The sequence below is a fragment of the Rhamphochromis sp. 'chilingali' genome, assembly GCF_963969265.1.
Source record: "Rhamphochromis sp. 'chilingali' genome assembly, chromosome: 5".
Lineage (NCBI taxonomy): Eukaryota > Metazoa > Chordata > Actinopteri > Cichliformes > Cichlidae > Rhamphochromis > Rhamphochromis sp. 'chilingali'.
The window spans coordinates 41,813,254-41,957,432 of NC_137932.1; the positions used below are offsets into that span (position 1 = coordinate 41,813,254).

The 144,179-nt window shown below is 41.7% G+C and overlaps 2 protein-coding genes across 17 annotated transcripts; both read left to right on the forward strand.

The window, feature by feature from the left end:
• The first annotated feature begins 11,644 nt into the window (after positions 1-11,644).
• On the forward strand, positions 11,645-102,534 carry adgrl2a (adhesion G protein-coupled receptor L2a). 15 transcript variants are annotated; one of them, XM_080882610.1, is made up of 25 exons: positions 11,645-13,122; positions 31,673-31,857; positions 47,183-47,396; positions 60,346-60,455; positions 61,982-62,041; positions 67,874-68,674; positions 79,757-80,050; positions 80,605-80,708; positions 81,579-81,764; positions 82,214-82,252; positions 84,038-84,221; positions 84,903-85,025; positions 85,424-85,629; positions 86,280-86,453; positions 86,991-87,200; positions 87,855-88,075; positions 88,707-88,773; positions 92,625-92,716; positions 95,027-95,195; positions 95,394-95,522; positions 96,282-96,378; positions 97,950-98,078; positions 98,777-98,794; positions 99,901-99,953; positions 100,540-100,679. In XM_080882610.1, exons 2-24 carry the CDS (start codon positions 31,782-31,784, stop codon positions 99,936-99,938), a joined length of 3,741 nt encoding a protein of 1,246 aa, XP_080738736.1. In that variant the 5' UTR covers positions 11,645-13,122; positions 31,673-31,781; the 3' UTR covers positions 99,939-99,953; positions 100,540-100,679. The 15 variants fall into 15 exon arrangements, with proteins under 15 accessions (XP_080738736.1, XP_080738737.1, XP_080738738.1 ...); XM_080882611.1 differs by having other exon boundaries at positions 99,901-99,939; positions 100,540-100,648; XM_080882612.1 differs by lacking the exon at positions 98,777-98,794.
• A 13,055-nt stretch (positions 102,535-115,589) lies between these two features.
• Positions 115,590-119,685, forward strand: LOC308397332 (uncharacterized protein). Of its 2 annotated transcripts, XM_080883187.1 has the most exons (7): positions 115,590-115,707; positions 117,613-117,846; positions 117,944-118,055; positions 118,372-118,460; positions 118,573-118,745; positions 118,909-119,086; positions 119,474-119,685. In XM_080883187.1, exons 3-7 carry the CDS (start codon positions 118,000-118,002, stop codon positions 119,608-119,610), a joined length of 633 nt encoding a protein of 210 aa, XP_080739313.1. In that variant the 5' UTR covers positions 115,590-115,707; positions 117,613-117,846; positions 117,944-117,999; the 3' UTR covers positions 119,611-119,685. The 2 variants fall into 2 exon arrangements, with proteins under 2 accessions (XP_080739313.1, XP_080739312.1); XM_080883186.1 differs by lacking the exon at positions 115,590-115,707 and having other exon boundaries at positions 116,882-117,846.
• The last annotated feature ends 24,494 nt before the right edge of the window (positions 119,686-144,179 follow it).

Consider the following 144,179-nt stretch of genomic DNA (forward strand, 5'->3'; position numbering starts at 1 on the left):
TGAACACCATTTGAGGCTAGATTGCTCATACTTTTGCGCTCGGGTGTGCGGTGAGGACAAAAACCAAAAGAAGCAATGAGCGGAGAGGAACAAACGTGTCGTTTGAGGTGAGCGGGCTTCCATCAGCGCGAGGTGATGAGTTTATGCATCCTCACTCCCCACAGACCCCGAGGCCATGACCTCACATCCATCCCCTTACGCTCGCATTCATTTCACTTTCATAAGCACCAATAATGACTTTGCTCCAATGAAAGGGAAAGAGCGGAGGCTGAAACACTTGTTGGGAAGAAGTGGAATCTTCTTCCTGAAATGGCAACTGGTTGTGCTCTTAGAGACTGCGGCAAGCAGATATATAGCTATTACCAAGGTCACATAGGAGAAGAACAACAATAATTTTCAGCCTCTCGTGAAGAAACGCTGCTTTATGCAGCTGGCACTCAAACGGATTGACACACGCCTAAACATATACATGCATGCATAGCGACTAATCGCTCGTGCTCGCACAGTGGCGGATGGACCGATGGCTTGGCGCATTGTAATATGCTCGGGAGTCTGTACAGGGATTAGCAGCTCATTTCAGTGGCTGCACAGTTGGCCCTGACAGTCCCCCAGAGGAGGGAAACAGCTGTGTGGGGAGTGCGTGTGTGCATGTGTGCTTTTGTGTCTATGTACGAGGGTTGGATTGGCAGGGGGTTGAGTGGGGGGGATCAGTCTAGAGAGTGGGTAGAAGGGGGCGTGCGCTTATCTGACACCAAGGGGCAAATTTGAGATGGTCCAATACCAGCTTAACCAATACACACCAGTGCACCTAACTGAAACGGCAGCTGACTGAAATGGCTCTCGCCTCTCAGGAGAGGTCTTATCACATTGCTCCTCACTTTAAACAAACTACAAGTTTGAGGGGATTTAGAAAGGTTTCAGCATGGGAATATGAGGAAGCACGAGGGCATGTGGTGGAGAACATTTGCGATTACTTAAAAAAACAAAAAGAGTGATCCAGTTTTGTTTTAAAGTAAGTTAGAAAAGAAAGAGCACACACAATGGTCTCGCTCTCTGTCTCTTTTTTTAAATAACATAGTGAGACGCACAAGGCCCCTTAATTTGTTTTGACAATTACATGTGAAACCCCTGAGTTTAATTATTTTTTCACAGGACTAACCGCTCTGCCGGCTTCTGGTGATCGGATCCAGGTCGAACTCGGGAAAATATGACACAGATCTTGAGTGAAGAGAGGTCATGTGAAGACATGCAGTGGGGATCTCACACGCCAGATCTCACCTGGGAAGAAGCAGAGGGTATCCGCTAAACACAAATAAATATTTAAGTGGGAGTTAGCTCCTCTGTCATCTGGAGACTCGGTTTCTTTACTCATGCTTCCGAGGTGACAAGGTGTGAATTCTTTGATTTGGTGACCTGAACCTGAGCCTCTCTGGCTCTTCCAGCACCCACTCTCTCTGTTTATGTAGCCTCTTTTTCACGCTTTGCTTTCCACATCCTTTCAACCGTACGTGAGAGGCTAGAATAAAACAGAAGTTTACACTTAAACTTGCCAGCGTGTTTTTAACTGTCATTGTTGCCAGTAGTATAAACGCTGTGTTGAAGTAACTTTGTTGTTACAGGTTAAGATTTCATGACTGCTGGTGGGCTCGCTTCCGGAATCCTAAAACGTCAGCTGTCAGCTCCAAAACAAACACTGCCGACTCCAACGAAAGGGAAAAGGAAACAGAACAAATCAAGAGTCCTCTACTCTAAGAAAACACTAGCAGATTAATACAGTATGACATGAGTCGAGGACTCATTTCTCTGGTTGTTTCCCAGGCACTCCCAGTGCTTCAGAGTGGAGAACTTAAAAAAGAAAAAGATCTCGGCCAACCGATGTCACAGCTAGTAATTTTTCAGACAAAGGAACTTTTAACCGTGTTGTATCCATTCTATTATATCGAGCGCCGTGAACTGTTGTGGCATTTACATGAGAAATGGGACTGGTGGTGAGCTTAGGCTCCATCTCACAGTTAGCCATCTTTCTAATCCAATCTACTGCAATGGTGCTGGCACCTCACTACTAGGGCTGCAGCAGCAGGGGACTGCTTTGTTAGGAGAGGAAGGGTGTTATAGTTTGAGACCCCCAAACCTTAGAGAGGTCACTGGCTTTGCTTTTCTGGCTTCCTCTTACTGTGGCGACATGCAGCATCAGATGAACTGTCCCTGTGTATTCAAAGGCAACTCTCACTTTGAGCCAGATGAGATATCCGCACAGAGAATGGGGCAAATAAATAAAATATTTCATTTTGTTTGAGCAGGCTTTCCTCCATTGATGGTCGTCATGTTATTTTGGTGTCTGTGAACAAGGACACACAAGTGGAAGCCTATTCAAATAAGACCTTCCTATGTCCTCACACTCGTTTCCAGACACAGAATGGACAGAAAACACATAAATATTTACTAAGCTCTCAGAGACAAAGATGCAATTGCTTTTACTCAGGCCTCCCTCTTTTGTCGACTCTCCCCCCCACCCCGCAGAACATCCTCAGCTGAGGTTTCAATGTTTGGGTGCCGGAGAGGTTTGAGAAGCACCCTGGCCTCATTGTTCAAAACACAACAGCTGTGACTTAATGAGTCCATTCCAGTGATCACCCTTTGCCCAAGTCTGAGCCGCTTACACCGCCGCCTCCACATTGACCACATGACCATTGTCGCCGGGGTATTCACTGGGTTTTAATGGTAAGACACACAAGAATGCAGCGGTGGCTGAGCCTTTGCCACCTCGGAGAGATGGTGGGAAAGCTCCTGAGCTCAATTCTAGCGGCTTATGTTTACCATGGCAAAGCGGTGACCTATAGGTTCACTCTAGTAATTTGTGGAGAACCTCCCGCACACACAGACATATTTACTAATCTAAATGCTGTGAAACTGTTGGCTTCATTTTGAGAGCCAGCAGCATCTGAAGCCCAGTGCTTCTTTAACGTGGACACAGTAATGAGGATGAACTTCTTAGCTGTTTTCCTGTCAACAGCATATCATTAGCCACATAAATGCGCTAGCTTCTAACTGAAACCGGCTTCTCTGTGATCTCTGCGGCAGCAGTTTGAGTGGAGATGAATGAAACGTGATGCAGAACAAACCTGCAGTCTGGCAAGGGATGTTAGGATGTTGCCATAGCTATGGAGATGAAATCCACAAGTAGTTGTTTAATTAAATCCCGTCCCTTTTGTAGATTTGACAGTGAATAGTGTGACAACAATAGGGGCATAATATTAAAAGTCTATCATTAGGCACTTCTTGTGGAGCCATGCAAGTAAATTCATTTCACTTCCACAATGAAGTGATTTGACTGAGACTGCTGGAAACAAGCGTTTTAGGAATAAATTATTCACACAGATGTGGCTCATAACAGGATTGCAAAATGGCCTTACATGACCATAAACCCTTCCCACTGTCTTTTATTCCTCCCATTCACTTCAGCAGAGTTTTACTTATGTTACAAGGCTAATGGCGTCGAATGGTCGAGTTTATTCTTGAGGAGGAAAAAGAGCGGCTGTCAGCTCGCTGCATATGCATAGAGAGTGGAACGCCTCGTTCTTAAGGGCGACAGAAACAAGGCTGTATTAAGACTGGGAGCAAAGACAATGCTGAAGAGCCTGGAGTTACACACCCTTAACCCCAGGAATAACACAGCACGGAGCTGTCATTTGAGTCAGGTATCATTATCGCAGCAGGTCTGCGTTCTTAGTGGAGGCTGACAGCTTTATGATTTGATTCACTAGTGCTGTGAAGTAATTAAAAAGGAGGGTTGCATTAGAAAGTCTTGAATATAAAAAGTTGACACCTGAAATGGCATTATTCATGTCTCCATTCAGGAAATCTATATGGAGCACGTCAATAATCAGTCTGCATTTGCTGAAAAATAGCAAATATATTACACAAACAGCATGCCAACCAGCACACATAAATTACCTTTTAAAGATGTTTTAATTAACATTACCCATTGCCTATCACACCCCCGTCATCGGAGAGAACTGAATTCCTGTCATGTGTTCTCCATACATACTGAGACAGATAACTCACAGAAAAGTCTGTGTGTGTTTGACCCTGGATGTGACCCTTAGGGGCAAAAAACTTGTCGAAAAGCAGCTGGACCAAATTCCCGATAACCTTTCTACCCCTGAGGTTCCACCGGGGATGCACTCGTTCCTGTGCCTTCCACTCATCTCCTGGACATGCAAAGTGAATGACATGATATTAAAGCACTTCCTCATCAAGATTGAAAGCCGTACATTCCTTTTTTGCCTGCAAGCAGTCAATTATTTGACAAGTACACATAATGAACAATGCAAGACTAGTCGGAATTTAATCAAAAGGCAGAGACAGGGGCCCAGTGCAGATGGGAAATGATTAACACAGTTAATCAAATATCCCAGCGTTAGGTTAAACATGGCAAGCCTATCCCATCGTCTGAAATATGAATGGGATCCATTGCACATTTCCATTTTTCCATTTCCTCTTGCCTGTGGAACATTTATTGCATTTATTATGCTGACCCCTATTTATTCTGCTTCTTTCGTGAGAAGTATTTATGTTAGTCCTGACATCACTGACTAATTTCTCCTCTTTGGCGAACCCTAATGCAGACAAATTCGAGGTGGCTTAAAAGGAAGCGGTATGAAGTAGCATCTTTCTGAAGGTTACTTCTGTGAGGTTTGCTATTGAGAACAGTTGTGGAAAAAACACACCCACACAGAGTTTGTAACACAGGCTCACAAGAGAAAATTCAATGCATGAGGCAGGTCAAAGCACAATAGGTAAGAGGCTGTGCAGATGCTGAGACCTTTAGCTTCTCCTTTTGCATCAGACAGACAGAAACTCAGAATTTTGAAATGGAAAAATGGGGTTAATTTTATGTCATGTGCCACAGAGCTTAACTTTCACTATCCTTTATATTAGCATCCCACACTGACATGTTATATGGATATTGATATATTAACATTTTATAGGCATACAATAATTTGATAGATGACACACACAAACAAACGAGCAGTCCTGACCAACTACAACTGTAATCAGCCATTAGTGGATCTGTGATGATAATGATGATGTGTTCTTGTTTGCCAGTGCATAAAAGGAAAAAACCCAACATTTCCATGCAGACTGTCATTTCCCAACAGTCTCGTGTGCTGTAATGGAACTTTTATTTTTAAAATCTTTGAAATATCTCTTTATTTGTGCAAACACACAGAAAGTCTGGAACAACTGCTATTGTTCTTTTCCCACTTTACCATGCAGCAATAATTTACCATGATTACAAAGTATCTCTTGAGAAATTGGGACAGAACAATTTAGTTCATTGTCCTCAGAAATTAGAGTTGCCTTTCCTCGTCTTTTGGATTCATCTGTTCTTCAGTGTGCCAGGATGAACACACCACTAATCAAGCAAACTATTTGATCGGCTTGGAAAGATTTCATTCGGACTAATTTGGCTTAATAAACAGTTCGAATGGCTGCGACTGGTGCCGTTCCAGACCTATTAGGGACGTGTATTAAAGGATACGATTTTGTTACATTTACATACGACCTTGCGCATTTGCACACAGCATGTGTTTCTTGAAGCGTGTGACTGGGAGCCCACCTTTAAAAAGTAATCAGCCCTCAAGAGCAATTTGTTTAGTCATATGTGCAAGTTTTGACAAATTGAAAAACCTTCGACACTGGTTGTTGACTTAGTAATAAGTTTAAGCATCTGAGGCAATAGGCAGCATAAATTTGGCCATCTTTTTATGCCTTGGTGAGCAGCCTCTGTATTTAGAACAGTAATGTTTTATGGAAATAAGCTATATGTATTTAAAACTTATAATTGTGTTCCTTTATAGTGGCACAAAGTAGTTACTTTTAAATTAGCTGAATTAATAAGAACGCAAAATTGAAGGGAGGAATGTCTGTCCACAATGATGAATGCTTAAGTAAGATTTTGCTTCAATTAAAATTTCAGGCAATTATTCTGAAAGATTATTGACCTCTAAAGGGACTGGTGAGGTCACTTATTTTCCTCTGTCTTTGTAGGGTAGTATTCATCTTAATTAGAGAGAACAATTGCGGGCGTTTCCTGCTCATGCTAGAGGGTATTAACGCCAACAGATTATCCTCTGCACAGTTCACTAATAAAGTTGATTTCTATTATTGTCTGTCCAGGTAAATGGAGATTTTGAAGCATTGTCTCCTCTCACACTGACCTGTCCCTCTTCATCGGGACTTTTTAGACTTTGTTGTCCTCTCAGCAGCCACAGGAAGATCATCGTTGTGTCTGTATGTGGATCACGGTGCAGCTGTTTAGCCAGTGGTAACAGAACCCAGACTAAGCGAAGTAGCTCCTGGAAATGTGTGAAAATGAACAACTCTTATTTATTTAGTGCTAAACTTTCTTCCAGATTGGTTTGTTTTTTGTATTGTTCAAAACACATTTGGAGTCTCTATCGCTGTGTGAAAATTTCGCATATATTCAAAAACTTTACAGGAAACAATTGAAGAATAGCTGGGCTACCATGCAAAAAGTACTGCAGCCTTCCCTGAAAACTTCTAAGGTGAAAAAAGAAATGTTTTAAATGATAATAATGAAAGTTGATGAATTGTGATTGTGAAAACAGAAATTGGGCATAGCAAAAAACAAACGTTAGCTCCGAAGGCTTTGCAATCACAATTAAATGGATTTTTCATTCAGCCGAGTCCTTTCTTTTCTTTTTTTTAAGGTTCGCAGCTCAAACCCTGCAACTTTTGTTTAAAAAATATGTCCACATTTACAGAATGCAGAGTACCATGCAGCAAAGTGAAGCAAATTGGAACTGCTGGCCTCTGCTGAACTATATTACTGGTGACCATATATCATTTTTTATAGGTCACAAGTGAAGCACATCTGTTTCCACTTGGCTAGGATTCCATATAAAACATTTGAATAGAGATCGTTCACCTATATCTGTTGCTCCCATGTGCTTGTTTAAACCCGCGTGTCTCTCATATATCAAACCTCAAAAAGAGCAAAAGGGTTATTTTATATCAAAAAGTGTATTTTTTTTAGACGGTCTGATAGCAGGACAGAGTTTAAGGGGTGCTACGATTCCTTAATGTTTACTCCGTGACACAGTTTGCTTTAAAATGATTTGTTTATGTAACGTGGTCTTTTAAAAGTCAACTCATGTGACAGTTGTGCAAGCCAGAGCCCAACATGCTTGCATGAGAATTTTCTTTTTCCCTTTGTCAAAATTTGATCTCAAAGCCCCTCATGTGTTTCACTTCTTTTTAGACTTCTTTTTAATTGCTTCCTGTCTGCTGGGTCAATTATAAGTCTCTTTAAGGGGGAGCTGGGGGAGGGAGGCAACTTCAGCAGCATTTCTTTCTTTTTTTTGAACACACAAAGTAATTAAATAACTGAAATTTGAGCAAAATGGTGAGATCATTCATGGGGACTTGATAAGTTTCTCCTAGGTGTGCCAGCTCTCAGCACAAACATGTTGACTTCTATTAAGAGATTTCTCAAGCTGCCTTTCTTGGGTTTGTTTAATGAAAAGAAAAAAAATAGTCGCAAAAGACAAACAAAACTGTATTGATTTAAAACAACAGTCATACTCTTTTATTAATTATTGACTCGGGCGCGGTTGCACGGTGGTGTAAATACCCCACTGATAATGTACTTAACACAAAATATGAGCCTTGAGAAAAACACTCAAAAGCTGTCAGCAGGCAAATTAAAAAGGCATAAAACAAGCTTTCATTAACGTATGGTAATCCATTCATTTTTAATTAACCCAAACCACAAAGTAAAAACAAAATAAAGCCGAGTGTCGCACGGCACTTTCTAGTTTGAGGAACATCACGGTGAGTAATATTATTGCCCTGTTTAAAACTTCATGGCACCTGCTGAGGTCACATTAGCAATCTTAAAAGGTGAGTTTGACCCTCATAAAAAAAGTCATGCTGAATCCATACATGCAAGGATCAAATTTCAGTGGAGAGCTTTAAGCTCTTTGAAAATTAACCATTTCAAAGAGAGACATTATCATTTGTCACACTAGTAGAAGGTCTGTTAATGAAGGCTGCTGCATTATATTCAAAGGATGCTTGTGTGTTCTGGTTGACTTCATTCCTGTTTTCATTCCCAGGAGTCTTTTCCATTCTGTGACAATTTAAAAATCTGCCTTTGAAAAGGTCGAATATTGCAACATTCTAACGCACACTTTTTAAAAGCTGCTAAACAATCTAACTTCAGTTTTTTGAGAATCCCTCTTAGTCCCACTTCTGCTCTCAGTTCAAGCAGACGTAGGGAGACACCTCAAGGTGCTGCAGAAGTGAGGTCAAAACTCCAAGCTACACGGTTGCCCGTGGCTACATAAATATTAACCAAGGCTCCACTGTGGAGGGAGGCCTTCTTTGATTACGAGTCTACTCCAAGAGTTTGATATCCAGTGAGACCACTGAAGCCAGCTTTACAAAATTGATGAGAGAATACAGAGTCAGGAGGAGTTTCACTTGATTTGGAACAGATTCATGCAAACGAATCGGGGTAAGAAACATTACTAGTTCACATTTCACGTATCCAAAATTTCACTTTGAACTTCTCATCTGTAGTGGTTGGAAGAGATGTGAGAAAAAGGATATTGGAAGGAAACCTCTTTTGGTTTACTAAAGCTGATTCTTTTATCCGCACTCTAACGATTTGGGTAAAAGCAAACGAGCAAGTCTAAATGATGCTGTAATTACAGAAGGAAGTTAATTGGAACTTGTTTTTGTCACCTCACACAAAGCTGTGATAGAGACTTCTGATGTAATGCACTCACAGTTAGTGCGTGTTAGTGTTTATCAATTCGTGCTTGATGTGCAGTTAAAAAGAAGAGAAATCAAATCAAGTCAAATTTTGCTTTGACCACCCACTGCCTTTAACACATGCTCCCTTTCCTGTAGGCACACACTGACACACTTGGCAGGTAGGCTGTTCTGAGCATCTTGGAGAACTCGCTTTAGTTCTTCTGTGGATTAAGGCTGCCTCAGCGTCTTTTGTCTCTTCGTGTAATCCCAGACTAACTCCATGATGTTGACATCAGGACTCTGTCGCAAGACCTCTAATTATTCTTGTCACTTAACGACTGCGGCTGTATGCTTGGGGTCATTGTCGTGCCGCAGAATGAATTTGGAACAGATCAGAGACGTCTTTGATGATCCTACATGATTGAATAAAAATGTAAACATCCAAAATGCTTAAAAGTGTTTTGCACAGGACTGTAAATCAGGGTCCGTCCCAAGTAAATCTAATAAAATGAGATAAAAAGAACACCGAAAACATAAATGATCAAGGGTAGACGTGCTCGGGAGCATGTAGCTTGGCCAAGTCTTTGTCCATCATCATTAAAGGACACGGATTTGTTGGAATCAGCAGCGGTCTTGTGACTGGTCATGTGTGCCTGAGGTGCCAATCATGTGCAGATATTTTGGGAAAGAACCAATAAGCTTTGTTAAGTGAAAACTGAAGGTTACGAAGCGATCGAGGAACCACATGGGAAACGGGATGACATGTTGGCTCTCAACATGGATAACCTAGGTCTGCCTGAAGTGTCTGACATCATTTTCACTGAAGCGAAAACCTCACAGTTGTACTAGCTGTGCGTCCTCTTTTTTATCATATCAGTGAACAAAAAGTAATAAACCACAATTTATCAAAATATCCCGATTACTTACATTTGTTCCATCATTCTAAATACAATAGTGATACATATGTACCATGAGATACATTGTAACAGATAAAAACTGAAACTATTCAGTCCTTATATACAATATAGCAGTATTTATATGTAGATAGTTCTATCATTGTTGATTAACAGTGTTAAGAATCTTAACAAAATGGCTAAAGAATGCTAACTTTCCATAAGATGCAAGCTCATTGATCTGGTGTTCCAAAGCAGGGAATTTTTGAGATTACTATTTAATTATACATTTTCCCCTACGGAACCTACAAGCTGGATAAGCTCCTCATGATGAGTCATTTTAACTGAACCGACATCACCCGGTGTTCAAACTTCAAGATCAAAGTTAACACGACTGTTGGAGATTTCAAACAATCTTGTGATCGTTGCAGTAAGCGTGTTGGAGAGCTTCAGAACATGTCAGAGTCCTGGGAGACATTCTACATCTCTGTCAACCAAGTCATTAAGCGTGACTGGACAGTAAGGAGAAAAACTGCATCCTGTACTGAATTTGTCTGTTTTTGGTGCATATCAACAAAACCTGAATTTTTCTTCGTGGAAATGATTCCAGCTCTGATCCTTGCTTCTTCTTTGTTTTGGAGAGGTTATTAATAAAGCTGTTGTTTATGAAAAGATTCCCATGTGGAAGTCAGTCGGTGTCAAACAAATAGATTTCCATTAGGGATTTCTCAGGTATTTCAAACAAGTGTCCCAGCGACCGACTTAACCTGTTGCCTTATTTGATCGGGGAATACTTTAAATGCTTACATTTTGTGCTGTTATTTAGTATATAATTCAATATTAATATCTTCCCTAATCCCACTTTACATTCAGCAAAAGGACTAAAAATATGAGGACTGACATTACGAGTTGCCCTGTTTTCAAACCCAGGAGGGAATGAAATTCCTGCCACGTGCCAAAGGGACTCCAAAGGTTTTTCCATTATCTCAGAAAGTTTATTCCTCCAGGCCAGGAAAAGAACCGGTAGTTACTTATTTACTATGCTGCAAACACACATTAACATTTTCAGTTTTGGTTGATTAACAGTATATACTTGATATTTGAAAAGGCTTTGATAATTATGATGTTGTTTTTCACCTCGGCGTGTCTGGGTTGAGTAAGAGCCAGCAGGTATCATGCGCCATTTGGTGAGTGATTACGTGCAATAGTCTGCTACCTTTGCAGGATATGATTACATCACAGTTATTCATTAACAATTGCACATGAACAATTTATGCGCTGGTCAAGAAACTGACTGGGGATCATACGCCAGCAAGACTGTCATTAACAAACAAACAGAAAAATCCTATCTTTGCCTGTTTGTAATCTATAGTGCTGTGCATTTTACAATTCAGTGAACTGAGTACATTCATAATAATAATAATACAAGTCTAATGCCCTCTGTTGACAATCCGAGGAAACATATTCAAATGACTCCAAATGCAAAATGGCAGTTTAAGCTGTTGCAGCCAGAGAGACCACATGTGTTTTTAGTCCCAGCTTATGAATAAACATCTCTCCCAGATATGGATGCCTGTCACTGGATGACCTTTTATTACATCTGTTTTCTCTTTTTTTGTCCCTTGCAAAAACGGCCTGTATTATTATGTAAAATTATGCTTATGAAAACATAAGTCTGCCCCTCTCCTGCGTTCACCTTCACCTGGCAAGCATGACTCAACTTCACATTTCCCCATAGTGAAGCCAGGTGTGTGCCTGCGCTCTACCTGATGTTTAACGGCATTCCTTAACCAGATTACAGCACGCTCCAAGTATTAGCAAGACTCAAATATAAACATAAAACAGCTGTGTTTATTTTTAGATATTGTGAAACCAAAAAGTGGCCCTAATAAAAAACACCAAATAACAGCTGTGCCGATAATTAGATTTTCAAACTTTCATAAATATATATATTTGTTTGTTTTAATAGGAAAAAAACATATATCAGAGCTCAGCTTCATTACAGAAAGAAATGCTGTGCACGATGAAGTATAATAATCTGCATTTCACCCACAGTGGAGTATAATGTAGAAAACCAATATAACATACTGCATGCAGTAAGGAGTGCCAGGGTCAAAGTCCCAGAAGCCTGAAAAGAAATCCATTGACTGCTGAATGGTGTCATGAATCATGTAAAGGAAAAGAGGAGCGATGAAAAAAAAGAAGGGGGGAAAAATACATTCACGACTCTGAAGAGGTTCTTGATTTGAAAAACTGCTTGGCTCCGCTCACGCTTGGCTCTACACACCAGCGGCAGCTTGACCACTGCTGCATGGGCCAGAGTGCTGTCCAAATGGGGCTGGTTTGAGCGAGGGAGAAAAAGGTCTGTGTGCACGTCCGTGTTCTTTTGATGCTTGGTAGTATTACAGTAGAATGACTCCACTGTCATTGGTTGAATAGGCCGGACTGCCTACTGTGACAGAATATGGGCCTCTCATACCCAAAAGGAAGGCAGTGTCGCTTCTTTAAGCAGAAAAAAAGTGGGGCCAAAAATGAAGGCGCTGCACTCGTAATAAAGCTTTACTTTCTGTATGATGCAGTGGAATAGCCCCTCTGTAGGAAAATAAGCTGAGCACAGTCCTGCCGGGCATGATGATAAGTTGATGAGGACAGTCTGTGATGCGTCTAGACTCCGAGCCGTGGTGGATCTAGAATCCATGTCAGGTTTTAGTGTAGACCTGCGCTCAGACAGCTCCTGCAGTCGGCAGCCTGGTATCAACTGCACTGGCGCTGTTCACTGGAAGCCCGCTCAGCGCTGCTTCCTCCAAGTGTCTCAACACTGTGAGCGGGATCTTTACCAGAGGCTAGCCGCTGAAACTTGCCCAGTCCCCACACAGTATCATTCAGGGGAGCCAGGAGAGCAGCACCGGCGGCGGCTACAGTAGCGGAGAGAGATCTTCGTCTTCTCCCCTCCACCAGACACTGAAAAGCCCCACTCTTGTCTGTCCCTCTCAGTCACTCAAGTCCTTGTTTTTTTGGTCCCCGAGCTTCGCTTCTCTTTGACTCTTGTTGTTACCGCTGCTGCTGCTGCTGCGTCGGGGAGTGAGGGCGCACGCACAGGGAGAGCCGAGACTGTATGAGCCGCTCAGAGGTGTGCATGAGGTGGCTGATGAGTTAGGACTGAGCTCAGAGCAACACCTTGCGTGCCATGGAAGTGTGCGCTCGGTGCAGGGGAATGTACGGGCAGAAAAGGAGACCTGCCGCTTGAAAGCCAGCCTCTGTCCCAGACAAGGCGAGCATGCCTGAGACCTGCAGACTCACTCTCTTCGCTGCAGAGGAGTTCACATCAGACTGCCTTTCCACAATCTGACATTTTTTAAACGAATCTTTTTTATACAGCTCACAGTTTCCTACTCACTGTCTTCAATCAAGCCCCGCGTGGCTACACTGCTTTTCGAGAAAGGTAAGAGTAGATTTTATTTTACCCCCCTCCTTCTGCGCATTAATACCATCAAAACTTATGAAACATCCAAACTGCAAACTAAGGTATAGTAACTTTTACCTTCTGCCTCGGTCACTTCTGAACTTGCGTTTCGAAACTTGTTTAGAAAACGACAGATGGCGAGTCAGATTTTGTGTCTGAGTCAGTTGTTTTAGGAAATTCGCATTATAATAGAGGCGCCATAAGTTTAACGAGACTAAAATAATAATAATGATGAATTTAAAAAAAAAACCAGAGCAACACAGTCTGCAGTGGAGTACCGACGGGTGCCGTGGTTAATTGAAAAGTGCTTAATCAAAACATAAGCAGATGTGGATTGATTTGTTCGGCTGCCGAGTCTGAACGTCTGAATTGAAACAAATTTAAAGTGCGTGTGTGTGTTTGTGAACGTGTGTGTGTGGTAGGGGGGCTCGGCAGCGCAATTTCTATGAACCAGAACACGTAAAGCGTCATTTAATTGGGATTTATGCCTCCAAAGTTGAGGTGGAGTTTTGCTGGTGGTATTGGCCACTGAGGGTTTTTTAAATCCACTGATGGGTCTTGTTGCTTTGAATGGGGATTTACGCTGGAAGCTGTGACCTGAGAAGTGTTGTCTGCCTGTTTCTGGAGAGCATTCACGGGCTAATCCATTATAATTGGGGTTAGGCTATTTGTCCCAAAAAAAAAAAAAAACGAAAGAAAGAAACAGACAGAAAATAATTCGAGCCTCAACTAGAGATGTAATAATTAGTTTTGCCTCAGAGCTAGCCTGTGAGGCAGTTGGCTCCGAGGGTGGAAGGTGACGTTGGAATGAAATGGTGAAATAAAAATAAAAAGACGGGAGCATAAAAAATAGGAACTGATTTGGCTTGCTTACACTTAACTCAAACCCAGTGGGCGCAGAGTGGCAGTAAAAATTAGATCCTTTTACTGCGCATTTATTATTTAGGCCCACCGATTCCGAACGTGTCTTGTCAACCATGTGTTAAAGAGGAGGCGGGAGACGCGCACATGCGGTGCGGTGCGTGCCTCTCCTTTTGCTGGAGAAACACACAGCGGTCACCGCTGATGCATGGCTGCCTGGAGCGGAGCAGCAATCTTCAGTGATCGATCAGAGGATTGGGTTAAATTTAGCTCCAGCAGACTTCACATGCCCACAGTTTTTTTCTTCTTCATCTTCTTCTCTTTTGGGGGGGTTCAGGACTAACCTTAAGAAGGCGAGAGACAGACCTTCGAATTCCTGCCTGGAGTACTGTCCATAGATGTCCCTCATGTCTGTCTTTAATATATCTGCACAACACATTCTCACGTATACGTACTTGTCCATAGCGGGTTATAGAGTTAGAGTAAAAGAGGATTTTCCCCCCCCTTTTGCCTCGTATATTCTTAGATAATTTTTCAAATGAGAAACAAAATAAACCTAATTGCAAAGTTATTGTTCATCTTCTCATATTCTCCACAAATCCATACTCTCAATAAAAAAGTGTTGAAATTTAAGGAATTTATAAGAAGCATGGCTGCTGCTCCCTGAATACTTTTTTTTTTAGTATTGTGATGATGATTCCATTGCCTTGTACTTGTATTAAAAAAAAAGGTAAAATTAGGCTAATGTGAGTGCAAATTCCAGCTGTTTGGAAGGAACATATTAGCATATCAAAGTGGTCCTTGCACAATTGAAGGAGTCATATATTCTGCCACTGGTTTTGGCTGATCCTGAAAGGCTTCAGAATGAGTGTGTGAGCTAGTAAAACTCAAGTTTCTTTCTCCATTCTTCTTGTGCACACGTCCCTCTGACATCTTGCATATAACATACGTGCCATGGCATCCTCACAGTGAGTCAGTTATAGTAAACAATGGGGGATGAAAATGACACGAAATTCAAAATGTATAAATGCTGGCGATGTTTGATTCTTGGTTAAAGTAGTAATAAAATTGTGTGATTTTGTGTGGGAGTCTGAAAAGAAATACAGGTCTATCTACACTCAGTGGAAATAATGTAATCTACCTGTGAATGCGTCCTAAAGAAGGAGACCGTCTTCTCAGATGTCGTTGCTTGATATCTTAAGCCCGGCTATTATGAGTAGTTTACCAGTATGAGAGCACCTTTTTCAGTCTGTAGCCTCGTTTGAATGGAAGTGCGTCCGGTTTCAAAGAACTGAAGCTGCTCTTGATGTGCCAGAGCCCCACATTGCCTCTATTCGCTTGCATGTTCGTCTCCACTGGCGGATCAATAGAGCCCGGCACACTCCTGTATGGGTCTGAGGGAGACATATCACTCCTTAGTAAACTTTGGTATACCACGCTGTCATAGAACGCAAGGCTCTCGAGCGAGTGTGAAAGGGCGAGTGGGTGTGAACACATCCAAATTTGCCACATTATGGACTCTAGCTCCATTTTCTGCTGGGATGGTCCCCTCCTCAGAACAGCAGCTGAGCTTTTTGGATATTTGACGTGTGGATTAAACAGAAATGACGCAGCCTTCATTGCCTGTCCAGATTTTTTCTAATATCCCAACAAGCCAGACTTGTTCCACTCTGGTTTTATTAAGGTAATTTGTTATCGATTTTATTCACTGTGAGCTTGCACATGCTGACCGGTGGTGGCATTTGCTCACTTTGCTTTGTGTCTCTCTGTCATGAGTGTGGATGTGAGCCTGCGATTGGCGAGCCACTACGACTGATTTAAAGGTTGCTTTGTGGCTGCATGGATAGCTTGTGCCAGCCTCGCACTGTCAGGATGCTCTTCGTTCGTGTGAGCCCATCTTTGCTGTCCTTCCTGCGCATCAGAGTCTTTGTTAGCTAAGGAACAATGACCAATTTAAAAGTGTAGTTGTTGTTGCAAATGATGTGCTAGCTGCTCCACAGCATAATCCACCCCCCAAATAATAAAAGAAATGATGGAGGCTTTGAGTGTGTCAGCAGAAGAGGATTGCAGGGAGTTAGATTTACATCCCATTGCTTATTTGGCGTGTGAATTGTGGGTTTGTGTTTTCAGATGCAATCTTTTCTTTTGCCTTAACCACCTACATGGAGTCATACTGTGCGGATAACTGCTTGCCATTAAAGGGAATAAACAAGGCTGTAAAAGAAAGCTATGGCAAATTTGATGTAATGTGCAGGGCTTTGGTGGGCCAGTGTACCTCCCCTTTCATGACTGATTTTATTTTACGATTGGCAATCAGTAAAACGCTAGTGCGCTAGTGTGTTCCCCTCCCTGCCATTTTGTGAAACATTTGTTTCCACTTGCCAAAGGCCTCTGGTGCAGCGGGGGGATTCGGTGCCCCTGAAATGGCAGGTGAAACTTTCTGCTTGCCTAAATAATTTCCTAGCAGAACATTACTCTGGGAGTGGAAAGTAGGGCTCCATTCAAAGTCTGATGACAAGAAACAGCATGAGCGTTAGCCGATAGATGTCACGATGGTTTGTCTGCACTGGCTAAGTGGCAGTCTCCCTTAGCTTATCTGGCATCTCTTTTTATGAAAGGTATTTGGAGATAAGGCCGTGCAAAGTGCAAAACTGGGTCATAAAATCTCCTTTTTTGTGTGTCCTCTGGTCACAAGATGACTGGGCGTAGCACGCCGTTCTGTTTGCCTTTTTTTACAATGTGTTCAAAACACTGCTCGTATTAGCAACGTGTGTTTAGGTCACTCAGAGAAGTGAAAGAAAATTCTGCCAAGAGATCACTGGGTGGAAATTTGATCAACAAATTGTGATTTAAAAAAAAAACATTTTTATATTAATCTCTAGAGGTATAAAAAGCGAGATTGCAAATAAATTATGTTTTTTTTTATTATTTAAAAATATTTTTTCTTAATTTTCAGACCTGACATTGTGGTTATTTTTGATGCTTTTATATATAAGTTGTTACATTTATTCCTATTGTAATTTGAAGAAGGTTGAAACACACACACACTCACACACACACACACACACACTCACACACACACTCACACACAGTCTCATTTTTGTGCTATGTGAACAGGACTTGTCCTTATCTGTGCACAGCTGCAACACTATTTGGGAAAATATTCAATTTCAGTGTGACAGAGGAGAACTTGGGAGGCAAGGCTCTAAGCAAACAGCAGTTATTGCGGCTCTGCCATAGCAGCGGAGAGCAAGGCCTGGCTGGGAGAGAGGGGGGATCTGCGGACGTCTGCCAGGGGAAGGAGTAATGTCTCGGCTGGATTATAGGCGAGCGAAGCACATCCACATTTAAAAGCCCCTTTTCCAACAAGACAGGGCTCTTATTTAGGGATGGTGTGGGTAAACACAGCAGAGCAATATATTTCCTCCATATAGGCTGCTGTCCTTGACAATTGTGACTCATTGCAAGTAAGAAAAGTTGCTTCTTTATTTTTTTAACAATGGGATATGGATGTTCTCCAGTATATTCAAGCCGACATTCTTGCAGCGAACAAAAATGGTAAGTCGAGTTTGACATTTCAATATAATTTTACTCGTTTGAGTGGCAGCGCTTTTATTTGCGTTTGCTTCTGGGGCTGTATTTTAAATATACCAAATTATTTACGTACCTGTTTGTTGTTGACTGTTTAGCAGTCTAGTGAACCGGGACCCTCTTAAAGAAATCTGTAGGGAACAGAAACACTGAACTAAAACTAATACATATATATGTATATCTAAAAAAGCAGTAGTTGTTTCTCCAGTGGATGAAAAATGAGCGAAAAAGATGTGAGAATATTTGGTTTTAGAGTTCTTCTTAAGTGTTTGGATATTGATCTACTGGGAGATGATTCAGAAAACGATACACTGAAGCATTTTGGAATCCATCAAAAACACACAGCAGTGTTTCCAGTGTTAAAATACTCTAAAAAGTCAAAGTGACCTGCAGGTAGATCCACTCCCATAAACGGTGCACTTCCTTATTTGCAGCTAAAGTCCTGCCAAATACATGTTTTGTTCTGCTTTTTTTTTTACCGCCCCCATCGTTGCATATTTTATTCTATACGTTTATTTGTTTAGGCGGTGGTTTTCTTTCATGATATTTTATTTTACAGTATGTAGTTAGGGAGTGCAGAAGCTTTGTTCTTGTAACGTAGCTGCCAAGTCAGATGGAGTTGAGCGTCTGGTCTGGGAGTTTCAGAGGAATATCACAGGCATGGTAAGTTGCTAAAAACTAAGCTAATCAACAAAATAATTGTCTGTTCAATTGCTACCATGCCAGAGACATCAAACACAGCCGAGGTTGAAAAAACAATCAAATTATCTCTTAATGATTGCTCACGCTGACAGATGAGTGCTCGTGAGTCGGTTTTTGTTTGTAGGCGACATATGCGAGGAAGAAGGAAATTCTGCGGTCTCTCTCGCGCTCATAAATTCTGTGTATATTTTAATAATCTACATAGATATCCATCATCACCTGTAATAAAAACAATTTTATCTTATTATGTGGTTTTTGGCAGTGAAACAGAGAACTGTATTAGTCTATTAATTTCCTGCAGTGAATCATGAATCCTGCTGCTTTTATCCTCGCAGCACCCTCCATGTGTGGTCCACAAAAATGTTTCTATTTCTTCTCCAAACTAAAGTTTGGCCCCTATGCCGGCTCTCCCCTCCTCCTCACCCCCCCTCCCCGCCACACACCCTCCCTCTCTTTCTCTGTCTTTCTCTCTCTGCGTAGATAATGTCTCTGCAAATGATTTAACCGCCCTCGTTGAGGCTCCTTCCAGTAATTGAACAAGCAGAGACTGGGTGCTTTACAGGAAAACAATAGTCATATTATCTCAGATCTCTACTACTCTCAGATTCAACAAAACACAAGGTTGGACTGGACTTTGTGGACTGCTTCACATCTGAATTGAAGAAAAGAATCAGGTTTGCTTTCTCTTGTCCAACGGGAGAAAAAAAAAATGAAAAGGGCCGCGGGAAAATGGGTGCCATTACTTTACTCAGTGCATGTGGGCTAAAGTGCAGCCTCAGGTAGCGCTGCTAATAATTAGTCACAAATATGCTTTGATAAATGGTGATAATAAATCTCAAGGTGCCACTGGAATTATTATTGATATTTTTATTGTTATATTTATTATTATGCACATGGCTGAATATGAAAATGTGGCTGAAACCTCCACGTTTGAGCGTGATTGCTCCGGGTTGGTATTTGTTTTGCTTTTTGGCACAGCGAGGGGAGCTTTGATTGTGTTGCTGTGGAGCTGAATTGACCTTGTGTGTCAGAATGAGCTTTTTCTACGCCTTGTTTCATACGCAGCACTGTTAGGCTGAAATGGCCTTGGGAGGAGTTGTTCTTGACAGAGATGCATTGTTTCAGGCAGCCAATAAACCACTGCACTGAGTGGCTACATCTGTGAACCTCATCTTGACTACAGTGTGGGGCTAGCAACAACACGGCAACTGTCACGGCTGCACCTGCTGCTGTCTCAGTACAGAGCCTCCCTCTCTGTTACCCATAGAACCGCATCACTCTTTTCCCTGTGACAAGCCAGAGGCAATGGTCTCTGCGTAGGTCAACTGAGGAGAAGCTTCTTGGGAAAACATTTTGAAGGCAGAGGACAAAATGTCAGTCCTCCCCCCCAAAAAAGAGAGATGTTAAAATAAAGTTTCTGCCCCGAAGGCCGGGATTTGGTTCCGCTGGAGCTCGGCTATAAAATTCTGTAAGTCTATAAAACATAGAGGGGCTTGTTTAGTAAAACGTGCCCAACACTTGAGGGTCCATTTTTCAGCGCATTTGTCCAGCCACAGGAACGGTCTGGGATATGACAGCAAGCTGTCCCTCCATGATAATGTGAAGGATGAATGCAGATAAATGGAGCCGACTCTTCTGTACACACACGCCGCATGTTTGTGTATCGAGGCCATTCAGAAGATGATCTGATCAGCTACGAAGAGATTCAGGGGCATTAAAGGCTTTTAAATCTCATATGTACACATATTTGCCGCGCCGCTGTTAAAAGTCACAAAGCCGGGCTCTGGTGTGGAAATGCACGAGTAAAACTCAGGTTTGTGCGTTCACATTGCACGCTTCAGTGAGTACCTGAAAGAGAACGCAAGAAGCAAGAAAATATTTTGCAGAAAATGACTAGCGAATCGATTGTACATGATAACACAGCCATCATGCTGTCTCAGAAACAAGATTATTGGAGGGGAACAATGCCGAGAGAATTTTCAGCCAGGAGAAGTGATGCAACGTGTCCACTTTCCTGCCAAATTGAACTTAGGGGTGTGAAAAGCAATGCAAGGATGTGAGGAATGGGTCTGACGTGCATGCAGACAGTGTGGGATTAACACAGGGAAAGATTGAGCGACAGTGGCCGGTGACTTCTCTTTACAGCTTTGCTTGTACAGCTGTGCCAGGCCTGGCATTCACTGCTGCCTGTTGGATCCAACTCCTCCTCTACTGCCGTGGGGGTGAGGTAATGAACATCTTAAATACTGCAGAGAAGTTGCTCCTGAATGTGTGTGTGTGTCGATGGAGACGTCAAATTATTCATGTATTTATAATGAAATTTGGAGTGCTTAATATTGACACGCGTCTCTGTACTGATTTGATCTTTTTGGCATTTGCACAGGAAAAAGACATATACAGGCTGCCCTAATAATTCATCGTGCCTCCTTCTAAATGAGGTGTGAGGCAGCTCTGCTGGTGTGAATTCTGTTATAAATCACACATACCCTGACTGCTTTATCCATTAGAGCCACCGGTTTGTCTAATTCAGTCCACAGCAAACCGGTTTAAGTAATTAAGATGAGTGTGAGAACTGCAGCTTATACTTCACATCTGTTATGTTGTGACTGAGCAGGACGTGCAGAAGCAGAAGAAATGCTATTAGTTGCACAACTGCAATAAAACTGAGGATGCTCACCGTATAGATTCCTTGCAATAAGCGCAAACAATAACAGCATGTAATAAATATTTAAGGCTAAAATTTCATTACCGGCCAAATGTCCAGTATCTCCGTAGGTGGCAAAAATGTTCTTCTTTGTTGTGTTATAATGCATTTTTTTAAGCTGCTACATTTTTACATATATTATTTTTGATTATTTCAGAAATTAAAATTGAACGATATTTGGATTTCTCTTTGTAGTTTAAGAGTTTTATCGCTTTGCTTATTTCTTAAATAACTTTAAACATTAACAATAATTTGAGGTGTGTAAAAAGCAGCCTCGCAATGCTGTAACATATTTATTGCTCGATAAACAAAAAATTTTAAAGGTGTAATTTTAGTTTGTTCAAGAAAAAAAAAATAGGTCAGGTTTTGTGTTTGGTGGATATTTCGTGTGTGTGTGTGTGTGTGTGTGTGTGTGTGTGTGTGTGTGTGTGTGTGTGTGTGTGTGTGTGTGTGTGTGTGTGTGTGTGTGTGGCATGAAAAGAGATAAATGAGGCCAAAAAATGCCATGACCTGCTAAGAAATAAACAGATAAGCCAAAGCAGGGAAAAAAGTAGTTTTATCTACTTTATAGCTGTGTTTTTGTACTGGGACCATTAAAGCGAACATGTGTTCACATCCTTATAAATCACCCAGTGATAAAATGAAAGCAAGGTTAAATGATGACCAGACAGAAAGCTCTGAGCAAGCTCTACAAATTCTCAAGTACTGCATCTGTGCCCGGCAACACATGTTTCATTTTTAGCTTCAGCATCAGCAGCTGAACCAATGTGATGAGTGCTATTTTGTAGTAGTTGATGGAAATGGGGAAAAAAAGCTGTGTAAAGAGGACAGTCAAATGGGTGGGTGGGGGGGCAGAAACTGGTGCTTTTTTTTTTTTTTTTTTTTTGTCGTTGCAAAAAGTGGAGCCAGTGGCATTTCTGTCATTCATCAGCTCGAGCTGATTACTAGTGAGTCTGGAGTGAGCTGACAGGAAGCGGCTCCTGCAGCCATTACCATCAGCCCGGCCCGGGGGTAGGCAAGAAGCTTCAACTCCAAGGAGGCAGAGACGTGTCTAAAGAATGGAAAAGTTTCTCTGTGCTCCCTGAAAACATCTCTCTGGGTATCAGGGTGAGGTAGTAAATTTTGCCTAAATGTTTAGCTTGTTTTTATTTATGTTTTAAAGGTCTACCTAAGACGAACATTTGCTCTGTAAACGGTGGTGTTGAAATGTGGGTTCCAGACACCAAAGCTGAGCCTTAACAATCAGCGAGAGATGGTGAATGTTGCAGACGCTGCAACGCCTACTCGTTTTACAGTTTACTGCAAGGGCCAAAAAATAGAGACGAAAAAAAGGGATCTTTTATTCTCTCACCTGAAAAGGCTCGAGGCTCCCGTGGAAGCAGCGTGGAAAAAGCAGGATTGTGCAAGCATTACTTGGAGACGTTTTCTGAAAGTCACTGCCCATAAGACTTTCTCAGGTGCATGCTTGATATTTAAATGATAAGTGAATTCAGACACAATTCATACAACTGGAGCAGCAGCAGGCTCAAAAAATGCCAAATGTTGCTGCAGATGTTTTGGTGTAAAAAAACCCAGGAGGATGACATGTTAAATGTATTGATTTTATTCTGTAGTTACCTTTCATAACATTAAGTCCTCCATATACCCATTTGTTTTCAGTGTTAAAAAACATATACGAGTTACCCACAGTCAGTATTAGGTTGCACCTTCCAGTCTTTTCAAGCTTCCTGGATTTTCATGTTTTTGCAAAGAGCGATATTTAAAGAAAACACACAGAGCAAAAGGTTGCAAGCAGCATCTCTTATATTTAATGTGGAAATTCCAGAAAGTTTGCATGCTACACATTCGGCTGCATTTTAATTAATTTCATAAATACGTAACTGTTTCCTCTTTTGTAAATTCACCTCTTTCTCACCTCTCTTTCACATCCTTGGTATCCATGAAGATGAAATGCTGTTGCTAACAGGAACGGGTTCATCTTAGCTAGCCGCTTTAGTCGCATAAATCCTAACATTTCATCTGCGCGGCTCGCTTCATTATGTTTCTCCGAATGGTGCGTCTTGTTAAAAAAAAAAAGAAAAAAGAAAAACAGCGTCCATATTGGCGCTTGTTGTTCTTCAGAGGATAGTTTTCCTCCCCAGCAAGAGTCCTTGTCAAAGTGTTTTGCTCCTCTGCCACTGTGGGGACTTTGTGTTCTCACTCACTTCATATTCATAGTGAGTCTCATTCTTCTGTCATTATTCTGTATAACTTAGAACTGTAGCAATTACACTTCAATGGATTACCTATGCAGACATGCAGAGATTAAAATCTTGGCTTCCTGCTACCTCAAACCGCGGTGGTTCAAAGCTACAACCTGCCCTGCAATCCGCTATCGTTTAGCAGAGCACAAAATTGGTCAACCTCTCATAGTTTGTTTGGGAATTTGAATCCCTTTGGTATTCAAAACAGGAGGACCTTATGACAGGGAGATAATTTCACAGTGAATGTTTTATCGCAGTCTGCTTGACAGTCTCCTGTATTTGTCTGCTCTCTCTCTCCTTGTGTCTTTGGATTCCCTGACTTTGGTCCAGTTATTCGAAGGAGAAAAAAAACAACAACAAAAGAAAGCCCTGTTTATCTCCCCCCCCCCCCCCCCCCCCCCTTTTTTTTTTGTTATCACAAAGGAACAAACACATATTAAACATACACAAGGTGCAGAAGCAGTGATTGCTGTATCTGCTGTCCTACTGTGGGTGGCAGGGGACGATAACATAAGCCACCGATTCATTTACATATTTTTTCTTTATTCATGTCAAGCCCAAATCATGGTCAGTTGGGAAATGAGGAACATTGGTGAAAAGAGATGTTTTCGCCCATAATGAAGATTTTTTTATCCTCCTGTGGCCTGCCACGTGTTTAAATTCGGGCAAAGTGCAACAGCAGCAGCGCCGCTCTTACGTCAACTGCACGCAAGTTTTCTTTAATCATCCAAACTGCAGTTGAAACTTTTCCACCTATTTTTAAAAAAATCGAATCTCTCTCTCAGTCTCAAAGAAGGCTGATCCATTGTACAGTGAGCAGGCGGGAGCGAGAACCTATAACACCTTAGTTATTAAAATTGGGGGAGATGGAACGAGCCAATCTTGGCTTGTTTGCATCACAATCCCCCTCGCGCTGCTGATGTTATGCAAATGAGGACGGTAGAGAAAGCTCAGCCCCAAAACTGTCCTCTCCCTTTCACAGCTGAAGGTGGGCAGAGGGCAAGGAGTAGTGACACTGGAACTGCACGAGGAAATCTAATGAAGCAGCCTCCCCAAAAATTCAAAGCAACCCAAATTACTCGCTTATGTCGTGCTGCTGTGTATAAATGCCATATTAGATGCTTTTTTTTCTTTAAAAAAACTAACTATGTAGTCTCACCCCTTTTTCACTCTTTTAATGAAAATATGTTTCATGTTATTGTGCAGCAGAGTGTGTAAAACATTCATTTGTGAGCGGCAGCAAAATGCCTTTTAGACATTTTCTGTATCTTTAAAAAAAGGCCAATATACATTCATCGTTTTAAAAAGCACCGTTACCTGTCACGGCAGTACTGAGTGAAGATTTAGGGCTGACAAGTGATTGCATTCAGGAAAGACTACACCCACTTCTTTTGTCTAAGTTTCCTGACGAGACACAGCGCTATACCTTGTTTAGCTTGACATACGCCGCTCCCCCTGTCTGACAAAGGCATTCATGCCATCTTTTAGATTGGAAATAGATTCGGCAGTAGTGGGATAGAAATGCGCTCGGATGAAGTACGCTACTGTACATCCACTGCTGAAATCATTCGTACAGTATTGCTTCTCTTCCTGTTTAGCTGATGACTGAGATGATGCAGTGGCCCTTTTGGCTTTGGCTTTGTCCTTCCCCTGAGCCACAGAAAGGTTAAAAGCATTAATTAGACATTAAGCATAGTGCCTCTAATCTGAAAGAATTAACATTCTTCAAAAATATATACATTTCCACAGTAACACAATAACTAGTTTTACAGGATTTGATGCAATTTTTGCCAATTTTTGCCTCTGATGCATCAACAAATACAGAGAAATTGTATTAGGGGCACTGCAGTGAGCTGAGTCTAGGTAAAAGCTCCTATTAAGACATTGTTAAACATAAAAGCCACAAAGGAGAAGATGATGCAGACTGTCCGGAATGTAAATTCAGCGTATGCCAAGTATTTACTTAATGACATATCCGTCAGTCGAGGTGCACTGAAAACATTCCTTCGTTTTTCAGTTTCTCTGCTTCTCGTCGCCTAGACGAAAAAAAGTCGCAAATAAGTGTCTTATTTTCACGCTCACGCTGCTCCATTGAAAACGCGTCTCTCACAAGTCGTCGTCTCTGTTACTTTCTTCGTGTTTTGTGTTGCTGCCCACTGCCTTAAAAATTAATCATCCTGCTTAATAACGCCTCACGATCACAGTGCATTATTGATGGTGAGTCCTTAATAGAAGGATGAAGCGAAGGTTTTACCCATTCAGCTGCTCCGTTTGGAGGGGGGCAGAGGATGACAAAAGCTGCTTACTGGTGCATATCCGTGTAAATACGGCGCATTATTATCATAGACTAAAAACCAGGCCTTGCGCTTCCAAAAGGTCTTGGTCCCTCTTTTGCAAACAGCCATGTTGTTTTAGATGAGAGGTGACTCATATGTAGAAAAAAAGGTTGTGTGTAGCGGACGTTAACCCAACTTTTATGCTGTCCTGATGTGCTCTCGGGGCGTCAACCCTGCAAAGTATTTATGCGCACACACTAATTGGATCAGGTTTCTCAACAGGGGACTATATACTACATATTGCATGCATTCTCTGTATTTCAAGGTGAATCACACCTTGTCAAGGACTTATTGGACTTGATTGGCAGGTACTATCACCATGAGATGCCCATATAATGGCAGGGCTCACTTACCTGACCTGCCTATTTATCTTGCTGTATTAATGTCAGCCTATTAATTCCTAAGCGGAGGAACATTTGGCAAAGACACCGTTTAACAGCCCTGGCTGAATCATTCTTATCTCTGCAGACCTGAAAGGAATAGTTTTGTGCTATCAGCAAGTGGAAATGACATTTTGAAATTTCATTCGAGATAATCCACTTCATTTCCCAGTAAAACATCAAAATTAGAACAAAAAAAATGTATGGGACCCGTATTAAAACTTTGTTACCGTGGCAAATCACCTGCCTATAATCCATGTGGACAGACAGGTGTAGGTATCTTTCAGCGCTAATAGGATTTTTCTTGCATTGCTAAAGTGATTATGAGGCTATGGATTTAATATATATTCAAGCAGAGTGGGCGATAACACTAAGTGCCTAGAAATGCAGAGGAAAAGTGCCACGTTGAAACATATCGTATGTTGACATTCTTAAATCAGGAAATCTTTCCTGATAAACGCGGCGCTTCTCGACATGTAAAACTACGGCAGACCAGAGATACTTTTTTGTTTTGTTTTTCATATTGTCAAGTAAAACATCGAAGGAGGGAAATGAAAATAAAACAATGCTGTCTTTTCTTTCTCCTAGACAATCCATTTATTTTTGAATGTATTGAAGTGCTGGAGTGTTTCAGGGCTTAGCTCATGATTGCTTTATTTAGTAGCCATATGTCCTAACCAGTGGGGAGTACCCTAATCGATTAATTGAGTGGCTCATAAAAATGATGAATGGTGCAAACACTAAGAGCAGTGAGCATGACAAGTACCACGCTTATGTCACGCTCTGCTCCTCTTGCATGCTGCTGCCTTTTCCGTGCAGTGTGGCTTGCATCAGAGCCGGCTAATGATTCGTTTAATCCAAATGTTGTGATCAACAAATTCAAAAAACAGTTGGTTTTATGTGCTCTCAGATGATGAAATGCACAAGATAATACATGAAAGTTTCAAGTAAGCTAGCCTCCCACAGACAGTGTGACTAAAAGTCCTAGCAGTCCTAATCACGACATCTCCAGCTATGTTACTATGCAGAGTAATAATAAAATGAAAATAATCTTCCATGCAATTTTTCTCCGCCCTTATCCTTTGCGCTCCCTGCTCCATTAACCATCTCTGCTGCTGAGGAGTCCTGTCGTGCAGCATGCGTGTTTGACCCGGTATTTCACTGGCTCGGCTCGTGTCAGGGTCGGGTCTCGTGTTCGTGGCACCAGCAGTCGCACGGCGTTTGGTCGGGTGTCGCTCGGCTCCTCTGGTCCTGTTCTGCTCTCAATCATTCCCTCAGCAGAGAGGTCAGCCTTGATTCCTTCCTGGCCTATATCCGACTCAGTGGGGGGCTCCAGACTCATCTGCTCACCAGCCCAATCTCTACGCTTGCAAAATGTACATTTCAGCAGTGTCAAAGCAGGGACACAGTCACTTTTGAGAAGACATTTCTTCCAGATTTGAGACTTGAGTATTTTCTGACTGAGCCCCATGTTTCAGGTTTTTTGGAGAAACAGATAACAGGGTTCTTATAGTGCGTATGAATTAATGTATGAGGGAGGATAGTTTTGGGAAAGCCCAATAGAAACCAAATGTGTTTCCCTGCATTCAACATGTGGTGGTCTGTTGATTCTGATTTCCATTTCAGTGAATATCTGGCCCTGTGTTTCCCTTCTTTTGCATCCCTGTGATGTTCGGTGGCAATTAACATCCCAACTCTTTCTCGAGGTTTGTTGAAAGCTCAGGGGCTAATTCAAGGGTCAAGCAAGACTTGCAAGCTGTCAGTCTCTCATTGTAACTCGTGTCCCACTCCCCCACTCAGGTTCTTTATTCCGGCTCCCCCTCCATTCTCCCAGACCTCGTTTTGTAGAATGGCCCAACTCTTCTTCTATTCTCCTGTGGCCCTCTAACAGCTATAGAGGGACAACCAGGAGCTTTGTCTAAGAAGCCCAGCATTCTTTCACATCTGCCTCTTGTTTTCAGACCCCCACTGCATTTAAATTTCAAACTGTCCTTTTCAATCAATCCTCTCTCCCTCCCTTCTAATAACCCCCTTCCTCCCAGTCACTAAGCCCTTTTATTTCTTTTTTTCCTAAGAGGACCAACTGCTCCTGCAATTCCTAATTTTGTCACACAGTTGTTGATTATAAAGCATTCTGTTGTATTGCCCGTATATCAAGCACACATATGTTTAAAGCCTCTGGGCTCACGCCCCTGTGGCTTCTACATTTTTCAGAGTACTTAAACATCTGTCTGCAGTGGCTTCACGTTTAGCCCAAGCACTGCGATGCTTGTTGACATTTTAGCAATCTGTGCTTAAAAATCACAGAAGACCGCTACGGTCATGCGTTTCGTGAAGTCGAAGGACCCGCGTCGACAGCGGCGCTCGTCATCTGTGCATCTCTGCGTATCGAGTCCAAACTTCAAGCACGACGCAGCGGCGGCGTTATAGAGATGCTCAAACCTGCTTTGAGATCACACCGGAGTCGAGGGCTATTTGAGAAAATGGTCAAAATGAGATCACCGGCAGTTTCCGTTACAAGGCGAAGAGAGGGAAAAGAAACCCCCAGCTGAGAGGGGAGACCTCAGCCTGTTTAATGAGGAGAACGGCAGTCTGCAGTCTTCCTGCAGCCTGCGCCTTTGGTGTCTCAGCATGTTAAGCACTCACAGTATGATACAAAATATATTAAAGTATAGGACTGTTATCGTCGATTTACAGAACATCCGTCCCCGTGTACCGCGGATCTACAGTCGTCCTTTTTGTTCTTTTCCTTTTGTGGCAGGGGGTCTACGCTGCCTTCAAGGCAAAGTGTTTAAAGGCATCCCGTCTTTGTCTTAGCATTCTGACACAGGGCGTGTGAGCGCGCTGCCTCCCTTTTTTTACACTAAGCAATGATGACAAGGAAGGAAGAATAAATCATATTGAGACCAGCCTGTTTACATACACAAACAGCCTCAGCCATGAAGAAGACACGCATCCACCAAAATGCATGTTTTAACCTATTTTGACCATAACGTTTGGCATAAAGTGTCGACTCGAGCTATAACAGTTTAGTTAGACCTGATTTGGCTTAAACGATCACTCGATACGTTTGTTGGTGCATCAGCTAATAAAGCAACTGTAAAGGGGAAAAATGACTACTTCACCATGGGAAGCCAATAGACCGGTTATCGAAACGAACACGTTAAGTAGGTCACAGCGTCTTGTCAAGGATGTAAGCTGAGCAGGACTAGTGCACATACATCCAGTAGCTTCTGTTTCCCCAGTCTGGTGCGCACACAGAGTGAACCTGGTGCAAAGTGAGGCTACATTTGTTGACAATGGCATGTGATGACAAGAGCGGAAGCTAATTTTTAACAGATTTCGTTTTTTCCAGCTAACGCCTCCAGGGTTAGAGCCTGAATGAATGCCGCCTTCTCCATGTGTAGATATTCCTCTTGAACTATATTTTGCTGTTAAACGCTAAAACACAAGAGTAAATAATGAATGATCCTGTTAAGGAGCCTAATTTTGTTAAACTGTTCATTTCATCTGAGTGTTCATACTGTATTAGTTTTAAGGACTGATTACCATCATCCACCGCTCAACACACGTAGATGTCTTTTGGCAAAAGTGGACAAACCAGTAGCCGATGAGGCTAAGATGAAGCTAATATGGTCACTATCCACCAGCTTTATTGTTAGACGATCAGCTCAAGAGCTGATTACGCCGTACGTTTGGACCTTGACTTTACAGGCTGATTATGTGTCACCACTCACCTGATAAATTGAATTGGTGCCACGTGGACTGAAGAAAAAAAAGGGTCAGAGTTTTATTGGAATCCAACATGTTTGATCAACTTTCATTTGTTAAGCCTCATGACTGCATATTATTCCATTGAAACTAAATACCCGGTGGCTGTGTGTGTTCTGCTCCTGTTAACCTCTTTTAAATGGCTCTAAAATTAGAGGTCTCAGGTGAGGCACAATGTCATACTAGATGAGCTGATTATGGCAGGTTTAATTATAACTTTGTTGGCTAATGTGTGTGCTCTGCATGTTTTCTCGGTGATAAATTATTACACTGTCTGAGAACTCAGACAAAATAGATCAAAGACCTTTCGGGCCGCGGATATTCTCCAGTGTGGAGGAGGCAGCTGAAGACGAGTTTTGCAGCTCTGACTGTACATGACAAACAAAATTCCTCACGGTCTTTTCTTGTTAGCTGCAAGTATAACGGATAACATCCAGTCCTTTGAATCTTAACTAACAATTGCAGGCTGAAGACTCGGAAAGAAAAAAATGGAACTGTGTTTTTGAATGTGCTAAAAAAGAAAAAAACTGTTTCTAATGGGGTCCTATGAGCCTTGTTGCCAGAGTGATGCCATATCCCATGGTGAATGTGCTAATGGTCCATGGGAGTGAGAGGATTGAGCTTAGCCCAGCAGTGTAAACACACAGACAAAAGGGAGCCGTTAGTTCTGTGAAACGCATGCCTGGGCGCGCAGGTAGGCATTAGGTTTCACCCTACACAGCTTCAACGCTGTATCTGTGGCGGGGAGGAGGCCATTTGCTTTTGTAGCGAAAGAGAGCAAAACAAACATTCAGACTCGTACAACAGAGACAGGTATGGATGGGCTGGGGAGACAGGAATTTTGGTTTGGAGAGATGTAAGGGACGGGGGGGGGGGGGGACTGGAGAGATAAGGTGGTTTGTGGTCAGTCACAACACAGAGAAGTGACCATTTGCTTGGTAGTGTTTGTTTGTTTGTCTGGGGGTCATAAAATATCACTCAAACAGAAGTAGAGCTCCGCTTGGATACAAGTGAGATTCCAGTAGTGCATCCCCGGCCAAAAGTAGCTTCATTACTGCTACATTTTTACGTAAAATGCGTGTTGCTGATCGTTTCGTTACGTGTGCAACCTTCCTAAAAATAACCGGATGTGAAAACAGCTCCCATATGTAAGAAAACCACCTCTGAAATGGACAATAACAACAATGACAATGCAAAGCAAGCTGCACGGAAAGCTTTTTGGCTGATGCTATCCGGGCTATTATCATTAATATTTCTAGCACTAAATGCTACTGTCATTTACTTTAGCATTTCCACCACGTGGCTGTAGCGTTTTACTCCGTGTCAGGACGCGCTGCAGCTCTTACAACAGAGCTTTTACTCGGTCGGCGAGATGCTTTTGGTGTTATAAAGGTGCTACGTTTTAGCACATCAAAGTGATGTCACGTGAGACAGTGGCCCAAAAAAAAGGGATTTTAAAGGGGTTTAAACAATGTTCAAAAGGCATAAATGTGTTCTGTGGAACAGGAACAGAAAATACAAGTTGACACAGTTTTGATAAGGTTAGCATCGCTAAAGGTCTTGAGAAGGTAGAAGGTGGACAGGGCGGGATCCGTCTTTTTGATCACGGTGCTGATCCCACTCAGCCCCCCCTCGGCTTACACACACACAACGATTCACCCCCACCCCTCCCTGCTGGGGAAATAGTTAGCATTGAGCTGCCATCAAGGGATTTCCCTTTGCAGGATTATTGAACTTCTGGGCTTATTTTAGTGGCTTGCATGGGGTTTGTGGCATTTCACAGTTGTCACATTTCTGCAGCAGGATGTATATGCAGCATCAAGTGCCTTGTGACATGAGTGTTACAGGATGAATTCCACTGTGAAATCACACAAGGACAGAGCTCGCACGTTGAATTATTATCACTGCTGAAGGGAATGTCTTTTTTTGTGTTCTCTGCAGGTTAGAGGATCAATGATGAGCATCTCTGAGACCACTTGGCTTGGACTTTTCTAATCAGAACCTGTTATTCAGAACACAAATCTGCCACACAACATCAACACCTGGCACCATGTCTTGCTCCCTGTGGAAACTACCCACTTTCTGCTGGTTTCTCATCACTCTAGCCCAAGTACACTCCACAGAGGGTAAGTAGCTCCTCTTGCTTTCGTCAAAAACATACTGCTAGTTTTTTTTTGATAGCGTCTTTTGAAAAAGTGTGTTGTTGTTTTTTTTTCAGGCTCACATAAAAAACTTATTTTTTTAATGCTATTGTTTTCTACTGCATATAGCATAAGCAGTTACATTGTGGCTGAAGCCAAATCTGCTCTCTGGGTGCAGCCACTGCTTGTGTAAGTAATGCAGCTTGGAGGACAGTGGGCACAGGCGGATGGGGGATAATCTTGAGTGGTTTCATTAGTTGGTAAATTGTGATTTGTCTGAGATTTTCTGCTTGAAAGCGTCAGTTGTTCCCAGTGGCATCAGAGCTGGATCCATTTTTAAATTCCTCACTAAAATGTTCTGTCTCATGGCAGGCAGGCACACAGATTTCACACCTCAAAAAATATAAAGCTTGAATGTGTTTTAATCATACTGCATTAAGTTTTGATTAAATCACTCTCCGCTGTATCGTAATTACAAGATTTATGCGTCCAAGCCTTATCTCATAAACTGTATCCTCTACTTATTAGTGTTTAATCGCAAGACTAGAGGTGCTTTACTTTAGACGTTTGATTATTGGATTTAAAATAAAGCGAGGTTGGCATCTTTTTCGTGCAGTATAAGATGAGTCTTTACAGATTTTGCTTCACTGCTGCCAACTGTTTTAAGATCTCGCCAACTGTTCGCTATACCTGCTTTATTACTTCTTAAAAAACTTAATAATGTAGGATTACTCATTCAAGTTTTCAAGGTAATGATTTCTCAAGATTCATTTACACTGTAGCAGGTCACACTGGCACGATGTGCTTTACCATATGGTCTTCTCATGTATCACCTGGGTTCAATTTGATCTTTCATGTAAGAAATGTGAAACCGTATGGGAAACAGTCGGGGAAACGATTGCACTGTCTTTACATGCACGCACATACAAATCTATATGTTTTCCTCAAATATTGGCACTTTACTAAACCCCAATTCTGAACCTCGGGCAAAGAGCAATTACGAGACTCGTGTATATACACGTTAATCTATTTAGGAAAACCTCAGAGGTTTTCCTATCCATGTTGCGTTGCCTCTGGTGTTTACCGGGTGCTCCACAAAATTCAGTCAGCAGGGTTTGCAATAAATCTTGTCGATAGACTAATGGTTTTTTAAGACACATCTGCTGCAACAGTGCGAAGGAGTGAACTGCATGTGCTGCGTGAGTCCACTCTGGCAGAAGAGACAGACATGACGATGTGTCCAGAATCGGGGAGGAGAACGGGTTCAAAAACACATAAATAGCCCCGTTTATTAATAACATGGCACTTGTCATTCACCTTTTTCCTCTTGCTGGATAGCCTCCTCCCCGAGCCCCCCACCCACCTTCTCCTTTTTCCCATCTCAGCCCAGAAACAGTTCATTACAAACAATATCCTCAAGTAAACATGCTTCATTAAACTGCGTCTACCCCTAATATCTTTTTAATGCATTTTTATAATTGAATTAAATGGGTTAGTGCAGTGCTGTAAATAGTTTAAAGTTAGTTTTCCAGTTTTTCTTTTTTGTTGTATCTAAAGAAAGACTCATACACACAGCCAATACCGATACTGACCATCTGTCTCATGCCTTCACTTTTTCTTCATGAATATCTGTATTTGCTGGGCTCATTTCTTCCCCGTATTTTCTTTTCCCTTCACATCCTCATCTCTCAAAATTGCACCCTCCTCAGCCTATTCTGCAGCATTAATTTCCAAAATTGATTTGTTACATACGTTTCAGACAGTACTGCACAAAAGGCCACACGGGCGTCGTTACGACATAGATACTACGATCACTCACGATGATATGAGACCAGTGCTGGTTACAGTATAGACTTACTTTTTATTTTCTGCTCTCCGTCTATAATTTAGCTTCACCTTTGTTAAAGAGACATCAGGTGAAAATAATTTAGCATAAGAACTACTCAATCCATTAAGACAGTTCTAAAGGAGAGCGACTGGAAAAAGTGGGAAAAGAATTAAGAAGGAAAGACTTGGACTTGGCCTCTGGTGAATCAATTTTGACCTTTTGAATTCCCCCTAAATTCATGGAAGTGAAATACTGAAGTGTGGGAATGCCCTTTTAAAACAGAAAGAGCCCACAGACACCAGCAGCACCGGTTTCAGCTTATAGGTGAGCGTCAGGCTTCACACATTAATATTCACAATGCTCTACGCATGTTTTGCCTTCCACTAATTAATTATGTTTACAGTCTTTAATTTACCTTGTGAAACAGAGCGAGGGTGATCTAAACACAGTGATTAATAGCGTTCATTTCATCTGTCTACCTATGTTTCTGTCTGTCTGTGCATCAGCACAACAATCACGCTCACAGTGGTCTTCTGTAAAGTAGTGGGTTTATTTCCTTTTGTCCCATTGGCTTTCCCTGTGGATATCACCATGACAACCAACCTAAAATGAGGCGAAGGTGTAATTTACAAAGTAATAATATTTTTTTGCAAAAAAAAAAAAAACAGTCGTGATTTACCCCTGCAATACATGATTAAATTGGCTCACATATCTTTCAAAATAATTTAGTGAATTCTGGTGGGGTTGAAAGGATTTGTATGTATCAGCGACAGAATAACAATTCCCACCCAGCTCAGCCACACGCTCTCGTCGAAGTTTTCCCGATGATTGTTGGAATTACGCGGGGCCGAACCGAAGAGTAGGGATTCAGTTTTAGAAATGCGATATTAGGGTGAAAGTTGCGACACACTCGCCTGTCCCTACGCTGCTCTTCCTGCACCATTGTTGGTTTGAAATTATTATCAACACTTAATCAGGAAATTCCCTATCCTGGGAGCTTTTTGGGAAGTTTGTTTAATTTAATTGTCACAGTTTCACAGTGTACGGATGTTACTGTGTGAGTGATCATGTTTTGCAGATGTATAAGCAAACATAAGAAAAACTATCCCAAGTAGGTCATGTCGACCTTATGCAACAAAAATTAAACTTCAGTTATTTTCTCTTCCTATAATAAAAGCTGCTTGTTCAGTGGCAAAAGTGGCAAACAAGCTTGAGAATTCCCGTTTCTGTCACAGACCCTGAAACCACACTAGTTTCTCCTCGATGCTTAAAATGTTCAAAGTACTTGAGATTTCTCAAGGGCAGCAAGAAAGGGCCTGTTATTGTACCACGTGAAATGAAAAGAGAAGGGCTTTAAAAGCTGTCACACCAAAGTCTGTGGAGAGAAATAATCAAGGTGTTTTGAAAATATAAAGGCTAGAAGTAAAAGCCTGCAGCATAATGTGAACCAGGACCTGCAAGGGCAGGACCCGGCTCCTCCCAGTGCTCTGGCACCACCTATTTGACCCATTTAGCCTTTTCTTGTAACCATAAAAGCCTGTTTTATAACTTCATTAAGATGGCAGGCTGCTATCTTGTTATTTTCCACGTTGTTCTCTTTTTTGTTCTCTATTTTCTGCTCCAGTGTCTTACTGACCAGCATTAGGGCAAGAAGATAAGAAGATAACTATCTAACAGGTAAATCCAATCAGGTAAACTATAAATCCTGTTATCATAAGCCCGGTCTTTAAAGGCACACACACTGTATCTCAGACTAATCGTTAGCCGTTCATTCTGCCCAGCGCCAGGTGCCTCTTTCTTAGTTGTCTTAAAAATAAAAAGAGAACACTGTTAGATGAGTAAACCATTTTTTTCCCTTTTTGAATACTCGTTTGTGTCGGTTGTGTCCGTGGAAAAAGAATAGCACCCCGCTGCGTCGCCATGCTCCAGTCCCCTGATCACTTAATTTGGCATTTAGCTATGAGCCAGCCTTTGAAAACATTGGCCCATACCTAATTTGTTAACAGAGACAAATCAGTTGTTGCATAATTACTTTCTGAAATGCTAAGTTTTCATACTTTCCAATTTGCTTATTGTTGAAGCAAAACGGTAAAGGCTAAAGGGCTGGATTTTTAAAATTCCCTTTTATCTCGTGTGTCTAAACCAACCTCTGTTGGTTTTGTCTTTCTACCTCCTGTGTGATGTCATCCTGGTTGTTTGTGGAATCTGGCTCCCCGCGGAGCCAGGCAGGCGTGGGGCCTGTGTACGAAGGCCCACCATGCTGTCATGTCTCTTTCATCGCCAGCCAGGCTTGGCCAATAAGGAGATAAGGAGACAATGACTGGGAGAGCAAGCAGTGGCAAGGTGTATAGCCCCCGGGTCTCCTCCCTGCTGAGTACTTCAAATCCTCATTAGGATTTTCAGCAAAGGAAGGAGGGATTTTCTGGATTAGGGCTTTGTCACAGCTGGCTCCAGGTTGGTGTTTGTCATGCACAAGCATGGTGAAGCGCTGACATCTTGGCACTCTCCTTTCTCCCACCCAAACACTGATATTCCCTTCACCTGGCTACTGAGGCAGTTTAAGGATGTTCCACTAACCCAAAATCTATGACTGCTAACTCGTTGCCCTTGCTAAAGGTTTTTAACAGCTTCCTAGTAGCCTGCGCTCGTGGATTTGGACTGCCGCGTCAGCATTCTTCTTAATGGCTATTTATGCGGAGATAACCTTGGAAAGCATCATTAGTTTGTTGTTTGCTGTCACCATCCATAAGTTGTGCCCAGATCTGGGGCCGCGACACAGATGCGGCAGCTCAAACAGCAGATACGATGCCGTGTCAGTCATGGCGGAGATGCTAAAGTGTCTTTCATAAAGCATTTTGCCCCCAGATTTCTCACGCATTTCCACAAGGTTTCTATGGTCATTTTTTCTTTCTTTCTAAACCGAAGCAAAGCGTTTCCTGTTGCAAATACGGTTACTGCTTTAATTAAGCCACGAGTGTTCCAGTCCTGTGCTACAAAACAACAAGACTGTGTTTCCTCATGTGTTGCTCAACCTCTAACATGGTCTTTAATTGGGTTTCAGGCCTGTCTGAGAGAGTGGTTCAGCATGACAGAGCCTCAGACTTAGTGTGAAACCTACCTTGTCCCATCATTCTCCAGGCTGATCTGTCTGGATAACGGGAATTCACACGGGTCCCACGAGCCCTCTGCTCGGTCGTATCTCAGGCACCCTTAGATTAGTCATTTACCCACATGTCCCTGTCTGACTTCAGTTTTACCGTCATGCTTTGTCTCGCTTTGTTCTTGCCCTGCTAGAATCATGCGGGTATATCCCAAACAATCTACAAAACATGTTCTGATAACCTTATCAAGTCTTTTCTCTAAATCCCAAATATGGGAAAACAAATCTATCTTATCACTCTCCAGTGCAGTGGTCTATAACCAGAGACTGTTGTTCATGGAAAATTTATTGTTTTGTGCTTTTGTTGGTAGTCTCTAATGTGACCGTGGCAGATGTGAGCATCTTGGTATAAGCAGGCTTCAATTTGTCACAGATATGCCTCCGTTTTAAAAGTTGTGTCTGTGTTTGCCCTCGTGTTCCATATTTGCTACTTGCTGTGCCTGAAACCCGGGTTAGCTGCAAGATTTGATGTTAAAGGTTTCGGTATATCCAGCAGATACAAAAGTGTTCAGAAAAGACCTGAACCTCCTCGCATGATGGCAGAAATAGCACAGGCTCTTAGAGCCTGTGTAGTGGACATCAAGGACTACAGACAGACCTCATGCAAGGACTACTGCTGAAGTGTTGTCTGCAAGGGGAGGATGAGTCGAATGTTTTTGATTATCCGGTGTCGACAGTATTTCAAACAAGAACCAGCGTGAACACCTTGTGCCGCACAAATGAACTAGCTCAGCTGGTCAAAAGGCAAATGTCGGTTTTTTTTCTTTTGCTGTAATGATGTGGAATATTAAGGTGATTAAACTGCAGAGTTTAGGTCACATGGGTCGCAGCGTGTCCATGTTCGCTTTTCAGCTCCTTCTGCAAAATCAGAGATGGAGGAAATCCTCATGAATGGATTTAACTGTGTGCTCTTTGCCGTTTTCCTTCGTAGGGTGAATTACACGTATTTATCAGCGCGAGCAGTTTAGCTCTGCCGCACCTTCTGATTTCAACAACAAGAGCAACTAAGGCAGTGAAGTGGTCCTGAACTGCTGTTTATGAAACCATCGACTCGTTTCAACAGCTGAAATACGTAAACAGCAACAATCTGCAGGTGTTTAAAGAGGACGTAATCACATTTTCATTGTGAGGGCCACTGCCGAAAGACGCGCTCGCAGAAAAGCGCAGGTACGGTTTGAATGTCATGCAAAGGAAAACTGATTGCAGGACATGTAATGACAGCTTCTGTTAAGAGAGCGTAATATATCTAGAGCCTTATGATTTCACAGATTTTACAGTTCGCTCTCAAGAGTCACATGTAATATATCCCTGCTTGCCCTTACTGGAGTCCTGTTCTTCATTGCTGATTTAGAGCAGCTATAAATCCTGAAGAGGCTCCTGTATTTGAGGGGTGGTGAAACTACACCCATAAATATACTGAATTTAGAGCCACGACCTTTTGAAGTCAGTCTGAATGCCCTTTCATGAAGCTTTGTTAACTTACAGCTTTCCTCTCTAGTTAGTATTTGTACTTTCTTCTGTGTTTTTGTGCTTCTTGGCTACGTGACCAAATGGTGCCAAAGCAGGTTGCAGTAAATAAAGAAGCTGTTTAGTTAGAAGGAAGATGTCACGACCTGCTGGTTTAGTTGCTGGCAGGCTTCACACATGCTAGCTCAGGGCGTTTATGCGCTTGTAAAAACGCTATGACTTGACCTCGTGTGACTTTGTGAGCCAGAATGACCCCTGAGTGTGATTGCACGTCAGGGGCTTTGGCTCCTGCTTTTAAGCCCCACTCTTGGGTAAATGATGGGCGGAAGGAAAACTGTAATAAAAGACATCTTATAAAGGACTATCAAATTAAATTAGTGATATCAACTCAACCCCAACCCCCTTCTTGGTGCATTTTTATATTACTTACCCATGCCTTATATTCAGTTTGTACCTTAATTTCAAGACAACCCCCTCCAAACACGCCAGTACCACCACCATTATTTAAAATAGCCAGCATGCAGTAAATAAGGTTGATAACCATGAGCGACATCTGAAACTCTTAAATGAGAACTTCCTGCTGTGACATGTGTGAGGGCTGCAGACAGATGGAGGAGTGAGAATTTTGGGCATCAGACGTGATTCAGACGAGGTTATTCCAGAAGTCAAAGTTTCAAACAGACACACACATACAAATGTTGGTGCGGACCTTCTTTTTAAAGGTAAGATGATTCACTGGGGGGGAAAACACATGTAACATGGAAGGCCATCAAGGTAAGCCTTAGCCTGTGGATTATAATGAATAACGCCAAATAAATCCCTGATAAACTGAGTTAAATTCAATTTCAACTTTCTATTCAAGAATCATGAGCTGGAATCCTTGAACCAAAGGGAATCTTAAGATAAGTGTCCCATGATTTAAAAAAAGAAGAAGAAAAAAGTAAAAAAAATCAAATCAAACCAAACAACTGTTGCTCTGTCTTTGTCAGATAAGTACTCTGGAGTTGTGCATAACCTTGGATGAGGCCATTGTATCAGAGTAAAACGGTGTTTTGTCACATAACAATCTGCCGAACCTAGAAGGCAGCAAGTCTGCAGTCTAGTCTGAGCAAGAGCTGCATAAAGAATTCAGTTGGAGCAGTAGTCGTGTCATCAGGGCATGACTAGCGTGTTGGTCAGGGAATTTAAATGCCAGGTGGGGGTCAGTTGAAGCACTAGCTGAATAATGTGGCACAAATGCATACACATGAGGGCTGAGTCTCGGGGAAAGGAACCACTGCTGTGGCCTGCTTGAAGAAGTGCACTTTGGGAAGGCAAACATGCAGCAGATGGATCCTTCTCATTTGTGTGTACTGCCACTGCTGGTGACCCATTGGGAAATGCTTCTTTACTGAATTGAGGAGCATCAAACGCTTCATTGGAGCAGAGAAGGAAGTCTGTGCTACCCAATGCATCTCAGTCCAATTTTTACATTCTTTGTAATGGAAACTGTGAAAATGGTATCGATGTGACGAACACAAACCAATTCAAGTCTGACTGGTGTTCTGCAAAAAACTCATCGCATTTAAAAACATGCTAAATATTTTCAGTGTTCTGACAGACCTGCTGTCACTAAGATGCTTTCCTCTTGTTTGGAGGGGCTGGTAATCAGATTTTTACTTAACATTTATTGGAACTAGATAGTCTAGACAAAGCAAATATTGTGTTGCTGTGAGCCTCACGCTCACGTTCTGGGTTTGTGCACTTTTAAAAAATTCAGCTCCCTCTTTTCCTTTACACCGATACTCTTTGCTCCCACCTTTAAACGTGCTTGGTGGCTACTGGAGGTTTAATTCTGGTGTATTCAGCTGTTTGGATTCAGAGAGTTAGCAGAGTTTGAGCAAATGCCACAGAAGTCAGTGAGCCGTCACGTTAAATACTCATGATCACAGAATTATGACTGTGCCACGCAGCCCTAACAGGGACTGCCCCACATCAAGCTCTTTAGGACAACTCGTGGGATCAGGACACTGCTAATCAAACAAAGCATGCAGCATGTTCACTTTAAAGTTAAATAATAATCAGTTTACTTTGCTAAAACAACTGAAGCTGTGTCACGATTTGGAATATTTTACCTTTTGGATCCTTGCAGTAAAGCCTCCACACTGTGCCGGGTATCACACCGTGATAACACGAGGCGAGAAGCCTTGACCTCTCGTTGATAATCTCTAAATGTATAGCGATTTAAAATTCAAGTCTGGCAGTGACCATTTGTTAGGGACCATGAAACAAAATTTACTATTTGATGGTCATCGCAGCCATTTCATTACCGGAAGATGTCCTTGCTTTTTTGTGTGTGACCTAAAAAGCACTCCCCATTTCTCTCTCCCACAAATACAAACACACACAGCAACGCACACACACTGCCTGGCCTCAGGGCTATCCGATATTAGACAGTGAGATGACACTGTGTGCTTGTGCGAGTGCAGTCAGCCGACATGTGCAGATAATGTGAAGTCAATAATGCTTTATGAAAAAATGGGATTTATGACCTTGATGAGCCCCATAGAGCTTAATTAGGCCTAAAGGTTGATTTACATACAAGTGCACATGGAACTTGATGAGGTTGTGTTTTCCTGCCGTTGTTGTGCATTCTGATTCTGTCTGGCATTAAGACTCGATGCATTTGTTCAAACTCTTACGGATCAGAAAGAAAATACAATAAATACTCGGACCCTGCTCGGGTGCTTGGTTTCCACAGGATTATATTTCCTTCCTATGCAATGATGGTATTTCTAGTGCAGACATATGTCTACAGGTGCTGGTTGGAGGAAAAAACTAAACGGGGGGTGGGGGGGAGTCTGTGACAGGTTAAAATCCTGTTTAAGGAGGCCCACCCAAACCAAAAGGATGGAAAATGAGTTTTTTTCTCACAGTACCTATTCAGAGGAAAATGACAAGATCTTTTTCAGAGTCATGTACCTATATCAAAGATGCTCCTGATAGCCCCCCTGCTGTTGCTATGGAAGTAGCAGAGATGTAAATGAACTGGAGTGAACTGGATGGTGGAGAATACAAATGAGGTTGGAATGCTCATTCTCCTGCTGCTCTTTGCCTCTTGTTCTTCTCCCAATATCTTTCTCTGATCCTGTCTCCCTCTCTATGTGCGAGTAGGTTTTAAAGACTAAATTATATTCTGCATATATATAGAATTTCAAACACCTTAATTATATACAGATGTTTTGGGCTGAATTACAGATGAAACGTCTGCACGTGTAACTGCTGTTTGCTGTTAGCTACAAAATAAGCTAAAGTTAATATGAAGGAATTCCAAAGAACGTTAATATCTGTCGAGCCCGTGCAATTCTTCTTTACAATGGCCACACAGAGTCTGCAGTCGACCATATCCTGCTGTTTGCAGGATATATGCAATATTTTCTTTCTTCTCCTCCCCTGCATGGACCTGACTTCTTAAGAATACATGCTGTTGTAAAGGATATCTCTGGATTATAGAATCAGCACTGTGGGAAGAGTTTTGACTTAAAGGTTTCTTTTCCTTCGCAGACTCGAAGGAAAAAGGGAGGGGGCTCGGGGGTGCCGGAACCTGGGGGACTCAAGCTGTGGTTCCTGTGGCTCCAAGCTAATGCTATAGGCCACACTTTCCTTTCACCCAAAATCCCCCCAGCAAGCGACCTTGTCGGCTCAGGAGTGCAGAATAATGGCTGGCCGAGCAGCGAAGCTAGCTCATTTACAAGCAGCTGTTTAGCTCTCATCAGAGCAGCGAGGAAAATCAAAGGGCTGCGTTAACGGCAGACGACAAGCATCGGGAGCGTCCCCGTCACACTTCTCATTGGCTCTCGACAGAAAAATTATCTGGTGTGACATCAAAATAATCTCGAGTCCTCTTTTGTGCTCGGAGCACAATGATGACTGAATAGACCTTTTGATCAGCCTCTGCCTAGCCCCTGGACTAACTCTGGAAAAAGTATAACTGGAGTTGCAGAGAGTCATTTTGATTTAAAAACCATTTGCTGGATGCAATATAGCTGTGATGAAAAGCAGACTACTCTCAATTATGCATTACGGTTGGAGCAAAGAAATACTGAAAAAAAAACTATTTCATAGAAAGATAGTAAGTTTGGTGTTCTGATTAAATGCAGCCGTTTTGACTGCATGTTCTTTATGTCTGTTATCCGGCTTGATGAGACTACACAGTCTCTACATGGCTGAAAAAGACCCTAATGTCTCCTCATTTCTGTGAAATAGGAAGACATTTTCGTCATTACCTCTGCTTCAATGACACTCATATCCTAACAGATGGTCACTTTCCGATTGATTTGGCTCATCTGTGAGAAAAATGAATTAAAACATTACGGCAACGAGACGGCGCTTAATCGGCCGCCCTTACATATGGGAGGTTTCTCACAGTTCTTCAGCCTCAGCTTTTGTACGTGCTTAAAGTCATCGCAAAGGTTAGTCTGGGTAATAAAAGCCAGAGTGGAAAGCCTTAAATAGAGGCTTGTCACTGGCTTAATAAAGTGCTATAACCCATGGAAATAGAGGTGCTATGCACCAATCAGAGTCAATTACTAGCATGTTCCAACACCATTTACAGCGTTTACAAGCACATGTCAAAAGGTTAAGTGCTCAGATTTCTTTTAAAGCAAACAGATGTTTTATAATGTTCACTTGTTGACTGGGAAATGCACGACATTTTTAAGGTTTACTGTCGAATTGCATCACATTAAAGACAGAGCCCTGACTGAATGCTTTACGGGAGGATGATGTCAGTAATCCTCGCTCTGCTCCGTGACAGCCGATGGCGATGAGCCGGACTGGTCTTCTTGTGGTCGTGGTGGTGGGGCTGACGGCTGACCAGAATTTCTGATTAGAAAGTGTCAACAGGGCCACGATAAGGGCCTGGCCAATAATGTCTCTGCTCCCATCATGTTGCCATGGTGACAGAAATGAGCTTTCCATATTATATCTTTTTTTTGTCTATGTCTTAAACTTTCACCCCCTGCTGTTTAATTAATGGCGAGAATGCTTCAAAAATTCTCCTTCTTCGTGTTTGATTGATATAAAACTATATTTTAAGAGCTTGTATACATCGTGCACTATCTTAAAGTGAAAGCACATCAAAGCGAGTAAAATAGCATCTCGTATTTTAAGATCTCTGAAGTGCGTGCTATCAGTGACGATGGGGCAGCCGGGCTTCTTTTATGAGCACGTGGCCGCATAGCTCGGAAAAGACACGAGAAAACGAGCACGTCTAAAAACTCTTTCCAGGCGCAGACTTGTGATTATGTTTTTCTGTCCGTGAACCATCAGCGTACACTTGGGTGGCACCATTTTGTCTGCTCAGCAGCCTCTTTGTAGAAAGCTCCGAGGTAAAGAGGCTCCTGAAACATAATATAGCAACAAGTGCCCTCAGCTCCCCCAATTAACTGCTGAGCTCTGTTTGGATGGGTTTTTAGAACATCAGCAAGAGTGCGCAGGAAAACCAAAATAGATGGTTTACGTCGTCAATATTTTAGCATCCGCCGCGTATTGATATTCTTGACATGTTTTACTGTCACCGTATGGAAAGTAAATAATTTTCATATCATGCATTCGCTGAATAGTTATGCTAATGGCCCCATGAGCAAAATAATGATTACTTTTCTGGCTCATTTGAATAATGAAATCATTTAGTTAAGTGAGACAGTAAGCATTGGATTTGTTTATGTTAGATTCAGTGTGATCATATTATTCTCGTGTAATTGCGACGTGTGATCGATGGTGTTTTGGTTCCTTCATACTATCTATATGAAAACAGACAAAGAGGATTTATTTTCAGGAGTGGCACAAAGCCTCTATTATACAGTAGAAAAGAACCTAAGAAAACATTATTTAAAGTGCACATTTTAGTCTCCCAGCATAGCAGAGAAATGATTTTTTGTGGGGCTGATCTTGGTCAATACTTATTTAAGTGAAACAGTGACAAATGCGTATGTGAGGAGGACAGATTTTCTGAGGATCTCATCCAAAACTGAATAAATGAAATGAAATACTTGTACAAACAGTACAACATTACTAACTTAATTGAGAAATAAGGACACCCATCTATTCCATTGACATTTGTTTACAGAACTATTGTTTGTCCCCCCATATTGATTTATCTTTGTCACCCATCTCCCCATGAACTAAAAATACCATCTGACACCAGAGCGAGGGAAAAAAATCAGCCTCAGGCCTAATCAATTGAGAGGCTTTTTGAGGTTGTTTACGATGCTGCTTTTGGTTCATGATGCACAAGCCCAGCTGGTGAATGAAAAGAGTTTAGAGGACAGCAATTTTGTCTGAGAACCAGTAATATGAACAAGAAAATAATTTCACAGCGTGTTTTTGTAGAAGTCGTACGGTACTCTTGAGCCTACATTTATCTCCTCGTTGCTCCGGCCGCTGTTTTCCTACTTAAGCGCAGAGACTGCATCAGCTCTAAATCATAAAAAACCAGAAGATTGTAAAGGCAGAGTGATTTAAGTGTTTTAACAGTGATCCAGAAACGCAGAGCATCAGTGGGTTTGGCTGTGGATTTGGAGATCAAACTCGGAGGTCTTACACATGGCCAAAAAAGCAGAACACTTGGCCAAGTTTACCGTCTCCCACCCAGTCACGCTGATCTGCTGCCCGGTCACCTTTATATTAAGGCAGGGTAGCAAAAATGTGTTAGCTTCAGTTATTGAAATCACGTTTTAAAATGATTTTTATTCCTCATATGCAGAAAAAAGTGAAAGCTGTCAATTCTTCATTTGATGTGACAACAGCTGACGGAAAAGCAATAGATGAGTTTCCATTACACATCCACCACTTTTGTGACATGATTTAAGCGTAAAATTGCGATACGGGTTTGAGTGATGTTTTACATAGGCTCTTGTAGTTACTACACATCATATTTCAGTCTTTTGACAAAGCTGGAGTACATTGACACGAACTCAAGATTGGCTGTCAAGTCCTGTTCTTAACATGCTGTGTTTCAGGGGTTTTTTCTCTCAAGCCAACATCTCTGATATATTGTTTATCACCTTAAGCGTTCTTTTTGACTCGAGAGAGAAAGGGGCTGCAAAAATGAAATACAGCCGCAACCTATCATATTTGAAAGCCTTTACTTTTTCATGTCTATTGGTCACATGAGAAAGTTTGCTGTCAAAAAGTGCAAGTGGAGGAAAAAAGATCCTTCCCTGATGATTTTATGCTCCCAAACAAATAAAAGTCTTTTAGTGATAGGCCAGGGCAGCTGCCCTCATCCATACAGATATATCCTTTGTTTACCCCGAGCTCCTCACCGAGCACCTTCAGAAACAGGCCTTTCACCTGATTGGCTCACAAACGGTGGATCTGGCAATACAAGCTGACATTTATCTTACTTTGTAAAATACCACAGGAGCATTACGAGGCAAAGCAGAAAAAGCAGAATGCTAATCCCCTGCCACTGTAGCTTTGCCTTTAAATCACACTAAGATAATTGTTTTGGTAATTAATTGATGAATCATTCAGCAGGGTACAATGAACTTAGCCTTTCTTGACCAATTTACTCGGTGGCTTTAAGTAAACAGCTGCCACAATGCCATGTCACACAATGCCTCATGAAGTAATAAAGTGCTTCATAATTCCAAACAACTGCACATATGGATCGCCCGGACTTGTCCAGGAGCCAAACGAATTAGTGCATTAGAAGTGGCGGCGGCGGCGTGCTTTATTTTCTTTTGCAACTGTGAATAAAGCTCATTAAGGAAACGCGTTCTTCGGAAACAAAGCCATCAACCAAGTTGCATTAACAGCGATGTTTAAAGCACTATAAAGGTGACTGAAACTGTAGTTTTTATTCAGCCGTGATTCAGAGTCTGCAGAGAAGCATCTGAAAATCATTTTTAGCTCCGCGCCAGGTTTCTTTGATATCTGACATGACATAGCTGCAGGAAGCTGCTCTCGCCAAAAAGACACGCAGTATGTAGAGCGCTATAGTTTATGCAGGTAGTTCACTTTTAGTTTAAATATGGCTTTTGGCATTGTTCGTATTCGCCGAGCCACAATATTGATTTCTTTTCTATTTTTCCTCCCCCCTCCCCCTCCCCGACACACACACACACACACACACACACACACTGAACACACTCACATTCATAAACCTTTTTTTCAGCCTCCCAATAGCCTTGCCTTCGATTGTCAGCACTGGAAAGTGGATTAAATTACACTCATGTTGTCATGCTTGTTGTTCTTTTTCATTTTGGATAGAAAAATGAGCATTGCAAGTAAACCGCAAGTCTCCAGTGATAGACTCTGCAGTGTCAGTCAGGCCCCGTATTGAAGTGAAACACGCGACAACAGCAGAGAAGAAAACAGATGGTTAAAAATGTATTTATTTAATTGTTTATGTTAACGTGACATCAGCCTCTAAAGGTTGTTCTTGTGTCGGCATGCTTATGTAGATGGTCACAGGGGGAAACAAGGCTCCAGACATTTAAGCTGACAAACTAGACTTTAATGACAAATATTGATTTCTCTTTTTTTTAGTAGCAGTTAAGGCACGTGGATGACATACTAACACTATTAGCTCCCTGGTGCGGTTTAGATCTGAAATGTTCACTCGGCATACAGATGTATGTCAGAGTTGCAGTCTAGTCTGGGCTTTTACTCTTTAGATTTCTTATTTATATTGATGAAAAGTTACATCTTCTGAATAAAATAAGAGAAAGCGATGTTTGAAGATGCTTCCTTTGTGTATATCCACCTCTGATCTCTTTTGTCTCCTGCCTCCCTCTTCCTCTAAGTCGCTGTAGTTCCATGCTTCAATCCGCACTGATAGAGCTCCTTCTCCTTCTCTTCTCCCTCAGGGTTTAGTCGAGCTGCCCTGCCATTTGGTTTAGTGCGGAGAGAGCTGTCTTGTGAGGGTTACCCCATTGATTTGCGGTGTCCAGGAAGTGATGTCATTATGATCGAAAGTGCCAACTATGGCCGAACGGACGACAAGATCTGCGATGCCGACCCTTTCCAGATGGAGAACATAAACTGCTATCTTCCAGACGCCTACAAGATCATGTCACAAAGGTAACACTGCAGACACCTCCAAATAATAACAGTAATAATAACTAATAAATCTAAAGGTATTTTCCGCTGTCACAGAAGTGAAATGATTGATAAGCATGATAACATTTTCTTTGTCGTGGTCCGCTGTTGTTCATTTTGCATGGTTGCCCCTGTTGGCATCCTGTGTTGAGAACAAAAACCCTCCGTATCCCTCGGCTTTGGAGTAAAAGTCACCCAGAACAATAACAGTGTTGCTGTCAGTTGCATAAAAACAGAAAAACGGAATATGAGTGTGTAATAAGATTGCACTACTGAGACAGCCGAAACCGAGCAGAAGAGAATTAGAAATTTCATCAGAACTTGGAATTTTAAATCAATTTGGGCAAACAGCCCAGAGAGAAACACAGCCAAAGTCACAGAGTGCAGTAACAAAGCTTCCCATCCAAACTGCTGCCCATTGTCATTTCTGCTCTTATATACATACATTTAATATCTGCATTTATGTGATATAATAAAGAAATATTTAAAAATAAATAAAAATGAAAAAAATGTACATGATAAATATTGATTATGATGAAGAGTATTTCTACAGTATAATGTGTATTACTTTTCTAAATGTTCTACTTCTACTGTCTGAATTTCCTAAACTTCCTAAATCATACTGATCTCATGTGTAAATTCCTTCTGGTAAGTTTAAGAGCAGGCTGTTAGCACGATTCAAAGATGCTCCATAGCTGATATTCGCACTCTGGTTGATAGTGTTAACTTTGGCACCCAGTATTGCTTTAGATTGGCACCAAAAAATTGTGTCAGAATTGAATAAATGCACTCAATGAAAAGTGCATGGATACAGTTATTTTTCTGCAGCTGACCCTATTGCACATGTATCTGAATTGAGTTTTCCATTCAGACCACAAAATTTGGGGTTGACACTTTTAAGATGAAATATACAACTCAACTCACTAAGTTTTGCATTTGTCAATTCACCACCAACTGCCAAAGTCTAATGGCATAAAGTCATGTGTTAACTATTTTGCAGTTCCAAGAACAACAGCGCTGTGGTATGAGGGAGAGAAGTTTCTCCACTCCTGTTCATTTATCTGCAATACTAGAAGAACACGAGAACATCTGAGGGCAGTCGTTAATGTTTCTAAGGAAACGAAAGGCAACACGCACCAAAGCTGTTTTGAGCCGGGGCTTTAAAAAGTCAACGTGAAACACATAACATATGCATTTTAATGATATGCACTTTTTTCATATTGCAGGTTTGCTGAGGTGCTATAACAAACACTAACACACCAACAATACAGTGAGACGAGTTCATTACCAGTCTGACTTCAGCCTTTAGTCCAATCTGAATTTTAGGCTTTTATGAGACAACAAACACTAAAAAGATTTAATTCCAATTTTGCAGATTATTCATTATTTGCAGTGTCACAATGCTAACACTGCAGACCAAGTCAGTAATTCCAGTTCATCTTATTATTACGTAACTCTGACCGCGTTATGTCACCAGGGATAAAAGGACATTTCTCAAGGAATTTAGCTCATAAATGTATTTCTGTCCAAGAAGTCAGATAAAATGAGATGATACTACTCATCACAGACTGTAAGCAAATGAATACAACTTTACATTGAAAAAATAAGCATGTTTTTGTGAGCCTTGCACATTTTCATTTAGTTATTATTTGCATTTATAGAAAAATGTTCAGTTTCCTTCACAACGCTCTCATGGAAACAAAGGTTGCTAATGGACAGTTGAATAAATGAACACCACAATGCAAGCTTGAAACCATCTCTGTAGCTGTCATTAGATGCAAAGCTATCGACACGTTCGCTGACGCGCACACACACTTGCAAACTTGGCTCAAGCAGGAACGCTGCATACATGAGACCTAATACACGAGACCAGTTGTCACACAGGGATGCCATCGGAGCCAAAGTGCACAGGATGGAATGACATATGACTGCCACAGAGAGAGATATTGGACGGTATGAGAGCGTCAGCAACTCTGGCACGCCGCCTTGGGAAATAAAAAAAATAATGAAATAAAAAAGTAGAGCCCTTGTATTCAGGGGGGTTATTGTCAAGTCCTATTTGATGAAGTCAGATAGCTGACTCACATTGTCTGTCCTGAAAGGCTGCAGGCTGCCTTCTCTCCGCTTGTGGCCATATGTATTACGCTGGCCTCAGCCTCGCTCGTACACAACAGTAAACAGTAAACTGAAGCACAAATACCGACTCAGCAGGAGGCTGACAACAAATCCCAAAAACGCTCTCTACCAGTGTCTCCAGTTCAGACACTGATGTCTGTAGGACTGGGGTTCATTCCTCACATCCTGAGAGTGCCAGAGGCTGAACTTCAGATGTTGTTTTAAATGTGTTTTTAGCACCGTGATGTCGATGCTGTAGTGTTCAAAGAGAGCGAGAGAGAACTGTCATAAAAGAGGTCTCTGCGAGGGACACAAGTTCAAAATCCACAAAACAGGTACTTTACAAGAACAACGTCTGACAAAACACATAAAGTTCTTTTGAGATCACCATGGAAATGTGAGAACAGATGAGTGAGTCATTATTTATACGAGTGGAAAGCGTGGATTGGAGTTTTTATGTAGTCAGTATCATAAAAAGCAAAAGGAGTTCACCGACATGAAAATAGATTCAAGGACAGCTTGACAAATGTCCAAGACTGCATATGGGACTAATTACACATTCTTTTTCTCCTGCCCGTTTATTTACAGCAATAGACTGAAATAGGAAGCAAATGTAATGAAAGATTGCCCCTGCTGCCAAAAATAATTATCTTCAAATGGGGAAAAAGGAACGTGGTGATTGTTTTGCCTGTTTGGAATGCAGTGTTTGTTTCATTGGCATGAGGTCTGAGCTAGGGCTGGGTATCGTCACTGATTTCTAGAATCGATTCAATTCCGATTCACAAGGTCCCGAATCGATTCGATCCACGATTCGATTTAATTCGATTTGAATCTGGGAAATTTTGACAGTCAGAAATATTATAATTCAGATCAGTACATTTACATATTTTTGTATCTATAAAAAGGAAGCTGACACACGCAAGACTTTATCAAAGGTGTGAGCATCACAGCAGATGCCTTTGTGTCAAAGTAGCTGAAGATAAAACACAGAAAAACATGAAGGTGATTTTCCTGGCCTGGGATTTTATAAAAATATTCTGCAGTACATCAAAAATGAAAGAAAACCATTAATCAACACATGAACATTACCTCTGAAGTTACAGCGGTTTTATTAGAGACACGACTAAACGTTTTGCATTTTGCATAATTTTAGTTTATGTTTGTTCAGTATTGAACGGCAGAAATTAGGTTTTCTTTTTGGAAGTATATAAAACGAAAAAAAAAAAAGCGTCGGAAGTATCGAATAATGAAGAAAACAGATTTTTAGACGGGAAACTGTTCTTGAAGTACAGAGAGGGGGGGGGGCAGCTGTGCATCGTGGTCGAAGCATAGCAGTAAAAGTACACTGAATTCATGACGATGTTTATGTGAAGCATAGTTTGGATCTTCTTTTGCTGCTGGTTCGGTCAATATTGTTTAGAGAGACATCAAACTAACAGCTTTAGAATCAGCACATAAAAGGCCGGAAAAACACAAAGCGCAGACCCGCCGACAGATCAGAATCAGCGAGCTGTCGGCTTTCAGCCCCGACTGTGAGAAAGGCAACATCTAACTGATTCTGATCCGCGGGTTGCGCTGTGTGTTTAAGTCTTTGTGCAGAATCCGTGTTCCTGCTCTCATTTACTGTCTTAGCCGTTTGGTGGCTGTTGAAATTTTGTGAGATTTCACCTGAGATTCTGGCATTTCGGGCAAAATAAATTTATATTAAAAAATCGATTCAGGATTTTAATGAATCGATTTTACATTATCCAAGCCAGAATCGATTTTAATCAATAAATCGATTATAAAAACCCACCCCTAGTCTGAGCCCTCGGTTCCTCCCCGAGTCTAAACTAGCTCAGCTGAAAACGGTCCCTTTGTTGAACACTCCCCTGCACACACACTGTATGTGGAAAAAAAACAGGAAAATAGTATTTCCTACTGTACAGCCTACATCAATAAAGGGATTCGAGAATCAAAAATATTTGTTGCCATAATTACTCTGGTCTACTAATTTAAGTGTGTGGGGGGAAATCACATTAGTACTCGTGTGTGGAAAACTGTGTTCACTTTTAAACATCCGAAATTGATGTGGCCCCGAAGTGTGGAGAATTGGATTGAGGCTTCACTGAGTTTGATAGATCCTGTTGGCACTCCAAGTTGTTTTTATATCTAGCTGGCATATTATATTCATGAGCACAATGATTTTATGAAAATAGCCTTAGGACTGTTGTGGCTCAATTAGAACATTCAGCTGCAAGCAATTAGTCGACTCAAGTGGGTGATAATCTGTACAGGAATTTTTCATGTGGACACCTCCCCAGCAGATGTGAAACTGCATGGCAGTACAGTTTGAAATAATTAATTCATTGGTAATAATATTCAGTGATGTGTTTTTTTTTCTTTCTTTTCAGGATTTTAGTTGTTAATGATTACATTTCCTCATCTACGCTGATGATAATGATAATGACTACAAACACATTCTCGCCACACAGATAACATCTACTAAATTAAAACTGTAATTTAGGTGCATTTGAATATTATTTTGTAGTGCGTTTACTTGTGCATGCAACAACCATCTGGTGCTTAGATGTTACTGATCTAAATCTGTCCATCAGTCTCCATCACAGTTCAAGGAATAAGAAAACATGACAGTGAAGCACCTCGACTGATCATCTCAAAAAAAAAGGATATACAATATGAGCAGCTTACATCTATTGATTTCTCTTTGACTAATGAGGTTCACTGTAAGTATTAGATAACAAGGTCATTGATTGCTGTAACATAACATGATTGGTGTCTGTGCATCATGTTTTTTTTTTAAAGAGCGTATCATTGATGAAAATGATCAGTGCAGATACGTCTCTAACAGAGAAGATTAAATTCATCAGCAGGATTAGGGGACAGCATGAGTTGATTATTAATTAATAATTATCGTGACAATTATTATTATTACCAGTCAACAACCGTGTATTTGAAATGTTATATTTCATAATGACATATTAAATGCAGCAGGTTTTTACAAATATAACATGTTGTAAAAACATTAACATGCAATTAGCTGCATCTTTGAAGTTGTTGTCAATGAATGTGAAGCAGTTCTGGAGAATAAATGATGCCGCTTACACTATTTATATCAATGTCAGGGGCGGCTCGCGAGGCTCTCCGAGGAGCTCCATTGTTGCCGCCTGACAGCACAGCGCCTTGTTCTTCCTCTCTGTATGTACGACGTTAGTGTTTATTTAAAGCGCAGCCGATTAAGATTTCATAAAGATCCAGATTCCGCTTGGACGTTTCACAGGGATGTTCAAAAGTTCATGAGGCATGAAACTGCTCTCCACTCGAAAAATTAAGGGTAGGAACAGTCACCTCATTAGGCTAACAACTGCTAATACCAGTGTTGAATTACATGAAATGTAAGTAGAGAAATAGATTTACCAACACACGTGTCACATCATGTTAGACGGGTGGGGCAGCACGCTGGTTTCCCACGTATGAAGTCTGGAGTATGTATTGGAGAATCTGGGCAATGCAGCAAGTGAGGCCTACTACTGTTGATATTAATAGTACTAAAGTACATATGATATGCACTTAGATTCACCAGAGTTTTTAAATTGATATATTTTCTTACAGTTTGGAAATGTTTCCAGTTTTTCAGATAAATTTGATCATTAACACAATAACACTTCTGTAAAAAAACAAAAAAACAATTAACACAGAAACACTGAACTACTCTCTAGGAGGAATTTTAAGCAGTCAGGAAAGCTCCGAAGTATTAAACAGTTATGACCTGCACACACATTAAAAACAGCCACACTAGCGGTCTGTGAAGTTATCATCAAGGTGGTGGATCGTAACTATGGCTAATATTAAAATGATAACATTAGTGTTGGGAGTGGGTAGCAAATTATATCAGTATGACGGGATGACACAATTATTTGTGTGTAAAAAGTACAATCATCCTTCTGAAGGTTGGAGCTGAAAAAAGTCTATTAAAACTAGACAGAAACAGAAGCAGCCTACCTTACCGACTGCATTCGATCAATAACAGAAGTCACCAGAAGCCCAACGCTACCTCAGAAAATCTAAAAATGTTGAAGTTTTTTTGTGATTTTGCTCTGCAAACAAAATCTTAAAGTATTGGTCACACAGTCATACTTCCAGTTATATTAACTGGATTTTTTTTTTTTTTTGCACGATGTCAGAGAACTTAAAAACAGTTTTGTCACAGAAATATTCTTTTATATTGTTTGTAATTTTTATATATATAAAATATGATCCCCTGTTATATTAAAAATATATTATTTTCCTGGGTATCAGTTTGAAATTCAACGACAAAAGAAGCAGCAGCTTTTCCTTTTTAGTAAAGCTTTGAGTTCCCATCTCTTCTTTACAAAACTGATCAAGCTTGAGAATGAACACAGTTAAATTCCTTTCATTTACTAGAAGTCAGAGCTGCACTGAGATCTCATATTTGGCCAAAGGAGAACATTCATATTGTTGTTTCTGAAGCTTTCCTGAATTGTTGTCTTTGTACTTGGGTGTTCTAGCTTCGCGTCGTGTCATCTTGTAAAGGTCACATTTTGACCAGCAGAATGTCACCGTAGTATTTCTATTGACTTGAGTGGCATGGCGATATACCTTTTCTGGTTTAAAAATCAATAGATGGATGGATGTGAGTCAGACAGCCTTCCCCCTGACTCTTTAAGAGCCTGGAATCTCCCGGGTGAGCTCCATAAATATGGCACAAGCATATGACAGTAATTATAAGTTTCTGGGATGTCTCACCCGGATATTGGGCTGGATTGTGAGTTGAAAGCGATGCTAATGGTTAATTTCTAACAACCTATTTCCTGCAGCATTATTGGGCCACCCCCTTATAAACTGGTCTATATATACTGATACTGGAGCTGGTTATACTTATAAAGACTATACTGTACACGTGTGTGTGTGTGTGTGTGTGTGTGTGTGTGTGTGTGTGTGTGTGTGTGTGTGTGTGTGTGTGTTCGCACCAGATTTTTTTCCCTTTGCTGCTATTCTCTGGCCTTGGAAATGATTTAATTTTTCAATGGCCTGTCTGCTATCAACAGGCTTGCCTCTTGAGAGAGATGTCTGCCTTGATAATTGTGCCATGAACCTCATCAGCATTTCAGATGAAATGGAGCTAGACGGGTCACTTTGAGTTTAAGAGATGCTAATTTGATTGAAATTCAAACTGGGAGCACCAGGAAGTAGATTGTGCCTTTTTCTGTAATGTGCTCCCCTCACTCATGTCGCTTTTCTCCTCCAGTTACACAGCGATTGTTTTGCTACTGCTGCTGGTGCTACTGTATTTTTTTATTTTTTTTATTATGAATTACAAATAGCTGCTTTGGCTTTCAGTGAGTTGAAGGATAGAAAATCGAGAAGTGGGTGCAAAATGATCTGAGATTAAGCAATTAAGGGACATCTTACCGGTAGTCTAAAATAAACCAGTCACGTGACCGGCACTTGATGTGACACATGCAAAAATGGTAATAAAAGATTTACTTTCTACACTGCTTTAAAAGTTTTTAATTTAGTTTCGTTTTCCTTTAAATCAGTTTGCAATTGTTCTGATTCAAAATTGAATATAATTAAAATATTTCAACACTTCAGGGCTTTTTCTCCGGTCATCTATTTTTCTCTCTTTTAAAGCAAATTTCTTCACTCACACACAGTCTAAATACACATTTTTTGTAGTTTCTTTTATTATTATTAAATATTTAAAGGTTTATCTTCGGTATTACCTCGTGGTTTCACCCCCATGTCATACTGTGTATGGTTGTGTGTGTGTGACAAATAAAATTTGAATTTGAATTTGAATTTTGTGGTTGTGATTAATCTGATGATGAAATGTGTGACGACCAAATCCCCAAATTTCTAATTATGCAGTATATTTCCACATATTTGTCATAAAAGTAAAACTGGAATATAAACGTATAAACTGAAAGCTTGACATGATACAAAGCATAGTTTATTAAAATAACACAGTTATAAAAAACAGGCATGTTAGGATTTCAGAAGGCTGTAGACCTCCCACTATGTTTGTTTTTGTATGTTATCATGATTTATTATTAAATGAACATATTATCCTCAAGGCCCATCATTCCTCTGACATGCTTTATGATGTCATAGCAAAAGGTTAAATATGGTGGATACATGGTATCAGCGAGTACTAGCAGTTCACCTTGTTGGTATCTTATTGCGTTCTTTCCCACTGCCCTGAGACGGAGCTCATATTTAAAAGAGATTTACATGAAATCCAAGCAGCACACTCTAATTGTACTGATGTCTGCCTCTCCCAAAAGGTCAGAGATGTGATGGGATTACATTTGGAATACTTCAGTGTGATTAAAAGGCCGGTGGGAGAAATGGAGGCAATCAAAGCAGAATCATGCTCTCTCCTGCAGTCGCTTTAGTTTTACGTCAAGAAAATTGGTGATCTGATTTTACATTCTGAGACTAATTTAAATACATATTTTCGAGACATTTTCAAATTCAAATTATTTGTAAGAAAATACCACAAATAAGTAGAGAAAGATATAACCTTTTGATTTGAGCTTCTGACCTCTACTTCTTTTATCTCTTCAGACTTGGCTTTGCTTTGAAATGTATTCATTCATTCATTCTGGAACAAATTTAGATATATGTGTGTATATATTCTAGATATTTTCCCATTCAAAGTATCTGTGAGCAACACCCTGAAGAGGAAGAGAAAGAGCTAGTTTTTATTGGAGTCTGTGACCTCTAAGACTTTTTATCTCTTCAGTCTTTTATACACTTTGAAATGTATTATTTACTAATTACTTACTTACTAATTTAATTATGTACTTACTTATTCTCAGCCAACCTATGTTTGATGTAAAAGTTTCCTAAAATATGACTGCATCACATACACTCGTCTGTATAGGCACAGCAGGAACAAACAACCCCCAAAAATGAGTAATAATAATAATTATAATTTTGCCTCCGAAATAGTATATTTACTATTAACTTCTTTAAGTCTTTTTAAAAGCTAAAACATAAATTGGTAGTCTCTTCACTTTTGCTTCAGTGAAATCCTGCTGAGCAATCAAGATAGTCATAGAAAGTTTCAAAATCTCAAAGAAAGCGGAGGAATGCTTCCTTTGACTTAATAATCATTATGTACATGATTAATTACTATATAGCCTAAGAGTAGTAAAAGATCATACTGTACATGCATTTAATTAGTGTGCACTTTGAGACCTGCGCCCTACCAAATCCAAAATGCTGAACTTTTTTATGGGAGGAATTTCTATTACGTGCTCTCTCTCAAAATGAGGGTTAGAACTACGCACAGCACAAGTCATTAGGGTTTTTTTTTTTTTTCTCAATTGGTCTCAGGGGATGCCTGAGGTTTCACTGAGGAGACAGGCATCACAGTCACACAATCCCACAGACGAGGGAGCCCCCTGCTCCGCTGCTCTAAAATTAGGGCAATATATCAGAAAGAGCCATCAACACTTATGTCAACATTGTTTCATGAGAAATATGAGAATTTTTTGTGTTTATGTCCTGTCGTTTCACGCATTTGCCTGAGTGATGATGGCAGGCCGGTGTCTCATTAGTGTCACAAATTTTATTTTTGAATTAATTCTTTTTCATACCCGTAACATAAAGTATGCATTCATTTCCCAGTCTCGTTGGTATCTGATAGATAAAGCACGGTGATTTATATTGCTCCTGCATGAGATGCTTATGCATGAGCAAAGGAAAAACAATCATCAAAGTGACCATATAATATATGGAAACTGCTACAGACTCGAGAAATATTAGCCACAAAAACAAGCAGTGTATTATGGTCCCAGCATGAGGTGCATGTTTTAATTTCAAAACAGTCATTCATTTCCATAAATACAACTATAATATGCTGATATTTTCATCTGTTATCACTCACGGAGGTCATTAATAAAGTGAAATGCCCCTTGAAATCTGCACTAAACACAGATGCACACAGATGTGGAAACAAATGTGTGTTTATGCTGATTTGCTCTGTAATAAAATGTGCTGTATTAAAATTGCCAAAAGGAAAAAGAAGGAAAAAAAACCCCATTTGTGCTTCTCAGTCAAAATAAGGTGTTCTCTATCAAAAACATTTATGAACATTTATGAACTCTTTCAGTCAGCATGATTTGTAGAAATGCAGAGGAACATGAATGAGTGATGTCTAATTATGTTCCCTTCTGTTGTTCCGACTTTGTTCTGGACACAGTTGTGTGTTGTAAATCTCAGTCCCAGCGCCCTGCATGCATTCCTGATACTCAGCTAAAACTCTGTAGGTTTGTTTTTAAGCAAAAACTAAAGCGGCACCAGTGTCCAGCCCCTACGTCAATTCATCACTGTGCCCCTCAACAGTAACCAACTCTGTTCCACTGAGATACCTAATAATATATTAATAACATTTGGACACAGAGCAGCGATTACGTCTCCAGCCCAAAACAAAAGCAAAACCCAAAGCACAATACAGTGCAACCAGTAATACATTTTCCAATGATCTGCTGTAAATGGGCGCACTGGTCTGTGATAAGAAGAAACAAATATTATCTCTGGTCTCTGCTAAATCAGCAGAACAGGGTTATCGATCCGGCTCCTCACATTGCCAATAGAATTTCAAGTCCCCTTGGAAGCAAAGACGGCTAGCTCAGGGTATTGATGTCATTATCATGATTTCAGTGTAGCGAGATGGTGGTCTCCTACAACTCCCTGAACCTCAGAAGATCCTCTCCAGATGTTAAAGGCAGTGACTGAAATGTACTTCTGACACTACTGTAAGGGCTGTTGAAATTATAAACAAGATATCTAATATTATTATTCTTATTTTTAAGAAATGACACATTTCATATTGTCTGGTCTTGTGGGATCTGCAATTTCAGATGCTGCAGTTATTATTAATGAGACCTTTGATGGCATTTTGGGTGCCTCATAAAGCTACTCAGCATGTAGGCCCATTCAGAGGAAGCTCAATCAATAAGTCAGGACATTTGAGTGAAACACACAGAGACTGTTTATCCTGTGCAAAACTCACCCCACCAAAGACCAGTGTGGGGGGTAAAGATCACATGAGGTTCCTGTGCAGTAGTCCAGTACTGTATTTACAGTGAGCCACAGTCAGCTGCAACATTAAAACTAGTGCCACATAATGTGCGGTTCCCTCTTCTGCTAACAAAACAAAATGGAATCACAGGGCTACCCTGCGGGATCCGGGTCTTAGGATCCCGGGGGTTCTAGAATGGAACGTCCTTGGATTGGGCTTGTTGTGGTGCACTGGATTGGGGTCTGGAGGATATGAAGGCAGTGCTGCTCCCATGGGTCATGTTCCCAGAGCCATTACTGAGCATTCAAGGTGACTTTATTTATACCCATAGGTAAATATGCTTTACAGCAAAATGATAGCATTTGGCATCCGTTCACAAAACACCCACAGCTATTTAAACCTGACAGACACATATTAGGTAATTAGACAAGATGAATCCAATCAAAAAACAGTTGTTATTAAGTAAGCATGTTCCCCGTTACCGGGGACTTCTGTGGTCCAATGATCCCCGAGGGTCGTTGTCATGTTCCTCGAGCTGCGACGGAGCAATTTTACGGTGTGATTTAGCACATTTTTTCTAAGGGAGTTCTGTTGCTATGGTGACATCCTAACAACGTCTTATGTCTGGTACGTGTCAAAGTCAGTCCGTGCATTGCATTGCTGGTGTGTGTCATGGATATTGACTTTGACACATACCAGCGATGCAATGCAAGGACTGTAAAGTTGATCATTGTATTGTTAATTTTATTTACCCACCGTTTAGTTTTTACATTTTTTTGGCTGCATCTGACAGTGTTAGAATAATTTGTTGCTTTTTTTTTTCCTCCCACAAAGTTTCAACTGCATGCAAGCAGCTTGACATTTAACAAACCACAACACATGCAGAAGTTAGTTTGAATTTAAGCATGATGACAACTCCCTCCAAACTGCACTCTATTAACAACAACAGAGGAGTTCAGATGACTTCAAGTTGGCAGACAGCACGGCTAACAAGCTGTCGCTAGCTAGAGGTGTTTATAAAAAGGTGTGCATGTGCAGACGGGGCCTCGCATGTGTTATCATAGGACATCTGCCTTAAAGCTGCAAAGAGAGATGTCTTCAACCAGGACATGTGATGCGGGGCATGATATCTCACACTGTATGTGTTGTACTGAGTCCGAAGGGGAACTCTGTATTTAGTTCAGTGCTGACCAGCTTTTTACCAGACAGGTGATGCTGTGTTATGTTAAGGGACTAAAAATATAAGAGAGGCTTCTGGATTTTTCCTTGACATATACACATTCAGACAGATTATCCACTATCTAAAAGAAATACAACACAAAAGACCTCTTTTATATGAACCTGATGGCAAAGATCCAACAGGCATGTACAGAGTGAAAAGCACTGGAACTGGTCATATCTTTAGTGCTCGCAGATTCAATAGCATGGCTACAGCTTGCTGAGCGTTACTCTTTTTATTTCTTTGTTGATAGAATTTGAATATTTCCCAGCCTGAACATGAGTTAAGAGCCGTTGAAAAGAACCGGCACACAGCGCTTTAATATTTATGCTTTTATGTCCTTCGGTTTGTCTCGATACACGCTTAATCACCCAGGGAAGGAAATCCCAGACAGCTGATTCTGTCCCTGTCAAACTGAGAACACTACATCCAGATGAACACAGTCAACTTTCTGGGATTTCCTTCAGTTGCCGAGTTTGCTTGAGACTGGATGAATTTGAACAAAGCAGTGAATGTTTCTTTCCTGTGTTTTCTCTCGTCAGATGCAACAATCGGACCCAGTGCATTGTAATCACGGGTTCAGATGTCTTCCCCGACCCCTGCCCAGGGACCTACAAATACCTGGAGGTCCAGTATGAGTGTGTTCCCTACAGTAAGTATGGCCCTTCTGTCATGAATTGTAAACTCTCCCTTTTCTCTCTCCCGACACCCCTTCCCCATCGTTTCCCCCCTTCCTCCTTGCCCTCTGTCTCTCCTCCTGTTGTACCATATTCTGTCCCATTTCTTCCAGACAGTCTCCTTTCTTTGTCTGCAACACCTTCCAACACCCTATTTCTCCTTCTCTTCTTCCATCTGTGTCACTGTGAACTTTTCATGAAATATGACCTGTAAAACCCTTTGGTCCTCTTCCACACGGCCCTTATTATTGATGTGCTCACTGTGTTTCCAGCAGATCGACAAGCCTGGTTATGAGGTAGCAGACTAGAGGGAGGGCAGAGGAAGTCATGCTGACTCTCCTTAATAGCAAGACAGTGTTTCATTACTCAAGTCTTGTACGGAGAAGTCTATCAGGCATAAGCACAGCTCACCTTGATGGCTTAATATACATTCGCACAACAGGTGTTGAAATATGTTAGCAGATGTTTCATTATGTAACAGAACAAAATAGCTCCACTCATAAGTCAACAAGCTAATATTTCATGTAAAGAGATAGCGTTAACATTTTGTCTGTTCCTCTGGTGTTAAAATATTCATTGCCATTCAGCTTCCAAACAATCTTTAGATTGCCCTTTGTATTAAAATTCTCCTTTGTCCTTTAAGCTGCCATGTTCATTTGCAATTCGTGAAGGAAATTCCCCCGTGTAACCTTTACAAACTGATTAATGACAAAGATTTAGATGAATTGCCAGAATCACTAATCAGGTGGAACTGAAATAATTAGAGTCGGGGTGATGGGACAATAGTATTTGGCAGCTCTTGTAGATCCAAATGAGTATTTTGCACTCTGATGTCTTTGGATGTGTTGCAGTCTTGATTCAGCTCAAAACAGAAATGAAATAGAAATCAAAATAAAAGACCTGTATTCTGTTTCTCCTTAACACATCTGTTCAACGCTGCTCATTACCAGTAAACCTGCTTAAGCTGTTCCCCTTAGTGTTGAATTGGAATGCATTAGTGAACATCATTAGATGGTGAAACTCATTACAACTTAAAGGTTAACCTCTCTGAGGCTTTGAGGACCTGTAATTAAACATGGAATAAGCAGTAATGGGCATTCGAGTCCAACTTACTGAGGAAAGACGAATTCTGGAGGTCCTACCTCAGACTGCACTCAACTGCTACCTTCTTTCTTTTTTGGGGGGGTTAGAGAGGCTAGGGGGAGCTCACCTTATAGTCAAGCAACGTATTGATTCTACGTCTTGCTGTGATGCCGCAAACTTTAATAGTAGGATTAACCTCAAGGTGCACTCGTGTCCACCCGCTGTTATGATTGTCTTTTGCCTTCACATCTCGCAGAGGAAACAGTCTAGGCTGCTAGTGTGGTGGTGAAAAATAAACTTCTGACCAAGGACTCTCAGCCCTAGAAAAGTCTGTCTAACCAATGAAAATAAAAACAAGTCCTCACTCTACACAGTTTCAAACATGCATGTCTGTAGCCCCATCTTTTTGCTTCTCAAGGTCCATGCCCAACCAGAATAGGACCAAGAACACAGAATGTATCCTATCGCAACTGCCCTGGTAAGTGTATAGTGTTCTCCCAGTCTGATTCAGTCCACACAAGCCCAGTCCAGCCTTTCCTATTCAACCCCTACTGTAAACAGTGATAGACTTTGATTTATAGGAAAGTTGCCTGTTTTGTTGTTCTCCTGTAACCAATCCTCTGTCTCCTCAGCCCTCAGCAAAAAAATAATATTAATCCATGCATCTCATTTTGTAGAGTCAGACTAATGCAGATTGAATAGATCATATGCCAAATAGAGAGGTTCATGATTAACAACATTTCAGCAGTCCAGAAGCTTAGGAACCCCCGGATTTGCAGACTTGAGTAGATGTTTTTCAAAAGAACACTTGAAATCCCCATTAAGCTGATCAGCAAGGGGACCAAAGACAGTGTCCTCGTTTAGCCCGGTAACTACCACCCCTCAAAATCTCACTGTCCCCAAGAAACACAAGTAGCAGTTACACAACAGAAGACTTAAAATGTTGTTTTTTTTCTCACCAGCTGAATGTATTTAATCCATTCGGTCTATTTTCCAAGTCTTTGCATAATTACACTTCTGTGCAAGCAGCGTGTGCAATGACTTACCTACATTCCAACCATTTTCCTCCTTTGGCTTTATAATTTGGTTCTTGTCATGAACTGCCCTCATTAGTAGCATTAGCTTCATATTCCAGCCAAGGATGTAAATTTTGTCTTCACCTGGCACTGAGTCACCCTTTGAATTGGCTCCAGTAATTGCTTGAATCAGGCAACATAAAAGCCTCGATGTTTCTTTATTAAGATTGTTCTATGCAAGCGATTTCGAATCGGTGGGAAAAAAAGAGGATGATTCCTTCTCTATTCTTACTTGTAAAACTGCAGAGTCGTGCCAGTTGGCATAAGCAGGCCTCATTGCTAATATTTTCATTTTCATCACCTGTTAGTACAGGTAAACCCCTCAGCTCCGAGTGACAGTGTTGGCCAGAACAGGAAAAATAGGATAAAAAATACAGCATGAGCATCGAGTCCTCTTTGATGGCTTTGTTTAGCCCCCTCACACCTCCCACCCCTTCCTTTTTCTTGAGTATATTTAATTTAATGCTTCAATTCAACACCAGGATACCTAACTGAGTTGACAGCAGACATGTGTTCACAAAATAATAGAAAGCCAGATTATTAACTGGGGTTATTTAATTACAAGTACTTCTTAAAAAGCAAGAATTCCCTAGAAAAGAAAAGAATGTAGTTTCCTGGGTTAAATGTGGATTCGAATGTGTCTCATGCTTGTTGTAATGTTGCTGTATATAAACTGACTTAATTTCTTCCCTTCCCCTGTGCAATCTGCAGGAAACCTCCTGGGTATCTGACTCACTCTCTTCATCCACTGACCGATTTCTGATCACACTGATTGCTGTTTCTATTTTTACATTTCTACTTACATCATCAGGTCTTCGGTCATGTGTTCTCCCTTTCTTTCCAGATTTCATTCACCCGTGTCTCTCCGTCTGCTTCTCACCTCTTCTATTTTGTGTGGCTGAGGCAGCTTCTGAGAACTGTTGTTAGTTTGTTTGATTCCTATCCATATGAGATCTCTTAGTTAGGTGCAGCACACTTGAATTTCTTCTGCAGAATGGAGTGCATTCATTTGTGGATCCTTTTGAATCGCAAGCTTCATAGATTTTTTTTTCTTTTTTGCCACAGAAGCCAAGATCAGACTCAACAGTTTGTGACGGATTCAAATTTTAATGTGAACATGTATACAAAAGGAGTGTTGCAGGCCTCGGATAAAAATGTATGATCACGTTAACGCTTTTTGTGAAAAACAGACAGTCACAAGCACATAGGAATGTAGACTGAAGGGCACAAGATCAGAGGTGTGCAGAAATAATCGTTGAATCAGTGAAGTAAAGTACGAGTGCACTTCAAACACTCCGCACATAGATATTACTTTGTTGTTGACGCTTCATAAAAGTTCAAATTAAAAGAAATAAAACTCACTTAAATAAGAGTACCATTTGATAAATACCAGGTTCCTTAACTCCACCCAAAAAAGCCAAAGACACACCTAATTTAAATTTTTGCTGATTTCCACTTCAAGGTTTTCTCATTGTTCTCGCTGAAGTTTTGAGGTCTCATTCTAACTACTTGACACATCAGGACATAATAGTGAGCGCTGAATTTGAAGTTTGATCTTGGAGGATAAATTAAGGTCCAAAACACAATTTAAAAAAACAAAACGACACTGAAACCGTGTGCTCGAACACTATAAGCTGCTCGGTCTCTTGGTCACAGCTCATGATGTGAAGAAGCAGTTAAAATAAAATCTAATTTTCTTTACCTTGAATTTCAGATCAGCCAAATTTAAATCAGGTTTTTGCCTTTTAAGGGCAGAGTGACAGAATTGTTTTGATATCTCACTCACAGTTTTTCTCTCGTTCATGTACAAATACCACTGACTGGATTTCCCTTTCTGCAACGTTGTTACCTCTTAAACAGTGTACATTCAACACAAACAGATTACTGCTGTACTGTCTTGAATTGTCCAGTCTGATCTAGGCTTTAGATGTACCTTGCTTATATACTGCTCTCTCTCTCTATATATATTTTCCATTATTGTATTGTTGCAGTTCAGAATTAGAAGCCACTCACTTGCAATGCATATGGAATTCTTTTTTTTTTTTTAAAGTTTTAGTGAAATGTGAAATGTTTTATCGGCTATTGACATCTCAGTTTAATGGACTGAATAATGCTTATTAGCACAAGTGCATTCAGAGTGCCTTGTTTGAATGCGCTCATGATGGCTAATTTATAGCAGACTCATATGGACACAAAAACATCTATTCAGATTGCGCACGCTCTTATGGAACATAAAATTAAATACATTTTTCCACAGTGAGTGCACGAGAGGTATATTCATGCATTTTACTCCAACAATTTACAGTGATTACCTGCTCCCTTGGTCTGCAATGAACTTATTTGTGCATGGCTTCATCTTTTTAAAAGTGAAAATAATGATAAAAATGTTACATGGAGACTTTTGCATTGTATTTTTCCAACAAAATTGAAATTGGATCTTTATTATATTAAAACCTGCTTTAATTGAATAACACGATGTAATCAATTACACTGCTCAAAAACCCCCCACTTAAATCACACATAGAAAAGCTTTTTTGATATAAAATGTGTAATTCATAAACCCTTTGCAGGCAAGGTTCAAAATTATACCACCAATCAAAGTTTAAAATTGAAATTAGAGGCTGCTTCAACTGGTGTCATAGTGTGGCTCTGGGTGAGATAGCAGACGGTGACCTGGCAGATCTCCTTCTAGACCTGGATCATTTCATCAGTGACATCCGAGACAGTCTGGGTGCTCCCAGAGGTTCTCAGTTGGATTCAGGTCTGGGGAAATGAAGGCCAGTCAATGGCATCGATGCCTCTGTCCAGGAATTACCTATACACTAGAAGAACCCACAGCAACAGCATAAGGTCTGACAGTGGGTCTGAGGATTTCATCCTGGTACCTAACAGTGATCAGCTGTTTAGCATGTGGAGGTCTGTGCAGCTGTCCAAGGATATGCCTCCCCAGTCCATCACTGACCCACTGCTAAGCACTCATGCTCAGTGCTACTGCAGGCAGCATAACACTGACCAAGGCATCTCCAGATTCTTTCACGTCTGTCACTTGTACTCAGTGTGAAGCTGCTCTCATGGCGTGTCAGCGGAGAACACGCCAATTCTGATGTTCACTGGTGAATGCCAATCAAGCTGCACTGTGCTAAAGGCCACACCAAAGGACGTCAGCCCCTAGTCCCGTCTTCATGGCGTGTGACCGTTTGGTATTCGTATTAATAGCCTACTGGGGTCATTTTGTAGGGCTGGGATTGGGGAGGCCCTGTCCAGTTCTCATAACATACGCTCCTACAGGAACCTGAATGTGCTGCATGGAGCGTCTCGTGATAACAGTGTTGACAAGGACGCTAGCAAAAAGCAAAAGCAGAGAAACGTGGTGCAGGAAGGACATGGAGAGTAATGGTCTGTGGCCACCACCTGCTAAACTGTTGTCATGTTGTTGCCTCTCCGGTGTGCCTGTTGTAGCTTTCATTGCACCAAAGCAGGTGAAATGGATTGCTCCCTAAATTTTACCTTTTTTTGAGCAGTGTATTTGTGCAACTTTCCACTTAGAAAAAGGAAATAATCAATCTTGATTGAGTTTTGGTGGTGAGTGGATTTAAGGGAATGAAAAGTCAGACTCTAGAAAGTATCGTGTGATCTGTCCAACTGTAAGACAGGGTTTCAGCTTCTTTGAGAGACAAAAATGTGACTTTTACTTTATGCAAATTTTTACCATATTTCTAACTAAAGAGAGATTTTTCTGAAATGGTTAGAGTCGTGGATATAAAACTGAACGTATGTTAATAACAATTTTCTCACTTGCCAATGAAAAAAAAAATCCACCCACCACTTTGCTACAAAACTACTTTGACAATTAGTCATGACGCCAAATGTGACCACACAGTTTTTGGTGCTCTAATCTAACCCTTTTTCTGAGACAGGACTTTGACGTCTGTGTGTCATCTTTCTCACAACTTTCCTGTTTCTAATAGGTGTACCCGTCTTGTTCCATGTCTCATAACGTGTTTCTGCATATGTAATCGTGGCGATGACACTTAATTCATATTAATCTGTTTTTTTCCCTTGCACCCCTTTCATTCTCTCTTCCAACGCTTAAAATAGAAGTGGAGCAAAAAGGTAAATAACAGACACGACCCAAACCCTAGCTCCTTGTTTTGTGGCATCTAGTTGTCAGTTACCTATTTTCCGATGGTGGCCTCTAGAAACCCATTGCAGACGTTATCGTCAGAACCTCCGCACCCCCCAACTGTAACGTTAGCAGCCAGTGTAGTGCTACAAGGGAAGTAAAGCTGGCCATATAAAGACGGTACACAAGCAGCCAAAAGATGTAAATGGGGGAATATTGGCTGCAGTCCATAGGGGCGTCCTCTTCTCATTCTCCCTGGGTGCTTTGCTACTCAGCAGAATCTCATATTGCTTGGCTTCTAAACCCTTTTCCATAGCATGCCATGGTAACAGTGTTTCCTGGCCTTCTTTTCAAGCTTTTGCTATCAACTGTCCCTTTTCTCTTCAAGATCCCTACCCTTCTCACTGTTTTCCCCATTATTCTCACCAGACCACTTGCTGCTCTTTTCTCCGTTGATTCTTATGCCTCCTTTACCTCAGACAACAACCAAAAACACCTCAAGAGACCCTTTCAAAGAAAAGAAACCAAACATTTTTTATTACTTTTCAATTTGAATGATTGTGATATTTGCACCACTTCGTAATGACGAGCCTCTCAGGTATATACCATTAGAATAGGTGGTGTAACTGAGACATCAGAGTATACACATTTTGCAGACTCTGTTGACTCCTGCTCTGTCATAACCTCTCCCGTCTGTTGCCAAGTGACTTTAGTTGGCTGCATACTTTTATTTACAGGACCAATTGTTATGTTAAGTTTTGTTTCTGTTATGTTTTCCCCTCATTTGTGTTTTACTCAACAGTTAATGTCTATGAGGCCAGTCTTCTTTTCGTTTCCGACTACTACATATTTAAACATTATGCTTAATAACTTTTCTATTTCTTTGTATTTTTTCTTTCTATGCGCAAAACGTCCTCATATTGGCTATAGATGTTAGTTGTGTTTTGGCCACTCGTTGATATGTGTTTGTCCCCACTCTTATTGGACAACCTGTAAAACAAAATGAAGAAATTAGCTATTAAATCGGCTATTTAAGCGTGTATATATATATGTATATGCTTTTCACATTTTAACCTTTCTGCTTCTCATTCTACTCTTTCTCCATTGCTAGTTTTTCTTTGTCCTGGGACTCTGAAAGCTGTCGGTGAACCTTCCTTTATATTTGAAGCGGAGCAGCAAGCTGGAGCCTGGTGCAAAGACCCACTGCAAGCCGGCGACAAAATCTACTTCATGCCTTGGACTCCGTACCGAACAGACACTCTAATCGAGTACTCCTCCTTGGATGACTTTCAAAATGCCCGTCAAACCATCACCTACAAGCTGCCGCACCGGGTGGATGGGACTGGATTTGTGGTCTACGACGGGGCGGTGTTTTTCAACAAGGAGCGTACCCGAAACATCGTGAAGTTTGACCTGCGGACTCGAATCAAAAGCGGTGAGGCGATCATCAACAACGCCAACTACCACGACACGTCGCCCTACAAGTGGGGAGGAAAAACAGACATTGACCTGGCGGTGGATGAGAACGGGCTGTGGGTGATTTATGCCACAGAGCAGAACAATGGTATGATGGTGATCAGCCAGCTGAACCCCTACACGCTACGATTTGAAGCTACCTGGGAAACGACCTATGACAAGCGCTCAGCCTCCAATGCCTTCATGGTCTGTGGAGTACTCTATGTGGTCCGCTCCACCTACGAAGACAATGAAAGTGAAGTCAGCAAGAGCCTGATTGATTATATTTACAATACCAAACAGAACCGTGGGGAATACGTTGATATCCACTTTCCCAACCAGTACCAGTACATTGCAGCTGTGGATTATAATCCGCGAGATAACCAGCTCTATGTGTGGAATAACTTTTACATCCTGAGGTACAACTTGGAGTTTGGCCTGCCTGATCCGGCACATGGTAAGAAACCGTCGCCCCGATCATTTCTCCTGCAGACAATAGTGTTAAATTGCATTGCTGAGATTGTGATTTTAGTTCCTGTCAAGTGCACTTTTATATTCCTCTGCTATCCCCATCTATGTATCAAGTGTCACAGCTGACTGATTTTTAATTTAGAATCTAATATGTGCTAGATATGTTATGGGAAGCTTTGGAGTGTAGGAAAGCATTGAAGTGAGCGGGGCTCTGTGGTAAACAACACCTCGAAGCCAGTTACCATATCATAAGGGATCAGTATCATGGGGATTTGGGAGGTTTACCATCCGGGCGTTCCCTGAGTCCCTGGTGCTAAGGCTCCAGGGACCCCTGCTAGCATATTCCTTTCTCTTTTTTTTTTGAGAGTGAGTAAGACAGGAAGAGAGAGAGATACTCTCACCTCTGGAAACATACATGTCTGGACAGGTGCAAAGTCTGGCCTGGGGCAAGGTTAGATAATTCCCCCAGTGATGCTGAAACTTGAAATCTCTGTTGGCCATTAAAAAGTGAAAAAAAGCGAGAGAACCCCCCCACTTCATTTTACAGTCTCTAGCTGAAGTGTAAGGATTCAAGGTTCTCCTTAAGACAGAAAGAGATGCAGACAAAAAAGAGACGGATCAATCATCCAGGGTCACATCGGCAGCATGTGTTTTTAATTTAGCTGTCAAGAGCTGAGCGGAGACCAGCCAAGGCTTGCAATCGTCCTTACGCTGAGAATATAATAACGGTAATTATCTTAATCCCTCCACACCCAGAATCCTAAGTCCACGTAATGCTCAGCATAGTTAATGATGAGCCACAGAGGTCAAGCAACTTTTTCACAGATTATCCAAGAGCTCAATATTTATTAATGCGTTGGCTCGTCCACTTTGGTATTGATAGGGCACGGCCTAGGGCTGCTAGACTGGGTTCAGCAAGTGGAACAGCATCAGCCTAGGCAATGCAAACCAGGTCTGAGGTAAAATGCACAGGGTTCACTGGCCAAATAAAATTAAAAAATGATCTTTATAACTTGCGTGAAGTTCTTCCACTAAATACTTTATCAATATATCGAGTTTTACCTACAAATTTTGAACAATTGAGGCGTATTCTGCAGTCAGAATCCGTTACCTTATTTTAGTCATGCCTGAACATACATTCACGTACTCATTTGAAGAAATCAAAAATAAGCTGGTTTTGGGCCATTCCCTTAAATTTCCCGACAGTCACTGTAAAAGCGGTCGTGTTATTTTTTTCTCCTAACAAATGAGAATCAATTAGTGCATTATGTGTTTATAACCAGCAAACTGACTATGAAGCAGTCAGCATTGTCTTTCCAGATTAACTGATATGGCTTCCCGTATTAAGCTGTTTATACACACACTGCATGCTCAATCAACTTTTTCATTTGTTAAATGGACACTGATCACCGATAGCAAAATAAGAGGCTTTAAAAGGATCTGCCCTGATATAAGAATACACTCCAGTTGTCTGTGTGTCTTAAATCACACTGTGCTAGCTTGTTTATTCACACAGATACCTCTCAAGCATCAAAAAGAGCCCACTTCACTTCCTGTCTAGTACGTTAAGAAATATACAGTCTCTGACATCCTGCATTTCCTTCTCCTTAGGGTTTCCTTATTCTCTCATCTTTATTTTAATGTCTACAAGGACTCAGTTCTCTCCCCTTGACAAATGAGACATGAGCCTGGCCCTGTTGCTGACTAATGTATGTTGAGTTGCAGTCGATGAGAGCAAGGGAGAATGGTCCAGGATGATCATCAAGATGTCAATAAACTTGTCCTCCCACATGGCTGATGTTGACACATAAATGATGGCAATTTTTTCTGGCTGTCACAGGACGCCCTCTCTTTGATATCTTTATGCTCGTTTCAGTGGCTGCATCACTGGCCACTGAAACAAGCCATCAGAATGCTTTTGTGGTGTTAAAAGTTGAACCTATACGTTTTTAGCAGCAGCGACAAAGAAAAAAGAAGGAAACTAAAAGAACATTCTCATGCACTAAAGCCTAGACTACATGCACACGCACAAAGGTGTGTTTGTGTATGAGTGTAGCAGTAACTGGCCCAAACTTGCAAAATTCTGCTGCTGAATGATGAGTTTGGCCCATTATCAGTCAGACAAACATCCAGTAGTTACTTACCGTGTAACAAGAGGATTTAAGCAGCAAAGTAATAGTTTCTTACTTTTTCTATTTGTTGAATCACCATATGGTGCACAGTGTTTTAGCCCTAAGAATCCAACATGCAAAATAGTTCCACGCTTTCAGTATTTATAGGGCTGTGTTAAACTTTTGACTAATATCTGCAGGTCGTTCTACTTTTAAAGGGAATCTCAGAGAATGAATAGAAGCTGATGGAATTGGTAGGGGCAAGACCAAAACTTTACTTTTACTGCACTTTCTGCTCTATTGCCATTTCTCAATGCACAAACAACTCAGTCACTTGATTTGATCCGTCATGGAACGCTAAGCATCAAAGTGATGCTGAGGCTTTATGCGACAGACATTTGGGTTCTTGTCAAGTCCAATAGCATTGCTCGTGTAGAGACAAGATCATCTCTTGTAGGATTATGTGGGAGTGGATGGGCTCCGATTCAACAATCAGCTCCACTGGAAGTGGACGCTATATGGGTCAGCAAGTCCCTCTCGTGGCTTTGACCAACGTCAATATAATAAAGTGGTTTTGCTCCTTGCATGTTTCCCTTCTTGCATATAGCAGCCAATGCAAAAGGCACATTCCTTTGTTGCATTTTTTAAGTGAGATGATTACATGGATTTGAATGAGGTATTCCCAAAGAGAACTCATTATGCACCCATTTCTGTGGAGAATGTATTCATGCCAAGCTCTGATATGTGGCCTCAAACCACCGCGTAAGCATCTCCAAAGCCTTTTATACCCAAAGTGGGTAAAAACAAGCTGTGACATTTCCAGGATGGGACACAGGTGAGCCTTGGAAATCTTTTATTTTATCCCGCACTGCAAAATACTACTGTATAAAAGCCCCCAGTGCTGCAGTTAACACCCACGCAAATCAAAACCGCCTCTTTAATTGTTCAAATGTCAATACATTTGCATACAGTTTCAATCTTTGCGCTGCACAGTCAAATTACAACATTCGCAAGTAGGGATCGTAAGAAAGAAAATGACCCAATTTGTCTAAAGTTATAAGGTACGGCTCACCGACGCGAGTTGCCAATTAGCTTACAAAAGTCTGCATGTGGTCAAAACAATGCCCTGTAGTTGGTGTGTTATGAAAGTGCTTTACAGTGCAAAAATGTTCAGCTGTTAACAGATGCTTGTGACTCATATGCATTAGCATCACCCTAGAGAGCTTACCTCTTATAGTCTGATAAATATACAGCTCTCTAATAAGCACCACTATGATTCATTTCTGTCTTCTGTGGTGCTTACATGGAGGTCAACTTGTGCGTGGCAACATTTAGAGAGAAAACAAGGAAGGGGGGTAAAAAGATGGACACTGTCAACATCATCATTAAGCTTTCGCAGCCATCTAAGCTGCTCCGCTAAAATGTATAGAGCATGGATGTTTATGTGTCCTCGAGTTTGAATTTGTTCTTTATTATTTTTTAAGGTGTTGCGATTGTCGAGTAGCCGGCTTGGATAAGGAGGTGCCACTTCCCAGGCTCATTAAAAGGGATGCTACTTTTAGCTAGTTACAACATATGCAGTCCTGACAGTTTCGTTTAGTACGACACTGAAAAACATCTCGAAGCAGCCACACCCTTAAAAAAATGTATAAATTAGCCACAATGATCAAAACCATCTTTTTTTTATTCTTTGTTTAGCCAGGCTGTGCAGTTTTGAAAATGTGTGTGAGGCTATTTCTGGTCAGGTGGTAAGAACTTTGTGTCTGCTCACTGTGGTGCAGGATCACGGTTCAGGATGGGTTAAAAACATGTTTGCCTTGACAACAATCAAGTGTGGACACAGCGGTGTGGATGGGGAGGGTATCGATGTGGAAAATCACCCTTTCTGTTTTTGTCTTCATGTTTTCTTTTCTGTCCGTTTCAGTCACATGGTTTCTCGCCGTCGTTGTTTCTGTTGCATTCAGTTGTGCTGCTTTACTCTTTCTTTTATTTCTTTATTTCTGAGTTGCAGACACTCATTGTCTCGGTTGGTGCCTGATGCTATCGGACCAAACCCACTCTAACTCTGACAACCAAATCCACATATCTCTCCTAAAGCATGTTTTACCCTTTTCACGTCCGTGAATATACGATAGTCACCTTTGGTCACAGCGATGCCAATTTTGTCATCAGTGAAACCGAAGCTACACGCTGCCATGGCGTGCCTTCAAATTTGTCGTCACAGGCTTGCCTGTGTAGATTTACAAGCACGCGTCGTCCCAGAAGACCGTTTTAATAAGAACAACTACTCATCCATGGTGTCCACAGCTGTCCGTCGGCGCCTCCGCAAGCAAGTGCAATCACGGTGTAACATTAAGCACCGATCACATCAGTGCCTCGTTTCTGCTTTGCCCTCCAGCTGATCCAAACTAGCAATTTTTTTTCTTTTAAGTCCTCCTTCTCTGTGAATGTACACGAGCTGCGACTTAGATCCACATGTTTGCATTTTGCAAGCATGTCGTCACCCATAGGCATCTGTTTGACTTCTCTGCTGAAGTCGGGCTAAAGCCTAAGTCAGACTGCTCAAATAATGCCTAGTGAGAGCAGTGCACACTAAATGAGTGGATTTGAGCAAATCCTTAGCTCTGCCTCATGGGGAACTGCACACACACAACAGGGCAAAGATGGCCATCATAACATGAGCACGCGGCTCACACACTGCTGGCTGTCATTAAGAAGTCATTTCCACTGTTTTTTTTTTTTTTTAAGGATCAATATTTTCATTATAAAAAAAAAAAAAGTAAAATCCAATAATTCCCATCTGTTCGTAGTTGGATTTTCTACTGATAAATTCTTGGTAAGTAACTATTCGCCTCTGTCAAGGTGACTCTAATTCTGACCGCACAAGCCCGGCCAGCCAAGGCTCAACCAAATGAAACACCTCACTGCAGCAAGTCTGTATAAAAATCCCCCCACAGCGAGCTGACCTCTTGGCAGGCCTGCTTCTTGGTCGGAACAGGTAAATTCAGCAAGTTTCATATTTTGTTGAGCGGCTTAAATACGTCCCTAAATCTCATATTTTTCTGCCCAGGTGCATGATATTTCCAATTTTGTCAGCTAAATGTCTCCATTGTTGCTTTTAGAATGCAAAACTCTCTAATATCTGTCCGCCTGCTTCAGCTCTTTATTCCTCCCCCGTATCTTTTTAAACACAATTTAGTTATTCTGTCTACATCATAACACCGCTGTTCTCCTTTTTGGTTATGATATAGGAGTGAATTTAACTAGGCTGATGAAAAAGGGAAATTCCACAATGGGGATTTGGACTATTATTCACAGCGTCTCAGATATTACTTTTGTGGGATAATAACGAACCATCCAGTATCTGGTGGCAATAAAGGCTATTACACATCAGGTTAGGAGGTCACCTGTTTCCTCTGAAATATGATCACGATCTTTGCTGTTACTCCAGCACTGAGCACTGGCCACTGGATAAAGAATACCATTTCAGAGCTTATCCCACAGTCCCGACCTGCTAGTTGGAACTTCACTTGGAATGCAGCCTTACAAGCTGATGTTACGTTAGTATAAACAACATGGCCAAATAATCTCCACTGACAGCACACAAGATGTGGGCAATAGCAAACCCGGGGTTATGATTTAGAATGTCACAAAGAGTTGTTTTACATAAAGGGGAGGAGGGGTGATTATAGTTACACTGAGTCCTATAGCCAAGGGGATCCACAGTCTCTTGTTTGATTACAGTCTGACTGTGAAACAAGGCGTATTAAAAGAATTATTACTCAGACATCACAATGGTCCCCCATCACTCCCTGACACACGCCTTTGAGGAGATTTATTTCACACAGGCGTGATTATTGTGTCTATGGGAGTCTGTGTTTCTCTAATCTGCGGGTTTGCATGGATTTCTGCGTTTTGCAGCTCCCGTGCTCACACATGCACACGCAGCCGCTTGGGTGTGCATCTCCGTGCGCTCGTGCACGTGCATGTGACTGCCCCAAAATAGATACCCTCTCCTGTGCACAGCGTTGCATATCAGTCTGCCTGGCACACTTTGAGTTAACGCTTGAAATTTGAGGCACGTACGGTTCAGAAAGCTGCAAGGAAAAAAAAAAAGAAAACAGGCGGCAGTCTGGCAGCTGCTAAGTCTGTTCTCCATACATTTTGTGTGTGAGAGTGTATATGAATGTGTAAATGTGTATATGTATGTCTCTGCTTCCTTCAAAGTGTGTGTGTGTGTGTGTGTGTGTGTGTGTTGCCTCCAGTGCTGCTGTGTGAAACAGAAACACTGGAGACAACAGAAAATAACATAATCCAACTATTAGGTTCCCTAAGACATAGATGTGTACTGTACACACCTCACAAGGACATGACTCATGGGAAATTATATGAATTTTCACTCGCCTTTCTTAATATTTACTGCTGATACACAAGCAATCATACACTGTGTTCCCTCCACAGCTACAAACGTGGCGTAGAGTGAAAGATGTGTAATCCAATTTCCTTTGTGTATTATTGTTATTATTGGTAGATATCAAAATGCATCACAAACATATTATAAATCATCACGCTGTTTCGTACTCAAGAACAGCTCCATTTCCATATGAACTTCGATGCAAGGCGGGACCCGGAGACAACGAGCGCCGTGCGCGCTGGAAACAGGGACGCATCAGCAGTATTAGCACAGAGAATTATTTACAGTTTTTCTCACACTTCAGCGCCTTATTTCAATTAGCCTGCGCTTAGTGTCGAGCGGCTCTAAAGCCGATGGGTTGTTCGTTGGTCCCCTTCCCAAAAGCCTATCACGGGTCGCTATTGATGGCAGAAACAGGCCTGGATCTGTTTTGTGGTTTCATGGGCTCGTTAACTTTTTCCCCTTTCATGGGCGTGTGATTACCACAAGCCTTTCACTGTAGCACAAAAAGGTTGTTTTTTTCCCTCTCTCAAAAATGGTACAGTAGGTACAAGCGGTACAGTAAATCTCTTAAGCAGCTTCACTTCCCATCATGTGATTATTCCATGACAAAGCAGGGGATAGAGGAGGTGATAAGTGACATCCAATAGTTATTTTAGCTTTTAATGTGGCAAATTAGCTGAAACGAATGCTAAACCACTTTCCCTTCCCTCACAAGATAAACAGCACCTGATAATGTGTATGAAACATTACCCTGATGAACAACCATGCGGTGCCTACTGAAAGTGAAGCCATTAAACATAATATAAAAGACACACACGCTGTCGGTTTTCATTTGTCACCTCGCCGTGAATACCGAGTCCTGGTAAAGTCTCATCTGGCCTCTGTGTGTGTGTGTGTGTGTGTGTGTGTGTGTGTGTGTGTGTGTGTGTGTGTGTGTGTGTGTGTGTGTGTGTGTGTGTGTGTGTGTGTGTGTGTGTGTTGCGTCCATGCATATGCTTTGCACTGGCTCAAAACTTGACATGCTCCTCTCCTCGATTTCCCATCTTATTGTCTGTCATCAATCCGAGGCCTGTAACCCCTGTGGTAATAACCGAACCACCGGGATACATTCAAGTGCAACAATGTGTGGGTGTTGAATCTCACAAAGAGGTTATGAATAAGTCTGCCCTGACTAGTGGCAGTGCTTTGGAGAATATCACTCTGTGCGCTCCCACTGTATGACAGCTAATTGAAGCTTCCCCTTGGGCTGAGTGCAGCACAGACATAATAATCAAGGATCCTGTCCTGGATTCGATATATAGCCCGAACGTGGGATTTGCTTCTTTTGTCATAATCAAAGGAACGTCGCACAGGGAAAGTTCAGGAGTGTCAAGGCATGTGTTGCCACAATGGAAAACAGAACTATTTGCTTAATGTTATGAATCTGAAAAGGTCTGGAAAGGCCTGCTGCAGCACCACCAACAGATCGATAGCCATCCCTCACTCGGCTCTGCTTGCTCTGCTTATAAAAACCATCCACTTAGACATCTCTGTGAAGAAGTGACTACCTGAGAAGAGTGTCCATTTTAATGCCTTTGGGTTAATTCCTCCTAGCGTTCATTGGATTAAATTAAACCAGTCTATGGCATAACGGTAATGAGATTATTGTGTTTCTGGTAGGATTACGGGATGACAAGCTACGTACACGGGAGCAGCAGTGGTCAGAGGGGCTGCATTGTTTATGCACGGATCTCTGTGGGAAGTGTAGCCTACATCCACATTAGCCTCGTTTTCACACTGGAAAGCGGATTAGTTTGCATCATAAACATGACATGAAACCTCCAAACTGGATTAATTGAGCCATTTTAAATAATGCGTTTTCTTCCCAGTACTGCTCATTAACGAAGATCTGATGGCGTCCAATCAGAGCAGCAAGAGTTTTATTGGGGGTTTTTTCGTAGCTAACTGATTCTTTGGTTTTTTTCAATCCACCCCGCAGCCCTTTCCGTAAGCCACAGGGTCGTCCCTCTCAAACGGAAACCCCTCAGTTCAAGCTCTATATCAACAAGAGTCCAACATTAATTATATTCCCAGCTTTGCTGTTGACAGCAGGCACCATCAGAGAATAAAAAGATTGCGGTCGTTTTAACTAGCGCGTAAACCCCAACATCACAGCAATTTTTTTTTGTTTTTGCATGTAGTCCTGTTGAATGAGAGTATAGACAAGATACAGTTGTTAGTTGACATGCAAAAGGAATGTGCTTGGATTACAGCAGATGCCTCTTTGATTTATTGGCTGTAGTGGTGAGCCCTTTATCTCGAATCACGCTGCCGAACAGCAATTTATTTTCATTTCATTTCTGTCTGGATCCTAAACCTCCCACCCACAGAGACTGGGATTTTTAGCCTTATCATCTTTCATACTTTGGAAATGAGAAACCCATAAAGGGGCCCCACAGTTTCTTGGGAGCCTTGTGGAAGTTTGCCAAGCAACTCTGACCCAGACATTTATGAAGAAACAACGATAATCATTTTAACACTGCGTTGACACACATTCGTTTCCTTTAGACCGAGCCGCAGCATTGATTGCCACAGCTTGTAAAGTCAACCAGGAATCTGCAAAGCTTGCTTTCACGTCTCTGATTCTTCTCAGTGAGTCTTAAAAAAGAGAAAGAAAGAAAAAAAAAAAAGGGCTATAGCAATAAAAGGATATTGGTGCAGAATAGAGACAAACATTTCTCCCAGCCAGCTAAATGCTGGTGCTGAAAGGACACTAAGCACAGGTTGTCTCTCAACTGCTGTGACAGGCTGTGCAGCCAAGAATTTCACTGTGTTGAGTAAAAGGATACAGGTAGGGGAGAAGGGACAAGAGAAGGGGGGATGCTGAGGTGAAGCCAGCCGACCAGCCAGCCAAATCTGCCTTCAGCTCAGTGTCAAAACAGCCAGTCAGCTGTGTACACCTTCATGTCACCTGCTTGTGCGTGCGTTTGTGTGTATGCCGTCCTATAGCCTCCCTCAACAGGAGGGAGCACAGAGAGTCATCTCCTCTGGTCAATAGAGCCTAATTCTCCACAGGTGGCAGCCAGCCTCAAAGACAATTCCCTTCAGCTCCACTGTGCTGAAGCTTCTGATCCACACGATGGGGCCTTTGGTGATGGAAGAATTGGTGTGTGTGTGTGTGTGTGTGTGTGAGGGTTGAGTCAGATAAGAGGCGATAGATATGGAGCCAGGGGTTCACCAGAACGCCGAAAATGTCTTCTTATTGACCCCACTCTTATTGAATTTTCCCATCGTCGCCCTCTGTTTCTCCGCTTCTCTTGCCTCACCCCTTCCACCTCAGATTATCTCCTCGTTCTCACTTTCTGCCTCGTCTCTACCTTCACCTGTTATTTCACAAGGTGTTGCAGCACCGACAGCAACTGTGCTCAACCCCGGCAGTGTAACAGCACCTCTTCGCATTTTCTGCATGCTCTATAGGCAGCCTAATGGAGGAAATCAAAGTACTCAAATGCGATTAGATTGCATAACGTTCAGAGCTCCTTTTGATTGATTCGGCTTTTTTCTGTTAAATTCAACCAACAAATATGTTTTTTTCCGAGGTGGTTGTTCTGCTTTCTTTTTGCACTTGCAGATTTATATCAAATAGTCAGTGTTTATCAACATTTCATCTATAAAGCTCCCTTATGTTCAACTTTTATGAAATGTAATTACAGCGTTACTCTCACTCCTCCGGTGTATCACATGAAAAATGTCTTCATAGTTTTTCCTTAGTGGCTCATGTTAAATGTAAGGACTGCACTATTTTTCTCCTTTCCTGGGACTGAAACATATTGTTTTTGCCCGGGGCATTGGAAGAGTTACTGCACACCTGTTTTATCAGAGTATGAGTTGTAGGGAGAAACAACTGTAAAATGAATGTTCTGGCACCATGGCTGCACATACAGGTTCCGTGTTGCTCTAGTGAAATTTAATCAGCCATGCCACAAAATCTTCCAGGCAAGAATGATTGCCAGGCAGGAGGATGTTACTGTAATTATTGTCTTGTTCGCTTCAGACTGAGTGCCTTGGATAAGCCATAGTCAACGGGAAAGCAAATACGCTTGTTGCACAAAGCACTTAGTGGCAATTTACACAACAGGGTACTTGGATGTATAAGCATTACAGCGTCGAACGTGTTGAGGAAAAAAATGGGAATGTTGCTTACAGGGGGCGCCGTTAAGGTTTAGTTGTACATGAAGACTTCTGCCCACCAGAAGGTCAAGCTTTGAAAAGCTGCCAGGTTGAATATTCTTAGCAAATCTTCGGTATTATGTGTTTTGCACAACAGGGGTGCCACACTAATGAGCTGACCTCACACAGCAACCGCAGGTCAACTTACCATTTGATTATTATTTTTATTCACAGCACTGCATCGTGTTTTCGGAGGCTGAGAAACACTAAATGTATCCCAGTGAGATCCAGACTCGTCGTGTTCTCCCCCAACCCCATCCAACCCAGCGCAGATCACACAGCGGCGCTCCACCCAAATATTGACTTCTGTTTTTTCTCTCCCGTTGCACAGCACCGCCGTTTTCAGAAGTCACCACGACTCCGCCTACAAAAACGACAACCACCACAACAACAACCACGGTGCACTGGGGTGTGGACAACAATACCACCACAACAGGGTACAAGGAGCGCAGCAGGGGAGCGCCCAGGCCACGTCCTGTAATCCCACAGACTCCTTCCCCTCCGCCCCTGGAGTCTTTCCCTTTACCTGAACGCTTCTGCAAGGCAATTGAGAAAAGAGACATAATGTGGCCTCAGACCCAGAGGGGCATGCTTGTTGAGCGACCTTGTCCCAAGGGAACACGAGGTAAACAGGGCCGTCTTTCCTTCTCTCTCTCTCATCTCAGGGCCGACTGCTCGCTGCGTTCAATATGACCCGACAGCTCTCGAGAGAACATCCCCGTGTTTGTTAGATATTCCTTTTTTCTCTAATTATAAAAGATTTAACTTAAAGGAATCAGCAGTGGCTGTTAGCGTAAGCAGTCTCTGACTGACTGAGGCTCAGCTGTTTGTGTGTTCCTCATTTGATTGTATATGAACTCATGACACTTTGTAGCAATAACAGGCTAACAAAATTAGTTTTCTGTACATTGTCTCGATAGACAAAGTGGGGAAAACTAAGAAGAAACATCTGCTCAGGCTTATGTTGTCATGTGCACAAAAATGTTTTGGATTCATATATGTTCTACATATAAATACTCAATTTGCATGATTGTGTTGCTTGTGTGCAATTTCTTCCTTTGATCTCTGTTTCTGCCTTTGTTGTTCAGCGAGCAGCCTCATAAAAAATATGTATTTGATTTGAGTTGATTCAACTTGACTGTTCTCTTCTTGTTTGTTTTCTTGGTTTTTTTCTGTCAGGCACAGCATCTTATTTATGTGTCCTTTCCACCGGGGACTGGCACCCAAAGGGCCCTGATCTCAGCAACTGCACCTCCCACTGGGTCAACCAAGTAGCCCAGAAGGTTTGTATGAGCTCTGCCTCGCTGTTTTCCATCTAAGTGTTTTTCTTAAAATAAGGAGTAGACAAAAATAATGTGTTCCTGTAAAGGACGTCAATTGCAAAAGTAAACTATTCACTGGAAAAAAAATATAAACATGGAAGCAAATCTGGGTCAGAATCACTCGAAAGCAGGATGACAAAAAGGGCTGATGTGTCCTATATTTTTGGTTTTATAGAAGACGACTACAAAAAAAGAAAAAAGTGAAATATCGGAGTTAAAACGATCCAAATTTTGTGTTAACAAAATAAAATGACACAAACTGCATTATACAGAGGGACAGTAGGAAAGGCACCATGAAGCTGCAGTGTGTATAATTGTGTATTTACATTTTAGTGATTTTGATTTTACACTTTGGTTAGTGGTGTAGTGGTTAACACCTTCACCCAGTTTGAAACTGGGAGGTCAGAAGCTGGCCCATAAATAGGACGGTTGTATTAGGAAGAGCATCCGACATGTAATCTGTTCCAAATCCACCACGTGGACTCGTTTGCTTTGGCACCCGACTCGGAAATAAGGGACAAAAGTACCTGACATTGTGCCCTTTGATTAAAAGCCTTTTACCTTCTGTATAATCTGCACCATAGTCTTATTTTGCAAACCACTCTTTGTAGACTTGTTTTTTTCTTTTGCCTTAGCACACAATAAAAAAAGAAAAAACTGCCACTATAGCAGCTTCTGCTGTGTGAAGAAAACATTAAACCCTCTTTTCATAACCAATATTTCAAGGACTCATTCAAGTGTGATTTTTATGTTAGAAACAGAGCCGCAAAGAGCCCTCCAAGTCTGTCTTTTCGTATTCTCATTCGCATTACTCACTCTCTCCCCATGCAGATCCGCAGCGGTGAAAACGCGGCTAACTTGGCCAATGAATTAGCCAAGCACACCAAAGGACCCATCTTTGCCGGGGACGTCAGCTCCTCAGTGCGCCTGATGGAGCAGCTGGTGGACATCCTGGATGCGCAGCTGCAGGAGCTCAGACCCAGCGAGAAGGATTCTGCAGGACGGAGCTTCAACAAGGTAACCAGATCCTCCACATATTAGCAGGGTATTAAAAAATATTACCTCAAGTTTCTCCCCAGTTCCCTCTTACTGAATGACTCTGCATAACTTACATCGCTTTTATGCTTTACTGATAACTTAATACTTCTTTAATACAATAGCTGCGTTTTATTAGATTTTTTTCACCAGATTACGTCAGCAGTCTGCTTTTCTGTGCTTTTCACTTCAAGTTCAGCCGAGCTGGGAAACAAACAGAAAAGCAGTTCTGATTTTTGAGCAGATGTGTATTCAGTGTCATGAGTGTGATCCACCGGTGCCATTTGAGACTGGTCGTTTTATCAGTTGGTTTTTCCATCCAGCGCTCACCCCTTTATTATTTCTACCAATTCTTTACTCAAGCTCGTGAACTTGTGCAAATTACATGTCTCTATTTTGTATCTGTTCTTTTCCTTCTCAAACAAAAAAAGCTCCAAAAGCGAGAAAGGACATGCAGGGCATACATGAAGGTACTGAAGCAAAGCTTCTGCCCACTCTGCTTGCAGCTGCTGTCCCCTCTATTCCTGTACTACCGTACTGTATATGCCCTAGCCCAAGTTCAGCAGCATGCACCCTCTCCACTGTCGTGTACACCCTCCTCCCTGTGCTTCCTGCTTTTTTGAGTAATTGCTTCACACAAAAACACAGTTGTATTCAAAGTGCTTCCTAAGTCAAAGAGAAGTCCTCTCCAGTTACTTAGGTGGCTTCTTTTTGTAACTGTGTACGTGTCTTCTTTTTTTTCTCTCCTGTATGCATTGACAGCTATGGTGTATTTTGTTGTTTCTTCCGTTTGTCCCTGTTATTATTTTCTGTGTTTACTCAAGACTGCACGCCTACATGAATAACAGCACAACTCAAGCAGACATCCTCTTCTTACATCCCCCTCATTATTCATTTGATGAAGGATTTGCTGCTTTGTAGTGATGTATCAAAACTCTTTCTACGGATCGTTTCCTGACCATTCACAGCCTGCAAAGGGAAAATCCACAAGGGCGCAGGTTTGAGGTCATTAAATGAATGCGTTTCATAAATTAAAGGTACAAATCTATAGCTCGAGCTGGTTAATAGGGTTAGTGCAGGTCAAACGCTTTTTTTTTTCTTTCCCTTTCTTCCCCAAATGCTTTCACAGCGTTGGGTTCGCACATCAAAGTATTTTGGCTGTATATATATCCCCCCACCATCAGGGACATCAGTGTCCTCCACCTGCCACCAAAGTCACCCCCCTCAATCCATCTCTCCTTCGGGAGGGTGTTAAAATGGATCGAGCTAATTAGCCAGTCAACGGCCGTGCACTCGTAAAGGAGGCAGGGAAACTGGAAAAAAGCAAAAAGCACATACGTAGTCATATCGCCGCCGCCGCCGCCGCGTCGCATCGCATCATCGTTTCGCTTTTTAAAGTCAAAACATTTCGATTTGACTTCCGAGAGGTTATGTCGATGTAAATTACAGCAGCATGAGAGAGGATCAGCGACAGGGATTGTTGAGTCATCAGTATCTGACATCTGACACAACTTCACATTAGCCCCCCCCCACACACACCCCACCCTCTCCTCCAGCCGTCGCCAGCATTGATTACCTGATTAGACGCATTGATTTTATTATTTCCTGAAGAAAAAAGATGTAAGGGAAAAAAAACAAGGTTTGCATTCACGGGACAAACAACAGTTTAGCAAACTGCACACTTTTGGTTGACTTTTCGAGTGCCTTTGCAGGGCGGCTTAATTACTTGTTCTACAGTAAAGTGTTTGAAGAAAAGGAAAGTTGCTGCCCACTGAACTTTCCAATTAGAGAGCTTTAATTGAGATCAGCCACGGAGACTTTGGCTTTCACCAGGCCGTCTCTTAATATCCTGTTATCAGACAGACGTGATAGGCTCAGTGCACTGTGACCCAGAGCATCGACGCAACATCCTTGGAAAAGAGGCCGAGCATCGCTGAAGCGCCTCGTCTCCTCCGCTCTTTTAGCAGTTCTTCCTTCATTAACATCACATTAAAAACATTTTTTATTGTTTTTATTTTGAAATGTGTTGCAAATATATGTTTACATTACATATACACCTGAGAAACAGACGTCCTTTCAGCTTCCTCACTTTTGTCCATTTCACTCCTAACGACGTGACACTCCAGCACAGCGTTTCACTAACTCACATCAGCGTCTGCATGTCACAGCTCATCCACAGAAAATGTCACTTGTTTCCAGACACTCAAGAACCTTTGTTTTCTGTGGATTTGTTTCGGTTATCTGCTTTAATACAGGCCATCGTGGACACGGTGGATAACCTTCTGCGACCAGAGGCGCTCAAATCCTGGCAGGACATGAACAGCACCGAGCAAACTCACGCAGCCACCATGTTACTGGATACTTTGGAGGAAGGGGCCTTCGTCCTCGCCGACAACCTCATGGAACCGGCTATTGTCAAAGTCCCAGCAGATAATATAAGTGAGTAAAGCCGAGTTTGCGGTAAGCAAATGACAAGCGTCCGTGATTGATGTGCGCCTCGGCTAATTTGATTACGCTCAGTTCATTGAAAGAGTAACTCCTGTGATAGCAACACAAGGCCGCCTCATAAAAAAGGACTTTGTTTTCATAATAAGGGTTTAAACCTCGGGGGAAGTGAAAAACAAGGCGTATTAGGTTTAACAAGTCGCTTACTGACAAAGTGATGAATATCAGACAATTAAATAGACTGGATTCTCTGATTGCGCACGCTTACTTTATAAATGTGTGCGTCTAGACCTTGTAACTCTATACACTAATGTGAACATTAGCCTGCTGTGCAGGCAGAAAAAAGGACATTGTTTATCCAAAGCTCCTCTTCCTTCGCTCATTTTCTTCAGCTGATAGACCGAACGAGAGAGTCCTTTGGTTTCTCTCAGCACCGTTTTATTCATATTAGTGGGAGCACCACTGGGATGAAACGATCACTGTGTGAGTGACGCTTTTATTGCGTGGCGCACTGTCACCAACATTTAGAAATGTTTAAACAGCTCGTGTAGAAATGTCAGGAAGAAATCGTCTTCCCTTCTGCTTTTTTTCTTTTTTGTCTCTTCTGAATTGACCGATTTTCGTTTTTTTTGTTGTCGTTCTCTAACTCATCCCCTGCCTCTCTGCTCTTGGCAGTCCTGGAAGTGTATGTTCTCAGCACGGATGGCCAGGTCCAGGATTTCAAATTTCCACAGATCGGCAAAAGCGGCATCTCAATCCAGCTCTCAGCCAATACTGTTAAGCTCAACAGTCGGAATGGTGAGTTAAAAAAGCAACGATAGCGAGAGGAGCTCGGTCAAAGTTAACTCTGGTAACTCAGAGACAAACAAAAGTGATTCTTTAGCGTAGGAGAAACTGTGAAATGGATTCATTTTCAAGAGACTGAGTGCAGTTTATCTCAAAAACTCCAAAGCTCTGCGATTTTAAACCTACAAATAAGGCCATTTGTAGCAAATATATCTCACTTCTCTCATCCATGCAGATAATTGCTTGAATAATTTAAATTCAGCTACATTGAAAAAGATGCAGTCAGTTTTAGAGCTTTCTCGTCCTCTGGTCTTCTGCATATTTTGTCTTCACTTCTTTTAGGCCCCTGTTGTTTTAATTGCGTCGCTCTTTCCCTAATCTGGTGTTTCTTTAAATCTTTCGCTCCGCAGGAGTTGCCAAACTGGTTTTCATGCTCTACAAAAACCTGAGCCAGTTCCTCAGCACAGAAAACGCCACCATCAAGATGGACAATGACGCCTATGCCCGCAACGTCTCGGTAGCCGTCAACTCGGACATCATCGCCGCCTCAATCAACAAAGAGTCTAGCCGCGTGTTCATTAATGACCCCGTGATTTTTACCCTGGAGCACATTGATGTAAGTCCGCCTGCAGGAACAAATGGACGGGCCATATTAAAAACACCAGGAGGGAAGATCTAGAGTAGACGGAGATGTGCAATTTGAATTGTAAATGTCTGGCTAGGTCAGTCGGCAGTTTATTTAAGTCATTGAACATCAAATTAAAGGAGTCTTTAGAACCTAAGTGAATTCTTAATGAAAACTAATTCTTTAATCAACATTGGGATATAAATGATACCCATTTTCTTTTATAGTGAGGGAAATTAACTCCTAGATTAGCCCTACAATCTAGGATGAAATTACTGGAGCACCAATTATCTTTCGTCTTTTAAAGTTGTCACTAGAGTTCCCAGAGGGCCGCGCGTGACTCCATTCTTTATCAGAGAAATTGTGCAATTCCAAAGACATGCCGTCAAACAATTATGCTTCTCTGTTATTAAGGCCTCGTATACGCGACCATGCTTCGGTTGATTTGGCAAGCATGTGCCAAATGAGATACAACATATGAATTGCTTCATAAGAGCTGTGAAGTGAAAAATCCTCATCCATATCAGTGCAGAAAAATACTTTCTGTGAGTGGGGGGTAAATGGCCTCTGTGTTCTACATGTGCTTCAATTTCAGGAAGTCAATTATTTGGACACTTAACCATATCTCTTGTTATCTGCAGATGGAGCACTACTTCAACTCCAATTGCTCCTTCTGGAATTACTCTGAGAGAAGCATGATGGGCTACTGGTCCACCCAAGGCTGCAAACTCCTGGACTCCAATAAAACACACACCACCTGCTCATGCAGCCATCTCACCAACTTTGCCATCCTCATGGCACACCGTGAAACCTCGGTATGTCCAGTCTTCTTTCGTGCCCACCCGTAGCATTGGAGGATTTTTGATTAAATCAAGATCAGACCCTTAACATTTTAGTTTCTAGGCTTGAATATTAAAGCAGCTAAAGATTGCAGCTATCACGGTGCGGTTTAATGAGTCGATCTGTGCGTACTGGGTTGTTTTTGCCAGACTTTTTTCATCTTTCAGCTTGATTTGAGTGCATCTTCTCCAACACGTAATGCTAATTTTACACCCAGAAGCAAACGATAATGAAATAACCACAATTATTGAAAGAGAAAGATTTTTTTAATCAATATCATCACCATGGGCGCCCGCAGATATGTCATGGGATAGGGATGTAGTCCCAAAATATGAAATTGGTTACTCTGTGTCCTTTTGTTGCTCCTGATTTATCTCATTATGCTGGAATGTAAATGTAAGCAGTCATTTCTTCGTTTTAGTCCTCAATTATCAAATCTAAAAGGGGAGGCTACCATTATTTCCCTCAGAGCTTCACACGACCCTCTTTGTCATTTCGCCCTTTCGCTTCAGGCCAGCAGTGAAGTGCACGAGCTGCTCCTGACCGTCATCACTCGCGTCGGCATCGTGGTGTCCCTCGTCTGCCTCATGATCAGCATCTTCACCTTCTGTTTCTTCCGGGGCCTGCAGAGCGATCGCAACACCATCCACAAGAACTTGTGCATTAATCTCTTCATTGCAGAGTTAATATTCCTAATTGGTATCGATATGACGGAACCCAGGGTAAGCCGGAATGATTTCACCCTATTGATTTGGTTTTGATTCATCCTCTCTCTCCTTATCGCCTCTCAGCCCTCACACAAAAGACCCTTCCAGAGTAAAATGGATAAGACTTTAAGCATTGTTTGTTTCTAGCCTTCCCCACTTGTCCCTGACATGACACGAGTGGAACAGCACCATTAATATAGCTTACTAAAGGGACATGTCTTCCGCTTGATGGGTCTTTTTCCCTCTTTCCTTTGAAGCTGCAGCGACGATTGCTGAGCAACGGCAGCTTTTTTCTGTCTTTTTTCACAGCTCCAAATAATTAAATCTCCTAACTCTAACCGCACAATACTAATGGCATTTAAATTTGTACTGTGCTGATGGAAAGCTAAACCTGTGCTTAGTCAGAGCCCATGTGGTGAATGAATATTCATTGTTTTTCTCTGCTGTTGAACGAGACGCCCTGAAACGACGATCTTTTCAGGGAGCTTCAATAAAAGATGGGGTACACGATGTACAATTTTCACTAAAAAACCAGCAACAACAACAAAAGTCAGATGGAAACGACACGTGTCATCTTGATGTCGAAAGATTATTTAATAAATTTCACTGTGTCTCCTTTGCATCTTGTTCTTTGATTGTCTGAATCTGTTGTTCTTCTGTCGTTCTCAGATTGGCTGTGCCATCATTGCGGGGATCCTGCACTTCTTCTTCCTAGCTTCCTTCTCCTGGATGTGTCTTGAGGGAGTCCAGCTGTACCTCATGCTTGTAGAAGTCTTTGAGAGCGAATACTCGCGGAAAAAGTATTACTACGTGTCTGGTTACCTCTTCCCTGCCATCGTTGTCGGCGTCTCAGCAGCTATTGACTACAGGAGCTACGGGACCAAGAAAGCGTGAGTGCAGCTTCTTTTTTTCTCTCTCTCTGAAAACATTCTTGGAAATGCAGAGCAGACATGCTGGATGCTGCACTGTGTGGGCTTACCTGCTGTGGCTGCGTGTGGCAGATTTTGAAAAGAAATCCGCTCGTCATTTCTTCCAGCACCTTATGTGCATCCCTGGAGACTACACCAAAACATTTGAGCGCCTTTTGCCAGGGATGGGCAGCTGTTCAATTTTTTATGTCATTTGAAAGTGGCTGACAGACTCAACACTGTGGTTTCAGGGGAGGCTGCAGCTACATTAATGCCTTTCTGTTCAAAGACCCTCCTGTGACCTCTTGTTTGTAAATGCTGTCTTAAAGAGGAGAGCGCAGTGCAGGGGAAAAAAGCCTTTTACATAGATTAATGGCTATATCACAGCTAAGACGACGCTATTAAGAGGGGCTGCTCGGTTTGCTTCTTCTCTTGTTGTGTCCGGCCGTCTTCCTGCTCGTTTTGTGAAAGAGCTTTGAGTTAAACACTGATAATAAAAGACATCAGCCCAAGTAACCAAAAATGATTTCTTTCCATTTTTAGCCACAGGAGCACGATGTCGTTTTTGTGGTGTTCACTGCCTGGAGCTGATTTGTGTGTTTCTCTGACATAGGTGCTGGCTAAGTGTGGATAATCATTTCATATGGAGTTTTATAGGACCTGTCACCTGTATCATCATGGTAAGCTGTTTTCTTTTCTTTGAATACTCATACTGACAGAGTGAGGAAGGGACCAAGAGGGTGAGATGAAAGAGATGCAGGAGGAAGATAAAGGGAGCAAGATGGTTGAACTGAAGGGAAAAGTCAGCAGGGTTTTTGCTCCAAGCCTTCCCGGTGATGACAGGTTAATTTTGCGCCACAGACAGATTACGAGGCGTCCGACGTTCCCCTCTGCCTCTCACTGCCTGACAAGCATCAGCCTTGATAGTGTACTTTAACCTCACTTTTACACAATTTCAGGAAGTCTCATATCACAGATATTACCTGATGACCTTCAAAGGTATGTGATGAGGGAAAAAATTATGTTAACAATTGGCTGAAATGGTCCATTTTACAGCACACGTTGCAAGCCGGGGTAATGTTCATAGCTCTTTTTTGTATTTGTCTGCCTGTAAATAGCGCACGACTTTGTCAGGAAGACGGAGAGCAAAGGCATCCCTTCTGTTTGGTCAGGGTCCGCCAAGGGTGAAGGACATATAGCATATAATATTGACATATGTCCCATTGAGGCATGCAATTATTTACTGGTCATGACATTATTATCTCTCGCTCCATCAGAGAGGCTCAGAAGAATAAGACCTTCGGGAGTCTTACTTCCCTGCGCAGGACAAAAAAAAAGAAATAGCAGGTGGTGTGCCTCACATATATCCTCTCAGCTTCCCACATCATGTATTGCTTTGCCCTCGTGCACACCGAGGGATAAGGAAGCTCTGCAGGCTCGTCTTGCTGCTGTGTAGGGAGGATGGGTGGTATTTGTTCAGTACTGTGTTCATTATCCAAGCTAATGGTTGGTACTGTATCTACAGATGCAGTGACCTCTGCTGAACATCAAGCTGACACTGAAAATATACTAGAGAAAAGGGTCAGCCGTGTCAAATTCCATCGAGTCCCTGCACACTATTGGCAGACTGCTCCGAGTTTTCAAAGTAAAGATGCAGTGGCCGTACTCTTTGTCTGTGTGGCAGCAGAATAAGTAAAAGGCAAATCTGCACACTGGATTGCATTTCACAGCTTTCTCACAAACAGGCGTTGGCTTAGGAATGGAAGAAATGGTGCTCACTGGAAAAGGGTCTGCGCTGGATTGAAATGTCTCGGAGTAAATGCTGAAATGACTTTTTCTTGTTTTCAGTGATTTTCCTGTCTTTTTTCTTTCCTCCTCTCTGCCTCCCTGCTTTGAATGTGTGAGCTTATAATTGAGGAAAAGCTAACATTGTATTAAAGCAAACATACATTTCTCCCTGTCTCAGCAAATGCTCTGTCAGCCACACTGGAATATGTTTCCTTTCCCTAAATTGGACCCTCATTGTTTTCCAATCGAGTGTTGCTCTCATAATGATTTGCATGAAAAATATTTCTGCAGTGGAAATGATGATCGGGATCCCGGTGGTGATGACCGCAGAGATAGAATCATGACCCTGTGAGGAGCTAATGTATTGTAGCAGAGCTAATATGTGACAGGAATGAGGTTTTGCTGCACTGGGCCGGGCCTCGCACACCGCTCCTCTGATTCTGTGCAACAATTGACTCAAAAAGACAAAGTACTGTGGAAAGGGGCATCTCGGGGGAGCGTGCAGGAGCAAGGTTTGTCTGCACCATCCGTGACCCTGGTTTCTCTACAAACTGGCTTTGTCCTTGTCAATGAAAGACAGAGTTAGAAGGCGAAAAGGCACATGAACAGGAGAAAAGGAGAGAAAACAGTGCTGCTTTGGCTTATGTCTGGATCCCCACTTGTCACCCAGACCATGTTTGTGCCAAGTAACACCAGTTTTGACCTAGGGTGGTCATGTTTTGTTTTGTTTTTTCTCAGCCTTGTGCTTTCCCCCCCTCATTTTTCCTGTTGTTTTTGCTGCCAGATGAAACGCTTCCTAAATACTGACTGAAAACAAAAGCTGAGAGCAGGCATTTAGATCCTTGTTCTTAGGCAGAGGTTGCCCTGCTTCTGGGCACAGGGGGTATTAGCTCCATGAAAGGAGGAACATGGAAGTAATGAGTGGTGGGGGGAGCCATTAGCATGCTTGAGATAACTTCAACACAAGGCCTTTTGGATCATGACACGTCGCGAGCAGTTCTTATCATCTGGACAGCTCCATCTGCACCTTTAATATTTCATCCCCAGCAGTTCATTTGGAGTTCAGTGTGTACACACACAGTCCGCTTCAGAAAAAGCTTTCTCCTCAGTCCCAGTGTGGCAAGGTGCTTCTGCATGGCTTGCAGTGATGATTCAGAGACAGAGTGAAGGATAGAGGCAAGACAGCTCCGCTCTAGCAAGAGGGATCCCCCGGGAGGGGCTGCGAAAGCATGTCGGTGGGGGTGGGAACATGTGCCATGCTGCTAGGTTACTTTAAAGTACCGTGTCCCTCTCCTCTGTCTCATTGCATCCATGTCACCACTCCAGGCTGTGTGAAAGGGTTTTTCAAAAGTCCTCGTCCTCGTGTCCCCCCACACCCACACGCCTCCCCTCCCCCACACCCACACCCACTGTCTGACTCATGCAGACAGGAATAATGGCTGATCACGGTGAAACAAAACATAGTTTCAGTGCCGTCTGTGATATGAAAGGTTTGCATTTTTTTCCTCTTCCTCTCTCGCCCCTTTTTCTTTTTTTTACAGTCGGGCTTATTGTGAGTGGCTCCATGAGTTGATTGCATGTGGAGGGGTGATGTATTGACCACAGGTAGTCTTTTGATAGCAGCGTGTGTGCACCAGAACACTGAGAAAGACTGAATGGCTGTGGTCTGAGTCCAGCTCACAAAGGTCCCTTGCATTGGCAGTCCGTCTCCATTTTTCTTTTGCCAGTGCTGCAGTGCTCTAAAGACAGCGTGCTAACGCCAAAATGCACTGTTTGGTTTTCGTCCCTACAAATGTTTTACTTGCATGGAGCTTCTTTGTTACGCACATGGCACTGACGCCGCGTACACATAAATTTGTCTGCCGTGTTTCTGGTGTTTGATCCTCTTATTTGCTCTATTGGAGACTCACATCTCAATTTCCCTTTGTAAGATATTCCTTGACATCATTTATACATGCCTGGCTTTCAGCACAAATGCACTTGGGTTTGTCTGAGTGAGTACATGTACATGCTGCGTCAGGTGCTAGTTTGCTCCAGAATAAATGTTTTTGAGGTAAATTATTTGGAAGGGCTCCTTGCTGGAACATGCAGCCTTTGTGTCTCTAAATCACAGTATTGATTTTTTTTTAAAGGTAGCAAATAAATGTGCTCAGAAACACAGCGCATAGTATCCCTGTCTCAACCTGATATGTGCCACTGGTTCTCTAAAGATTTAATACATTAAAACAAGCAAGCAACAGCCTCCACACGTCTCCCCTTCCTTCTCTCTCTCTCTTTTCATCTGGCCACAAACAGGAATCGAACAAAATACACCACGTTCCCTCAAGCCTTCTGTAGCTGGTTATACCTTATAATATTTCACTATGTGCATAAAATGATATGCAGTTGTTTTGTACACCAAGAGGCTCTCATTTCTTCTGCTACTTTTCATTCCCTTCTGACATTCCCAGAATGGTGCTGTGTGGCTGCCCCCCTCTTTTCTTTTTTTCCCTTACAGTGATGGATTTTAATGCATTTCCATGCTCTTATTGATATAGAATGACACTAAATTTGGCGCCAGTCGGCCCCGTCTGAGACTAGCTGGAACGATAGATGTTTATTGGATTAGTCTGTGGACATGCAGAGTTGAAGGCTCTCCTCTTTTAATACTTATGGGCAAATTAACAGTTTTTTTTTCTGTGTGTGCTATATCTTCAGTCATACATCTTCATGTATTAACACTGCCATTACTCTGTTTTGACAGCTCAATCTCATCTTCCTGGTGATCACAATGTACAAAATGGTGAAGCACTCCACCACCCTGAAACCAGACTCTAGCCGACTGGAGAATATAAAGTAAGTGAAGCGTCATCATATGCAGAACGCCCGCACACTCCTCCCACTTATGAGCAATCTAACACCGGTGCCACTTCCCCCGGAAAAACCACAAAGCCTCTTTTAGTGTTAAGTTGTTGTTTTTTCTCCACCTCTACATGAATTCTTTTTATTATTTATTTATTTTAGGCCCAATTTTAAAATGATTCATAGAGACTTTACTATTTTCACTGAAATTACTTTTTTTTTTGCATCACCATGTTGTGTATAATCTGTGATGATGACTACACATATTCTGTGACTCATATTTTTCATGCTTTGGTGTTTTACTGCAAACCTGCAGCCACAGAACTGCTCTGGCATGACACGCATCACTGTAAGGATGCTGCGTAACCGCTCAGCGTCGGCTCTGGCAGGGTGGGGCGCAGCCGAACAGCTACCATGTGTGCTTGAGACTGGAAAATGTCAAAGTTTTTTCATATTTATATATATATATAGAGAGAGAGAGATGCCAGCTTCTAATCCTAAAAAGAAAAAAAATCTGCCACCATCTCAACACCGCCACACTCCGCCTTTCCTCTTGTAGCCGCTGCTGAGTCACCGCAGCGTGTAGCTCAGCGTTTTCCAAAGCACTAATTACAACTGCTGTTGTTTTTGCACATTGTATGAAGAAAACTGATATAAATATATATTTATTGCTGTTTACTCCAGGGCCTTGTTGGTTACAGTCCTGCAGTCTCATGCCATTTTGCATTATTTACATTATATTAGTTTGTGTTTCAACCTCCACCACGCTGTGTGGGAGCGGCGCTTGCTGCTTTCTTTTTTCCCCCCGTCCAGTGTTTGTTATTCTTCATCTTTGCTTAATGAATGCGTGCAACAACACAGCTCTGTGGTAAAACCGCAATCAGAGAGAACAGTCACAAAAACGCCTCACTTAGTATTCCTCCCTGTTTAAGGAAACCACAGCAGAAAGCATTCACTGAACTTCAGATTGTTGCGCATTTTGATGTCGGATGTTAGAAATGATTTCTTTCAAGCTTGTTTGTACTGAAATGCACCGTTTGCCTAATCGCTGTTTCCTCTGTGATCATTTGTTTCCTGTTGTCGCTGTTTTTCGTGCCAAAGTTTGATGCTGAAGTCAGACAATGGTCGCTGCATGTTGCATGTGAAGCCAAAGTTAACGCACACCCTCTCCTTTCTTTTTCTTCTGTCATTCCTCTCTCCTGTCTCTGTTCTGCAATCCACACCAGTAATTATCGCGTTTGTGACGGCTACTATAATACAGATTTGCCTGGGTAAGCTTCTACTACGCACCTCAGATAATTTTACCCACACAACACCACCCACGAGTAAAGGAGCATAAATGCATATTCAGCTACAGACAGCGAATGTTCTACATGTAATTGAATCATCAACAGCAAAATATACAAGTCTCAGTTCTTGTTAGATCCTTTATTTCACTGCCTCCCGTGATTTCCCCTGAATCAAAGTTGACGATATCTTACTCAAATGCCGACTAACCCAAGCTGTTATGCGCTCTAATCTAATTGTGTTTCTCTCTTCCTGCCTGTCATGCTCTCTAGCTATGAAGATAATAAACGGTTTATCAAGTAAGAACATGCTGCCCAGAAGTCGTCTCCTCAGCTTCTAGTTTATTCTCTCTATCCCACGTTATTTTTTCGTGCCTTTTTGTTCCTCTTTCTATCATTTCCTTTCACAAACTGCAGCTTCTAAGCTTCTCATCCACTGTCTTTGTGACCGGTCACTGCCACCACGTCCATCATTTTTGATCCAGTTTTGTTGTCGTTGCTGTTGTGTGTTTGATCATCGAACCGTGACCACTGTTGGTGTGCGAAGGCTCCGCAGGACCTTCGCACACGAAGCAGGGAGTTTTCCTTGAACTCTTTCCACGTCTGCGTAGCTTCTCCGGTTCTGGTAGCGCACTCAGTAGATGAATATGATAGTGTTTGTTGCTTTTGTTGAGTTATTTTTAAACATGTCGTGCTGTCTTGTGATAGCGGTTGGTGTGTTTTAATAAATAGAGAGGTATAAAGAGAAAAGCGGGTCAAGCTTTTGCTTGTTTCTTGTCTTGTCTGAGGGCAGAATCTGCACGTGTGAGGATGGAGGGGTGGGGACAGCGGGGAAGGGTTGTGAGGACGTGTGTGTGTGTGTTTTCTTTTTCATTTTATTTCATTTTCCTCCCACCTGGTTTTTAGCCTTTTCTACATATTTCATAGTGGAACCGGGTGATTAATATTCCAATCACCGTTCTGTCACAGAACCTCCCTCATGCTGGATTCGTCCTGTGTCTCGTTTGTCGTCCCTCAGATCCTGGGTCATGGGTGCTTTTGCTCTGCTGTGTCTGCTCGGTCTCACCTGGTCTTTTGGGCTCTTCTTCATCAGCGAGGCCTCGATTGTTATGGCGTACCTCTTCACCATATTCAACACCTTCCAAGGAATGTTTATCTTCATTTTCCACTGCCTTCTCCAGAAAAAAGTAAGTAGTCACTCTGCACTGCGTACGGTTTTTCTCTGTCAAGGTGAAAAGCAGAAGGCTTTTGAGCAGTCAAGGCCAAACCTTCAGCTGAATTCACAGATGCTGATATAAAGAACAAACACTGCCTCATTCTGCTTCTTGTAAAGTCATATGTAAAGTCAACATTGTATTTAAACACTTGGCTGTTTGCCTGCGTAGGTCCGCAAAGAGTACAGCAAGTGCTTCCGCCACACGTACTGCTGCGGAGGGCTGCCGACTGAGAGCTCGCACGGTTCTGCGAAGACTTCCACCACACGGACCAGCGCACGCTACTCCTCTGGCACACAGGTACACCGGCACTTTTGCACAGTGAGAGTCTCGCCACGTGCCAGGATAAGATGAGAGCGCGACGTATCCTGGACTCGTCGTGCAGCTCTGTTACGTTGTTAATAACCCCACTGTTTAAACGACTCCTCAGGAAAATGTACTTTTACTGTGAGCACAGAGAAAAAGCACATTCTGCATCTTAACCTCAGAGGTAGATGAGAAGACACAAACATTATCCCACTTTTTTACAAGCAGCATCTGCTGTACTGCATGAGTACCTTTCTTCTGTTCTGGCCCCTTTAGCTCTTGCTTTTATCCTTTTTCACTAACGCCATGTGCATGGGGAAGAAATACGTATTGCACTGTTTAAAGAGCATTGCAGGCACTTTTTACTACAGGGAGAGCCAAAATTACAAAGAAGAAAACAACAACTTTGTCCTCGCCTTATCCGGTTCTTATTAAAGGCTAATAGACCTTAGCAGACAATACCTCCAGATGTAATGTGCTTATAGAGAAGCATCCCCGTCTCAGTATAACCTCCAGCCTATTGTAAAGAGTCATAACTGGAGCTGAAGTTGTTCAGAAGTTGACTTACATAAAATTAGTTTTTGAAAAACTCATCCAGAGGGATTGAGCAGTTACTACTGCCCTTGCCTCACTGCAGATTAGTAGGTTTGTTTTATAGTGTGTAGCACGTAGAGGGAAATCGAATGAAAGTTGATCTGAAAGGTGAACGGGCTTGTTTAAAGTCCTAATGGCTGTCCCTTGTTGACCTGACAGAGTCGTATCAGGAGAATGTGGAATGACACCGTAAGAAAGCAATCTGAGTCCTCCTTTATCTCAGGTGACATCAACAGCACCTCCACCCTTAACCAAGGTCAGTTCACACCTCATTTCTCTGCACATGCACACCTATGCACACATTTCATCATCCAGCTAAAAATACCTCCTTCAAGTTCCAATGATCTCACCAACACCGTCTAGGGTCCTACTCTGGTAATCGTAATAAATGATTCAGCTTGAAAAGACAGAGCAGTACGGTTTAAAAAAAAGATTTAGGTCTTTAGTGTGGTCTCCCTGTTCTGCCAGCAAAGGATTACAACAATCCATCCTCAAATACTCTGTGAGCTGTCATTCTGGCCAGTCATGTCAGTCTTAAATTGGGGCAAGGCTGGAAGAACTTTTTTCTAATTTAAGTGCTGGCTGTCCAAAGTTTATACCAAAGCTCAGGGGAAACATAGACAAAACTTAAAAGGCGGGGAAGGGGTGGGGTGCAAAGTTTTATTTTCGGAAAATCTTAACATTGCTTTAAAAAGGCGGTTTGTAGCCTGGCATGTAAGGTGACCTCTCTTACTTTACAGTGGGAGGGAGAAAAAAAAACTGTCATTTATTATTTAGCTTGAGCACAAATATGATGATGAGAAGATGATGTTCAACTCTGGCTGACCTGGAGTGCTTAGTGTGCTGTTAGGCTTTCTGCTGCTCTCTGAAATGGCTTTCCAAGCATGCGAAGGGAAAGAGGGTTTACACCGAGGTAGCTTAACTCCACTCCCTCCTCTCCCCTCCTCTTGACTCCTGTCTCTGCTTCTCTTTGCGGTCACTTTTTTTTTAAAATTTTGCTGTCACTTGTCACAAACTACAACATTACACCTAGCGCTTTAAAACACATTTTGGCTTGCTGATACATCAGCATCAAAATAGAAGTCTTTTTGGGGGGGCGATCAGTATAATTTCCTGGAGATGTTAATGTAAAGGTTGGATATTGATCACTCTGGGGTGTAGCTGCCTCATTACCCTGGAGAGACAGTGCACTGAAGGATGGCTCTATCTCCTAGAAGCACTTCCCTGTCATTAAAAACATCCCTGGAGACTTCTCAACCTGACAGATGGCATTTAACACAGGTGATAAATGGCAGCCGAAATACCTCAGATCCTTAAAACACACTGCAAGCTGAGGGGGGGGGGGGAATGGAAAGAAGATGAGCTTTTGGAAGAAAGTGGCAAAAAATTAAGACTTAATAATAACTTTGACTTGGACGTGTTCGCCTTGGTCTCTTGGGAGCACTTATGTTTGGACCTGGTCCAACAGCAAAACCTCTGCACAATAACAGGGTGCTGTTTTTGGGAGGAAAATAATACTAATAACCGAGCTTGACTTAAAAAATGCGAGAAGTGTGAAAAATTGCAGTAATGAGCACAGCTGTTTCAAATGTTAGTTGGTAAATAAATGGGTTATAAATGCTTTTCAACACACGTAATGAACTAAATAACTGAAGAAGGACAGCACAAAGTTGAATATTTTTGCTCCTCAAACTTTTCTCTGTACGATCACTACGTTTCAGATTTCGCGTAAAAAGAGAAGTGACGCCACACGCCTCTCTACACAAACTGCTGCTAATTTCCTTGATCTCTTTTTCTCAATGCTCCTCTTCTGTCCTGCTGCTCCAGGAATGACCGGGAACTATCTACTAACAAATCCTCTCCTGCGACCACAAGGCACTAACAACCCTTATAACACCTTACTGGCTGAGACAGTCGTATGTAACACTCCCACAGCTCCAGTGTTTAATTCACCAGGTGTGCTTACTTGATACTTTCACCTGCATTCTGCCTGTTCTTCTGTCTTTACCTGCTCTCTCCCTCTTTTGTATCTCACTTCAGTGTACGGCACGCTAAAAGAAAAGCAGGATGTTCGGCAGTATCACCTTTCCTTCTGAATCACTGTCTCCCAAATGCTTGACACACTACATAGTGAGAGAATGTGTGTGTGTGTCTGTGTGAAAATGCACACATTTTCATGCACGCCAGAGATTTTTGTGGTTCGCCTCAATAGAGTCTCATATGTGTTCTCGTATTTCTAATATCCATACTCTGCATGGGACGTGATGATTAAGATGGGAAAGAGATACTACACGTTCTGCCTTAAAATAATGCAAACTGTGCAGCCGCAGTATAATCTGCATGATTATTATGATGAATTCTCCTGAATTGAACAGGTCGTTTGTTAGTTTTGGTTTGCTTCAGAGGGAATTTTCCCCTTCAAAACACATTAAACTGCAAGAAAAAATCATGCAGCGTTGCATTAGTAGCTGCATACACATGCAGACTTTCACAGATTGCTTTACTGTACAGTTGGTGGTGACTTTTGAGCATACACCACACTGTAAAGACTGTGCTGTGATTATTTTTATATATATCTATATATGTATTCTATTTTGAAACTGAAATGGCCTCCTTTGTCATGTTTTGTGCTTTTCCCTTGTGCTTCCTTCTAGTGACCTACAGAGAGACAAGTATGGGAGTAAAACTTAACTTTGCCTATCAAATGTAAATTTTTTTCAGCATGCTTATTAAAAAAAACCCAACAAAACCCCGGCACAATCACTGGTTCACTTTAGGCCATTAACACACACTCAGTGAGCAAGCGGTTCACAAAATTATCTACCCAAATTTGAAAGACAATAAAATATCAAATATTCTTCCAGAGCTTCTAAATGCTTATTACTCTGCTATTGTCTCTTTTGCTTAATTTGAGATTTAACCAAAACAACATGTGTTGCTTTTTTTCTCCCCGTCAGAACAGCTTTTGTCAGGTTTCTTTTTTCTTTTTTTTCATGTCTTTTCTTTTCTCTCCAGTTGCTTGTCCTTGTGTGGCATACAGCAGTTTCAGTGTCCAGTAGTGTCCCCGCACTGTTTTTCCCCAGAAACACCCGTCTGGACACTAAATTGCCGTCTAGCGGGCATAAACACGTGGATGTCATGGCTGCAGCTGTTCAACTTTAGTTTTCCTTCTTCATACTTTTTTTTGAAATTTCCACAGAATCTCTGTAAAATCTTTCCCTTTAGTCACAATCGGTCCACCCCTCCTGGACAGAGACATAATGAATTGCCATGGACATTGAATTAATGTTATAATTAAAGTGGTAGCAGAGTTCCTTTATCTCCTTTCTCAGTCGTGGTATTACAAATACATTTTTCTGCTGCTTTCCATGACCTCCATGCTTTGAGAAATTCCTAACATGACTGAGTCTGACCTCAGCAGCAGCTGTTTTTTTTCTTGAGCTGTTCTGCTAGTGACCGGGGTCTCACTGGGAACTGTTACTGTGACGGATGCCAAGTGCCGAACTGCGGGCAGGCTTTGACCTTTGCCAGCTTTGGGTACACAAGCTGCCAACTAATGGACAGCAAGTGTACCGACACAAACTCAACTTAAAAAAAAACGACAACAAAGCGGCTGCTGGCAGTTAGCTCGGAAAACTAAAAGCTAGCCGATGCTTAATTATTTCATTTGCTGAACCCTTGCTCTTGCTAAGTTGCAGTTAAGACCGTTACATTTTGTTGTTCTTTTGAGTGATTCTTCATGTTACAATAAATCATTTTACTTTCTTTTGTACATCAGCTGCTCTTAGACCAGATAGCCTGAGCAGACAGACATGATGTGAGTTGTCTAAAGTGAGTCCTTTCACCTGCTGTGTGTGGTGATGGTGGAGTGCTGCTTGTGGGCTCCCCTTGTAGTGGGAACAAAGATGGCTGTCCCATGACCACTTTCCCTTTTCTGTCTTATGTCATCGTTTGCCATCTCCTTCCTTTTCTTTAGTTCAGCACATCCAACCTATTAGTTGCTAGAAAACCTTTAAGTGTCGTAGCTTGCCCGTCTGTGGCTTCATACATGTGGACATCCACTTTTTGCCCGGTGTGTTGTGATGGTGATTACTGTCTGTTTCTTAATGTTGTTTGGGATCTTTTTCACATTTGTGGCAGAACTAAGCGCACAAACCCCTTCCTGTTTGTTCTTAAAGCAGCTTTTTAAAAGGGAAAGTGAAAATGTATATGTGAGAAAGTAAAATGATTTCTCGACGCAAGTGATGCATGCCTGCGTATGCTGAGGATTGTGCCTAACTAACAGGTTTACGGCATGGCTTTATTTGACCTCCATGTGAAACTGCATCCTAAACAGCATTAATGCTCTGTTTTATTCCCCCTGCTGTTATTGGTGTTTGACTAATGTAAAATCCCCTCTATTTGCCTTTCCTTCCAGGGCACTCACTGAACAATGCGGTGAGGGACACAAGTGCAATGGATACTCTACCGCTAAATGGTAACTTTAATAATAGCTACTCGCTCCGTAATGGGGACTTTGGCGACAGTGTGCAGGTAGTAGACTGCGGCCTGAGTCTGGACGATGCTGCCTTTGAGAAAATGATAATCTCAGAGCTAGTACACAACAACCTGCGTGCCTGTAATAAAAGCCACCAACAGCAACAGCAGCAGCACCACAGTTTACATCATCCACCCCACCACCAGCAGCCACCGCAGTACCACCATCACCACCACACGGAGCGGGCTCCGCCCAAGGTGACGGTGGTAGGTGGAAGCAGCAGCGAAGATGACGCAATTGTGGCCGACGCTTCGTCTCTGGTCCACGTGGGTGACACGGTGGGCCTCGAGCTGCACCAGGAGCTGGAGGCACCTCTCATCCCCCAGCGGACTCACTCGCTTCTGTATGCACCCCAGAAGAAGGTGAGGACCGATGGGGGAGTCGATACGTTTGTCAGCGAGCTGACACCCACCAATCCCGATGATAGTCTGCAGTCCCCAAACAGGGACTCCCTGTACACTAGTATGCCTAATCTGAAAGACTCTCCGTACCCCGAGAGCAGCCCTGATGTTGTGGAGGACCTGTCCCCCTCCAAAAGGAGCGAGAATGAGGACGTTTACTACAAGAGTATGCCTAACTTGGGGGGTGGCCAGCAGCTCCAAGCCTATTACCAGATAGGCCGAGGGAGCAGTGATGGTTACATTATTCCCATTACTAAAGAGGACAGCATCCCTGAAGGCGACGTACGAGAAGGACAGATGCAGTTAGTGACAAGCCTTTAAATGTATTTAAATCATCCCCAGACCGTTCCCAGCCTTCCTGCAGCCCTGAACTCTTGGAGGACATTATAAAAGGGAAGGGAGGCATTTTTCTTTGTTTTTTTCAATGGGTTTTTTTTGTTTGTTTGTTTGGGGTTTGTTTGCTTTTTTGACGAGAGCTTAAAAGCCCCGCCATTTACACTTAGCCATTTGCAAACCTACATCTCCATTGCCATCTTCTTTTCATGCCACCCTTCCTAACTTCCCTGCAGACCAATAGACTTGGAGCACAGCTATGGCAGTGCAGAGTTTTAATGAGACTGTACATAAAATGCAGAGTTAAATTTCAATTTTAAGAGACAAGCCAACTATGTATTTAAATGTGCTGCTGCTGTTGATTAATTGAGAAAATTTTAAGGTACGAAAATTAAAAAAAAAATGGAAAAAAAAAAGGAAAAAAAAAAAAAGGAAAAAAAGAGAGAGCGAGAAAGAATCAATACTGGCTACATCCAATCAGCAACCTCCCAGTCAAAAGGCTGTACATACACTCCCCAACAACCTAGCTGAAGCCTGTTTTTTTCTTTTTTGTTATTTTTTTTTTAAATATTGTATACAGAACAGTACCCCTGGACCAGGACATGGACATGTTTGCAAAATGTTCCTGATCAAACTGTTAGAAAAGGAATATAAGGTCTTGATCGGTCTCCATCACCATCAAGTTTGGATTGTATAACCACTAGCAATCAAGCCCCTGGCCTTATATTTTCTCAACTGTAACTTGAACTGTTGTCAAGGAAAAATGGCTAAAATATATATTTTGTTGTATTGCTAGTGTAAAATAAAAAAATTCAATGGGAAACCATAAATATGAAGAAACCTTATAATTGCAAAATCTAACGTTTGAGAGACTATTGTGTAGAAGTTGCACATATGTTATACAGTGTGTTTATGGTTCCAACACTTCATTCATGGTAGTGCGTTTGAACGTTAAGGCTTATAAAAAGAGAGATCGAGTCAACTAATTACAAAGATGCATTATCACCTTTTCCATTTGTGAACAGTGTTTTTTTCTTCCATCGATATCGCCCATGTTTAAATATGTTTATTTGACTTTGCCATTTACTTTGGTAGAATGGGAATGCAAAAACCCCAGTTAAGGTGACTTATGCATTGCACAGTTTTTTGTGTAATTCTGGCAGATATAGATCTTTTTAAGTAACGGCAGAGTGGTGGGCAAGCGCAAATGAAACGAGCGACTTTGAACAATAAAGTTCCTATCATAAATGTAGTTCTTCCGCTTGGGTTTGGATATTTTATTTATTAAAATCTTTCCAAAAAAAAAAAGAATAAATAAATGGGAAATGTGTGAATATTTTCCAGCACTGGTATACATGCTGTACTGTAGCTCATGTTTTTTATGTAAACATGTTACCAAGGGGCTCTTCACTTAAGACTGATGTAAAGTTCAACACTTGTTTAACAAATAAAATAAATGTGAGATTTTTTGTCAAATGCCAGTTGCTTTTTAATGGTTTGTGGTTTTGGTACTATTTGAGAAAAAAGCTTTTATTATTTTGCTATGGACAAAATACACTTTTGACTCAGGTTACAAGTTAAGTCCCGAGCACCTTGACAGGTAAATTAGTGAATTTATTTTCTAGAGCGTTTATTTGCTTTCTTTTCCTGCTATTTCTTTGCTAACTGCAGAGTTTAGAGAGCGCGTATGTGTTATAGAGAAGCCAAATCTTTCCATGTGATTCAAAGATGAGAAACTCAGGTAGGAAAACTGCATTGTAAATGTTCCTCTGTGTGGTTGTGACACTAATAAAGGCTAAAAAAAAACAAACACAAAAAACCCGACACTGGTTCAAAGCATTGTCCACTAAGTATATTTTTAAATGAGCACTAGACTGAGCGCCATTAAAGGGTCTGGCAGTACAGAAGTCTTGTAGTAAGATTTTGGCTTAAAATGCCGTGTGGGAGTGGAAATGTGTCCACAGACCTAACAAGGGGTCAATGTAACACTTGGCTCCGGCTGTAGAAATATATTATACATAATGTGTCCAGCTATGACACATATTTGCTCTAATTAATGTCTGCTTCTGCTGGAGCCCACAGTCAGTTCTTGGGTGGTTTATGCCTCAGGTAGTGCTAATTTCTGAAGCATTTTAATATAACACCAGTTGAGGCAGAGTGACAGCTCTCAGCAGGGTTGCTGGAAATTGCACTGTTTACCATTTGGCATTGAAGGAAATGACTCAGAACTTAGCAAAAATGCACTTTATGTCAGTGCACATAAGGCTGTGTGGGCTGTGTGTTGTTTTGACTTTTTCAACAATTACGTGACATTTTGTGCAATTATCTGAGGCTTCAAATTGTCATAGAAGAATTATGTTCCTTTTTTTGTGATCTCTTGTACAGACCCCTTGAATGTCAGTTTGGAATCAAGTGTTGTGGTGATTGTTGACTGTTGAAATGGCAGGCATAATGACATGCATAATAATGAGAAAAAAAGCATATTGATTTCCTGCATTGTAAAACATGCAGCGCCATTTTATCTGTTTAACATCCCTTAACGTTTGATAGCGTACACGTAATTTGAAAGCATAAAATTAGTCTTAAGAATGACAAATATAAATATTATAATGAATTGATAGTATTTTTTGACAGCGGAATGACAAAATATGTCCTGTAAAAGTCAAAAGTAATGCTAAACTGACAATGCATAATTAAAAAGAAGTGGCTAACCCACACTTACAGAGGGAAAAAATGCGTTTTTGAGTGCAGAACAATGTGTTAAACCTCAAAACTACCACCACAGTTAACACTGAAAGCAATGCTCCATTGTCAGATCTGCAGGTTTGTCTTTGCTCATTGTTTTTGTCAGGATAAATCTCACTCAGAAGCACCATTCACCCGATTTATCTGTTTACCTGAAACAAAAAAAAACTCCAGTGCAAGATTATGTACAAATTGTAAAATAAAGTTCATTTTAACAGCAGAAGCTCACGTTTCAGTGGTGTCAGTAGTCAGGTCTTCATAAAATACAGGCAAACAAATATTTGCCAACCCTTTCCTCACCCCTCTCTCTAACTGCGGTTTGTTTATCCCGACACGGTGACCTTCGACGTGGATAAACTTGGTGTGTAAGCAGGTTTATTTTCATTATTGAGGACAGGGAAATATGATCTCACACTGACTGTTTGTCTCTGTTAGAGAATGTGGACTATACAGCCTCTAGCTTTGCGTGTGGCCTTCTCACCATTCAAGATCTTCTCTAATTCCCTGCCTTTTGCTGAGGGAGAGACTCGCCCTTTGTCAAACATTGATTCAGAAGTAGGCCAGGAGCCGAGGGGCTGAGAGCTTGGTTCCTCCCACGGAGGAACAAGCCAGCCTCTGGAAACAGAAGTAGAGAATACTGTCAGCAGAATCAGAGTGAAACTATTTAAGACGAATGGGTTATTGACTGAAAGAAGCATGTGAGTCACATCTGACCAAACATAGCTGTGACTGTCTGATTGTCAAGTCTGAGATCATTTTCAGGATCTAAGGATTTCTGTAGGATATGATGAAATTGCATGAAAGACATTTTGCTGTCGATGAAAAGATTTAATGTGCGTTTCCAGAGTGCACCGAACGTCTCCAGCATCATTTTCCGTCTCCAGGAAACGTGAAACAATGAATCTTTTGCAGAAAGCAGATTTAAAAGAGACATTTAAAAAGCTATTTGTTTAACTAATCCTCTGTTTAAGATCGACTGAGATGTTATAATCATTTTTAAAATAAATTCACACCAATTCTTTTACTTTAATCAAGTGCTTAAATGCATTTTATGAGCCATCCATCCATTTTCTTCAGTAAATTCAGGGTAGTTGTCGGGTTGAAGCTCGTCACTGCTGTCACGGGGCAAGCTGTGGGCTGGCTCGCAGAGTACGAGTATTTCCAATCTGTGCTCTGTGGTGTGTATGTGGGTGTGTTTTATTGCAGATCTCTGTTTTTCTTTTAATTAATTTTTTTAGTATATAGAGAGCCTGTTTATGTCCCATGTTTTTATCAGAGGCACAGGTCACGCAGTCTATCACAGGGCTGAGACAGAGAGGCAGACAACCATTCACAATCATACCTACGAACCAATTTAGAATCACAAATTCACCTAACATGCATGTCTTTGCACCAGGAGGAAGCCAGAGTACCGGGAAAGAATCCCAGCAGGCTTGGGCAGAACATGTAATTTCCACACATCAAAGGCAGCCGGAGGATTCAAACTCAGGACCTTGTTGCTGTGACACTGTTAACCACTGCACCACCGGTGATCAAGCCAGTCAATTTGGTATTTCTTTCAAAAACAGAGCACAGTGTGACTGTTCTTGCAAGTAGTATGCATTCATGTATTTGTTGAAAGTTTGTTTAAGAAGTTCATTTTCAAACCCTCTGGTTATTTCTCTGAGGTTATCAATAGCTGCTGCAATAGCTTCTGCAGCTGTCACTCCTGTGAACGGAAAACACTGCCAATTATAGATGCCATCAGCGTGAATGAAGGCGATTGTGTACAAGCAAAGGAAAACCTCTGAAACCACAAACAGTAACTGGCAGCACAAAAGTAACTTCAGTCAAAGGGGACCCTTTAACTGCTTACTCTTTTCTTCCCCCAGCCTCCTTTGTCCTGTCCCCAACTTCAAATGTGCAGATTTGCGGCCCATGGGCGACTCAGATCCGGTCCCGTTGAGGTGAAAAATCCAATTAACCTGCAGCTCCAGCTGCCTTCGTTATAATCCCCTCCCATAATTATGAAATTACTAGATGCAGGATTTCAAATGAAAAAAGGATGAGAGCGACTGGCTCAGGAAAAAAAAGATGAAATAAGCCATTCCCTGCCAGTATACAGAGTTCCCATTTACCTCAAGGAGGAACAGCTATTTCCTATGACTGAATTTGAAGGTGAAGCCCACAAAGCCCTTGTAATCAGAATAAGACAAATCCTAAGCACAAACATGAGGACAGTAAGGATCGCGAACTAGTCGTTGAGATTAATGGATAGACTGGCCAAACAATTATGCATTTAGACATCAATGTCTAGCTTATTGAAATATATCAAAACCGTGCCAGTGTGAGCGCTTTGGAGTCTCCAGTGGTGTAAATGTGTACTTCTGAAGGGCTTTAAGTCTTAAAACATCCCTCAGCTTCCTTCTGACTTGCCTGGCGTCTCCTGACGAAACAACTAAACAACAGACTGCAGTGAGGTGCGATACATGGCGATTAACTTATTTGTATGAAGTTTCTTGATTGCATTTAAACTGTGAAAAAAATTAAAGCGGTTTCATAAATGTTCTTGCGATCTCATTAAATGGTAAATGGCCTGTATTTGTATAGCGCTTTTCTAGTCCCTAAGGACCCCAAAGCGCTTTACACAACCTGTCATCCACCCATCCACACACTGGTGATGGCAGCTACATTGTAGCCACAGCCACCCTGGGGCGCACTGACAGAGGCGAGGCTGCCGGACACTGGCGCCACCGGGCCCTCTGACCACCACCAGTAGGCAACGGGTGAAGCGTCTCACCCAAGGACACAACGACTGAGACTGTCCAAGCCGGGGCTCGAACCGGCGACCTTCCGATTACAAGGCGAACTCCCAACTCTTGAGCCACGATCATTAAAAGTCATTGTAGATGCTGTTCCAGCCTTTCACAAACAGAGAGCAAAATAAACCATTCATCCCCAGACTTTTGAATTTGTCAAAGATCTGCTGTCTTTCCTCACTCTTAGTGCAGGTCCTTCCATCTCAATACGCCTGCCTCCAGGTCTGCGAACATTAAAAACTGTGAGCCTCGCAAAGCAACCGTGTTGGATTAGTGCGCCCTTAACATTGACATAAACAATCGAAAGGAGTTCAAATAAAATTGTCATATTATAAACATGCAATGATGGAACCAGTGTACTGTTAACCAGAAATAAGAGAAAACACACAAGTAATTAAAGTGAAGCAGAAAAACTGAAGGCAATTAGCTGATAACACACCTACGAAGAAAAAGGAAATAAAATATAATATTTGTACTGGCAGGTGTAGCAGTACCAGTACTGTATCATTTCATCTGGACTGTTTCTGACTAATATATGCAGTGCATCACACACTGCACATGTCCAGTTCCCACAGAGTTTAATAAATTGTATAATACAATTTTCTTATGTAATTACATGAGTTATCACATAGTTTTTAGTAATCAGGAATGATGCATTCTTTAAATCTTGTGTTCAGGTCCTTCACAACAGAGAGACTCCGTCCTATCAGTAAATCTAATATTCGTCTGATAAACTCATTGGCACTTGCCGGAGGGAAGCCTCAAGCAATAACTACAGGATCTCCTGCTGTGTACAAGCTTCTGCAGGCCAATACAGATAACTCCCACTCACAAGACACCTACTGTATGCCGTGTCTCATGTAAAATAATCCATTATAGTGCTGTATTCACACAGCAGTAACATCTTTATTCATCATTTGACAAGAGGAGAAGGAATATGTAACCAGTTAATGTCCACTCGCCTAGCCTGCTTGTTTCTAAAGGACATTTAAGAAGGAAATATGATACGGCTGGAAAGCTACTGCAATCTTTGCATTGCTTTCATTCTAACCAGGATATTCACAGAGACAAAACAAAGCACATTTTCCCGTAACTTAAATCAGAGTGAGTAAGACAACTCGGATATCTAAAGCAAAAAAATGATAACACTTAAAAACACTGCCGCCATAAAGTACTCGTGTTTGCACAGAGAAATATTCAATGCCATCATAATCAAAGGTCTGAGCAGATAATAATAATAATAATAGCAATAATAACTACATTCCTAACTGCATGGTAATGTAATGCAGTACTGATGAAAACATTACATACGTGTTAATATAAAATTGTAACTGTTGGAATCTTTTTGTAAAATATGCATTACATTTTTGAGGCTCATTACTATATTTATAATTGGTAAACGGAAGTGGGGGGGTAACCTTGGTGTGCATTCCAGCTGAATATTGATTTTGAGTTTCTTTGCTGGTGGCAAATGTGCAAGGAGGCTATGAAGAGAAGATATAAAATATATTATGAATGTCTCTGTTGGATTGTAGTTTCTCATTAAGATTCAGAGGGGCCTTTGCAATGGAACCTTGTCATGCTAATCCTGGGCAAGTGGTCCACAGGGTCCCAGGAACTGTGCGCGAGCATAACCTCGAAGAACATTTTTTTTTGTTCGTCTGTGATCTTTGTCATATTACTCGGATTGCCTTTGTGTTGTCATTGTCCTATTTGTGTAGTAGTTTGTCTTAGTCAAATATCTGGTTATAAGAGCAAAACGCACAGCTTGCTCCACTTCTCTTTGCTGTGAAAGAGAACAGAAAGAGAAAGGATTTTCCATACAAGCAAAGCAGCCTGTATTTTTCAGAGTATGCCCAACAAGTGTTGAAAAAGCAAAGAAATTTAGTTGTTTATGAAATGATTTGGGTTCAGGTCACTTGTTTTATTAATGAATAATCAGTTAGTTCATGTGTTCAAATGCAGAATAGTCTGACCTAAAGCAATAAAACAAGAACAAATAAAGCCATCAGAGAAAATGAATATACAGTATGCTCTATAATTTAATGTCGACTGAACTGTAGGTCAGTTTCAATATAGCATGAGTGAAGTGTTGTGAGATCTAATCTGATTTCATTTTATTAAAATGAGAATGCAGTTCTAGGAATCCATCGCACTTCTCTGATTCATATCAACATCTTTTGTTTTCTCGTTTTACTCTTGGCCAATAACGGCACACGGAGCTACTTTGTTGCCTGACTATGTGCAAATACACCTTAAAGTAAAGGGCCACAGTTTAGAATGGCACTGGTGAAATGTTTCAATTGTCATCATTGTACAAGAATATAAATAAAGGGTGTCCGAGTCGTTTCTGTACTTTAAACCAAGCCCAACACATTACTTTTGCTAGTGGCTGGATGGTGCTATTATATGCAGTGCCATTGTTGCATCCTTAGAGGAAAGCCCTGAAATCTACCCACAGCATGACCTTTAAAGCCTCTCTTTAAACTTCTTATGTCTGAAACGACAATAAAATGTCTTGTCAATCATGTAAATTACATCTCAGATTCAATGGATCACATTGCAGATAGGAACAGAGAAAAGCATTATGTTGACTGAAAAAGGGAGGACAAGCAATTAATGATACCTGAGCTGGGGTTTCAGATCCCCAACAATCATAAATGATCAGATGGTCTAATGTCAGGCACGCTTCCGCCTTCCAAGTCATTTCTCCGTTAATTCAGAAGGATAAATTACTTTGCGCTTATTTGTGATAATCATAGTATTGACACTCAGCTCTATGAATGGTGCCTATTACATGTTCTAGCAAAAGCCCTGGAAATAGACTTTTATTATGAATGTATTTCAATAAGTGTAATGGAATACGCTCGTGCCTCCACCTGATTGATTAGTTTTACCTTTTGTGTACAGCCTGGCTGCAAAGGTCCTCGCTTTCATATCATTTTAATAAGCGACTCAGGCCTGATGTTGTAATTAAATGCATAAGCCTACACTGTAATGCAATCATTATGGCAAATGTTCATTTTGCTGTCTGGCTTTTGGGGAAATGCAATATTTCCTCGCTGCACATGTACTCTTCAACTAAGTTAAAGCAGAGCCTGGGGGATTCCAACAGATGCTCGATGGTTGTGTTGTCTTGAGTACATCAGGGCTTTTCAGCTTGAAGGTGATATCAAGTATGAACCACATTACGACTCACTTCGACGTTATGGCTCATAGCTGTGACTGGGTAGCTCGGTGAAGTCAGTTCTTCGGCTGATAAAGGAAGAACAGCTGGATGGCTGAATTTTTTGTGCTTTAAATGCAGTCAGGCTGGTGCAACTTGAAAGAAACGTTAAAAAAATCAAATATTTATGTATGTCAGCAGTGCAATATTGAGATTAAGATCAGGAAGAAGAAATCATGTGGAAAAGTGTAAAGGCATGTTCATACTACATAGCTCTGACACCAGTTATCTAAAACAGTGGTGTGGGCATGGCATACAGGAAATTTAGGTAATCGAATGCATAAAAGCTTACTGGTATAGGTATATACTCTTAACACATCTGCACTTTGGGCGCAACCTTTGATGTCCCTTTTCAGGAATTGCGGGAAATGTCTCTGTTTGTTTTGTGTCCAACAGTAAAATGAGTCTCTGCCCTTGTACGTTAGCTTGGCCACTGGAGATCGGATACTGTGTGGCTGTGAAGTCATGTGGACTAGTGGACATAACAGCCATGCAAACAACCATGTTTTGACTTTGATACCCAGTGTTCTCAATGGCTCAACTGGAATAGGGGGAAGAAGGTGAGATGAATCTATTTATACCTTCTTGTTTCATTGATGGCTAATGTCGCCACTGAAACCACCTACAACAGGACACAATTTGCTTCCACACAAAACCTGCAGTTTAAAAAATAGACACCATCATGTAGATGTAGTCTAACAAACAGATTTTCTTTTTGGTTCAGTAGGCAGACAAGATTAAGCACTTAAATTCCAGAACCCCCCCCCACCTCCCCCCAGGCTAAAATAACAGATACCATCACTGCCCACACAAGCTAACTGCAACCCCTGCATTCAGTGATTTTAAATGGGGTCATTTAGTAGCACAAATGCCAATCCTATTTTCACATTGAGTTTCAAGTTGCTGATGCCATATTGAGATTTGTTTTTGGATGCAAAAAATAAAAAAAAGACTAAGCCACTTACATTTGTATTCACAGGGCGGCTCCAGTATCTGCAGGGCCTGTCTTTATGTGGCCAGTGTGCCAGCAGTATTGGAGGAGAACCAGATGCAGAGACTCACAAGTGAAACTGAGGCCACAGCCACAGTATCAACATGTGTCATCTGGATAGACGTGTCAATTTAAGTGTGCCGCATGCAATGCGCTGTGCCTTGAGCGGCGCTCCATGCATTAATTTCCTGTTGTCTGAGTTCAAAGTGTTTGTCACCCTGTGTCAGTCACATTGCCGGCTCCTCTCTCGCTGCTCGGGGACCCCTCTGCAGTTGCAGGAAATGTTGTTTTCCCTCAGCAGTACACTGGGTCACTTGGTCGATAGCGGCAGAGGTCCGCTGGGGTCAGGTCAGCTGACAGGAGTACCCACTGTCAGCACTGCATGATAAAATGCTCCGAGGATTAGTGGCTAGTCTCCGAACAGAGGAGGGAGGAAACATACAGACAGATGAGTAAGGGAAGAGGTAAAGGGTGATGTTACAGAGGAGAGTGGGTGGAAGTAGAAAGCAGTCAAGCCAAACAAAAATTTTACTCTGCAGAAATTCTGTGCTGTGAGCGATACGTAACGACCGTGTGAGAGCCTACGTCTGCTGGACAAACTAGACGGCTGGACAAAAACAAAGGTCCACTTGATTAAAACAGTGCTGCAGATTAACCAGGCCCTCTGTACATATTTGCTCAGAAGCATTAATCAACACTGGATAGACTACTCTGAATAATAAGCAAGGTGATTATACAGCCCTGAAATGCTGCTCGCGTGCATGATTTGGGCATGAGCTGGTTTACAAGCCACTTGATGGTTGAAAGTGATATAACAACACCAATTGTGAAACACAATAGTAAATCAGTGAGCAATCAGCGTGTGTTTTATTTATTTTAAAATTCCCACCTCCACCAGAAACATATCTGATTAATGGCTTAATTTAACATCTGCGAGGAATCAGAGATGCTTAAAGAAAAAGAAAAAGCTACAGAAATAAAGTATCGCCGTTTTATTTACTGCATGATGAATATAATCAAATCTTAAACAAATACGTCGAAATGCTGACTAAAATGTTAATCTTGTATTTATTTACTTACAATTAAATCACTTCACAAAATGTGATATCCGTGATATTAATACACCGTTTTAGCAGCAACGCTGTGCTCTGTGAGCTATGATTAGGCTTTCGTGATGGTTAAAATGTGCTTTGTTTTCCTCCAAGTACTCATTATGTGAACAATTTACTAACAGAAATGAACTCTTTCTATTGTTATTATGCTTTTTTTCATGAAAACTTTTTTGTCTTGGTCGCCGCCGGAAAGAGATCCACAACTGACAGCCAACATTATGAATTTGTGCATATTTACCCAAAAGCTGCCACCACGACTCATGTTATCTTTAATTCACAGCAGTTCAGCAACATCACAAACCAACCAAAAAATATTATTGAATCATAATATATTGATATAATTGGCATTGATTTGCAATCTGACACTTTTTAGTGCCAGTTTCCATTTGACAAAGAACCCAATAACAAAAAGGCATCATTATAGCACATCCTCTAATTAACCTCATGAATATATATTGGTTTGTTAGTTTTTCCACCATCTTAGATTTTCACCTTTGCATCTAATCATCACCCTCAGCCACAGCAGCGCAACGTTATTAAGCCACAGCACAGTGAAAGAAAATGCTGACTTATCCTTTCGCACTAACACCACATTTTATTCCGATGCATTTTCCCCCCCATATCTCTTACAGCTAAAGTTGACCGACTGATGGGCAGGAGACAGCGTCACTTTTCAACTTCCCTCAAACTGACTGACAATGATCGTTTTAAATCCTCCTCACAGGATTGCAGTGCTCAAAGTAATGGTGATAAGTACTAATTGGGATCATATACATCATGGTTAATTCCCCAGCCTTTACAATATAGTTTACATGGCATCACGAGTCTGCTCACAGTCAATCTGGAGAATCCATTACATCAATGAGAAAAAGTTGTCAGCAGTCAATTAATATTGGAACAGCCATGCAGTGGGCAAGCCACTTGCCTGTCTTAAAAATGCCTGCAAGTGAAAGTATTAGGAAGGATTAAGAAATTAATCTTGTAACAGTGCAAGCAGGTGACAGGAAGCTGAAACAACTCAGTGCAAGAAATTTAAAACTGGTCATAGTGGATTAAAAGAAAATTTACATTTGCAGGTCTAGTTTGATGTTTTTCAGTGTAATTCTCATATAACCTTTTCTCCAAGTTATTTATCCTGTGATGGAAACTGTTTCTATTTCATTTCTCATTTCCTTTTATGCTTTCCAATACCTCCAGCAGGTGTGCAGTTGGGAATATTTGGCATTTTAAATGCATTCCGGTCACCAGGATGAGTCGAACGCTCAGGCTGGTGAAGACCAATGCTAAGGATGACTAATATCCTGTTTTAAACCAAGGTTTGAATTTTTCAACCGGGAATGCGTTTTTGTGTTTTCTGTCCTAAATTCAGAAGGGCTAATGGCTTATAGATCAAAAGAGAAAGACCATTTTTCTGCTACATTTGCTACAAGTTTAAAGGCTTTCATGGCTGAAAACTTCAATTTAATAAAGTGGGATCGATTGAATCTCAGTGATTTAGATGTCACTCATAGGGAGTTCCCTGTTTTGTTTGTCTAGTGCACGAGGACGCACTCATGCAAACAAGTGAGGCATTTCACATTATTCCACTGAGCTATAGGTTATAGGTGGGGGAAATGCACTCTGACAAAGTCAGTCATGGGCACGGGTGCCGTGCCCATATATATATATACACACATATATATATATACACATATATATATTTATATGCCTAACAATCATTGGCAGTGTGCAAAATATATCCAGAGCAATACACACTGGCTTATAGTGTGTAGAAAAAAAACATTACCCTGAACTCACCTATTTCTTCGGATATCAGTGGGGCTGGTTCACTGTCATGAGTGTGAGTTTGGGGAGATGCGTGGGACAGCTGAGCCAGAGGTTTGCCGTGGCACCAGGTCGTCAGATTAGTGATTAAACATACAGTGGGGCAAAAAAGTATTTAGTCAGCCACCGATTGTGCAAGTTCCCCCACCTAAAATGATGACAGAGGTCAGTAATTTGCACCAGAGGTACACTTCAACTGTGAGAGACAGAATGTGAAAAACAAATCCATGAATCCACATGGTAGGATTTGTAAAGAATTTATTGGTAAATCAGGGTGGAAAATAAGTATTTGGTCAATAACAAAAATGCAACTCAATACTTTGTAACATAACCTTTGTTGGCAATAACAGAGGTCAAACGTTTACTATAGGTCTTTACCAGGTTTGCACACACAGTAGCTGGTATTTTGGCCCATTCCTCCATGCAGATCTTCTCGAGAGCAGTGATGTTTTGGGGCTGTCGCCGAGCAACACGGACTTTCAACTCCCGCCACAGATTTTCTATGGGGTTGAGGTCTGGAGACTGGCTAGGCCACTCCAGGACTTTCAAATGCTTCTTACGGAGCCACTCCTTTGTTGCCCGGGCGGTGTGTTTTGGATCATTGTCATGTTGGAAGACCCAGCCTCGTTTCATCTTCAAAGTTCTCACTGATGGAAGGAGGTTCTGGCTCAAAATCTCACGATACATGGCCCCATTCATTCTGTCCTTAACACGGATCAGTCGTCCTGTCCCCTTGGCAGAAAAACAGCCCCATAGCATGATGTTTCCACCCCCATGCTTCACAGTAGGTATGGTGTTCTTGGGATGCAACTCAGTATTCTTCTTCCTCCAAACACGACGAGTTGAGTTTATACCAAAAAGTTCTACTTTGGTTTCATCTGACCACATGACATTCTCCCAATCCTCTGCTGTATCATCCATGTGCTCTCTGGCAAACTTCAGACGGGCCTGGACATGCACTGGCTTCAGCAGCGCAACACGTCTGGCACTGCGGGATTTGATTCCCTGCCGTTGTAGTGTGTTACTGATGGTGACCTTTGTTACTTTGGTCCCAGCTCTCTGCAGGTCATTCACCAGGTCCCCCCGTGTGGTTCTGGGATCTTTGCTCACCGTTCTCATGATCATTTTGACCCCACGGGATGAGATCTTGCGTGGAGCCCCAGATCGAGGGAGATTATCAGTGGTCTTGTCCCAGATAGCAAGGAGACATTGAACAGATGTTGATTTTCCATCTGAACCATCAGAATCGTCAGGATTGAAATGTCAACACAAAACCAATGTTGAAACAACATTGAAATACTGATGAAACCTTACACTGACATTGAAATAACATTGATTCACTGTTGTTCTGTCATCGTTGATTGTTGATCTATGTATAGTTGACAAGGTGACAACAATCACGTTGAAAAACCATCGATTTATGGTTGAGCGGGAAATTAAAGCTGCTACCACTTGGACTATTCCGCAGCACCCCTATCACATTGGTACATCCCTCCAGGTAACCATTGTCTTGGTTGTAGAGCTTGTAGAGCGGGACATTAGATTTACTCTTAGCGGAATTGACCGGAGAAGGTATAAGTTCATGCACTGCACTGGCCTGCACCACGATTAGTATAAGGTAAGAATGAATGACTTTTGTTCTATTAGTTATTTCCACGGTTGCATTTGAATAACAGTAAAAAAAACAAAACAAACTTGTTAATGTAAAGTTTCGGATAAAATGTGGGAGCCCGAAATTGTGTCTACTTTCTTCTTACAATCCGGCAACAAATAAATTGCACTGCAAACAAAGTCTATCAAGAAAGAAAACATTTTCGTTTCATACTTTTCCGTTATATTCCCTTACAAAGCTAGCTTTAACGCTTCGAGGGTTCCTTTGTTCTTGCCGTCGCCTCGGCGCTTGACCCAGACTTTCGCTCTGTAGTTGCTTTTTAGCATAGTACTACAAAAATTTTTAAATCTGTGATATATGATTGATAAACGTAAAGGTAACTGTATAAATGTGTTCAATGACTTTGTTACTTTTAATGATTGGAGAGCACCCGCTTCGATTCGCACTCAATTCAAACTTTACGCTGCACGCTCACCTAACTTGCGTTTGCACCTTTTGTCCACACGTAAACTGCGTTTAGCATTTACGTGTGGACGAGGAAGACGGAGAAAACGCAGCGTCAAAGGTGTGCGCCTATTTTGACGCCACACTGTGCGCCAAGTTTTTGTCTCGGTGCTAGGGGTGGGTTTTTATAATCGATTCATCGATTAAAATCGATTCTGGCTTGGATAACGTAAAATCGATTCATTAAAATCCTGAATCGATTTTTTAATATAAATTTATTTTGTCCGAAATGCCAGAATCTCTGGTGACATCTCACAAAATTTCAAGAACCACCAAACAGTAAATGAGAGCAGGTACAGGGATTCTGCACATAGACTTAAACACACAGCGCGACCCGCAGATCAGAATCAGTTAGATGTCGCCTTTCTCACAGTCGGGGCTGAAAGCCGACAGCTCGCTGATCCGGGTCCGCGCTTTGTGTTCACACCCTTTATGCGCTGATTCTAAAGCTGTTAGTTTGATGTCTCTCCAAACAATATTGACCGAACCAGCAGCAAAAGAAGATCCAAACGCTTCACATAAACATCGTCATGAATTCACTCTTTTACTGTTTTGCTTCCATTGCGATGCGCAGCTCTCTCTCTCTCCCCCCCCCCCCCCACCCCCCCACCCTCTCTCTCGAACAGTTTCGCTTTCTTCATTATTCGCTTGCTTGTTACGCACAAGTCTACCGCTGTTTACAGGCTGTCGGCCGCTGTTTTTTTCCCTTTTACATTCTTCCGAAAAGAAAACCTCATTTCTGCTGTTCAATACTGAACAAATTTAAACTTTTTAATATTATTCAAAATGCAAAATGCTTAGCCGTGTGTCTAATAAAACCGCTGTAACGTCAGAGGTAATGTTCATTAATTAATGGTTTTCTTTCGTTTTTGATGTACTGCAGAATATTTTTATAAAATCCCAGGCCAGGAAAATCACCTTCATGTTTTTCTGTGTTTTATCTTCAGCTACTTTGACACAAAGGCATCTGCTGTGATGCTCACACCTTGGATAAAGTCTTGCGAGTGTCAGCTTCCTTTTTATAGATACAAAAATATGTAAATGTACTGATCTGAATTATACTTCTGACTGTCAAAATTTCCCAGATTTAAATCGAATCGAATCGAATTAAATCGAATCGTGGATCGAATCGATTTGGGACCTTGTGAATCGGAATTGAATCGATTCTAGAAATCAGTGACGATACCCAGCCCTACTCGGTGCCATGAATTCCTACAATGGCAGACTTAGACAAAATACTGTTAATGTTATTATCTTCAGTGTTTAAATGCTTACATATACGGGTTTGCTTGTAATTGTTGCCTATATACATTTTAAGCTATTATTTATTATTTAGTTTAATCAATAGATCAAGTTTTGTAGTGACTATGAAATATATTGTAATTATCTGTTTCCTGTTTATCCTAGACAGGGCAAAAAAGGACTCCAAATTAAAAAAAAGATAAAAATGAAAGACTGGTGCATTGTTCAGCACTGGTGGTACAGAAATAGTCCCTAGTTCATGGATAAATGGGGAGAAATTGTCATGGCCTCCATATCCTCTGTGAGACACATTCAGGATCCACGATGCAGTAAAGAGGAGAGTTCATCCTGGTTCAACATGGCTCACCTATGCACCAGTCCGACTTCTAATAAGCCATGGTGGGTATCATCTGGATTGGTGTTGTATAAATGTAACAATAACAAGTTTTTCATGTCCTAATTTATGTCTGGCCATACATTGTGTTTGTACTTCCAGACACATTTCACAAAGCAGAACGCAGTCTTCAGAAATATCTAAGTGAACATTGTGATATGTCTGACCTTCAGTCCGAAGCTGAAACTCAGACCAGTCATAAAAGAAAGCACAAGTAAAACTTTTTTTATTTCACAAACATATCTGTGATTGCTAAGAATTTATGATCTTGTCTTTTGTACATATCTGTGGTGCTTGCATACCTGCAATATCACCACATAATATAGTCCAAAAAGTGGAAGCTTGTAAACTTTTTATAAATGCAAAGCCGTGTACACTTGTGCACTTCAAAAATTCATTGTATACTGTACCTTCTTGCACATCTCCGTTTCCTGTGTGTGTTGTTATAAATTAAACTGTAACTTTAGGAAAAAATATTCCAAAAGCACATTTGTAATTACTTATGACCGTTTTCAACTTTTTTTCTTTAGACCAAATCCCCTGTACACATATAGTGACTCAGAGGATGAGCAGCCCACCAAAAAATGGTTTCCCCAGGCCCCTCGAGTGAAAATACCAGGTAATAAAATACTGTCTAGTGTCTTTGTACATATCTGTGTGTGACACAAGGAAACTTTTGACAAGTTGTCTGTATTCTTAAATACTTAAAAAAAATTATCTTTTTCTGTCAGACCTGACGAGAGCTGTTAACGAACTCCGTGAGGAGGTCAGAGCCATCCGCAATACCGGCTGCAATGAATCGGTAGATGCTGGGGTACTGCCTCTGGATTTGCCCTTGCACAACATTGAGGAGCTAAACAATGCAGAGCCAGCTCTTCACTCACAAGAGGCAAATAAGGCAATGGTAAGTATATAAAGGTTATATACACTTTGTAACTATAAAGTGTAATAGCTGTCAGATGTGATTTAAATACATAACAACGGCTTGTTGATTAAACACACAAGCACTTGCATACACATTTAAGACATGAGACACGCTAATTCCATCTCTTAAAATGTGTCTATAGGTGAGACGCTTTGCCTTGATTGGAAGGACCACACTGGAGGTGCGAGTCCGCCGTGTAATGGCTTATGCCATTACAAACGAGCTGGCCTCGGTACTAAACTGGGCAGGGAAAAAAACCAAGGACCAGACAAAGCAAAAAATGGCATTTAAAGATACAGCGCTCTGCAAATGCATATTTGGTAAGTTTTACTGTTTTTTTGCTATATTACTTTGTCTTTCTTAATAACAAGACTTTCATGTCCGGTTAATCTGGAGATGGAGTCTTTGGTCTTTGGCTTGTTTAGTCCTCGGGTTGTAGTTTGTACAGCCCGAGGACCCCATGTTTATTTTGTTTTAAAGGATACACGGCACACCATGCTAAGACTTATCACTTTTTCCGCTCATAGCTCTTTGGGAATCAAATGCGGCAGTTTGCAGATTTACGCCTGGTGACTTTCATGTTTATCAGCCTAGGAGTTTACATACTTTCTCCCCGCTGAAGACAGTTAACAAGAGCTTATTCACGTGCTCTAATTCACTTTTTTTGTTTGTGTGTGTGTGTGTGTGTGTGTGTATTTTTGTCCTAGATGGCCTGACGCAGCAGTTAGGGGCAAACTCTATGTCCGAGTTTGTCTTTGCGCAAGCAGTGCAGAAATGGCTCCGATACGCCCCAGATCGTTTGGGTGGTGCAGGACGCACATCATGCATCCCCATCCCAGAGTAAAAAATTACAAACTTCTGTGAAACATATAAATGTAAATAGGAAACTGTCTTTTAATAAAGTATTTAGCAAACGAAACATGACTATTGACCTTTTTTTTTTCTCTGTTACATCACATGCAATGCTTTCTTATTTTAGGATATTAATATTGACATGATACATTGTGAGACATTTGGGTTTTTTTTTATAAAGGGTGTCCAATTTAAGGAATAAGTACAATTATGTGTTTAGGTGGTTTAAGTATTGATGGAAACATGCAGTAGTTTAGTATTGGTTAAAATACCTATAAAGAAAGGTAGATTTCCAGTCATGATTTAACTGTTGTTTTAATAAAAAGCAACTGTGCGAAAGAGGTGGAAAATCAACACCATAGCTCAACAGTGTTTCAATATCAGAATCTGACATTGTTTCAATGTCAGCAGTATTAGAAAATACAACGTTGAATCAATGTCAGGTTTCAACATTGATTCAACATCAAAACCTGACGTTGTTTCAACGTTAAAAAAGGGTGCAAGAGTGACGTTAGGTCAACGTCACACTTCAACGTTGATTCAATGACACAGCCTGATATTGACTCAACATTGTTTCAATGTTTCCTTGCTATCTGGGGTATGTCTTCCATTTTCTGATGATTGCTCCCACAGTTGATTTTTTCACACCAAGCTGCTTGCCTATTGTAGATTCACTCTTCCCAGTCTGGTGCAGGTCTACAATACTTTTCCTGGTGTCCTTCGAAAGCTCTTTGGTCTTGGCCATGGCGGAGTTTGGAGTCTGACTGTTTGAGGCTGTGGACAGGTGTCTTTTATACAGATGATGAGTTCAAACAGGTCCCATTCATACAGGTAACGAGTGGGGGACAGAAAAGCTTCTTACAGAAGACGTTACAGGTCTGTGAGAGCCTGAGATTTTCCTTGTTTGAGGTGACCAAATACTTATTTTCCACCCTAATTTACCAATAAATTCTTTACAAATCCTACCATGTGGATTCATGGATTTTTTTTTTCCACATTCTGTCTCTCACAGTTGAAGTGTACCTCTGGTGCAAATTACTGACCTCTGTCATCATTTTAAGTGGGGGAACTTGCACAATCGGTGGCTGACTAAATACTTTTTTGCCCCACTGTATGTGCGGAGGATCTGCCTGCACCAATTACACGTTGGCTAAAGGAACACAAACACATTATTTTCTGTTAGAAATGAAGTAAGCTAACTAATACTAGGAAAGTCAAGCAGTTTCTTTCATATGGACTTTGTTATGAGTTTAATTTCCACCTATCTTAATTTCTTTTTTGAAACTGGACATAAGTTTTCAATGGAGAGACTCTTCCCTCCGGTGCACCTGGACCAAACCAAATCATGAAATAAGGAGGGGGGGGGCGGCTGGGTCAGAGGGTGACTGGATTTTATTTTTTATTGCCAAAAATAAAGCAACCTGATTATTGTGACGGTTAATTATTGTAATAATTTTAATACTAAAAAAAGACTAGTTGACTAGTCTACTGTTTACTAGTTAGACATCACTTTTCTCCCCCTTACGGCGCCCCTGACCGTGAGGTCCATGCAAGCGTAAAAACTGTAAGTATGCCAGATAGGTATGCTAGTAGTGATGGGATTTCCGGGTCTTTTTAGTGAGCCGAGCTGAAAGAGCCGAATCTTTCGGCTCCGAACCAGATCTTCAGGTTGTTTGGTTGCTTTAATTAATTTATTATTAACAATAATATAAAATTATGCACAAAAGGAATTACTAATGTAAAAAAAAGTTGTTTTACTTATATATGTTTATATATAAATGTATACGGTGGCCCCTAGAGACAAGACACGTACAAATTCCAAAACACATTTCTAACGTTAACTGAACTTCCAAAACAGAGCTACCTAGATCACTTAAATTACACAATTGAAAGCATATGTGTATTATTTGTGTATTTATACACAAGCATTCATATATATTCAAATAATTTAAAAAAAATGTTCATTTACCTGTTACTACCACACACCAAATCCGGTTGTTGGTACTTGCTGGCTTGCTGGCACTAGGTAACAAAAGTTCAACACTGCGCCTAGCATCCTGGAGCATACTGTTGTCTTTTGTACGTGTTTTGAGTTTTTACGTGTTTGAAGTTTGTACGTGCTTTGTCTCTAGGGGCCACCGTAAATATACTTTTATTTATTCACATAAAATGTAATAAATAAATCATATAATACAAAAACCAACTATTCACATTTCAACTTTTAACTATTTAAATTTTCAGCTTTTTCCTTTTAAATATAAATTAAAATATGAAAACAAAAAGAAGATGCACATTCTCTGTCATATGGGCCTGCATGAATAAACTTTCTGAATCCTTAAACTATTTCTGAAAATAGTTGTGGATGATTACTATCCGGTCGTTAAGTCTGACGTCACCAGCCGTGTCTGGGCCTAAACTCTGCTGCAGCTCCATATATCAAACGATTACTATGGTATTACTGAGAGTTGAAAAACTATCTAAAGTCTCACATCTTTAATAAAATGATCAGCGTTCTGCTCTACCAGGTGTAACAATTGAGTTTAACATCCAAGCATCCATGAAAACGGAATTTATGACATTTAATGGAGTTAGAAGTTAGCAGGAAGTTAGCTCGCTAGCTTCTATCTAAATACAATATAGCATGTCCTGACGGCGGGGTTTTGGAAACAATTCAAACGTACAGCTCTGCTATCACTTCCAACATAAATGAAGACAGAAAACGAAACAGCAGTGACGTTTGTAGGGTTACTGAAGTTTAGCTAGCTGGTATATAATGATGTGCTACGTGACCGCTAGCGACACAGCTATGTTAGCATAATATAAACAAGCTAACTTTTTTTCCACTCGATAAAAGTTAACGTGAGTGTTCTCGGTGGTCAGGAACAAATGTAATTGCATGGCAGGATGCTTCAGCCAGGAGAACAACTGAGATAATCCATCCACAATACGAGGTTAGTCATTCATATACTGCTGCATATTCATATACTGCTGCCATACATGAGCGCCTACAAAGCGGCCTCATACGGCGTGCGGCGCGCGGTGAGAGATGCCAAACGCCGGTACCGGGAACGTGTGGAGTCCCGCTTCCACCAGGGCGACACACGGAGTATGTGGCACGGACTACGCACCATTACGGACTACAAAGCCAGGGACACTGCGCCGATCAACGCCGACTCTGCATTCACCAACGAGCTGAATCAGTTCTACGCCCGTTTCGAGGTTAGCCAGGCGGCTAATGCTATCTACCGCCTGACTACCGAGGACAGTGACGTCATCAGCGAGAGACCGGTGACCAGCATCACGGAGCATGACGTCCGAGCGGCATTGAGGAGAGTGAACACAAGGAAAGCGGCGGGGCCAGACGGCATCACCGGCCGTCTGCTGCGCTGCTGTGCTGACCAGCTAGCAGGTGTGTTCACTTACATCTTCAACGAGTCCCTGGCGAAGTCTGTGGTCCCCACATGCTTAAAAAAAGTTCCACCATCATCCCTGTGCCCAAGAACAGCAAACCCTCATCCCTGAACGATTACCGGCCAGTTGCACTGACCTCGGTAGTAATGAAGGTGTTTGAGAGGCTGCTGAAGAATATCATCTCCTCCTCCATCCCAGACACCACAGATCCGCTGCAGTTCACCTACCGATCCAACAGATCCACAGAGGATGCCATCGCCCGCGTCCTACACACCACTCTCAGCCATGTGGACAAGAAACAGGGTAACTATGTGCGAATGCTGTTTGTTGATTACAGTTCAGCATTTAACACAATAGTGCCCTGCAGACTGTTTACAAAGCTCAGGGATCTGGGACTTAACAGCTGTCTATGTGCATGGGTGTTGGACTTCCTCACTGGCAGAACTCAGGTGGTGAGGGTGGGTAGATGCGTCTCTAACAGCATCACCATCAACACAGGAGCACCTCAGGGATGTGTCCTCTCGCCACTGCTCTACTCCCTCTACACTTCAGACTGTGTGGCCACCCATGGCTCCAACATCATTGTGAAGTTTGCTGACGACACAGTGGTGTTGGGTGCCATCTCCAACAACGATGACGCAGTCTACATGGATAAAGTGAGGAATCTGGCATCATGGTGCCAGGACAACCACCTCCAGCTGAACGTCGGCAAGACCAAGGAGCTGGTGGTGGACTTCAGAAGGGGTCAGCACAGAGACTACAAGCCCATTATCATCAATGGAGCTCCAGTGGAGAGGGTGCAGTCCTTCAAGTATCTTGGTGTCCACATCTCCTCAGACCTGACATGGGCTGCCCACATTCAGGTCCAGACCAAAAAGGCTAGGCAGTGCCTGTATCACCTACGACAACTGAGGAAGTTCAGGGTCTCTCCAAAGATCCTCAGGATTTTCTATGCAGGCGCTGTGGAGAGCATCCTCACACAGAACATGACATCGTGACTCAAGAGACTCAAGAGGAGCTTCTATCCCCAAGCCATCCGGGCCCTAAACACACACACCCGCCCTCTCACATCATCTATAATTGACTGAGACAGGACTCTCTTCCAGACACTCTAAACCCAGGCACAATGTACATTCCAAATTCCTTTAATTTTAAATAGGTTTAAATTGTCTATCCTGTAAAATAGTCAGATGTCTATTCATATTAATGTACAGAATTCACCTGCTTGCTGCTACTACTGCACATTCAGCCAATGTATATACTAATTATATATATATATATATATATAAAATATATATATTTTTGCACATGTCCAGGAGCGTGTGTGTGTGTGTGTTATACTTGTATAACTATGCATGTGACAAATAAAGGACCTTGAACCTTGAATGGGCTGGGCTGTAGTTACATCCTAAGGTTTTAAAAACTGAGCTTAAATAAATGATTATCGGTAATAAAAGCCGAGGGAGGGCAACAGTGATCACTGACTTTTTTAGGAACTTTTTGAGATTAAATAGAAGAAAATACAAAACATTAAACATGTTAACAACACAAAAGCCATATTAAACGCAGACTACTTTAGGCCCGGAAGTAAGATTCGTCACGTCATCACTTAACGACCGAATACCTTTCTATTGTGACATTGGCTGTGTCCCAATTCAGGGTCTGCACGTTTGAAGTATGCGCACTACGCGTACTATGTACGGTGCGTACTACAAGTACGAGAAGTGCGGAAGTGAGAGGCTTGTGAAATGGGACGGTCTAGCCTCCGTCGCACTGTTCAGGTTGCCTAGCAACCATGATACTAACCGCGAGAAACGTTATATTCAGCTTTATTTGACAGAAATGAAGGAGAAAAAATGTTTTGTTGGTCATTCATTGTTGTCATGACTAGAGATGGCACGATACCACTTTTTTATGTCCGATACCGATTCCGATATCATAAATTTGGATATCTGCCGATACCGATATGAATCCGATATAGTGTTTTTTAATCAACAAAACTGTTTTTTTAAATATCTTGCTGCATTTTGTATAAGTTCATACTCAAGTTTAAAACAACAACTACACTAAAGCTATTCTGTTATACCTGTATGCAAAAAAAAAATTATTTCATAGTTCAGCAATACTGATCAATCTAATAAACTTAAACCTACACCATCCTCCCTATTCTGGTATTTAGTACTTAGCGTAAATATTAAGCAACCTAACTAATAGGGTTCCAACTCCCAGCAACAACAAAAATAAATAAATAAAAAATAGTAACCACCCCTCATGCTCCACCTCATGATGCTTAATCGACGTAATCAACCTTAATTTGATGCAGTGTGAAAAAAATGCACAGAAATCAATTATTTTTCAAGAAATATTAAATAGATTCAACATCTTTCTTCAACAAAATTGCAGACTGCACAGATGGTACCTTCCCAAAGGAAAAAGTACTATAGCTTACTAGGGTATATATATTAGACTTAATAGTCACTATATACAGTAATTGACTTCTATTCATTTTACATCAAATTAAAACTTTGGGTGTAAGATTTGGATAATTATTTATTAAAAGCTAGACATTTTAAATGAGAATAAGAAAGAAAAGTATGTCTTTGTGCCCCCTTTTCCCTGTTCTTGCCCTATCGGCCCCCCTGGCTAAACTTTGCTAGATCTGCCCCTGCACAGTTACCAGCCGTCAGCTACGTAGAAAAAGATCCTGGTGTAGAAAGTAATATTAAATAAATTCTAACAACAGCTTATCAAGCTTAAATGTGCTGCTGTTGTTCAGCCGCTGGTTTCCTCTTTCTGGTGCAAAGTGGGCCAAAAACAAACAAGAGAGATGGACTCCCGACAGAAAAGCCGATCAGCTGATCATTAAGCAGTTTCATGATTGAAGTAGCAGCAAGAAGAAGCAGTCGCTCCATATATCGCTTGTTAAGCTTAACGCAGGAATGCTTTACAAACATCTGTCTGCCTCCCCCCACCGCAGGGAAAAGGGAAACACCACCTGGGTCTGGGTGCAGTTCCCCCCTCCAGGGGCGGGGGCACCTAGACCCGGTTTGTAGAGTACGCTTGGGGAGTGTGATCGTGTGTACAATGTCTCTTTATGTCTGTCTCCACGTTGGTTGAGTGTGGAGTAAGTGCATATGAGAGCATGAGGGTGGGAATGGATGTTTGTATCTGTGTGTGCCTGTATGTCTGTGTCTATATGTCAGGTTGGGTGTCAGGCGCCACCTCTCTGGGGACATCTCAGGCCCTCCAAGGTTTGGAGGCCTATCTCCCCCTACCACCACTTCCCCTGCCAGTGGCGGACTCCCTCAGACATCGGTGCGTTGGTGGTTCTTTGTGTCCGGGGATGGGCGTCCAGGTACACACCGGCTCACTCCTTGGCGGCCGCTTATCGGGGCCTGGAGCCTGGGGCTCGCTCGGGCTACTTCGGAGGTGGGGTGCCCCCGGCCTCTCGGCCTGGGGCTCGGTCACTCAGGCGCAGCTGGCTGCCGGCGGAGCTCACGGGCGCGTCACTGCAACTCCCCCTGGCTTCTGCTCCGCGGCTGCTGAGTGAGCCCTCATCTGGGACTCTCCTCAGCTCTTTCCGGGACAGTGGTGCAGCTGCCCCTCTGTTGGTCTTCCTTGGTCTCTTGTGTTCTGGGGGCCTCTGGATGTCTGGAGTTTTGATCTCCTCCACACCTGCTTCATGCCCTGGAGGACGGGGCTGTGGCCCCCCCACACCCTCTAGCAGATTATTACATGAAGGAACCTTTTAAAAAACAAAAAACAAGCGCGTCCATGCTCACAGGTGTACACACGGGTGATCACACCCACAAACTACACCCTTTTTGGCTCCTACCTCAAAGCACACTGTGTTCTGTTGATCTTATGTGCTGCACAATAATGTTTAACATTTAGTATTTACTGTCATATTCCCATATATCATTGTGATGTTGTTTATTCTATTACTCTTGTTCTCTTCTGCTTGCTTTCTTTTTTCTTTCTCAGCAGGTGATCCAGGTGATTGATATATGCATTTTTTTTTCTCTGCCCGTTCTGTTGGTTTTTGTCTTTTGCCCTTCTCCCCCGTCCCTCTTCTCAGCTGTTTCTCTTCCCCTCTTTCTTTCTCCCCTTCTTTCCCCCAGTCAAGTCTGTCCCGTATTCAGTAAGTGAAAATAAAATAAACAATAAAAGGTGAATCAAATGGACCATTACGGCAAGGCTGGGATGGTCAGTTTGGTAAAGTAAATCCGTTGGGCATCTTTCTTTGCCTTTAGACAACAATTCTGATGGCAAAACAGCCAAACGGGACAGGCCAAAAAAAAAAAAAAAGAACTGAGGGGATTGAACTACCAGAAGGCAACATTGCAGACATAGAGGACAGTTACAAGTACCTGGGGATCCCGCAGGCGAATGGGAACCATGAAGAGGCCGCTAGAAAAGCTGCAACCACCAAGTACCTGCAGAGGGTCAGGCAAGTCCTGAGGAGTCAGCTGAACGGTAAGAACAAGATCCAGGCCATCAACACGTACGCCCTGCCCGTGATCAGGTACCCTGCTGGAGTAATAGGCTGGCCAAAGGAGGAGATAGAAGCCACTGACATAAAGACAAGAAAGCTCCTTACCATGCATGGAGGGTTTCACCCCAAGTCCAGCACCCTGAGGCTGTACGCTAAGCGGAAGGAAGGGGGCCGGGGACTGGTGAGTGTCAGCACCACAGTCCAGGATGAGACAACGAACATCCAAGAATACATTGGGAAGATGGCCCCAACTGACCGAGTGAATACCTCAGGCAGCAGAAACCCAAGAAAGAGGAGGGAGACGAGGAACCATCATGGAAGGACAGGCCCCTGCACGGTATGTACCACCGGCAGATAGAGGAGGTGGCTGATATCCAGAAATCCTACCAGTGGCTGGACAAAGCTGGACTGAAAGACAGCACAGAGGCACTAATCATGGCAGCACAAGAACAAGCTCTGAGCACAAGATCCATAGAGGCTGGGGTCTATCACACCAGGCAAGACCCCAGGTGCAGGCTGTGTAAAGATGCCCCAGAGACAATCCAGCACATAACAGCAGGGTGCAAGATGCTAGCAGGCAAGGCATACATGGAACGCCATAACCAAGTGGCCGGCATAGTGTACAGGAACATCTGTGCCGAGTATAACCTGGAAGTCCCGAGGTCAAAATGGGAGATGCCCCCAAGGGTGGTGGAGAATGACCGAGCTAAGATCCTGTGGGACTTCCAGATACAGACGGACAAAATGGTGGTGGCTAACCAACCGGACATAGTGGTGGTAGACAAACAGAAGAAGACGGCCGTAGTGATCGATGTAGCGGTTCCGAATGACAGCAATATCAGGAAGAAGGAACATGAGAAGCTGGAGAAATACCAAGGGCTCAGAGAAGAGCTTGAGAGGATGTGGAGGGTGAAGGTAACGGTGGTCCCCGTGGTAATCGGAGCACTAGGTGCGGTGACTCCCAAGATAGGCGAGTGGCTCCAGCAGATCCCGGGAATAACATCGGAGATCTCTGTCCAGAAGAGCGCAGTCCTGGGAACAGCTAAGATACTGCGCAGGACCCTCAAGCTCCCAGGCCTCTGGTAGAGGACCCGAGCTTGAAGGATAAACCGCCCGCAGGGGCGTGCTGGGTGTTATATATATATATATATATATATTTTTTTTTTTTTTTTTTCAGGATATATAGGGAGTGCAGAATTATTAGGCAACTTAACAAAAAACAAATATATACCCATTTCAATTATTTATTTTTACCAGTGACACCAATATAACATCTCCACATTCACAAATATACATTTCTGACATTCAAAAACAAAACAAAAACAAATCGGCGACCAATATAGCCACCTTTCTTTGCAAGGACACTCAAAAGCCTGCCATCCATGGATTCTGTCAGTGTTTTGATCTGTTCACCATCAACATTGCGTGCAGCAGCAACCACAGCCTCCCAGACACTGTTCAGAGAGGTGTACTGTTTTCCCTCCTTGTAAATCTCACATTTGATGATGGACCACAAGTTCTCAATGGGGTTCAGATCAGGTGAACAAGGAGGCCATGTCATTAGTTTTTCTTCTTTTATACCCTTTCTTGCCAGCCACGCTGTGGAGTACTTGGACGCGTGTGATGGAGCATTGTCCTGCATGGAAATCATGTTTTTCTTGAAGGATGCAGACTTCTTCCTGTACCACTGCTTGAAGAAGGTGTCTTCCAGAAACTGGCAGTAGGACTGGGAGTTGAGCTTGACTCCATCCTCAACCCGAAAAGGCCCCACAAGCTCATCTTTGATGATACCAGCCCAAACCAGTACTCCACCTCCACCTTGCTGGCGTCTGAGTCGGACTGGAGCTCTCTGCCCTTTACCAATCCAGCCACGGGCCCATCCATCTGGCCCATCAAGACTCACTCTCATTTCATCAGTCCATAAAACCTTAGAAAAACCAGTCTTGAGACATTTCTTGGCCCAGTCTTGACGTTTCAGCTTGTGTGTCTTGTTCAGTGGTGGTCGTCTTTCAGCCTTTCTTACCTTGGCCATGTCTCTGAGTATTGCACACCTTGTGCTTTTGGGCACTCCAGTGATGTTGCAGCTCTGAAATATGGCCAAACTGGTGGCAAGTGGCATCTTGGCAGCTGCACGCTTGACTTTTCTCAGTTCATGGGCAGTTATTTTGCGCCTTGGTTTTTCCACACGCTTCTTGCGACCCTGTTGACTATTTTGAATGAAACGCTTGATTGTTCGATGATCACGCTTCAGAAGCTTTGCAATTTTGAGACTGCTGCATCCCTCTGCAAGATATCTCACTGTTTTTGACTTTTCTGAGCCTGTCAAGTCCTTCTTTTGACCCATTTTGCCAAAGGAAAGGACGTTGCCTAATAATTATGCACACCTGATATAGGGTGTTGATGTCATTAGACCACACCCCTTCTCATTACAGAGTTGCACATCACCTAATATGCTTAATTGGTAGTAGGCTTTTGAGCCTATACAGCTTGGAGTAAGACAACATGCATGAAGAGGATGATGTGGACAAAATACTCATTTGCCTAATAATTCTGCACTCCCTGTATTACAGCAGTGAGCTTGAACTCTGGGTCAAAGATTCAAGTTGCAGTTATTTATATTTCCTATCACCTTAAATCTTCAGTCAAAGACAAGTATCTTTGACAGTGTGTATACGGATGTATTATATATAAGAGAAATATTGTTCGTTTAATATGTTGGCAACATTAGATTTGGCTCAATGCTTACATATATGTGTAAAAAGAAAATGTACGAGCTGTGAAAACTGTTTCTGATAGAATGAAGAGTCGACTGATATATGAAATATTCCTTTATTGGGTGAGAAAATCAGACCATGTCATAACTGCTTTAAGTCATACAGAATAGATATCAGAGCCTTAAACAGGCTGACATCTGCTAAATGGGTCAAACTGGGCAGAAAGTCTACAAACACATAACATCCTTATAGAATATGATGTAACACTATAGATCAACTTAGCTCAGAATATATAAAGCATATAAACAATTACAGCAATATGATGTAACAAACACAGCAGCTACTGATCCAAAATACTCAAAGCTTCATAGAACTGAAACAAACATTTATTTTTAGCTCCATTCTGCTGCTGATACATACTTTAGGTTTCTGAACATTAAACTTGTTGCTGCCTTTCATGGTGTGTAGCTTGAAGGCCCTGAGTACTCTGAGTACTTTCTCCCACACTGAAAACACTGGGATGATAACATTATTTGAACATTACCTAATAAGACTGATTCAGCACAGACAGTTATGTTAAACTTTCCTAGCAGTCCTTCACAAACAGGGAACAGTCTGTCTATTCTCTCCATCTATCAGCTGCTGCTGGCTCTTCCTCCTCCTCTTCCTCACACACTGTTGAGTTTGTCCTGGTGGATCATCAGGGCTGCAAAGCCTCACAGATGATGTGCAGCAGTGGGTCCCTCAGTCTGTCCTCACTCTGGACACTTGCAGTTGTCACACATGGAAATCAAATGTGCGATAAGCTGCAGGATTCAAACACAAGTGTAACTTATAAACACATGTTCATACTTTTATTCCACAATCAGAGAGAAAGAAACAGAGAGAGAGTGCAGGACAGACATACAGGTGACAGTCTCAGGTGTATGCACTGCTACACAACAGCACAGAGAAGCAGGATTTAGTGTTTGTGTTATTACGAGTGCTAAACAAGAAGAGTTCCAGATGGTACAGTGGACACATGTGTGACTGCTGTGATTAAAGCATCTTTCTTTCAGCTTAACGAGTGAACCGTCAGCTCGTTCAAACACACGTTAAAGTCCGTTTGGCTCGACACCACCGAACAGAGGCAGCAATATAACATAGCTAACATTAACAGTGCAGTGAATCCTGCTTGTGCCGTGATATTCAGGACTGCAAACCGAGCAGCATCACTGACTTTCAGCTTGTTGTGTTTGTGGATATATGACTGACTTTAATTATCCACAAAATCATCACATTCTCTGTAAGATTAAGGTCGACTATATATATATTTAGAAGTAGAGGCTTTAAAACCAAGCTGACGCTGAAAGTACAAACATTACTAATGTCACACAACTTTGCCGACATGTGGCCAACAGTAACGTTTTGATGTTCTTCATTATTAAACATTCGCACATAAATAAGTTACATAATATTCAGTACTTACTTTTGACAGTTCACTCTTCGGCCGCTCCCTTCTGCCGTATTTTGCGGCAAAATTATCCACACCCACCGCCGCGCTATGAATTGTGGGATATATGGGACCACGAAGCGTGGTCGGGACCACGCTTGATATTTGGGGAAATTGACGGCGCATTTGGAGTATGCATTTGAAGTACACTTCGAATTGGGACAGCCGTCGTCGCATGGCGGTGACGTAATCGCACTTGAAATGCGTACTTCAAGCGTGCAGACCCTGAATTGGGACACAGCCATAGTTGTCCCTGGCTCTCTTTCTCTGTCTCTCCCTCCCGCTCTGTTCCTGTGCTACTCAGAGTGTAACTACTCTGCCCAGCGCAAAGCACAAGACTCACGTGCGGGAGTGAAGCGGGAAAAAAGTGCGAGAGAGAGGGTGAGAGTAAGAAAAAAAACCCACAAGCTGGCTCGCATCGTTCATGTCAAAGATCCGGCTCTAAGAGCCATTTCGTTCGCGACCGGCACATCACTATATGCTAGACCTTGGTAGCTGACATAAGTAAAACCAGGCAAGCAGCTGAAAGCTGACCAAATTTAAACACCCCATTACATTTAACAAAATTAGGGATTTCTTTACTTAAGGATTTAGTCATGGCAGTTTTAGACATTTTTATGCAGAAATGTTATATATTGTACTTTTGAGGCTGGTAATATTACACTGAGCAGAGCTGCTGCTTAAACTAGCTTCCAGCCACAGGGGAAAGTTATAATGCAGTTTAATGCAGCACACTTTCTAAATGTAAGCATGAGAGACATGCAGGAATCAGTCCGAAATTCCTTTCTTGTTGAGGCGACTATTGTTGTGAGCTGGTGTTAAATAAATCTGTCTGCTATGTTATTTTAATGGGAAAAACATGTCCCATTAAAATAACATAGCGTCGCTCCCAGAACATGACATTTTGTTTTTGTTTTCCTTTGTCTTGTTTATTGGATGGATGAAACCAGGCCACAAATGTTAACAAAGTTCAAGTGTGATTCATAGATCGCTGAAATATTTGTCTGTTTTAGTCGAGTCCTGTCAGCCATCTTTGTGTGATGCCAAAGAAAGAAAGGAGACAGTCCTCATAAGTATATTAGTAAAAGACATGAGCATGTGTTTGTCAGCCTGTTTTTGGAGCAGTCACAAGACACAGATGAGCGGGGAGGATCAGGTCCCCGTGAACCCACAGAGAAAAGTAAAAAGGGGAAAAGGGGAGACTAATGTGGAAATGGAGTGTCATTGTGTTTCACCTTCATTAGTCAGAGACTCACCCGGACTCGGTGTAGTTAACCACCTCAGCTCCTGCCTTGCATAATGACAAAGTGAAGTAAAACAAGGGGAGAAACGGGGTTACACTTGCCTTAGGAGGGAGTCTCTGCCAGAGAATATAATCGCCGTCAGGCATTTATTAGCAAAGTTGTCACTGCTGCCACAGACAAAAAAAGTTAAATAATTTTTATGTTATGATTTATCCTGATATCTGGGAGGAAAAAATGGGAGGTTGTTTGGTACAAACCATGCACCTAAGAGTGGCCGCGCTGTTTCTGGCAGATCGGTGTCCCTGTTTGAATGCTGCAAAGCTCAGTGACTCTGTGGTTAGGATGCATACAGCTCCAACATCCCCGGTCTAATTTGTTAATTGTGTTGTACTCGGTTTTAAAAGTAGTCTATAAACAAAACAGGCCATGAACTCCAGATAAAGAGGTTCATTAGCTGCATTATCACCCTGTTGCCATCAGCTAATTAAATTATTGCTATCTTTAATACAAAATTCAGGAAACTGGCATCCTGGCATGATGCTAAAATGGATGTTAAACATACAAATTGGAAGTCATCTATGTACTGTTAGGTTAACATTAAAGTGAGGCTGCAGAGGGTGAAATTATAGGCTGTGTACCAGTTGATGTATGCTTTCAAATTTGGCTATGTTCTTTTTGAACAGGTGTTCAACTTTTTAAATACTGCCTTTGTTCTCCAATCATGTTTGTGTAAAATTCCAGCCAATATGTAAAGTAAGCCTTAAAAAATGCACTCACTATTAAAACTGTGTCACATCTAGGTGCTTTATAAATATGCATGTAGATGTCATGTTGATCAACCCAAGGTAAAGAACATTTCTCAAGGGTTTAAAAGCAACAACAACAATAACGATTAAAATCCATTTAAAAAAATGTAAAAAAAGGACATGAGTGAGATAAATGAATTAGGCAAGACTGAAACAAGCAACTATGAGAACAATAAAACAGGCACTGACATCAGACAGTCATTGAGTTGACATTGAGAAATGCCGACATGTTTAATGATGAGCCCCGGCTTTTCCCTTTTGTACATTTATTTATCCTTCTTTATGGCAGAGCGTTTTATTGCTGCAGCTGTTGTTTTCCATGTCATTTGTATTAAGGAATGAGGAAGCATCCTCTCCAATCATTGGAAACTCTGACACCAGTGTGATTTATAATCCCTGTGAATAATTTGCAAAACATTCAATCTCTCTCTGCGCATATCAGTGTTTCTCTGAAAGATACACTGATATAAACCTCCTCATTTAAGACGGCCCGTGGGATGGTTAGGACAGAATCTCTTTCAGCAGATTCGGAGGAGGCTGTAGGCATGCTCGACTGCACTCGACTGTTAGAGCGTTGTCACTAGTTGTTAACTTACTCAGAAAAAGTCTCTTTTATGGCGGCAAAGTTAGATTTTCCACCGTAATACAAGTAAGGTTTTTGACTTGCATCGGTGCTGTGAGTCATAAAACTGAAACAGGTGGCGTAATTTCAAAATGACATGAAAATGTTTGCGTGGACAGATATGCAGACCTCATCCTAAAGCTGCTGGGTGTGTTTTTCTTTATTTATATTGCTGCATAGATAAATCACAAGGTACTTTTATAGTGTGTGCTATGGACTACAGAGAATTGCTTTTTCTGGAGGAATGCAGTACCTTTGTGTACATAACCATGTGCTAGTCTATTTATCATTAGGCAGTAATTGAAGTAATTAGGGCAGTGATAAATCAATTTCCCCCCCCCCCCCCCCCCAAAAAAAGTCCGGGGACAATTGTGCTATTGAACTGTAATTCAAACGGTGTTTACTAAGAAATACAGCCGTATCCGTGGAGCATAGGTGCCATTTGTTTCTAACCTTTTAGGGTTTTTTCAGGTCCGTCTCATCGACACTTCTTTATGTCTCTCTACGAGTTTCCTTTCATTCAGGCAAATGAATACACCTTTTGTATTTCTTACTTAAGCACAATAGCACAGCAACAGTAGAGCTCTGTCAAATGTTCGCTTTTTTTCCTACCCTAGATTTTGGAGGCAATTCATAGATACAACTCTACAGAATCTCCTCTGAGGCGTGCCCCACATGAAACAAAGCATACACCTCAATAGGTTTCCGTGGGACTGGTGGCTATCTGACTGGGTCTTGAAAGATTGACAAGTGAGCATTATTTTTCACAGGAAAGTGGCAGGCAGTCCCTTATGCGATATGGAGGCATGTGAAGGGTTGCTCTCTATCCTTTTCTCTGTGTGTCTTTGGGTTTTTTAACACCTCTGCTATTCAAGCAGGCCTCTGAGCATTTAAATGATCAGAATTCTGCAGCATGGCTGTCTGCCCCCATGCTGTCAAATTTGGACGGATATGTTTCAGCAAGTGAGAGAGGTAGACATGGACGATACACGTATACTACACAGAGCAGTACACACGCGCATACACACACACTCGCGCTCGCCCACATGTCCAGTGTCGCTTCTGCAGACAGGCAAACGCCTGTCGGCATACCCGGCAGTTGAGCCGGGCAGAAAAGTGGAAAAATGTGCTCCTCAGTGGAAATGCAGTCAATCATACAACTGTCCAAAAGCAGCAGCTATCTGTTCAGTTAGAGACTAGAGGGCAAAAGGCCAGAATCTTTTTGTTGAACTTTCAGTCATTCGTCAAACATAAATCTGTAGCGAATAGCTTTTTAGCTTTTTAGAAAAAACAGGAAATGAGAGTTTCATTCGATATGTCAAAATTTCAAGATGACTACGTCGATCGGTATATGTTTTCAAATGTTGCTTTATTGGTTTGAGGGCAGGAGTCCAAAGCAATAAAGTTAAAAGAAAAAAGAACCTGGAAAAGTTTTATAGGCAAACATTTGTCTGTTCGGAGGCTTAGAGAGATTTGTGATTTGCGATGCTCAGTGGGTCAAGACAGACGCCTTAAAACATACTCTCCTGTATGCAGCTCTTCAAGAACATGTGTGACTATACACAAAATTAGATGGTCAATTGTATCTTCAAACACAAATGTCCAATTATACATCGCAGCCATATGACGCGAAACAATACAAATATGTACACGGATCTTAACTGGTAGCATTTGGATGTTGCTGAGCGCAGATGTCATTGTCAACACAGACTGATTAAAGCTGATAAGAAAATAAATAAGCCACAGGCAGTCATTGTTATTGACAACACCATAGTGTGCCTCTAGTGAGCCAGAGCTTGCCAATTTTCGGGGAAAAAAGCACAATTTAGTCAGTGAGGCTAGATCCGTCTACGTGCCTGCCTGCTGGCACTAAGGGGAATATGGCTTCCTCCTGTGCTCTTATTGCTTGTCATTTGAATAAAACATGTTTATGTTACTGTTCAAAAAAATACCATTTTAAGTGGTAATAATCCGTCTAGGTTTAGAGTAAATAAGAGACTTGTAAAAAAAATAAAATCAATATTGACAGAAAGCTAAGCCGTGATAATGGCTCAGGTGTCACCTTTCAACATTTAATCATGTCACGTGGTGGATTTAAACCGTGCACACTGTCCCTTTTTTTTTTTTTTAATTTGATTAAATTAAACTTTATCCAAAAAGCAAATAACAAATTCTGGGAGCCCCATTTCTGTCTCATGGAGCTGTAACTTCTAGAACAATACAAGTCAGAATGAGGAACAGAGGATGACACAAAGAAGCCAAGAATGACTGCATCTGCCTGCCTGCTCCTGCTTATATCAGTCTTAACAGAAATGCCTTGTGAAAAGCAGATACGCTCGCCGAGCGCTGGGCCGCTGCCAGAACTGATCGATCTGGAAATGTTATCATTCGGGTGATTTGTCTGGAGGCAGCTATTTTTGTCTGTAGTTTTTAAATGATTATTCTAATACCTTAATGAAATCGGGGACATTTTCCATATCTCTCCAGAATGAATTGGATTTTGGCAAATATAACACTGACCTGAGATAGTGGAGTGCCTTTCAGTTCATTAGTAAGCCATTTCAAATTGTATCTCACACATAATAACCTCAATCAGCATATTATCTAAAATACTGTAGTGGAGTTTAGGTGCCAATCTGATGGCAGAAGGGAGCAGTGCCACGCTTAAATTTTCTTCAATTTGCTCTTAAGCCGACCCTGTCAGCTGCACAGGATGTTAATAAATGGCCACAGAGCAATCTCTCCACATCAAGATATGAAGCTTTTGCTGGTCAGCAGAACATGTGTCTGCTCAGGCTGCGAGATGTCAGAACCTGCCCTCGCAAACACGCTGGAAAAAATTGACATATCGGTCACAAATAGTTTCATCTGCCGGGTAAATCCAATATACCCGGATATCTCTGGGAATCATCCGTTTCACAGTGTGCACAGGATTCTGAAGAGACCTCAGAGTCCTGGGGCAGGATATGTGAGCATTATCATGGCTATGATACACAACATTGACATTCTGAAACCGGCCTGTTCTTTGGCTTTTCACAAGGGTGAAATTGAACAAATCAAATATACTGTATCTTGACAGCGATCTAAATCCTTAGAGCCCTTTTCAAACTATTTGGATATGAGATGCATCACTAAAAATCTGCAGAAGTGGCTCCACATGTCACGCTGTTCACTTTGACTCACTGAAAACTGTCTAAGGGGATAGATTGAGTTTCATTTGGTGGAAAAGTTTGATTTTGTGGGCGAGTCGCGTTTTCTTCTGAAGTTGGGAAGTTAAAATCACACCAATGGCTCCGTATCTGTTAGACAAAGAACACATTTTCTTGCATAAGCCTAATGCAATCAAGTGTTAGATTTGAGATCCATTGTAATGATTGTTGGCAGAGTTTAGGGTGAGGAACAGCTGTAGCCTCCCCATGTGTGCCCAACTAGCAAGCGAAGTATGTGTGTGGGAAATAAATACAAAAATGAACCATCCTTTAACTGCTGGCTGGGAAAAATGTCCTTCACAGAGTGTAATTCACAGATAGCCCACAAAGGAAGCGAGGTCTAACATGACTAATCTCCTAATACTCTGACAAATAGATAATGTGTTGCACATAGAGAGGGAAGGGGATAGTGTGCAAAGGCATTCTAATAGCTTCAGTGTTTCAAAGATGAGGACTATAATTGTCTCTTTTTTTCTGTATTGAAAGGCTAAATACCATCCAAGGCCACACTGGTCCATCCAGGATGCAACAAAAACCTCACTGGGCAAGGATGCCTAGACTAACACCATATATGGACCTTTTTGGACTCAACACTGAGTGAAACAGGCAGTGCGATGAGATTTTATTTGATGAAAATAGGAAATAGCATAATGCATAATTAGCAGGGGGTTTTACACCTTATATACAACACTCTGCACTCGGAAAAAGATCAAAGACTTGCTGCTAATTAATATTGTGTCCAGAGGTGTAGCTTACCTGGGTCAAAGGTTAATTTGAAAATTATCCTTGTTTAATGTGGCTGAAGGGATTGAGATGTGTCCAGAGCACGTTGCATGTTTACTGTAGTAAAACACACATATTTTAAAGGTGTTGCTTTAAAAGATTTAGTCCCGTGTGCAACTGCTTTGCTTAAATTTTGCAGACACTTAGGATCCTCTGAACTGGACTATTATGACATTTTGTGCTGCTTAAACTGATTTTTAACAAAAAAATTTTGATCTTAAAGCATCAGGTTAATTTCCATATCCATTCATTCCTCTAGCCATCAATCGTGGAGGCTGGAAGCTATCCCAGCTGTCAAAGAGCAAAAGGCACCATAGATTGCACGATACGAAGGTCTGCTGCTGTGTTTAAATACAATCATCATGAATGTCATGTTGTGCTTCAAATTATTTCTTTGAACTGTTCCTTTTCCAGGGTGGAAAGATTGCAAAACACAGAATTGGGTGAATGAGTTTGTGTTGGATTTTCTCTACCCCACACAGGCTCAAATATATGCATGCACCCACTGATATTTAGTCCAATGCCCCTTAGCAAGTTGCACCTCGACAAACAGCTTTCATGTTGGCGTGGAGAAACTGTCAGCTGTAATCAACCAGACGTTAACCGGCCTAAAAAACGTCAGGCTAAAGGACATTGTAGAACCTTCAGCGTCACTTATTAATAGATCTGGGTGATTGTATGTATATGTTTGAGCCTTTATGAATTAGACAAAATCCAAAATAAATGCACCCAATTCTTGCTTTTTTCATTAAGAAACAGGATGTATGTGCAATCAATCCACCCTGGAAAAGAACAGTTCAAAGAAATCATTAAAAGTCCCAAATTACCATGGCATTCATACCCATGTTGAGTATATGGAAACCTTTTACAACAAATTATTATTACTTATTTTAATGTATTCAATAATTTTTCTTGAGGAGGAGAGTCAAGAGATTATACATCTACAAAAAAAACCTCACACAGAGGAAAAAAGAGAAAAAAATAAAAGACTGCACAGTCCATGAAAACCAGGTGAGTTTTCTACACATCATTAGGCCGTGGGAAAATGTCTTCACACAAGAAATGAGGATATTCATCACCTTGGTTGCATTATGTTTTGCGTCACGTGCTCATACGTTATAAGACTATAAAGTAAAGAAGCAACCAAAAGGGAAAAAAAGCATCTTCAATTTACAGCGGCACATCTCTCCCGCTGGGTTTGCATACAACATCAATCCATTCATAGTGGGAAAATATAATACAGTTAACACAACAGGAAGCACAGAAGCAAACGTGTGCAATATACATATCAAAGATTTCAACCAGTTGCTAATAGAGCTGCAGCTTCTGAGCTCTTTTTCTTCCTCTTTTCTTGCTCATCTTTCCATTCTTTCTGTGTGTCTTTGTTCACATGTGTGATATGTCAAAGTCTTATTTCCATGTCCTGGCACTTACACTCAAGGCAAACACAGGGCGGTATGTGTTGATGATTGTCAGCAGTGGCCATTTATCATCTGTCAAGCTTCTGTCCTCTGAGGAGGTAAATACACCCAGTGAATTATGGTTGTTTTAGTCTGCAGGCGGAATCCCACATGACAGCCAGCAGAAGGCCGTGACAAAATCATTTATGAGGAAATAGTTTATCATGGCCATGGTAAACATTGTCCATCACACATGAGAAGAGCAATGGATTTAGCACTTTGATGGCAAGGAACTTGCATCGCAGACAACGAGGAGTTGAGTCATGAACGATGTAATTCAGTGTTATGGAGGTGGCAACAATACTGCGATCGATGTGTTTTTGTCGTTTCTCATTAGTGTTTATCTTTCTAGAAAGTAGGAGAACAATCCAGTAAGGATTTCAGTTTATATCTGTACAGTAGAAACTCAAAACTGTAAACTGAGAGATTTTTATTGTCTCAATTATTCTGTTTTTATCCAGTTTCCAATTATCCACTCTTCTTTTTTTTACAGTTTAAGGCATATTAAAAAGGCATATTAGAATGACTATATTTTAATAAATAATGCCACAGGTTCGACATAAGATCGAGGATGTATTTTATACAGGGAGTGCAGAATTATTAGGCAAATGAGTATTTTGTCCACATCATCCTCTTCATGCATGTTGTCTTACTCCAAGCTGTATAGGCTCGAAAGCCTACTACCAATTAAGCATATTAGGTGATGTGCATCTCTGTAATGAGAAGGGGTGTGGTCTAATGACATCAACACCCTATATCAGGTGTGCATAATTATTAGGCAACGTCCTTTCCTTTGGCAAAACGGGTCAAAAGAAGGACTTGACAGGCTCATAAAAGTCAAAAATAGTGAGATATCTTGCAGAGGGATGCAGCAGTCTCAAAATTGCAAAGCTTCTGAAGCGTGATCATCGAACAATCAAGCGTTTCATTCAAAAAAATCAACAGGGTCGCAAGAAGCGTGTGGAAAAACCAAGGCGCAAAATAACTGCCCATGAACTGAGAAAAGTCAAGCGTGCAGCTGCCAAGATGCCACTTGCCACCAGTTTGGCCATATTTCAGAGCTGCAACATCACTGGAGTGCCCAAAAGCACAAGGTGTGCAATACTCAGAGACATGGCCAAGGTAAGAAAGGCTGAAAGACGACCACCACTGAACAAGACACACAAGCTGAAACGTCAAGACTGGGCCAAGAAATATCTCAAGACTGGTTTTTCTAAGGTTTTATGGACTGATGAAATGAGAGTGAGTCTTGATGGGCCAGATGGATGGGCCCGTGGCTGGATTGGTAAAGGGCAGAGAGCTCCAGTCCCACTCAGACGCCAGCAAGGTGGAGGTGGAGTACTGGTTTGGGCTGGTATCATCAAAGATGAGCTTGTGGGGCCTTTTCGGGTTGAGGATGGAGTCAAGCTCAACTCCCAGTCCTACTGCCAGTTTCTGGAAGACACCTTCTTCAAGCAGTGGTACAGGAAGAAGTCTGCATCCTTCAAGAAAAACATGATTTCCATGCAGGACAATGCTCCATCACACGCGTCCAAGTACTCCACAGCATGGCTGGCAAGAAAGGGTATAAAAGAAGAAAAACTAATGACATGGCCTCCTTGTTCACCTGATCTGAACCCCATTGAGAACCTGTGGTCCATCATCAAATGTGAGATTTAAAGGAGGGAAAACAGTACACCTCTCTGAACAGTGTCTGGGAGGCTGTGGTTGCTGCTGCACGCAATGTTGATGGTGAACAGATCAAAACACTGACAGAATCCATGGATGGCAGGCTTTTGAGTGTCCTTGCAAAGAAAGGTGGCTATATTGGTCGCTGATTTGTTTTTGTTTTGTTTTTGAATGTCAGAAATGTATATTTGTGAATGTGGAGATGTTATATTGGTGTCACTGGTAAAAATAAATAATTGAAATGGGTATATATTTGTTTTTTGTTAAGTTGCCTAATAATTATGCACAGTAATAGTCACCTGCACACACAGATATCCCCCTAAAATAGCTAAAACTAAAAACAAACTAAAAACTACTTCCAAAAACATTCAGCTTTGATATTAATGAGTTTTTGGGTTCATTGAGAACATGGTTGTTGTTCAATAATAAAATTATTCCTCAAAAATACAACTTGCCTAATAATTCTGCACTCCCTGTATAGAGAAATGTACACATGCAGCACAATGTGCAAATATGTGTTAGAATAATATACAGATTATGTGTGCTTTTACCTGACGTTTAGAGTGGTTTTCAATTTTATATAAAAATGTTACATAAAATCTGACTTACTCGAGTAAATGTGCACATGCATTTGATACTTTAAATTTAATACCACTTGCTAATTGTGTAAGCGAACTGTCCTCTACATACAATATGTAACCAAATGTTAAAAACTGCACGGTATACACTGTGTCTGTCATAGCGTTGTTTACATGAGAAAAACAATATCTTTATCAGCTTACAATATGTCGTGTAAATAGAAGAAAGAAGGATTATTTCCAGCTGAGGTTTGTGACATGGAGACGTGAACAATGATCCCCTCTGTTTCTCACACATGTATAAGCCACATTCCTATTGGAAAGTCTTTGATCCGTTCAGCCAGATGGACGATGTATTGAAAAACAGGGGAGTGTGGGGGCTGCAGGACTCACAGTTCCACACCTCATCCAGCAAAGTGGGCCAATCATTACCAGATTTGACCCTGCTTTCCCTGACTGCAAAGAAGAGTTCTGGCCAGTGCTGCATTTTCTCTAAGAGCCCCCAGGCAATCCCAGCAAATGGCCCCAAACATATGGAGAGATGTGTGTGCCTGACTTTTTTAAAGGCATTAAATGCTGTGGGGCGCATCATGCTTGTGGCTTGGGATATGGCATTAGGAATTTGCAGCTGTCAGACCAAGTAATCTGTTTGGTCAAATAGCCAGGTCTGATGTTGGCACCTGAAACTGTTGCCAGTAACATCTTTATGTATCAAAGTGTTTCGTGCTAATACGCGATATGGCCCGGTCTGGCAGACTCGCAGTAAAAGTTTCTCATCACTCACCGTGCAGGATCTCATAAAAAAGTTGTGTGAAATGACAAGACCTTGATAGGTTTTGTCCTAATCTCCTGTTAGGCATCAATTCAAAATACCTGGGCTCAGATCCAGCGGCTTAAAAGTAATGACTCCTACAGTCCATCCTTCACTCACCCAGTCATTTTGGCCTCAAAACATGACTTGCAGTACCATTTACTTTGGGAAAGCCGTGGAAGTTGTCCGTTTCGACAGTCCCCCTAATAATGTGTTGGAAATCGGTGCACACGCTGTCAAAGCCATAAAATGACATTTTAGATGAAGGAATCATTAATGATGATGGAAACCAATCAGGAGATGACCCGTAAATGTCCAGGTATTGGTAGGCGTGTCTGTTTTGGCTAACAGCAAATGGTGTGTTCAGGCAGTTGAACCACTTTATATTCCATTTGGAGAAAGGGACCACTCATCCATTAAACAATATATTGTTCCAGTTGCTGTCCAAGTGTCTCCACTGAGAAATGCAACTGTCTAAATTGAAAATTAAAAATGATTTCACAACCTACTTCACTCAATTTAAGACATTTTCATAATTATTTTGTCACATTAATTATTTCTAATCCATGCAATATCTGGAAAGATAAACTTTTCTTGCGCTCCTGTCTTTGGCCATAATGAACCCTAATACGCAATCTAAAAACCACTTAGCCAAGAGCTGCATTTTCTTCTCAGTATTTACTAGTGCAATACACGCTGTCACAAACATATTAGCATCTGCAAAGGTAAATGCTGGACTCAGACTCATTAATCAAACTTGTCACTGCACTTCCTCTCGTAGCAGCAATTGAAATTCCAAGTCTTAACTAGATAAAAGGAACAACTGTTGCGCAATGAGAAGAAAAGGCAGGCATCCACAGACATACAGTCGTGTTGTAAAACCCACTGACAGCATTATGAGGCCACGGGGGAGTGAGGCCTCATCTGTGAAGTCTCACATTAAGCTTACGAGCCTAAATACCATCGAACTGTTGAGATAATCTATGCAGCAGGCGCAGAACAGGACACACTCAAAGTTAAGCCAAAAATGACCTCTCATCTAGACAATTTGTTGCACTTCCTACACGTCCCACTTGCCAGGTAGGATGTATAGATGAACTGAAATCTGTCAAGAATATCACAGAGCGGACAGCCACAGAGGTTGTCCATTTGGTCGTAGTTAGAGGCAAGCAGCAGTACCATACTTCTTCTTTTTTTTTACTTCAAACAAATTTGCTTGCGGTTGTATCTGTACTGACCCAAGTGCAAACTCGAGCCAGAGCAGCAGC

Coding starts and splice junctions, on each gene's coding strand:
- adgrl2a (XM_080882598.1), top strand. CDS start 31,782: ATGTCTTGCTCCCTGTGGAAACTACCCACTTTCTGCTGGTTTCTCATC. Junction 92,717..95,026: donor AGCCGACTGGAGAATATAAA/GTAAGTGAAGCG, acceptor GTCGTCCCTCAG/ATCCTGGGTCATGGGTGCTT. Junction 96,379..97,949: donor CACCTCCACCCTTAACCAAG/GTCAGTTCACAC, acceptor CTGCTGCTCCAG/GAATGACCGGGAACTATCTA.
- LOC308397332 (XM_080883187.1), top strand. CDS start 118,000: ATGTCTGACCTTCAGTCCGAAGCTGAAACTCAGACCAGTCATAAAAGA. Junction 118,056..118,371: donor AGTCATAAAAGAAAGCACAA/GTAAAACTTTTT, acceptor TTTTTTCTTTAG/ACCAAATCCCCTGTACACAT. Junction 118,746..118,908: donor AAGAGGCAAATAAGGCAATG/GTAAGTATATAA, acceptor ATGTGTCTATAG/GTGAGACGCTTTGCCTTGAT.